Source organism: Pipra filicauda, unplaced genomic scaffold, assembly GCF_003945595.2.
Source record: "Pipra filicauda isolate LSUMZ 115617 unplaced genomic scaffold, ASM394559v2 scaffold484_size733096_pilon, whole genome shotgun sequence".
Taxonomy (NCBI): domain Eukaryota; kingdom Metazoa; phylum Chordata; class Aves; order Passeriformes; family Pipridae; genus Pipra; species Pipra filicauda.
Window position 1 is genome coordinate 91907 of NW_024104625.1, and position 121896 is coordinate 213802.

Below are 121896 nucleotides of genomic sequence, written 5' to 3' on the forward strand. Positions count from 1 at the left end.
GCGCACGGAGGCGGGTGCGGGCAGCGGGGTGATGAGTTGTGCTCGGCCTCAGCCCGGCGGGAGGAGCGGGTGATAGCGAGAGAGAGCGGCCAGGGGTGCGTGTGGGGTGGGGGGGACGGCGAAGCCTGGGCCGGGGATGTTTGCGGGAGGTTGGATCCCAGGAAAGCTGCAGTGGGGCTGGGGGGAGGCGGGCGGGGATGCGGCGGGCGGGGGCGGCCGGTGCGGGACGCGGGGTGGGGTGTCCCTGGGCCGGGCTCTCCGGAGCCCGGTGTGGGGCTCGGGGGGGATGTCCCGGGGCTTGGTGCGGGGCACGGTGCGGGGGTCTCCGGGGCGCGGGGTGGGCTCGGTGAGGGGCTCCCCGGGCTCAGTGAGGGGCTCCCCGGGTTCGGTGTTGCTCTCAGCGCGGGGGTCTCCGGCTCAGTGCGGGGGTCGGCGGCTCTCCCCGGGCTCAGTGCGGGGCTCGCCGGGCTCGGTGCGGGGCTCGGGGCTCTCCCCGGTGGCGGTGCCGGTGCCTCCCCTGACCTCCCCTCTCGCTCTCTCCCCAGCGATGCTGCACGGCCCCGCCGCCATGGGGGAGCCGTGGCCGCCGCAGCCGCAGCAGCAGCGGCTCCCGGGCCCCGGGAACGCTTCGGAGCCCCCCGCCTGGCCCTCGGCGGCGGGCGGGCCGGGCACGGCGGCGCCGGGCGGCGGAGGGGCCGCGGGGGCCGTGAGCCCCTGGGACATCGCGCTGTGCGCCACGGGCACGGCGGTGGCCGGCGAGAACGCGCTGGTGCTCGCCGTGCTGTTCTACACGCCGAGCCTGCGGGCGCCCATGTTCCTGCTGATCGGCAGCCTGGCGCTGGCCGACCTGCTGGCCGGGCTGGGGCTGGTGGCCAACTTCGCCGTGCGGTACCTGCTGCGGCCGCCCAGCGAGGCGGCGGAGCTGGCGGCCGCGGGGCTGCTGCTCGCCGCCTTCTCCGCCTCCGTCTGCAGCCTCCTGGCCATCACCGTGGACCGCTACCTGTCGCTGTACAACGCGCTCACCTACCACAGCGAGCGCACGCTGGGCTTCACCTGCGCCATGGTGCTGCTGATGTGGCTGCTGTGCCTGGGCGTGGGGCTGCTGCCCCTCCTGGGCTGGAACTGCCTGCGGGACCAGAGCGCCTGCAGCATCCTGCGGCCCGTCACCAAGGACAACGCGGCCGTGCTGGCCGTCACCTTCCTCCTCCTCTTCGCCCTCATGATGCAGCTCTACCTGCAGATCTGCAAGATCGCCTTCCGGCACGCCCAGCAGATCGCCGTGCAGCACCAGTTCATCGCCACGGCGCAGGCCACCTCCACCCGCAAAGGGCTCTCCACGCTCTCGCTCATCCTCGGCACCTTTGCCCTGTGCTGGATCCCCTTCGCCATCTACTCCCTGGTGGCCGATTCCAGTTACCCCGCGGTCTACACCTACTCCCTGGCGCTGCCCGCCACCTGCAACTCCCTCATCAACCCCATCATTTACGCCTTCAGAAACCCAGACATCCAGAAGTCCCTCTGGCTGGCCTGCTGCGGGTGCATCCCCTCCACGTTCTCCTCCAGACCAAGGACATCCAGCGATGTGTGAGGACTGAGCACGGAGCCAGATGTGCTCCCTTGCTCTCCTCCTCCTTCTCTTTTTCCCCTCTGTCGTTATTGTTTCCTACCGGGAGGGACCCCCCGGTCAGCACATCTCGTTCCATGGAAAGATGGCCAAAAAGAGAAAAAGGGAAAAAGAAGGGGGAAAGAAAGAGAGAGAGTAGAATGATAATGGTTTCCTTTAGAAATGTTATTTTCTTACGCATTTTATTTTTTATTTAAAAACACAAAACACCAAAAAAAAAAAAAAAAAAAGAAAAGAAAAGAAAGAAAGAATGAAAAGGAAAGAAAAAGGATCCTCGTACGATGGTGTTTATCTGCTCTCGGGGTAAGGAGCCAGGCGAGCAGCGGGCCCCGTCCGGGTGGTCCCACGCCTCGAGGCACATCCCACGGGAAGGCCACAGGAGCGGGCGGGGGCAGGTGTCACGTACCCCCCGGCGGGGCTGGTCCCCACGCGTGGAGTTGTTACACGGGGCGCCCACTCCCCTGAAATCAGGTCTTGCGATGCTATGCAATAACGGGGGGGGGCGTTCAGCACCGCAGAGGGGACAGCTCCGGCCGGGGGGCGGGCTGAGGGGACCCGCGGGGGGCACGGGGCCTCTCTGCGTCTGTGTCGTTTGTGAAGCACTTCGAGAACCTGCGGGGCAAAAGGCTCTTTAGGTTTGGGTTGTTTGGGCTGTCGCAGGGATGGAGATACCCAGGGAATCCATTCCGTCCTTCCCCCCCCCACAAAGGTGACTGGGGCAGGGGGAGGGCTGATGGTGTGCAGGTGGGGAGGGCAGTTGGGGTGCACCCCAAAGTCTGGGAGGCCAAGGAAGGGCTCTCCTGTCCGACTGGGGCTGTAGGGTGATGCTCTCCCCCCTCTGCACTCCCTTCCACACCAGTCGTTTACATGGGGAGGGATTTTGATCCAAAGAGGGGTTCAGGCTTGCTGGGGTCCCCAAGAGGGAAGCCTTGTAATCACACACGTTATTCCTGATGCTGCCAATTTAACTCGCTTCGTTAGAGAAGCAACGGGCCCCTCCCATTCCCCTACTGTCTGATGTGCTTTGTGGTGTTAGTGAGACAGATGAAGTGTCCTTTACCTTGTGCTTTCTTTTGGCCGGGCAGTGGAAGTGCATTCACTTACAGAGCAGGAAACAAAGCAACGCTCACGGGATGGCAGGGCCCGGGGTGGAGCAGCCAGGGTGGCTCAGGGCACAGGCAGGGGGTGCTGCTCCAGGGCCTGGCGTGGGAACAACTCTGGAGAACCCTCACCAGCTGAGCCTGGTATCCCAAACATTCTGCTTTCCTTTAGAGAAATTGCTGCAGTGTTGGACAGGGACTTTGGACAAGGGCCTGGAGGGACAGGACACAGGGAATGGCTTCCCACTGCCAGAGGGCAGGGTTAGATGGGAGACTGGGGAGGAATTCTTCCCTGTGAGGGTGGGCAGGCCCTGGCACAGGTTGCCCAGAGAAGCTGTGGCTGCCCCATTCCTGGAAGTGTCCAAGGCCAGGTTGGACAGGGCTTGGAGCAACCTGGGCTAGTGGAAGAAATGTCCTTGCTTTGTGTGTCTGCAGTGGGTACAAAGGCACTTTATGGCTGGGTACAGACAGACCCAAGTGTATTTTCTCCCTGGATCTGTGCAATGACTCTCTTGCTCCTTGGAGCTTAGTGCACATGAGAAAGCTGTGAATCTCCAAAGTGTGCCTGGAGCTTGGACTTACTGTCTGCCTTTGAAAGGTGGCCACACTCTTAGTTTTTTGTTTTTGTGGTTTTGGTTTTTTTTCATTTCCTTTCTCTTTTAAATACCTTGGGCAAGGGGCAGTAGGCACAATATTGAATCAATGTAAGCTTTAAAGTAAATAGATTAATTTAACAAAGAGTAATATTTATACAAACACTCTGCTAATTTTATTTCTTCTGGTTTCATAAGTGCAGCCAGGTCCCTGCAGATCCTCAATGTGAAAAATTCAATAGCTTAAACCATTTTTGAAACATTGTGAACATTTTGAAATGATTTTATACAACCACCCTATCTAGGAGATGGGATTTGTTTCTCTGGGCAACTCATTTTGTGTCTCTGGGTGAAATGTAGTTTAACTAATCAGCTCTAGAGAAACTTTAGCATGAAAAACAGTTGCATTCTCTTGGCTTTCCAGTAATCCCCTTATTGCTGAAGAACTTGATTTTAACAAACTTTTTTAGTTGTATACTTGAAACTTGCCTCAGTTTGAGGGATCCATTGACAAACTTTGCCAAAGTCAAATAAGAATCAATGGAAAATAATTCACACACACACACTCCCTCCATGTCTCTCCACAGCAATAGGTGAAGGATTTGGGAAGTGAGAGCTAAAGCTGAGCACACAGTTCCTGCCAGACAGCTGAGGTTGAGAGCAGGTGGGGATGTCTTCACTGAGACCCAGGGTACTCACCCAAACCCCTCTACAGCAACTTTGTCAAACTCTGCTGCCTGAATTCTGGTCCTTGCATGAAGGAGACACTGATTCTGTTGCTCTGACCCAGCTCACAGCCAGTACCAAGATGTGGCACAAGTATATTCTCTGTGCTCAGAGTCGGTGTAAAATCACAACCTAATTTTTTCTCAAGTGATGGTTTAGTTTCTCTCTCTTTGAGATGTCCATGGAAGTTGTTAAAAACACTTGCTAGGTTTCAGGGAAAGTCTCAAGAATTCTCCTCTAAAAACTGTTTTGTTAAATTGGCATTTCTGCAGTCTTTCCCCTAAGTAAAAATAAATGTATTTTCTGGGTCTTTTATTTTCCTTTGCTGTTTTTTCTCTCCTTTCTTTTTAATCAGTGGAAAGGAGAGAAAACAAGGAGGAGTGAGGCAGAAGGTAAAGAAGTTTAGGTTCACCTGCCATGCAATGTGTTGTGGAAATCTCTGACCTTTTTACTGCATCTTTGCTTTGGCACTTTGTTTTTGGCTTGATTTTGTTCTGTTTTTGTTTTTCATTAAGAAAATCTTCTACTGGAAAGGTTTCAAGTGACAATTTTGGACATCAGTGAGGATGCTGGATGTTGGATCCTCCTTATATTGGACATGAGGAGGCCTGACTTAAAACCTTAAAATCTTTAGGAAGTTAGTGGTGCTGTGAACAGGGAATGCCCTGTGTTTGGGATGCTTCAGTGTTGGCTTTGGGACACGTTTAGGATGAAATACTGGGCCTGACTTTGGATGAGTTGTCATAAAAAAGGAGCAGCTCCCATGAATGCAATGGTATCACATGTGGATGAGGCAACAATGATAAGGAAGCACTGGAAAACAAAATGGGTTTTCCAGCTGGTTTTCAGTCCAGTGAATCATCTGTGGGTTCCCTGTGGATCCAAAACATATTCCAATGTGGTGAAAAGAGCCAAGCAGCCCCTATCTACCTGCTGGCTTCCATGAGATCACAGAGCAACTGGAGTGTCCCATTGCTCTCCACTTCCTGGTATTGGATGTGTTGGCAGGGTTAGGCTGGATTCCCTTGTCACTAGGAAAGCTGAGATCTATAAAAGCCATTGTGCCATTCAGATGATCCAGGGGGACAATGGTAGTTCTGCAAAGCACAAGGTCTTTGCTGGTTGGAAATTTGCAGGTGCCCTTTGATTTTCGCAGAACCTCCATGGCCACTCTGGGTGGGAACTGGACCTGCCTGGAGAGGACTGCTTGGTGTTTAACTGGGGAGACCTCTGTGTCCTCACCCTGGCACAGACCTTGCCATTGTACCTTCAAATATTGACTTTTGCAAATTGCATTTGATAAAAGATGAAGGATCAGAGCTTGGCCCTGCTTAGATTCATGTCACTGCTGGACTCTACAGGAGCTGGTGTAGATCCACAGCAGTAGAAACATGCAGAAAACTGGTCCTGAGGTGTGAGGAAAATTGATACCTTAGGTATCCAACCAGCCCCAAGCCTATGGCAGAGATCAGTGTAGCAAGGAAATGAATCCACTGCTTATTTGGGTGATTTATTTACAGGTTTCTGTGTGCCTTTGGCTTTTCCACCATGACTTGGTGGCCAGCAGAATGCAGGTGTGAGTGCTTTTGTCACTGGTGGTTGGCTGTTGAGGGGATGAAGAAAGAGTGAAGAGGAGAAAGAAAGAGAAAACATTCCTGGAATACACTGTGACAAGGGCAGGGCCACCCTTGGGTTGGGACAAAACCACAGCTCCATGAGCGCCCTGAGGTTTGTGGAGATGTGCCAAGGGTGGGTGTGAGCTTGTGCATTTACAACAAGCCCTTGTTGTCACAGCATGTTTCGACTGAGAAATAAAAACAAAACAAAACAAAACAAACCCACCCCCCCCACGCCCCCCCCCCGGTAGAATGTACAGGCTCTACCAACAAAGCTGCATGGTTTTATTTGGGTTTTGTTTTCCATTTTGGTCAGTTTGGGACTCTGAGCAGTGAAAACATCTCTCTTTAGCCAACTTTGTATCAGCAACCAGCAGGAAATATCTCAAGGGTCTCACTCCTGATGTGGCAGCCCCAACTGGTTCATGTCAAAGAGTTTGAATTGAACTTTGAATGAAACTCCAAGAAACCATTACTGTTCTCAGTAGGTGATGAAGTACCTCTTTCTTGTAGAAACATCAAATTTGGGGTGGGGAGGTCTTTAAAAAGCCATTGATCCTGGTAATCACTTGTGTTGGTGTGTTCTGACCAGCATCGAGGACTCACGTCATTGTTACTGGTGAATTAGAGTTCACTTTAATTGTCAGGAATAATTGTTGAATGCACATGGTATTTCCTTGTAACTCCTCTTGTTCATGCACAGCCTTTCCTCTTGTTGAGGTGAGACAGCTTCACCCGAACCATTTGTACCTCTCCTGTTCCCAATGCAGTTCCTACTGCAAGCTCCCCTGAAAGCTGCCCTTCCTGCTGTCCTGAAACCCCAGGAATGGAGCTTTCCCATTCCTACTGGAAATCTCTGCAATACAGAGCATTATAGAGATAAAATGGGGTTTTCAGTAGAGAAGACCCAAATCAGAAGAGGTGGGCCAAAGCTCTTCTGTCCCTGACTTTGAGGGATGTGATTAAATTGTCTCCAACTCCAAGGGTAATAGTTGCCTTCACAAACTCTGCTTGATGCCAAACCCCCCCCCGGTTATCCCCTCCCGGCTGGAGGATGCTACCGTGGGCAGGATGCTGGATGTCTGACAGCACGTTGTATCACTGAGCACTGAAACCACAAGCACAGGTTTATGGCCTTATTGCAGGATCTGAGAGCTGGAAAACAGCAGGCTGGTCCCAGGGAAAGCTCTTCTCCAGCTGGGAAGTACCTGGCTGAGGATGAGGCAGTGCTGGCTGCTTGTCCTTCTAGCCAGGCCTCCAGGCTCTGCCTGGCTTTTCTACATCACACACTGAGAGGACTGGGCTTGTTCCTGATGTCCCGTGTGAGCAGGACAAAATACATCAGCCCCCAGCACACAGAGCATCCTCCCTGCAAAGTGAATCCTCCAGCTTGGAGGGAGAGATGAGTTTCTGGTGGCAAAGCCCAGCTGGAGACTCACCCGGAGCCCAGTCCTGCTCTCCAGTCACCCCCCAGGGCTCTGAGCCCCAGGTCAGGCTGGCCAGGCTTCCGTGTCCGTCGGAGCCGCTGTCACAGCACAGACGGACAGACTGGGAACCCATCACCCCGTCCCCTGCCTCCCGTCCCAGCTGATTCCCCAGGAACCAGGTCATTTCTCAGCAATCAGGGCAGCAACTTGTCTTGCTGTCGGTGTTTTCATGAGCCTTTTAACTTGACTGGGAAAGTTGATCTCAAAGACAAATGTACAGTTATCATTCACCTATGATTAAATCAAGCCCCGTTGATGCACTTTATGACCGAGTGAAAACAAATCAATGCTGTTATTGCACTGTATCTCTATTGTGTATAATATTATACATTCATCTGTAAGAGTAATTTATTTTTATTACTGTAAATAAAACTGTTAAAGTGATTTGTCAAGAGGATATCCAAAAATAGGGGGAAGGGGGTTAAAATTAAAACATTTGAAGATCTGGGCTCCTGTCCCAGGTATGTGCCATACTGTGTGTGTGCCAGTGTTTTTATTTCAGCCCAGGCAAGTCTAGAACAGGGCTCTGCTTTCCCTCACCCAGGACTTGGATCAGGATGAGCTGGATGAGAAAAGGAACCACTCGAGACATTGAGGGGTTGGGAAGGAGCATCTCCTGCTCAGAGCCTCCAAGCATGAGGATCGAGGCTTTTCCATCAGCAAGCCATTCTCTGTCCTCTGATTAGGGAGTCGGGGATTAAACACCCATGGGAATTAGTTGATCTTTGAGGGCTTGATTCTCCAAATGAAGGGTTATAAAGAGATCACAGCTTTCTGCTGCTTCTTCTGTGTCCCAGGCTCTGAAAGAGGAGGGAATATCACAGGGCTGATAACTCACAGCCAAAGGACCCAGCGAGGGCAAGATGACAAAAAGCCAAAACCAAATCTACTGTAACCTCTTAAAATCTTTATTAATTCTTTCTTTTTTCTTTTTAAATTTCATTAGCACATGCATAAAGTGTCAACAGTTTGGGATTAAGATGACATTTCTTGAACAAATGTAGTTACAAGCGGTGCCTGGGGTTGTTCCAGGTTTCCTCTCTACACTGTACAGAAGGAAGCTGCAGGAGTCTCCACCTTCCCTCATCGTGTCACCACAGGCAGAACCCACAACACTGGGGAGATATACACTTGTTCACACGTAGCAACTGGGTAGGGTAGATAGATACAGGCAGCAACATCTACTCACCTATTGACTAAGTGCACATGGTTAAAGACCCCATCAGACAGTGAACATCTCCTTCTTTAATCTCAGTTATGGAATTAAGGAAATCAATTATGGCCTGGAACAGGTGACCCTCCCTTGGGAGAGATGCCTGTCTCCCATCAGCTCCTTCTATCCAATGGCAAATCACAGGAGATATGGGCAATACTTCTGCTGTTATTAAAAATGGGCCTTTTGCAGGAGGATCGGGGCAGCCCCACGGATGCTGAGGAAGCACCTGGGAAGCCAATGCAGGCTGGCACCTCCCTGTCCCCACTGTGCCACCCCTGCAGAGCTGGAGCCAACCTCCACAAAGACTGGCCTGAGCTCTGATTCCAGGCTGTTTGTATGATCAGTCAGTACCAAAAGGGGAGAAAACTGCTTTTAACATGTCCAGCTCGAGGTGGATGCTCTATTTCAGCAGGATCGGGTGCTCCAGGAGGTCTCCCTGGCTCAGACCTGCTGAGTTTGGGTAGTGCAGAGGAGGTTTGGGGCACCTGAGGTGTCTTGATCCCCAGCCTGCTGGGTGCAGGGCACAGGAGATGATCCTCAACTGTCTTCAGTGTCCCCCAAAATGACTCTCCTACAGCACCTGGCCTCACTCCGAAGGGGATGGAAACCTGGCAGCGAGATGGCTCCTGTCGTGCTGCAGCAGCTGGCTCTGGCCCACAGCCCTGGGAGGGACAGGAGGAGGAGCAGGAGGAGGAGGAGGAAGGCTCTCCAGCCTGAAGGCTTGTCCATGGCAGCAGCAATGCATCTACCCTGGAGCAAACCCACCAGCAGGGGCACATCCCACAACAAAGTGGGGACAGGGTTTGTCCCCTCCCTGCGCTCCTCACGTGTTCTCTCAGGGACTGTCCCTGCCCCTGTCCCTGGCATGTGCACCCAGATGTGCGTTTGCCAGAGCAGGTTTCTTGGGTTGGCCAAAACCAGCCGCCCAAACTACCCCCTGTGCAGGAAGGAGGACTCCCAGACCTTGGAGTCTGGGCAGGTCCAGGTTTCCACCCCAGGTGAGCGCTGCCCTTTCCCAGCACAGTGAGACCACCCACCCCAGGAAGCCTGTGGGGACCTCCAGGAAAGGCACTTGTGTCAGTAAGGAGCTGCCACACCACTGTGACCCCATTGCATTCCCAGTGGGAATGAGCCCTGGTGTGACAGGGCACATCCCACAGCAAGGGGAGGGAAGTGCCAGCACGGCTCAGCATCAACCCAAACTCGTGCTGGGGACACCCTGCTTCAAATCCCTCCCAGGTCAAGCAGCCCCACAATTAAGGAAGTCTATTCAGATAAGGAGCCATCACCCCAAAATCTCCTAAAAATGTATTTCAAGGAAAAGGGGTTTGTTTGGGGATTTTTTTGGGTGGGGACTTAAGTGGCTTGGACAGGGCTTGGAGCAACCTGGTCTAGTGGTAGGTGCCCCTACCCATGGCAGGGGTGGGATTGGATGGGCTTTAAGGTCTCTTCCAAAGCAAACCCTTCTGAGATTCTATGATTTTCTTTCTTTTTCTGGTCTGCTCTGATCTGAGATGAAAAGCACTACCAAGAATGGTCCCGTTTGATAAAAACTGGCCAGAACTAAAGGTAGACCTGAAGCATCTCAGTATAAAATTAAACTGGGAGGGGAGGGGCAGTGAGGGGGGTGTTGAGGCTCATAACAGTTTGATTTTTGAAGACCTGGCAGGACTGTGTCAAAGCTGTTCCTGCTGCCATCAGGAAATCACCCTCTCCTCCATGGGTGTCACAGGAACATCACCAGGCTCAAAGACAAGACTTTTATGGTTGCCTTTTCCATGGTAAGAAATGACTTGCTATGGTGTAAGTGTTCCCAGCTGAGGTGTCAGGCATGGACCAGCACTGGTAAGAGGTGAAAATCAACAGGACTTCAAACACTTGGGCTGGGGAAGGGCCTTCAGGGTCAAAAGCACCTCCTGGGGTGATAAGAGACCCCTCTCCTTGCTGCACTGTGATGAGGTTCTTACTGCTTTGTCTTAAATACTGTTTTCTCAGGATGTGATTTTTTTGGAAGTGGTGAGACCTGCTTCATTTTGTTGGTGATAGCTGGGAAGTGTTGCTGGGTCTGACCTTCCCTCGAGGTCCAGGGGAAGGGAACAGAACAAATTGTCCTTCTGGAAATCACATGTAAGTTGTTTGTTCGCTTTTTAGTTTTGTGGGGGAGGGGTTTGTGTTTTATTTTTGGATTTCTCATCTGAGCTAGCCCAAATCAAAGGGTAACTTTTAAAATCTCCACCTTAATTTACCAGCATGGTTTACCCACTGCAGTTGCAGGCAATGAAGGGTCCTGAGGAGCAAGTTGCTGGAGCTGCTGCCTTCTAACTAGGGAAATACAGCAGTAACATCTGCATGCCCTGGTTTTCCACTCAGTTCACATCCTTCCCTCTCAGGTGTTTTATCTTTATTGCATTTAAGGGTCAACACAAAAACCAAGAGAGAGCTCCAGCAGCTGCCCTGGCTGGTGGGAGATGCTTTGGGGTTGGGACACCCAAAGGAGGGGATGAGGCAGAACTACAAACACATTTTGAAGAGATGCCCTGTGGGCACCTCCACCACTCCCTGGCCCACAACAAGGTCATGGGCAGTGCTCCTTTCTGGCATTTGCCCACCTGCGTCTCAAAGCCCTCCTAAGGCAGAACCTTTGTGGCCTGTTTCAGTTTCTCCATCCCTTACCTTGGCAAAGCCTTCCCCGAGATCTGACTCAGCTCCCTTCTGCCACAACTCACTCCTCCCGTGCCGTGCACTTGAGTCCCTCACTGGCATGGAGAACAAAGTTATTTTTTCCATGCCCTTTGTGGCTTTTCAGGGGGTTTTACCCACCTGAGGTTTTCCCTGTACAGAGCAGTGGGAGAAAAACCAACCTAAAATGCTGGATTATTTTATTTCTATCTTTTTCCTCCTCTTTGCACTCTTAATACTTTATGCAGAACCAAGTGCTGGAGCTGCCATTGGGCTGAAAGTCCCCCAGGGCCAGCCCAGGGCCCTGGCATTGCCACCACGGGAAAGGTGTGCAGGGGAAGGCTCACTTCCCACACACTTGGGCTCACAACACTGGCAGGTCATTGTTTAACAGGTTTGAACCTGTTCCTGAGAGGAACAAGAGACTACAAAGGCACCTCTGGGAGGCTGAAACCTGTGGAAAGATCCCTATTAGGAGATGCCCATTAGGGTGCCCATCCCTGCTCTGCTATCACGCAGCACTGTGGAGGAGCCCGTGGCCTCAGGGTCCTGCCAGTCTGTAATCCAGACATAAATATGGATAAAAAGTCACATCAGCACTGCCTTTGGGGACTCTGTGGCCAAGCATGTTCCATCCAGATCTTGCCTGGGGATTTCCCTCACCGAGAGCCCATCCCTTGCTGCAGGGTCTGCCTCAGCCATGACAGCACCAGGGTGGTGTCCTGCCCCCACCCTGCCTGTGGGCACGTTCTGAAGGCTTTGGAGCAAACCTCACTGAAGTTCCTGACTGGGAGTTTTGTTTGGGTTTTTTTCATTCCTTTCCCCAGCAAAATCCAGGCTCAATTTTTACCGGGAGAAAGCAGAGCTTGAGACAACAATCCTAGAAAACCTGGAGTTTGTTCAAGGAAGACCAGATTCACAACCCCCCCACATCCTTTGACTCTCAAACAGATCAAAATACGTCAAAGTCTAGGTTTGGCTTCTAAGTGTCTGAAGGAGGACATTTTGCATGAGCTCAGAGGCCACCACGTGAATTGATGGGCAGCTCTAAGTCTTGGCAGGCAGTGGTGCATCCAGGCATGTTTCCCATCACATCCATGGCCATCCCAGAGAGCAGAGCTGTGTGGGGACTGGGAAAGGCCCACCCTGAGGGCACAGGGACAAACCCAGCATGGCTTGGCACTCCTGGACTTTGCTCAGGCACTTTTGCAGGGCAGTAGTGGAGGGGCAGGAGAGCCCCACTGTGACATCAGCGGGGGGATGTGGTCATGGGGCTGCTCGTGGGGTCACCTAAGGAAGGGACAACAGTCCTTGAGGTGCTGCTGCCCAGTGGAGAGTAAATTCACGGGTGAGTGAGCATTTGAGGCTCCTAAAGTGCAGTGCAGGTTATATGGTCTTTGCTGTAGACTGTAAACTCCTCAGGACAGGCTCCTTGCCCTTATTGTTTTGGGTTTTTAATCTGTAAAGTGACATTCCAGCTGAGAAAACCTTACCCCTAAATAACTATTACTACAGGAAAACAGGAATCTCAGTGAAAGGAACAGCCTGTGCTCCCCTTGCCAGCATCCCATGATGGGGAGTGCTTCCCATGGCCAAACATGGTCCATCCACGAGGAAATGGCACTGTGTCCCTGCCAGCCATGGACCTCTGGAATTCACCCTCCAAAACACCACCTCCGGTGCTACAACCTGCCTCCCTCCAAGCAAAACTTCCATTTATCATTAAAGCTGAGGTGTAAATTCAGGCTCTGTCCCCAAGGGAGTCTGCAAAGCTTCTGTTCAGGCTGTTGGGTGTCTTGAAAGGGAAATAGAGATGGAAAAGTTGCTGGGAGGAAATTTGATGGAGCTCTCTGGAGAAGCCAAGTTCAGCCTCATCTTTGCACCAGGAGCAAGACCTTCCCCAGAAAAAACATCAGCAGAAGCAGGAGCTCTCATGGGATGTGATGCTCACTCCTCTCTAGGTTTCTTCCCAGGGTGCAAAGTTAGAAACTACCCAACCCATTCCTCCTTCAGGACACCTCTAACCAGCATCCAGAGCCAGCTCCAATGGTCCCTCTAACCCAAGGAGACGCTGAGTGCAAGGCCAGGCATGAACACTGCTAGACTTCCACCAACCATCAGAAACTTGAGCAAGACCAGACTTCACACTTGGTGTAGGTTCACAGATGTGCCATGGACATGCTGGTCCCTACAGTGTCCGTTTTTAGATGAACCAGAAATGTCCAAGAGGTTCCTGATGGAGCTCAAGGACCACAGCCTTCCATTAATATCTCCAAGCAGAACAAAACTGGCTTATTTACTGTTCCACTGACTCCAGCCCAATCCATCTGTATGCACTCAGGGTGTTCTTCCCCCCGTTGGCAGTCATATTTATTATTTTTAATCTATGCCCATAAATTGGCAAGTAGGGGAAAGCAGATAAAATGGAAAGAGGAGCTCTCAGGAGATCAGTTGGGCTCATTAAATGTTTGGCACTCTGTGATTATCCACTGGCAAAGAAATGCCACTGCTATATTTTAACATGGAACATGATACCTTAATATACAGGAGAATCTCCTCAGCCCAATTCTGGTACTCTTGAGAGAGGAGAAATTCAATCATCTGTGACCTGGATTGTATTTTTTAATGTCTGCCAAGCTAGATAAAATATTTAAATATTCACTTTTATATCAGCCCACATGAGGATTTGAGCATTTCAGGTTGTGTAACACAGCATGGCCTACTTTGGGAAGAATATCTGGGAATAGGCACATATGTACAAAATATGGAGTGTGCAGCATGTGGGTCAGACAGACAGTGTTAACGAGTGGGGCACAACCAACTCCAGCAGCGCCAGCCCAGGAACTGGTGTTGCTTCTGTTGGATTTCATAGGTCACCTGGGCAAAAAGCAGATGAATGTGCCTAAAATAAAGCTGGTCATGCTCCAGCATGGCTGAACTGTCGGGTGAAGGTTCTGAGGATGCAGTGGCTGTGTCATGAGATCGGGGCTCTCAGTGCCACCATGTGGTATTAATGGTCTGATTTGATGATCTTAGAGGTCTTTTCCAGCCTTAGAAATTCCGGGTGCTTGCCTGCCTTGTGGTGCTGTTGGGAGAGTTGGGAAGAGCATCACTGTGACCAGAGCAGAAATGGGTTCTACAGCCCACCCTGACTACACAGGTCACCTCTCCACCAGCTACAGCAGAAAGCTGAGCAATGAGCTCTGCTGCAGATCTCACTGGGATGAGGATGGGGCGGGGGATCAGCCCCATGCCTGCTATCAGGACAGCTTAAGGGCTACCATGGCAATTCAGATCCCTGGAAGAGGAGGATCATGATGTTTTCAAGCAATGGGCAATGCTGGGAAGTTATGGTCCTGCTGACTTGCTTTGGACTTGAGCACATGAAATGTGTTTGTGTTATCAAGGGCTGGAGATTGTAAGCAGAATATGAATGGTGAGGATGTGCTGGGATGTCCAAAGGGGAGAGGATGGTGTAAGGAGTGAGGAAGAGTGGGCAGGGGAGCCTTGCTACCTGCCCTCCTGAGGCTCCCAGCTGTACACCCATTCTGCAGATGTGGCCTGTGCACAGGGCAGGCAAGGACTGAGGGAACTAGATGACCTTCAAGGTCCCTTCCAACCCAAGCCATTCTGACTGTCAAGCGTTTTGCCATGGAACAGCATCGACCCTGACACTGGCATGGGTTGACTGACAGCTGCCAATCCCAAGTGCAGCACAGCAGCAGGGAGGTGACAGGGCAGTGGGAGGCTACAGGGACAGTCCTGACCTGCCACACATCAGAGTCCTGCCAGAATGACTACAGTTCCAATGTGACACACACAAAGCAACTGGTGCACGAAAAGAAGGGGCTTGATCTTCCAGGGGCACTCGACCACTCTCCAGTTCTCACCAGGACTGGCTCGGCTTTGCAGAATTGGGCCAGTCAGAGATCCAAGGGACAAGCCAGTCCCCTGTGTCCCTGAGCCCTTTCCCAGGGCTGGTGGGACCCGGCTCTGCCTGAGCCCCCACTTGGTTCCCCCCACTGACTCTGCAGCCCTTCGACCCCCATAACAGGTGAGAGCAGCTCCCCCAGCCCCTGCTATTCCCTCTCCTCATAAAATTTATTACTTTTTCTAAATTATCCAAATAAATCCACTTTCTCTTCACACACAAACAGGATTACGATTGTGTCCACGTTAATAACGCTCCACAATAAATACCACCAGGAATCTGCTGAAATGTTGCTCTGAATTTTTACAACACTTCCTTCTGAACATGTTCCAGGTCAAATCCCAGCTGCTTTCCCAAGGAAGGCCCATCACAGGCATCACAGGGGCTCTCTGTCTTGGCCAGGCTTTGGCCAAAAGCTTTTGCAGCCAGTTCCCTATGTTTCAGAGGGTCTACATCAGAAACGAGAGCTCTTGGCAAGCACCAAGCATCAGGAATTTCCTGACCTCCTGTGCACTGTGTCTCCCTGCCTCCTTTGGTCAGCCCTGCTTCCTTGGGTTTTGTAGATGAGCTATTCCATGCATCCTATTGCACTTCTGCTTCTTGCCTTGCCCTCTCCCACATCCATGCTGCCCCTCTGCTCAAGCCCACTCGGCACCACAGCTCACAGTCCAGGAGTGGAGATGTGGGAGGTGTCACTCCCAAGGGACAAGAGACCATTTTGTGGCAGCCAAGAGAAAGGAGAGCTCCTGGGGGCATTTCTCAGCAGCTGGGCAGAGGATTCACCACATCTGGCCATGAAAAGTTTCTCACCGGGGAGAAATGAGCAGATGTTTGGGGTGTTGTTCAACACCAGCACTTCTCAGGGTGAGGAACCAGCAACCTGGTCTAGAGGAAAGTGTCCCTGCCCGTGGCATGGGATTGGAATGAGGTGAGATGTAAGGTCCCTTCCAACCCAAAGCACTCTAGGATTCTATGAACTTAAGGATGAGCCTTTGGGTCCCAGCCGTACCCTCCCACCTCCTTTACTGACCTGGTTGCTTCTGGAGAGTCAAAATCCTACTGTTGTAGCCATCACCTACATGGCTACTGGGAGAGGCAGAGAGGCAGGCAGAGAGCCCAGGCTTTCCCCAGAAGAGCTGCAACATGGGGCCTCAGTTTTCCCCCATTCAGAGCCTCGTGGTATAAGGGAACACAAGAGAGGGGCTGGGGACACCACTCTGGCAAGTCCACGGCTGGTCCTGGCCCATTTTCCACCCGTGGGGAATGTCTCCCAGCTCTCTGCAGGTTTTTGCACCTGACTGTGATATTTTCAGTATTCCCTACCCCTTCTCTCTGCCTTCCTGTGCCTCCTCCCTCCGTGAAGGGAGGAGAAAAGTCTTGGGTGAATCACTCTCTATTTTGATGTGAGCACAGGTATTTTCAGTGCTGTGGCAGGGGCCTGGCTCTCCAGCTCCCCCATCAGCACCCTCCTGTGGGATAGGGAATGGGGCAGGATCAGGGAGGGGGAACCAGTGCCTGACTCTGAGTTGGTCTCAGTTGTACAGGTACAGTATGTGGGGCTGCAAAGGGCAAGTTAAGAGTTTACCTAAAAGCAGCAGATTGTCTAATTAACTTCTTTTTCTTTTTCAAATAACACTGAAATGGTGTCACATTAAGGCCAAGGAGAGCTGGGTCTGGGGAAGCTCCCTGGACACCTTAATCCTTTGCTGGCAAAGACAAGGCTGTGTGTCCCTGTCAGCCACACAAGCCTTGCCTTCACCCTTTTCTCCCAGAAAACCAGTTCGAAGGACAGAAATGGGCTCAGGTCACCAACACCTTGGTCTTCTCATGCAGCCTGGTCTAGTGGAAGGGGTCCCAGTTCATTGCAAGGGATTGGACTCAACGGGCTTTAAAGGTCTCTTCCAATCCCAACCATTCTGTGATTCTCCAGGGAGTGACAGTACAATGGGAACCATCCTTACGGAGCTGCTGCTAAACATGGTGCATCACCCTCAGGGGAAGGAGGCTCCTGCTCATGGGCAGCCTTTGGAGCTGCCTGACCCCAAAAACTCTGACAGCAGAGGGTCCCCAGGCCCATGCAGGGCCATCCCCGAGCTCCCATGGTGGCACCAGCTGTGCAAACAGGCTTCTTCTCCAGGAGCTTCTCGTTACCACAGTTACCGTCCAGCTGGAAAAGCACTGCTGCCCCTGGGGCTCCCTCCTCGCGCAAAGCACACTCAGGGCCAGCCTCTGCTCCTGCTCCAGGTGTAAACCCAGAGCAATCCTATTAACCTGCCTTCAGAGAATTTTGGAAGTCATTAAACGTGAAGGTGCTGCTAATGTCTGGTCTCACTGCCTCTGAGGTGTATCCTACCAGTGCTGCTGCTGCTGCCCGCAGGGTTTTGGACAAAGTGTAAAAGCAAAGCTCCTGGACGAGTGGGGCCGCCCGCACGGCAACGGTGGGGGAGGCGCCTGTACACACCCGGGGCAGAGCTGGGGGCTCCTCCAGCCCAGCCCAGCCCAGCCCAGCCCGGGGCCCCTCAGTCTGACCACTCATTCTCGTCCAGCTCAGAGTCGTCGTCGGACTCGCTGTACTCCACCGCGATCCGCCGCGACAGGATCGTCGCCACGTCATTGCCCACAGGCTCTTTCTTGGCCTCTTGTTCCCACTGCTCCTGGACTTTCCGGAGTTGGATCCCTGCGGTAGGAAAAGGGGGAGGGCTTTAGGAGCAGCGCAGCCTATGTGCAGCATCCTCCCATTACATAGCACTGGCTGAAAGGAGATGGCTGCAGCCCTGGGTGGGAGGATGTAGGTCATTACAAAGCTATATGAGATCATAGGATTGGTAGGACAAGGGGGAATGGCTTTAAACTGAAGGAGAGTAGGCTTAGATGGGATATTGGGAAGAAATTCTTCCCTGTGAGGTGGGGAGGCCCTGGCACAGGTTGCCAAGAGAAGCTGTGTCTGCCCCATCCCTGGAAGTGTCCAAGGCCAGGTTGGATGGGGCTTGGAGCAACCTGGGATAGCAAAAGGTGCCCCTGGCCACGGCAGGAATGACATGGTCTTTAAGGTCCCTTCCAGCCAAAACCATTCTGTGATTCTATGAATAATACAATGTGTGTGATTATAAAGCTCTATCACAGAATAAAACTCCGTCTCTGCTTCCATTCACCTGAAGATGTTGAACCTTCTGGAAGGTTAAATTTACCACTCGACCTCAAGATTTGCAGGAAGGGGAAGTGGGAGAGACCTTGGAGCACATCATCCTCTACAGCCTGAAAGGAATCCAGTGATCTGTGGGGCTTCATTCCACCTCTGGCGATGAGTCTCCAGCCCCTCCCCAACACCCTGCACTGCACTTCATTCCCCAGCTCAGGTTCCACCTGGGTGTCACCATCTTCACCCCTCACCTTTCCACCCAGGGCCTTATCTTGCACTCAGTGAAGCCGATGCTTCCCCAACTCTACTCCAAGAGGTATTTTCCCCCTGCGGTGACACTGTGGGGACCTGTCCCCCCTTCCCACTGCCTCTACCCCGCTGCCCCCTCACCCCTGCGGATGGCTGCCAGCAGGTCGCTCCGGGCGTCGCTCATGGGCATCAGCGGGATCTGCGGCTTCCGAGGCTCCACGGCGGGGGCGGGCGGCGAGGCCGAGTGCGCCGGTGAGGCCGAGACTGCCGGGGGCCCCGGGGGCGGCGGGGGGGGGGCCACCGGGGGGCCCATGGGGCCGGCCTGCGGCGGGGACGCGGAGTAGGGGCCGGGGGGCGCGGGGGGCGGCGAGGGCGCGTAGGAGGGGGGCCCGGCCGAGCCGGGGGCCAGCGCAGGGGGGGCCGAGATGGGGCTGTCGAAGGCCGTCTGTGCCGAGGGGATGACGGGCGGTGGGGGCGGCGGGGCCGGCGGCACGAAGTACTCGGCCATGGGCACCGGCTGAGGGCTGCAACAGGGGGCACAGGTCAGTGGTATGGGGAGGGATGGCACCCAGCCCAGCACCCAGCCATCCTTCTCCCATCCCAGAACCCTTCACCCATTCCATCACCCATCCCAGCACCCATCACCCATCCCGTCACCCATTCCAGCACCCATCACCCATCATCCTTCACCCATTCCAGAACCCTTCACCCATCCCATCACCCATTCCAGCATCCATCCCCCATCATCCTTCACCCATCCCATCACCCATTCCAGCATCCGTTACCCATCACCCATCCCATCACCCATTCCAGCATCCATTACCCATCACCCATCCTGGCACCCAACAGGCTCCACTCTAGCTTGGTTTACTCTGAATCCTCATGTAAGCTCTGTCCCAGAGCCAGAGAGGTGGGAGGGCTCTGCCAGCACAAAGGGCTATGGGGCACGAGGAGGTAGGAAGGTGGCCAACACCCCAGGGGAAAACCTCCCTAGCCCCCTTTTCCCTGAGATGAGGTTACCCCAAAAGCACTCCTGACTGATTTGGATCTCAGTTTCGGACCACAACAGCCACAGAGGAGGGCTCTCCTCACTACCTCAGCCCAGAAAAGGGGGGGGTCAGGCCTCCCTTCCCCTGGGCACCCCTGCACCCTGCACCCAGCCAGAGGGCTGGAGCCCTACCCGTAATCCTTGACGAGGTGCGGTCTGGGCCCGTTGAGCACGGCCTCGGGCGGCGGTGGCGCGTGGGGCTGCTGCAGCCGGCTGAGGCTGTTCTGGCGGCTGCCTGGGGCCGGGCGGTACACGTGCTCCTGGGGGTTGGGGGGGGCCAGCACCCCCTCCTTGTGCTCCACCGGGGCCAGCAGCTGCGCGGGGTGGTTGGGGCTCGCCGGGTACGAGTGGTCGGCCGCGTCCGACGCGTAGGATCTGCAGCACGGAGAAACCCCACTGTTGTACTCGGGGCATGGGGGTCACGGGGTGGGGGGTACAGGAGTATTTTGGGGTTGAGCGAACAAAACAAAAAATGGCCACAAAAATATAGATGCAAGACAGCAGAGAGATAGCAGAGGGGAGGAGGACACCAACACAGCTGAACCACTCTCTCTGCCCATAACTGCTAAATGGAAAGTGCTCTGATTTTATCCCAATGCCAAGGCTGCTCCTGAGGTCCAGGATGGCACCCTGGGGGTACCAACTCTCATGAAGCTACCACGGGCTTTCAGCTTATCACCCCAACCCTGCTGCGGGAACACGAACCCCCACAGACGGAGCAGAGCAAAGCAAAGCAGAGCCGGTGAGCTGAACGTGCAGTAGGTAGAACCTGCCTATTATCTGGGGACAGTGATCCTTCCGATGACGCCATGTGATAGGGGGATGGTGAGAACCTGTTATCGGGCCGGAACTCTTTATCATACGCCATCATGTTCCACTCCAGCCGCCGGTTCCGGGCTTTCCTCACTTTCTTCACCTCCCGGGTGGAGTCCTCCACCAGCCGCTGCTCCTGCAGGCACACAGAGCCACAGCTCCAACTCCAGCACAGCTCCTCTGGACCATTAGCAGTGCCCAGGGAGCATCACCCCACCCCAGGAAATGCACCTGATGCAGTAGAGGGGAGTGCAGAGGATGCACAGGAAGGTGACTGTTCCCCAGGTGCCAGGCAACTCCAGCTCCAGCCCCTCAGAGTCCCCCACCTGCCCATTACCTTCCCCAGGTGCCAGGCAACCCCAGCTCCAGACCCTCAGAGTCCCCCACCTGCCCATTACCTTCCCCAGGTGCCAGGCAACCCCAGCTCCAGCCCCTCAGAGTCCCCCACCTGCCCGTTACCTTCTGTCTGCGCTTCTCCTTCCTCTTATCTTCTGTTGCCTGCAACATTTTCTCCTTCCATAAGTTGAAGAAGTAGGAGGGGTCAGTGTAGAATTTGAGGCCATCCTTTTTGTCATCCCTGAGCATTGGGAAGGGAGGAGAGAAGTTTTCAGCCACAGGAGAAGACACCCGTTCCCCTGCACATGGGCTTTGGTACAACCATGATGGTGAGCTGCTGTCCCACCAGGAACACGTCCAACACAGAGGTCACTACCCGTAGTACCACTGGGGGTGTCACCCATCCCAACTGCCCTCACAATGGGGGTGGTGGCACAGCAACTGCAGAAATCGGCCTCTCAGGCTTCATCAAGCAGCAAAGGGGGTGCACACCTGATGCCTCTCTTGGAAAAGGCTCCCAAGAACGCCCCAGGACCCCCTTGTTCTCCCCAGGAGGTGATGTGCCTGTACCTGTAGGGTGTGAGGATGTTGAGTGGTGGGGGTTTGTCGCAGCGCTGGTACATCTCCATCACCGGGTTGGGGATGGAGTTGCGAGACACAACCTGCTGGTTCTGCACCGTGGAGCTCTTGAAGGCTTTCCTCATGTTGATGTCCTGTAGCGAAACTGTGGGCACAGGAAGGAGAAGGGGTACAGAGGTGGCCTCAGCCCCCCAAACAAGGCATGGTGGGTGGTCCAGCCAGGAGCACATGTCGTGGCTGTCACCCCAAAACAGCCCCAGGCTCTCACCTTCCTCCACGGTGGAGTCCAGCTGCGTCACCTTGATGACCAGCAGGTCCACCCTCTCCTGCAGCGAGTTCATCCTCATGTAGAAGCTGTTGGCCTCATTGAACAGCTCCCCAAAGATGTCCTCAGCGTGCCTGCCTGGCAGGGGACACAGTGCCCATCACCAGCCCATCCCCTGCACACACACCTCCCCAGTGGCTCCATGCTCTTCACAGCCTTGTTTTTTTGGGAGCTGGGCCTCACTCTCTCCCAAAGCCCTGCACAGAGGGAGGGGAGCACAAACACCACCCCCACGAACACCCTCAAGCATCCTTTTCAGTACCCACAGGGGCACAGAACATTCACAGTGTCCCAAAAAGCCTTTGGATCCACCAGGACAGAAGAGCCAAAAGAGTGACCATCACACAACATGGCCGGTGGAAATCCAGCCCTGAAGGTGGGAAACCAGGAGCAGGGCAGCAGGGAGAGTTCCACAGCAGGGAGAAGCTGTGACTTGTTTAACTTTATAATAACTTTATATTAACTTTATAACAACTTTAGCAGTTATTTTCCTGCAGCATCCTATGCATTGCTACAACAGCTCTTTGTTAGGGCTATTCCTATCGTGGGGCTGAGCAAGGAGTCTGGCAGAGCATTGCTGACATCTGTAGGCTACAGCATCCATCCCATCCCATCCTATCCCATATCCCAACCCAGTCCCTATCCCATCCCAGAACCCAGCCCAGCACCCAGCCCATTCCAGCATCCATTCTGGCCCAGCACCTCAGATCCTCAGAGTTTCCTCCAAACCCACATATCAAGCAGCACCTAAAATCAAGGTATCTTTAATACCTTCTCAGACCATTCACCCAACTCAGTCATTTGTATTTGATTTCTTTTTCCTCTGGACAAGGTACCCATGGCCTGGGCACCCGTGTCACTTCCAGAAGCTCCATAAACAGGGTTTATTTTTCTGGGAGTATTTTAGAGAAGAATCTAAAATTGGGAGTGGGAGAGAAGAGGGGGAGCCCTGAAAAGCCTGGGCTTCTCTCTCTTTTTTAATTGGATATTCAGCAGTGAAATAGGTTGTCCCTATTAAACCTTCACACCGGTGTGCTCTTGTCCGTCCCTTTTCTGCTAAGTCGCAGGGAAGGAAGACAGCTGAGGATTTAGACCTTTTATATAGACCTCTCTTCCTCATAAAGCTCTCACATTAAAAAGCATAGGTTGGAGTATTTTAGACCTTCACCTGACCTTCCTATTTCTGGCCAAGTGGAGAAGCAAGGGGCTCACGGAGGCTTTCTGCCCCCCACTGCACAGACCAGTTGTGGAAGGAAAATGGGTCTTAAAATGTCTTAAAAAGTCCCCAGTTTGGGCTTGGCCCTGAGCATTCTCCTATTTTCAATTAGCGGAATTTAATTCCCACTGAATTAGCAGGGGCTGCAGCCCACATGGCTCTCATAGCCCCTGTTTCTCTGTGTTTGGAACCAGAGGAAGTGACTGCAGCACCCCAGCAGCATCCAACCAGCATCCCAGCAGCATCCAACCAGCAACCCAGCGCTCCACCACCATGCCACACTGGGATTGCTGTGCCATGACTTACTGAGGCTGCCCAGCTGCTTGATGATGGCAGCCAGGGTGCTGTTGGTGACACACTCCAGCTCACTCGTCACCCCGTCGGGCAGAGCCCCCCGGCACAGGTGCCGGGGCTCGATGTTCCTCTTCACCAGCGGCATCCTGCCTTAGAGCCCTCACGCCTCTCCTGGCAGAAGGAGAAAGAGAGGAAACAAAGAAAATACATTTTACCATTTGCCTATTTGTCCTCCCATTCCCTCTGCTTTCTGCCCAGGATACTCGTCCTGCCCGTGCTGGGACTCGGCGGGTACCAGCGGGGCTTTCCCAAGTCGGGGGTGCTCCGTGGGTGCAAACCTTGGGGTGCTGGTGAGCACATGGATGCCAGGATGGAGGTGAGGACCACACCAGGGCCCTGTCCCTACCCTTGTGCTCTCCTGCCAAGCCACTGTGTCCTTCCCCCCTCACCTCCAGAGCGGTGCTCAAACCAGGAGCAAACCCCCATGTGCTGCTTCCCTTCCGCCGGCCCCGAAAAGCCTCATCCAGCCCAAACAGAAGCAAGGAAGCGCTTGTAATGCCATTATTTCCAGCTCACTGCCAGCTCTCCAGGGTTTTATTTGTGCACACATTACACTGAGGCAAGCTGCTGGGCCCAGCTCATCCGAGCTCTCTGCATGGCCCCCCCAGCATCCCCAGGTGCCTCTCCAGCATCCCCGTGTGCCCCCACAACATCTCTGGGTGTCCTTCAAGCATGTCTGGGTGCCCCTGGCTCTGCTGCCATTCCACCTGAACTGGGCATGGTTCATTTTCTCTGGGGCTCAAGGAGATGTAGGGAGATACCCTCACCCAAAAGCCTCATCTCCAGCAAGAGCACCCATGGGAGCTGGGGAGGAAGGGTGAAGGATGGGCACGACGGGGTGGGGGGTACTGGGGGCAGGTCATCCTGCTGATGGAAAGGGGGAGTGGTGGGAAACAGGCTGGGAAAAGAGGCAAAAAAGGAGCATTTATCAACCACAGCGATGCCTTCTGGGGTGCTGCAGCCCGGGACTGGGACACGGACGGGCAGTGACCCCACAGGTTTGCACAAGGGGGTCTGAGGTGACACGAGTGCATCCGGACTCAGCTCCACTCCCACTGTGAAGGCAAACTGACCGCCGGGCTGATAAGGACTAGAGAGCACAAGCAGCATTCCCAGCTCCCGAGTGCAGCGAGTGGAATCCCCCCGTTTCACATCCCGGGCACCCCTCATCCACCCCATCTTTACAGAACTTTGGCAGCGAAGGAAAAGCAGCTTCCGTTAATCGCCGGGAGCGGCGCCGCCGGGTGCCGACATGGGAGCCAGCACTTCTGCCCGTGAACCGAGCCAGCAATCTGCAGAGTTCACATTTTTTGGCCCTGGCAGCGTTCGACAGAACAGTTTCCCATTGATAGCACCCGGCCAGTGCTCCCGTCCCCCCGCCAGCACTACCAGCTCCTCCGCAGTTTTCAAATGCAAATTCAAGCTCCCTCCACGAACCAGTCCAAAACTTGTTCCTAAATCATTCATATGGAGCTTCCCAAAGGGCTGATTGTGCTCCCAGGTCTGTATGGACAGGGCTGGGCTCTGCTCTGCCCCAGACCAGTCGGGGCACCGTGGGAAGGAACCCTGATCCCTCCGCAGGGTTCTGCGATGCTTTGGGCTCAGAGCAAACAAACCGCGTGTCCTCCGGCGCTCCCCAAACTCACTGCACATGGATGTGGGGCTGGTACCGCCCCTGGCGCCCAAAAAAAACAGAGGTTTCTGCCAGTAGGGTTTGCAGGGGAGACTCTGGATGTCTGTTGATGGATGTCTGCTCGGGCCACGAACAGCCCGCTGGCACCCCCTGGATCCCCCCCGGCTGCATAAAGAGCTGAGGAACGCTGGCAGCTTCACCCCAAGCTCACTTCGAGCTGGTTTTATGTGTCATCCCGAAATCCACCTCAGCGGCTGAACCCTGGCATTTCCCCGCGGGGGTTCCCCCCGAGCGGCGGCTGCAGGGACCGGAGGGCGCAGGGAGCGCTGTTAACGAGCTGCTCGAGCCCAGCAATTAGAAACAGGGAACAAAGAGCCATTCTCACACCCGTCTGGGACACGGCCGCTGGAAACAGCCACCAGCACCCGGGGCTTTTTGTCCCTCACGGGGAATCCGGGGGGAATTGGGGCCACCCCTCCTCCAGCCCCCGCAGGGACCCCAGAGCAGAATGAATTAAAAAAAGGGATTTGTGGTTTGAAACTTCCCCACAGGGACAGACTTGCAGAGAGGCAGAAGGTGGGTAAGGGGCCTGATAGCAGCATTTGGGAATGTGCCATGGGAGAGCATCCCTGGAGAGGAAAAATCCCTTTAATCTCATCCCTAAAAAGCCCAAACAAGACTCGGAGCCTGCAGCAGGAGGAACCAAGGAGGAACTGGGCACACATTTTTAGGCTTGGATAGCCTGGAAAGGCAACTTTGGCCGAACTGCTTTTTAGCCCTGCCCAATTAATGGCAGGTAACAGGAACCCAGGGATCAGAACCCCCTGCCAACCCCTCCTGTGATAAATGTTCTCTCAACCTGCTGCACCAGCAACAACAAACCTCTGACTTCTGGCTTGAAACTCAACTTCTGACATAAAACCTGTGCCCTCAAGGCCCGTCCTGACTCAAGGACCACAGTTCTCTGGGTGAGGATGGGCTACACACAACCCCACAGACATCAACTTAATTTCTATCCCTCCTGGCACACCTTGCTCACACTTACCAAGCAGCTGCACACAAATCCTGAGAGCTGGTGGCCCAGCCAGAGCTCCAGCAAAGGGGCTTCTGCTTTTGCTGATACTTCTGGTAATTTCCAAGCCTTTCAGGGGGTGATTAAGGGTGGCAGGTCCTCAGACCTTCAGGAAAGGGCTCCCAGGGGCAGGGATCTCCTGGGAGCAGGGTTGGCTCCCTGGTGCAAGAGGGGGAAGTTCAAACATTGACAGTCAGGCCTAGAGCTACTAATGATTTCTTCCATACATAGGACCATCCCAGCCCCCACCTCAGTGCTCAGCACCATGGGCCACCATCATGTACTGGTACCTCCAGTACAGCCCAGTAAATTGCCCCAGTAAAGCCCCATCTGTGAAGCTGCAGGGCCAAACTGACATATTCCCATGGACACTACCAGCCCCTGATGGCCTTGATCAGTCTCATCTGGGACCCCTGGGACCTCGGCCCCACCCATGGCCCAGGAGGTTATTCAAACTCAGCTGGAAGAGCCAGACTTGCTCTGAAGGAGCTGCTGGTCCTCAGCTGTGCTTCTGGCCCTGCTCCTGCCTTGGGTGGGTGCTGGCACCGGGGAAACTCCTGGGTTTGGCACAATCTTCAGGGGGAGCATTGGACCTGTGTCCTGGTCCCTTCATTCCGGGTGCCCCTGGGCCTGCCAGCAGACTCTGCTCTGCCTGCTGTTTGCTGGCCCTGGGGGGTGCTGGGCAGCTCCTGCTCTGGGGTCACCCTGAGCTCCCCCTCACCTTCCCCCGTGGCCCCGGCCCCACTGTGCCCCAGCAAGGGCAGAGGCAGCGAGGCTGGGGTGGCACCTTGCTCACAGCACTGTGGTGACCTTGTCCTGGAGCTGGGAGAGCACAGCCAGGGTGACAGCAGCGCTGATGGGGGGACATGCTTGATCCAGGGCAGGTGGGATGTTCGGCCTCAGTGTCCATGCTCAGGCTGGCTGGCAGGAAGGGTTTTTCCACCTTGCCAGGCTGCTCCAGGTCTGGTGCAGGTGTCTGACCCTGACAGGCAGCACTGGGCTGGGCTCTGCTGCAAAATGCCAACTCTGGCACACAGGATGTGAAATGGAGTTCCTAAAGTCCTGCCTTGGGACAGACATCACTGGGATGGATGGCTGGAGGCGGGATGGGCTCTTTCCCTCCTGCCCTGCTCCTGCTCTCCTCTCCCACTGTAACTCAGGGAACGTGCCAGCCCTGGAGGGTTTGGGTCTTTCCTTCCCCTCTAGCTGAGGGTGCAGCTGATGGCTCCAAGGCCACAGGGAGACCCCAGCCATAGGTGGCAGCACTCCCCGCCCAGCTCAGCATGTCCCCTCTGATCCCACCTTTCAGCTGCTTTGGGATAATGGTGTAACCCCCCAGTTTGGGTTTAGGTGGTCACATTGGCTTTTCCAACCACCCTCAGCAAGGTTTGCTTCTCCTATTTATTCCTCATGGGATGGTCCCTGTTTGTTCAGGTGCTGGCTGCTCTGTTGGGTGAGGGAGTCAAAGGCACAACCTCAACCAGCCAAACCCTCTTGAGATGGTGTTGTAGGGTGAGCATCTCCTCCACTGGGTCTGGGAACATCAGCCAGGCTCTGGTATCACTTACATGGACTAAAATCCACGAGGTTTTGCTCTCTCTCCTGCGTGGAAGTGAGGAGCCCTCAGTGGGAGGTGGTGTTAGGCTGCAGGAGGAGGAAAATAGGAGCCACAAAATCAGCAGGAATTTCCTGGAGGTGGAAGGCAGGAGGAGTGGGACCGGCCAGGGACTTCTGTGAGCTCCTGTCATGGTACAGGCACACTGTGGGGATTCTCCCATCACTCAGCTCCTCTCTCCAGCAGTGGAAAGAGTCAATTACTAAATCTTGTACTGGGAAATGTGAAAGGAGATTCACCAGCTTCCCACTCGCTTTCCAAACCAGCAGAGGAACTTGGCAGGGAACCATGTCCAGCTTACTGTGCCCAAGCACAGATCAGCTGAGGTGCAGGCAGGGGAGGGGATGAGACCAGAAATGAGCTTTATCTTGTGCCCTAAGAAACTGGTTTCTCCCAAGGAACAATCAACCAATTGCTCACAGCATCCCAAATCCAGAGTTGCTGGTGTTACTGAGGAGCAGCCCCTGCTTTCCCAGACCAAGGAGTTCTGGGGAATAAGGGCTGCCCTGAACCCCAACTGGCAGCCCCCAATCCTTGCAGACCAGACTGGGAGTGTGATTTGGACTGGCCCAGAGGTGACTCCTACAGCTGGCTCCTTCCAGATGTTATCCTTCACCTCAGCAGCCATCACATCTGACAGCTTAGATCCTTGGAGTCCATCAGGGGCAGAAAAACAGTTTTCATTTTGCAAGAGGGTCCAAAGAGAAGAGTTTTGTGTCCAGCTATTGCTTCTTATTTTCTTTGCTACAGCTTTTCATGCACAGAACTGTGTCCTCACCCCCACTGAGCCCCCAAACCCACTCACACTCTGGGCAGGGGATTGAGCTGGGATTTACAACTCTGCAGCAAGGTCCAAAGTGGCCTAAAGGTCAAGGAGGAACAAGTTGGTGACAATAAGTTTCACAGGTGCTAGCTAATCCCTGTGATGGATGTTTGGGTTGGTAAGTGCCTGATATCTGCAGTCCCAAACCTGGCACCCTGCTTTTGTTCACGAGACAGAAGGTAAAAGTCTCCTGGATGCCACCCTCCTTCTCCAGGCCACAGTGGGGCAGAAGGACATTTTGGGGGTTGTGTTCTATGGCTGGGTGTTCCCTTCAGGAGAAACCTGGATTGGGAATGGAGCCATGGCAGAGATGAGCAGCACTGATGGGAAAGATGTCCATGTTGCACACCCCCACTTGCAAAATCAAATCAGCCATTGAGGGCTCTCCAACACCTCGTGTGGCAGTGTTGGAGCACACATCCCACCAGCTGGGGGGTGCCTGGAGCAGCAGGAATGAGGGAAACCACATTCACTGCATGTCAGTCAAGAAAAACCCTGAGCTTGGATTTGGGAAGAATGTGGGTAAGTGCGTGGTGAACTTCAAGACTGGGAGTTTGGGTCAGCCCAGCACTAAGCTCAGTTCTGGGACAAGCTTTGGGGGAGTCCATTTGTTCAGCCCTTGCAATCAAAGCTCTTACCCAAATCTGGCTCCCCAGGGTAATGCTGAGCCCTGAGGGCCAGGCATTGCCAGGGACTGGAGGCTTTTGCAAGGGAGCAGGATGCCAGGATGCCAGGAGCCAGAGCAGTGCAAAAACCCCAAGTGGTATATTGGAAAATCTATTAACTTCAAACAAAAAATTTACAAATGAGTATCAGATGAACAAGAAGTGTCAGATCTCACAGTGACTGCTCAGGACCTTGCTTTGCTATAGGACCCTGGGAATGGTGAGGTGAGGAAGGACCGAGGACAAGAGGAAGACACAAGGCAGTCCTGAAATATTAAAGGAGCAACAAACCCCCTGACTCTGAAGTCAGGGAAAGGTCACAAGGCAGAGGCGACACTCAGCTGGGCTTGTTGGTGCCTGAAGGAGCTTGTCCTGTGGAGTTTGGCAGGATGGATCTGGTACAGAAGAGGACTGGAAGGATCTGGGGGGGTGTGGTGCTTTTGAGCAGACAGAAATAGGTGGTAGGTGTGAAAGCAGCAGGTTCTCGAGGTGTTGATTTGTGGAACTCTGCCATGGAGTGTGCTGGAAATCAGTGTGGGATGGTTCAAAGAGCAACAGGACAAGCCTGCAGAGGACAGATAGGGCCACGAGCAGCCACCTAACGGTTGAGGGCAACCTCTGGCTCAGGTGGCCCTAAACTCCTACTTCTCAATGCCAGATGTTGGACTGATGTGGGCCATGAACATCTTCAGGAGGTAGAGCAGAGCCTGTAGCCTACAGAGGCTGAAGCTTTGTTGTCTAAAAAAAAAATCACCCAGCAAAAACTGTGCAGGCTGCTCGTTGTGGTGCAGGGAACCTGCCTGCTAGAGCTGGGCCAGATCTGCTGATTTACTCCCACAAAATGGAGCACGAGCTGCACCACAAGGACTCGCTGCTCTTGTTTATGAAATGCATCTGCGACCACTTCTTAATTTGTTGTCAGCCCAAATGCCTGTGAACACCACCAGCATGACAAATGTCAGTGCTTTGTGGGAAGGTGATCACTGCTCCACAGCTATTGTCCAAAGGTTAATAAAGTATAGTAAAACCGCCTGGATCTCAAGCATTCCCCTTGCTTAAAATAAAGCAGAGGGCAGGTCTCTGGTGAAGGAAAATTCTCAGGATGGCACTGAGACTGAGGGGCATGGGAGAAGCAGTGCCATTGCCTGCCCCTTCCTTGAGACCTCTGCATCCCAAAGGAGTCTGGTTTTACATGTGGTCTGGGGCCACGGGAAGCAGCCCAGGCCCACTGGAGGGTCAGCACATCTCACAGCAAACCACCGGGTGGCAAAATGCCTTGGGGGCTGCAAAGCCCCAGGATGTGGGATACTCTTTCTGGACCCCATCCTCAGGGTGTCAGCTCAAGGGAAGCTGTGGACTCCCTGCTCCTGCAGCACGTGTGAAACGAGTTGAGAGGTCTCAGCCCTGATCCTGGATGGCACAGAGGGATATTTGCTGCTGGCCAAGAACAGATTCGGGTTGAGCTGCAGCTGTGGGGAAAGGGTCAGGCCCTTCAGCCAAAGGGGGCAGAGAGCTGGATGCCTGGCTGGCCCCAGGGCAGAGCTCCATGGCTGCCTGGGTTGGGGCTGGAGCAGTGACCTGTGTCCCACCGGGAAGGCACATCTCCCGCCCCGCCGGGAGTGCTGCCCGCACCTCTCCTCCGGCCCATCTGTGGCTCCTCCTCTGCGAGCTCAGCCAAAGTCAGCTCCACCACGGGGAGCAACTGCCAGGAGGCTTCAGCAAGCAAACACTTCACAGCAAAGTGCAACACAACGTTAAATCACAGCTAAAAATATTCCCCAAGAGCTTTATTAGTAAATGCCACAGTTGGTGGAGTTTGGTGGGGTTTTTTCCTTTCTACTGCAAAATGTTTCAGCTCTAGGAACAGCACTTGACTAAATTGCATCTAAACCTCTGAGGGCTGGGCTCCACAGCACTGGCCCTGCTTAGGAGGATGCCATAAATGCAACTGCCTTGTTACCTTGGGGTTAGCATGAAAACCTCATCCTGCTGCTAGTCTGGGTTAAAATAAACAGGCTCCTGTGTGGTTTTTATCTAAATGATGGGAGTTTTTACAGTTATATGATGAGCAAATGCTGTAAATCTCAGAATGTTTTGGGTTGGAAGGGACTTTAAAGATGATCTAGTCCCACCCCCTGCCATGGGCAGGGACACCTTCCACTAGCCTGCGTTGCTCCAAGTCCTGTCCAACCTGGCCTTGGACATTTCCAGGGATGGGGCAGCCACAGCTTCTCTGGGCAACCTGTGCCAGGGCCTCCCCACCCTCACAAAGAAGGATTTCTTCCCAATATCTAATCTAAATCTCTCCTCTCTTAGTTTAAAACCATTCTCCCTTGACCCATCACTATCTGCCACTGTAAAAAGTTGCTCTCCCTCCTTTTTATAAACCCCCTTCAGGTGCTGGAAGGCTGCATAAGGTTTCCATAGAGCCTTCTCGTCTCCAGGCTGAGCAATCCCAACTCTTGCAAGTGGGTTTTCAGGCAGTATTTTTCCTTGGGGTTTAGTTGATGTGGGGTTTGGGTTCTGTTGTTTCATATCTCAGAAATGGGGAGCCCTCAGTAGCCCCTGGCACTGGTCATGAAGCTGAGGGCCACTTCATCAGGTCCTTCCCATCCCACAGAAGCTGCTGCCAGCCCTGGTGGCACCACCCCCACCTTTTGGCTCTGTCTCTGCTATGGATACAAATTAAATCCATGCAAAAAACCCCAACAAAACATCAATGCTGATACCCTAATGCTGAAGGGGAAAAGGTGGGGGCAAATGTGTGGATGAAACTGCACGATCCTCCTCCATCATCCTTTGGCTGCTCCACGTGTGGCTCCTGCCTGGGAGCAGTGATGCTGCCTTGATCTTCAGAGGAGTCAGGGAATGGGGCTGTGGGAACACAGCACAGATCCTGGCTCTGTTTTGGCTGGAAAAGATCCCTGCTGGCCCAGGAATCATGTGTTGTTTCTAATGACTCTATCACCAAAGGAAAATCTCCAATGCTGGGTTTTTTCCCCCTTTGTGCCCAGCTCATTACCAGAAGGATCTCTGCCGCTCGCTGCTGCTCTGTGTGAGCAGGACGCTGCCGAACAAACCAGCCTTTTTCTCCCCAGCATAGAAGGTGCTTTGATAAACCCAGGAAACCCTCAGCCAGTAGCAAGAGGCTTTCTGGAAACCCAGCACTTGCTGGCTGTGGGCACAGCCGCAGGCCTGGCAGCTCCAGCCCCGGAGCAGGCGCTCCCAGCCCGCCCGGCCGCGCTGCCCTGCAGGGCCGTGTGCCCGGCGCTCCCTGCACAGCGTGGCACGGGGGCTTCTCCCACCGCTGCTGGACCTGCTCCCTACAAACATCCAGGTGGATCTGGGGAAGTGGGGGCAAATCCTACCCAGGAGCTGGTTGCAGCCTCTCTGCTCACAGAGACGTGTGAAATGCCGCGGCTCTCGCCCGCAGGGTGCAGCTCAGAGGGTGCCTTTTTGGATGAGCAGCTCTGCAGAAAAGCATTCTTGCTTTTCTTTTTTTGTTTCTTACCACTTTGGCTTGAGGGCTGTTGTTCGTAACTTGTCAAGATCTTGGCATCCGCGGCTGATTTGTCATCCGCCATAAAATGGAGGATGAGCATCTTTGGTTCAGAAGTGGGCCAAGGGAGATGACAGCTCAAAGCAAAATACGCTTCATCTCGAGTTTTCTCTGTGGGCCTCAGCTCCCGGGAAAAGGAGCGGACATTTGGGATCTGAGTTGCTTCACAGCGTTCTGGGTAAGAGCCCTTTGCCTGCTCTGCGTTTGCGACAGCAGAGCTCAGTGCACATTAACCTTCTGGCTGCCAGAGGAGTTGTGCCCAACTGATGCTGTCACCAACCTCCCCTATTCACCTTCCTCCAGCCTGTCACAGTGGAAGCTCCTGAGATACACAAATGCCACCAAAATGCCATTTTTGATGAAATTCTACCAGCAATCTCCTTACAATCCAATGAGCTGCAGTGTGAGGGGTGTGCCTTGGCAGACTGAAGTTTTGAAGATGAATTATTAATCCTGCCAATGCTGAGCTGCCCATACAGCCCTGGTGCTGCGCCCCCCTGCTCCGGCTCGTGTCCGGCAGCGCATCCGGCGGCGCATCCAGAGGCTACTCCCGTGTTCCAGGTAGCCCCAAAACAGCCACAAACTCAGGGAGAAAGCATCTTAATCCATGGGTATTTTATCACTCCGACACCACCACGAGGCAGCAAGAACTCCAGTTTTCAACGATAAAATTAAAGCTCCCTGCAAGTAGCTGAATCACTGAGCATGGAGGCCCAGGCTCTGCACCTCTGGGGGTGTGGGCCTACCTGCAGCCTGCCCACAGGGGCGCCTCGGCTGGGGGCTCCAGCAAGGGGGCTTCCAAATCCAGGGGGGCCCCAAATCCCAAAGAAGGCACCAGGTTGGGGGGGGCGGGGGAAACGCGTGACAGGTGACACCAGGGTTCTGCCCTGCTCAGCGCTGTCCCCTCCACACCCCCAGCCTCACATCGGGCTGCAGCCCCCCCACAGCCCCCCTCATTCCCCAGCCAGGGGGTGATGAGCCCTGCCCTGCACTGGCTGTAGGTGCACAGGCAACCGCGGGTCCAGTTTATCCCCCACAGCGATGTAAAGATGACGGATCCTCCCTCTCCGAGATGCAAGGATGTAAAGTGATGCTCCCCACCCCCACGCTGCCCCCATGTAAGGGTGCAAAGCAGCCAGGTACCCTCCCCTTCCATGTTGGAATGCAAAGTGACAGCACACACGCCCCCTCCCCATCGCCAGGGCGCAGAGAGGCCTCATGTGCCAAAAGCTTTGGGCATCCCTCCCTCGCGCCATGACAACGTGCAGAGCAGTCTGACCCCCTCCCCTCCGCGCAAAGGTGTGAAACGCCGGAGGATCCCCCGCCCCGCACCGTGAATAGCCGCAAAGTGGAGGGACCCCCCGCCCAAAGATGCGGAGCAGCTTGGACGGCCCCCTCCCAGCGCAAGGACGGGAAGGGATGGAGGGCAGCCCCCCACCCCCCTGCACGGCTGCAAAGCTGAGGGGACACCCCCGCAATACGAGGATGCAGAGCGGCCCGCCCCCTCCCCGCAAAGATGCGAAGGGAGGAAGACCCCCCCACCGCAAGGACGCAAAGGGATGGATGTCCCCCCCAAACGCAAGGATGCGAAGCGGTAAAGGATCCCCCACCCCCCCATGCAAGGATGCAGAGCGGCGGGGGATCCCCTTCGCTCAAAGATGCCCCCCAGAAAGGATGCAAAGCCACAGGGGACCCCAATAAAAAGGCTGTAAAGCTTCTCCCCTATGCGGTGTCCCCCCACTGCAACCTCACACATGGGGGGACGGGGACCCCCCACTTTGCGGGTGCCGCGTCATTCCCGCACCCCCTGCGCTCACCTCCGCCGGGCTGGGGGGGCCGCGCCGTGTCGCGGCGGGGCCGTGCGGGGCCGTGCGGGGCCGCGGCCGCCGCCGCCGCTCCCGCTGCCCTCGCCCCGCTCCGGCGCTGCCCGCGCTGCCCGCGCCGCTCCGCAGTGCGCGCACGGCGCATGTGCCCCCTCCCCGCCGCCCCCGCCCCGCTCCGCCCCGCACGGCCCCGCACGGCCGCCCCGGGGCTCCCCGAGCCGCCCCGCACCCACCCTCGCAACTTCGGGGGGTTTGCTTTTGGGGTTTTTTTCGGTTGTTTGTTTGTTTGTTTTTTTAATATAAATACCTAATTTCCCATAGCTTTTCATCCCCCTGCCATGAGCTGCGGGTTTAGCCCATCTGGCTGGAAATTCTTCAGCTGGTGAGATCAGGAGCAGAAAGGAGCTCCGGTGAGCAGAGGAGCAGTTTGGGCACTGTCTTCTCCGGGTTTGGCATCACCACCCTCTCCTTCATGCTTCTTCTGCGCCCTGGGCCTATCTCCCCATGGATCAGAACTGTGCCAGGGTGATGGTCTGGGGGGTTGCTGAAGCCCCAAGAAGAGCATCGTCCTGCCCAGCTTGTCACTGTCACCAGCCACTGTTACCCGAGAATTTTAGATCCTCTCCTTGGTCATGCCACGGAGATGCTCTGAGGGTTGGGCAGCTCTGCTCTGGAGACCTGCTGGGAGAGCTGGGGGAGTTCACCTGGAGAAGGCTCCAGGGAGACCTGAGAGCCCCTTCCAGCGCCTAAAGGGCCTCCAAGAAAGATGGTGAAAAACTTTTTTGCAGGACCTGTTGTGACAGTTTGAGGTGATGGTTTTAAAATAAAAAAGGGTCTATTTAGACTAGATGTAAGGAAGAAGGTTTTTTGCAATGCAGGTGGTGAGATCCTGGCACAGGTTGCCCAGAGAAGCTGTGGCTGCCCCATCCCTGGAAGTGTCCAAGGCCAGGTTGGACAGGGTTTGAGGCAACCTGGGGTAGTGGAAGGTGTCCCTGCCTGTAGCAGGGGGTAGAGGAGATGACCTTTATAGGTCCCCTCCAACCCAAACTACTCTATGTTTCTGTGCCCCAGAGCCAGCACTGGACCATGTTGAGATGCTATTTGGTGCTTCATCTTAATGTTTGGGGGTCTCATCTCTTTGTTTGGGGTTGGAGGTCTGATGCTGCTACCTCTGAAAGAGCCCTCCCTCTTTCCATAGCCCGTGATTGCTCCTTGGTCTCAGACCAGATCAAAGCCTTCAGCTGGAGCTGACAAAACCCAAGCTTGGGTGTCCTAGAATCCTAGAATGGTTTGGGTTGGAAGTGACCTTAAAGACCATCCAGTTCCAAGGCCCCTGCCATGGTCAGGGACACCTTCTACTTAGACCCCACCTCAGGGCTCTGCCCTTCTCAGGCCACTTCAGCCCACACAGACCTGTTCCCTGGGCTCTGTCCACACTCCAGCACCAGTGACTGGCAGGGATTTTCCAGCCTGGCTGAGGAGTGACAAGAATGACTCGCTCAGGGGCTGAGACTGTGGGAAAACCACATGGCTCTGCCCATGACAGCTGTGCATCCATGCCAGGGATGCCAGCAGAGCCAGGTCAGGGTCCAGTGACCCCACACCCTTTCCTCAAACCCCTGGCCATGCCCCTACCCAGCCGGGGCAGCCAAGGGGAGCTGCAGGCTGGAGGCTGGTGGTGCAGCGGAGCAAGACACCCACAGAAATAGCACCTCAAATCCTGGAGTCAATTTTGGACCTCTCACTACCAAAAAAGACATTGAAGGGCCGGAGTGTGTCCAGGGAAGGAAATGGAGCTGGTGAAGGGTCTGGAGCAGCAGGAGCAGCCGAGGGAGCTGGGGGGGCTCAGCCTGGAGAAAAGGACGCTCGGGGGGACCTTCTCACTCTGCAACTCCCTGACAGGAGGGGGGAGCCGGGGGAGGTGTGTCGGGCTCTGCTCCCGGGGAACAAGGGACAGGACAAGAGGAAATGGCATCAAGTTCTGTCAGGAGAGGTCTAGGTTGAATTTTGGGGAAAATTTCTTCACTGAAAGGACTGTCCAAGCCTGGCAGAGCTGCCCAGGACAGTGGTGGAGTCCCCATCCCTGGGGGGATTTAAAAGATTGGTAGATGTGGCACTTGGAGACGTGGGTTAGTGGTGGGCTTGGCAGTGCTGGGGAATGGTTGGACTCAATGATCTTAGAGGGCTTTTCCACGCCAAACAGTTCCATGTTTCTACGATTGCTGTAAATCCAGCCGCTGCTAGAGGGCAGAGCGAGCCAGGCGAGACAGGTGCCTTTAGCTGTGCAGGAGCTGGGAGGTGGGACACGTGTTTGCTTGCTCTTTCCCTTCCACGGAGGCATGTGGGGGAAGAGCTTCAGCAGCACGAGGGATAATCTGTGACATGGTTTGAGGTTTGGAGTGAGATGACTCACGCTTTGACTTTACGGAGCGCTCCGGGGCTGGATTAAGCCGGGTTTGTGAGGAAGGCGCCGCACGGCAGCGCAGAGGCAGCAGGGCTGAGCTCGGCGTCCCCAGCACATCAGGGCTGCACCCCCCACCCTGAGCTCAGCCGCCACCGCTCCCGGTGCTTGTCAGGAAGAGAAAACAGGCCTGGATGAATGTCCAGGGTGTCCCAAAGGGGACAGCTGCCATCTCCCGATAACTCACGAGGCTGGAACTTGGGGTCTGGCACAAGGCTGTGTCCCAGCCTAGTGCCCGTCCCTTTTGCAGGCAGTGGTGTAGGGCAGCTCTGAAGTGCTCAGGCAGGTCTGCAGCCCATGCCAGCCCCAGCTGCTGCACCCTGACACCAACTCCACCTGCGGGTGTCCCGGGGACCCTCCTCATGCAGCCAGGGCAGCATAGCCGCTCAGGGATCCTTTGGATTCATCCTGGACTTCCTTGGCCAACTGTGCTGTCCCAGTGCTGGTGCATGAACCAATGCTACAAGAGGTGTTCTCATCTCAAAAAACTGAAGTAAAAGTTTTCCCCGACCCGCACAGAGCCAGAAGTGCAGCCGTCAGGGTGAGACAGGCTCATACTCCTCCCAGGGCCATCACAGCCTGTGTCAGCACCACCTTGTCACAGGGACAGGGATTTAGAGGACTCACCTTTGGCTGGGAGGTGTGAGCAGCCCCTCTGCCATAGCGTGCAGTGCTGAGGTGAGAGCTGCCCGGCCCTGCCTGCAGTGCTGAGGTGAAAGCTGCCCGGCCCTGCCTGCAGTGCTGAGGTGAAAGCTGCCCGGCCCTGCCTGCAGTGCTGAGGTGAAAGCTGCCCGGCCCTGCCTGCAGTGCTGAGGTGAAAGCTGCCTGGCCCTGCCTGCAGCCCTCAATCACCCCCAACCCTTGCTTGGAGCAGCTCCGGGGCTCTCTGTGCTGCCAGAGCTGGTGGGAGCAGGTCAGCACATCACAAACCCTCAAACTTCCAGGGGCAAATCCAGTGGGTGTCACAACCACCTCGGGCTTCAGCCCCAGGAGCTCCCAGCAGCTCCTGCATTCCTGGGTGAACATGCTCAGAGCCCCCATGCAGGACTTTGGAGGCACAGGCAGCGAGCGGGCAGCACGCCTGTGGTGCCCCACACAGCCTGGACATCTCTGCATGCTGAGGAGCTGGCCTGGGAAGGGCAGGAGCTGCTCCTGGAGCAGGCAGACAGGGAGCATCAGCCCCAGGCTTGTGTGCAGGGACTTTCGCTGTCTCACAGCAGCCTCAGGGGGTGGCTGGGCCATGTGCTGGGACATTTTGGCAGATGGTCTGTCCACAGGAGGCCCTTGCAGAGCTTCTCTGTATCTCTACCAGCTACAGATTAGGAACTTCTCTGTCCAGGGCTGTGGAAGGGGATGCTTTGTGTCTGGTCCCTGCCATTTCCAGGGCAGGGTGCAGGCAGGCAGCAGCACCCACAGACCTGAGCAGCACCCTCAGCCCAGAACCAACCTCTGCCCAGGCTCTTTCCAGCTCTGTGCACAGCAAACATGGGGTTTAATCCAATTTTTTTCCCTGTCCCACTTGCAGGCTGGGTCTCAGATCAGCAGTGCCCTCCTGCTCGAGCTCAGGGGCATGAACCAGCTGCACCAAAGCTTCTCTGCTCCCAGAGCCACTGGCCCTGGAGAGGTTTGGGCTGGCTTTGCCCTGGGCCATGGGGAAGGATCCTGTAGGCCTTTGGCCATGCAGCTCCTGGAGATGTTCTGGGCTTACCAAGAGCAGCGTGGGTCCAACTTCATGCCATGCTGGAGCTGGGCTGTGCCACCCACCCTCCAAAGCTGATGGGTCCAGGAAGTTCAGTCTGTCCCCAGACAAACTATGCAAGTATCAGTTACTACCAGTAAATTAATGAACCATGGGAAAAGCTTATCCTGAGGGCACATCACAAACTTTTTTGCTAGTGATGCTCTGAACCCCTTGGGGTTTTAAGCAGCTTGGAGTAAACAATGGCTCCCACATCAGTGGCACTGGGGACAAACAGGCACAGAGGCACCCAGGCGAGCACCCAGCCCCAAACCCCGTGACTCCAACAACCCTCCGCTCTGTCACATTCAGCCCAGCAAACCAAATGCCGTGGAGTTGGATGCCAGGAGGCTGCCAGAACCTGGCTGCTCTTTGGTTGGGGTTGCAGCCCCCCAGCTGGTTCAGGAGGCAGTGCCAGGTGCCGTGCCACCGCCGCACGCGCTCACCTCCCGCGCAGGCTGCTGCGAGGGCTGAGGTAATCCTGGGTAATTCCTGACTTCCATGGAAATGCCTCCAGGCTGCGATGATTATCGCTGTAATTAGCCTCTCTGATTTTTCTTGGTGTTCTATAAAATATTAATTTACAGCTGGATCCCTGCCTCCTTTGTGTGCCGGCTTGAGCTCTTCCCATCAGCAGAGCACCTCTGGCACCTCGCACTGAGGTCCTGTGGGGTTACACAGCACAGCTGGGGTGGCCACTGGCAGCTGGATCGTGGTTGGGGTTGGTGGCTCTGGGCAGGAACTTCCACTTCCCCACAGGAATGTGTCCTTGGAGTTCCTATTTCAAAGGAAATATGGAAAACCAGTGAAGTGGTCTCAGAAAATGCCATTCACACCTCTTCCCCTGGATGGCTGGAGGTGAGCAGGCAGCTATACTGCTCCAGAAGCCCTTTAATACAACATAGCTCCATCCCATTTCTCTGTTTGGGACTGAAGGAGTGTTTTTGCTCAACTGCGTGGAAAGTCAGGTGGGGCAGCAGCCATGGCTGAGCCAGACCACATTCCCCACCCAGCCTGAAGCCACTGGAGTGAACATGGTGCTGTGATTTCCACTGCCAAAACAAAGCAGGACTCAGTGGCACATGGTGCTCTGAAAACCCACTGCTCACAACAGCATTTTTAAGTTGTCTCATTTTTCAGCCAAACTAAGTAGAATCCACTTGAATCTCGCTAACAAGGTGGAAAAGGCCATCTCTGATACTTTTGATCCCAATCATTGGGAAGGTCAGGCAGAGAAAGGATCTTACAGTGTGCTGGTCCTCTCACCGCTTCTCCCTGAGACAAACCTTGGGCTTCAGACTGCATTCCAGCATCCCGGCCAGTGAGTGACTGCTGCCGTGTCCCTTAGGCTGCCCCAGAGCTGCCATTCCTCTGGGATAGGGTATTTGTTGGCTCTGTCAGGCCAGATATAACAGCTGTCTTAACTACAACTAAATCTAAAGAAAGCAGCACTGCTACATGACAGGAAGGGGTTGTGCCCAGAATGTGAATGTCTCTGCCAGGAGCCGCTCACCACCAGAGATGTTTTCCCAGAGCTTTCGGCCAAGCAGCAGAAGCTGTCAGCAACATTTTGTCCTCAGGACAACCCTACGTGTCCCTGTGCCACTGCACAACACCCACCAAAACAAAGGCAGGCTGCAAAGCCGCCAAGAATTCGCTACTGTCCTCCGAGGCCACGTCCCGCCGCAATGCTTCCCAAGGTGTCTGCAGGGATATTTCCGTTCGGTCACTCCTCCCCTTCTGAAAGACCAAGCCCACACATCTTGTAGGTGCCAGTCCCTTTGGCAGAGGCTCTGGCACTACATTTTGGAGACAAGCAGACACTGCCGACAGCCACACTTTGCCTGGGTGGACAAGGTGCTGCCTGCCAGCTCTCCAGGGATGTGGATCTGGAAAGCCCGGCTGTGCCACTGCCATCCACTGCATTCCTTACTGAGCCAGCAGACTGGGGGCTTTGAGGCAAATCATGTCACAGACGCAGAAGGGTGTTTTAGCATTGAGTTCAACCAGGGAAGAGCAGCTTTATCTGTCTTTCCTCAGTGTTTTGTTCATCTTGTGACTATGGAGCTGTGGACCCTCTGGGTAGGATGCTCCATGTTCTTACAACAGGCAGAGCCATTCCTGCCTGATACTGCCAGAGCTTTCCAGGCTGCATCTCCCTTCTGGATGAAACCTCCATCATCTCATACAGCCTTTAACACCCACTTTTTTCAGCCCATTCTCTGTTTTTACCCTCCAGTCCCACTGGTATTGTCCAGTCCAGCCCAGTTATGCCTGGGCCAGAAAATGCTCTGTCCAGTCACTGTGCAGCCAACATCCCGGAGAGAGGCTGTTCCCTGGGTTTTGTGTCTGGCTCAAGGCCCACAGGAATATCTTCCTGCTTCCCACTCTGTGAGAGCCCTCTGCTCTCTGGAGGGGAGAGGTCTCCACGACACAGTGTGTGCTATGGCAAAGGGCTCTCCCATTTCTCTCGCTGCTGTTTTTAATCCAGCCCCATCTCTGCTGCTCTGGGGAATTAGCATTTTGGGGAGCAGCTTCCCTGCACACTGCCTCGGGTACCCCAACCCCCTTCCCTCTCAGCTTTGCTGGGTCTTACCAAAATAAAACCAACAGGCCAGCAACCTCAGCTGGCTTTATGGTTGATATGGATATTAAAATTTAGCTGCTTGTTGTGTCGGCAGAGGGCAGTGGAAGATGCTTCCAAACCTCCCAAGCCTCCCCCGGCCGCGCTGTGGAGATGGGGATCCGGGGAGGAGACTCCACCAGAGAGGAAGGGAAATAAAAATGCAGTTCCTCCAGCAGCGAGGCTGGAGCTGACCTGAGCGAGGCGTTCCCACCGGGCACGCCGCCGGGGACGGCGATTCGGGCTCATCCATCGGCGCGGCGGCGAAGCGGGAAGGCGAGAGGAGGAAGCCGCATTTCCCATCGGTGCATCCCTCTGGCTCGGGTCTTGCCAGCGCTCACACAGAGCCAGGCAGAACCACCGCTCCTCATCCTCTGGGTGGGAGGAAGCGGATGGCGATGGAGCTGGCAGTGATTTACGGTCGGGAGCAGGCGGGCAGGCCGGAGAGGTTTTCCGGCCGTAGCCACGTCTCAGAGGGGCTTCACCAAGCCCGGCGAGCCGCTGCACGTAAACAAACCCTTCCCAGCCCGCAGCCCGTGGCCGGGCGCTGCTCTGCGGTGGGGGGAGAGGAGGGGGACGATGCGGCCCTGCTGCCGCCTCCCTGCAGGCTCCGCACCCTGCACTGTAATTAATATCCCTGGAGGTAAAGAGAGAGCAGCGGGAGGTTGGGATGTATTATTTTACTCTGATAGGAATCTGACACTGACACAGCCATTAGGGGAAAGAAAGAATAATAACTCAGACTTGGCATATACCAAAGTCTCAATACCTCCAGCATGTGAAAAGACAGCCTTTAATATGTTGGTGGGTTTGTAATTATTTATTGAAAGACAAAAGGCAGAGCTTGCTGCAGAACAAGGCAGAGGCGAGAGAACAGCTCCCAAAAGCACCGGGTTTGGGTGTCCGCTGCTGTCCCGCCTGGGGAAGACAGCGTGGGGTGACCCGCGGCCCTGAGAACATCCCGCTGCCGGAGTGCAGTTGGCGGCTCCCCGCAGCAAGAAGCTGGGTTGGTGTTACGAAAACGCTCTCCAAACTTGGCAGGGGATGCCAAAAATCCCACCGGGAAACCCGGCACGGAAGGAAACACATCCCCTCGCCGGGTGTTTTGCCACCTGCTCGGGCGGCTCCCGGGGCTTCGTTGCGGGGCGGGGGGAGCTGCAGCATCACCCGCCTCGGCCATCGAGAGCCCCCCTTACGCGCCCGCGGGATGCTCCCGCAGCCCGGGGAGGGGGCTCCGCGGGGCCAGGGGGCAGCGGCGGCTCCCCCCATCCCTCCTGCCACCCCCGCGCCCGCCGGGCCCCGCGGGGGCGGCGCTGGCGGGGGCCCGCCCCGGGCCGGGCCCGCCGCAGGATGCGGCGGCGGGGGCGGTGCGGCGGCTCGGCGGGCGATGCGGGGCCGCGGCCGGGCCCGGGGCCGCCTGTGAACCCCGCGGGGGGGGTGGGAGGGGAGCGCAGGGAGGCGGGCGGCCCCCGCCGCAGGTAGGGACGCGGGGGCCGAGAGACGCGATGGAGGAGGAGGAGGAGGATGGAGGCGGCGGAGGGGAGGCGGGGAGTGAGGCTGCAGCAGGAGGGGGCGGGCGGGGGGGCCGGCCGGGGGGGGCGGCGGGCATGTGGGACCGGCTGCGGGGCAGTCGGGCGGCGGGCGGTGGCCGGAACGGGGCCGCGATGGCGCAACGCGACGAGAAGGTGCCGGCGGCGGCGGGAGAGAGCGAGCCCGGGGCCGGGGCCGGCACTGAGACTGAGACTGAGACTGAGGCTGAGACTGGGACTGGAACTGGGACTGGGACTGGGACTGGGACTGGGACTGGGACTGGGACTGGGACTGAGCGGGGGCCGAGCGGGGCCGCCGCGCCCTTCCAGCCCCGCGAAGGCGGCTTCGGCTGGGTGGTGGTCTTCGCCGCCGCCTGGTGCAATGGCTCCATCTTCGGCATCAACAACTCCTTCGGGATCCTCTACATGATGCTGCAGAGCGACCTGGGCGAGGGGGAGAAGGATCCGGCGCTGGAGTTTAAAACAGGTATGGCTCCATGGCCCCTTCCCTGGGCCGGGCAGGGCGGGCCGGGGGTGCCCGAGCGGGGCGGGGAAGGTGCGGGGAAGGTGCGGCGGCGCGGCCGGCGCTGCCTCCCAGAGCTGGAAGCTCCTTCTCGGCTATGTTGAACCGCGATTACTCCCTGCCCCCTCTATCCTCGTAGCCGTGGCTATATTTATCTCCGGCAGCATCATGTGTTTCTAAGCTCCGATGTACTCAATTAAAAGTAATTCAGTGAAAAGCACGCCCTTAGCCTGTCCTGCCGGTGTGTCTTGGGGTAAGGACAGCAGAGCTGGTGAATCAGCTGCTGGGTGTGAGCCACCCCCTCTAGTTTTCATTATTATTGCTATATTTTATGGATTTTCAAGCTTTATGTCTGTCTGCCTTATTGGCCGTGGGTGGCTGCAGAAGAGCATCTGCCTCGCCGACACGCTTCCTCCGAGCGAATCCATTCAGTGGGAAAGCCGGCGGAGGGCAGGGCTGGCAGCACTGCCTGCGTGGTCACACCGAGGGCGGCGCAGGGTCTCCAGCACTTAATATCCCTTAAAAGCAAGATCCACCGACGGCATCCAATTGTGTGTTTTGGTAGGACCTTCAAGCTTGGCCAGGATGCTGACTGGGTAGTGTTAACATGGAGAAGAGGAACGTTTCTTGCTGCCAAGACCCCACTGTTGAAGCAGACTTGGCAGAGGGACACCAGCCCACTGGGGTGCTGGTCCCAGCCAGACACCAGTGTCGGGAGGCCCAGCCTTGTCCTAGGTCCTTCTGTCCTCCCCAAAAGATCACATCCACCCCTGCCATGGACACCCATGGCCCACCTTGCTTTTATCTGCCGGGTGGAGACAAGCACTTGACGTTGAGGGAGCCTGCTTGTGGTACTGTCCTGACTCCGGATGGGACGTGGGCAGCAGCCAGAAACCAAACCAGGCGTGTATCGCAGAGAGAGGAGGGTCAGGGGTGTGTGAGAACCTTAAAGCCTTATTTTGGGGACCAGTGTCGCCTGCGCTCCCTCCCTTGTCTGACACATGACTGGTGAGCGCACGGTGAGCGCTCAGGGATGAAATTCATTACAAGATACACCACATTTACAGATCACAAATTAACTCTGTGATACTGTTACCAGAGAAAAGCTGTGACCGTGTAATAATGGGCAGTAACAGGGTGCGCTGAGAGCTGTGGCCATGTGGCCGGTTATAATTAGGGTGATTGATGGGCTGTGAGTGTGTGTGTGCACGCGTGTGATGCCCAGGAAGCTCATCGTGTAGCTGGCTGTTTCCTCCTCCCTGTGATCGTATCTAGAAAGCCTAAGGCAGAGCTCTAAAGGTACAAGCAGTAACAAAAGAAATTAAATACTGTGAGTTCTGGTGGTTCAAAGGCTCTGTGCCCAAGACAGAGGCTGTAAGAGTCAGCATCTGCCTCTTGCTCCTGCCACCTATTTATTTAAGGCTATGACCGCACAGAGGCCTCGAAAAAGAAAGGCATGTGGGTGTGCAAGGTGAGCCTGGACTCGGTAATTAAATTGCTTGGGTGATGAATATATGCATTTTGGTCTGGGTGTTTAATGAAGAGGCCGTTAATAACCCCTGCCCGTTCTGCCTCCGTGCGGGGGGGTGGTGCGGGGGGTGGTGGTGCGGGGGCTCTGGCGGTGATGGAGCCCATCTGCGGCACCTCCGGGGCTGCAGCTGCACGGGCTGGGGCCGAGGGCAGCGGGGTGCAGCACGGGGTCCCCCTCCAGCCCTTCCTCCCTCACTCCCACCCCTCCCCGCTCAGCATTGCATAATTTCCCCGCGGCGCTCGTTTGCGTGCAAACATAATCAGGAAAATATTGTAGCTCCTTTCCAAGCGCTAAGTGATATGGCCTTCCTGAAAAGACCGGTGCTGTCTGTTTGTCCTCCGTCAGTCTGATCCTGCCAGCTGCAGGCAACAGCCGGACCCCAGGGTGCCCCTCATCCTCTGCCAGCTGGGAGCAGGTTGTAGGGATGAGGATCAACTCCCTGCTCCCACACAGGCATCCATTATGGCCGTGGGCATGGCTTACCCTTTTGTGTCTGTTCTTAACTCTCCTCTCTGGTCTCAGGGAGGTGGGTTTGTATCAAAGAGGGGATTTGGAGGCAAAATGGGGAGTAATGCTGTCAGCTGTTCAGGCATCCCTTTAAAAATAGGGTTATGTTTATGCTAAAGCGGGTGCTAGTCTGCACTAAACAATAGCCGCCCCGGCTATAATTATCAAGGTTTATTTCTTGTTTGCATTGGTCACGTTTTCTCGCGTTTGATCTTGAGAAACGCAGGATCCGTGGAGTTCAGGTCTGGGGTCAGGCTTTGAAAACAAACCCTCTCGCAGCAATGCATCGAATGCATAGACTGGGTTCTTTAAAGAAATATACTGTGCTGCCTATATCAACAAGCAGTGGCGGGCTGGGGCGGGCGGGCTGCTGCGACCACCGCGTGCCCCTTCCCCGTGGGACGCCAGAGCAGGACCTTTGCAAGGCACACTGTGCTTTTGGGTTTGTTTTCTTTCGGGGGAGCGGAGGAATGCTGAGACTAGAATAAAAAAAATAATGTACATGTGAGCACTCAGGCAGGAAAAAAAAAATCTTGTTCTGCTTTGCTGGAGAGGTGTCGAGTGATGCTGGAGAGTGTTCGCTGGGAGATGAATGGCGGCGTTTCCCTCCGGTTGTACGAGGCTCATTCTGGTGCTGAGGGATCCACGGGGCAAAGCCATCCCGGTGCTGGTCCCACGAGGTGCAGGCTGACAAGGAGCCAAGGCACAGATAAGCCATCCCAGCACACTCATCTTTCCCAGCCCCAAAAGCCCATCTGAGTGGCAGAACAGTCCTGGTAAGCATTAACTGGGCATTGACCTTCTTAAATCAATGTCTGCTCTGCCGCTGCTTTGATGCTCTCCCAGCCTTGGGAGAGGTGAGCACAGGGTGACCTTGTCTCTGGCCAGGGCTTTGCCTTCAGCCAGGGAGGTGCTGCTTGCACCTGAGCCACCTGAAGGTCCCAACAGATCTCTGGCTTCCTGGGGAGAGCTGAGAGGGTGACACTTCTTGGTACATGTTATTCCCCCAAAAGCATCCTTGGAGCCATGCTCGAGGTCTGGCAGGCCCCAGCGGGACAACCTGCAGGGGCACACAGATTATTTTTTTTAAAAAAGTCTGTTTATCTTTTTCTTCTCCCCTCCTCCGCTTTGTGTCAATACCCCAGGTATAGATTAACTGTCTTTGCTTAATATTTAATGTTTTGATTCCTGGAAATGGAGCTGCAAGCACTTGGAGAGGTGGCCTGAGGAGCTGGTCTGGTTTGGCTGCAGCTTCTCTGAGTGTATCCATGTGTTCCCTGCAGGAACTTGGGGAGCAGCTTCCCCCCTTTAGTCCAATTCCCGATATAAGGCTGCTGCATCTCCCTGTGCTAGGAAAACTGGACTGGTGCATGGACCATAGCCCTTGACTTATCATATCTTGAGGCCAAGGCATGGCTGATGTCACCTTTATTCCTGAATTCCCATCTGTTTTGGTGGGGAGTTTCTTTGTAAGCACTGATTTCACATCCTTAGGGCAGGTGAGCATAGCTGGAAAAGGCTATTTTTACTCCAGTGTTTGTAATGGAGGCTTGATAAGAACTGGTGAGTTTGTTTCTTGGAGAAAATAAAGCATTTCAGTGCTAACAGTCTTATGAAATATAGGAAGGAGAAGCCATGGGCTCCTCTCTGGGCTGAAGAAGAATCCCAGGGTGGATGTGCATGGCTGAAGCTCGAGGAGCTGAGAAGAGAAACCCCAAGATGAGGGTAAATCACAGAATGGTTTGGGTTTGAAGGGACCTTGAAGACCATCCAGTTCCAGTTTCACCCCCCCCCGCCATGGGCAGGGACACCTCCCACTACCCCAGATTGCTCCAAGCCCCTCCAACCTGGCCTTGGACACTTCCAGGGATGGGGCAGCCACAGCTTCTCTGGACAGCCTGTGCCAGGGCCTCCCCACCCTCACAGCCAAGAATTCCTTCACAATATCTCATCTAATCCTGCCCTCTAGCAGTCTGAATCCATTCCCCCCAGCCCTGTCACTCCAGGCCCTTGTCCAAAGTCCTTCTCCAGTGGGCTCTAAGGTCTCCCTGCTCCAGGTGAACACCCCCAGCTCTCCCAGCCTGTCTTCAGAGCAAGAGGTGCTCCAGCCCCTGAGAATCTTTGTGGCCTGCTCTGGACTCACTCCAGCAGCTCCATGTCCTTCTTACGTTGGTGGTCCCAGAGCTGGATGCAGCACTCAGCAGGGAAGGGGGTCTCACCAGAGCAGAGGGGGAGAATCCCTTCCCTCAACACGCTGGTCATGATGAATTTGATTGCAAGAGCTAATTCTTGGAAATGATCCCAACGAAGTTGTCATGGGGGTCATTGCCCCAGTGCTGGTGCTTGGGAGGCTCCCATCTCCTGAAGGTCACACTGTAGTTGTCACCTTCTTACCCAAATCTGCAGGATTTGGAGCTTTTATTAATTGCAAGGGAGCTGTGCTGGCCCCGTTTCACAGATGCATTGGCTGAGGGTGCTGTGGACCTCAGCATTCCTGGAGGCTCTCCCGTGTCCATCCGGGTTTCCAACTCTTCTCCTAATCGCATGGAGGGATGCACTGACACGAACAATATTTACATAGCCCAGATGGGGATGTAAATCCAGAAAAAAGAGATAAAAATGATGTTTTTATTACCCAGCCCTGCTAGCTGGGGAGTACAAAGGGCACCATGGAGCTTTCACAGCTTTACTGGGAGTTTCCCATGGTGGGATGCCAGTGTGCCAGCATCAGGCTCTTCCTCAGCTCAGCTCCCTCTGTTTTGGGAACTGGAGCTTGTGATCACAGGGAAACAGGGGTGAATTTTAGAGGAACTGGGTTTTTGTTGCCTGAGCTGATTGCAAGGTGCCGTGTGAGATAAAGCAGCCCGAAAAGCAAACAAAGCCCAGTCATGTTGTTAAACCTGGTTCTTGGGGCTGTCGGGAGCGATTAAGGTTATTAGGAGGCTGGAGTGCTGTTTCTAAGGGAGGTTCTTGTTTTTCAAGACTGCAGGGGCCCTCTCAGCCAGCACACTTGCCATTTTAGTGGGGTTTAGTTTATTTTTAAGCATCCTCCACCAGCCAGCCAAGGAGATGCTCCAGTCTCAGTTGTATTTCCTGGTGGCTGTTGTCCTCAAGCGGTGGCAGCTCCCGGGACCTCGCTGTGGTATATGAAGAAGTGAAGTTTTGCAGTTGGTTTGGAGTTTTTGAGTTTTTGGTCCTTTTAGTTGCAACTAAACAAACAAAAGCACCTCCACCTTCAGGGGATTGGATCGTAGATTAAATTTTAAAGGCACCAGATTGCAGCTCCATCACTGAGACTAGGATGGGAGGAGGAGGAGGAGGAGGAGGGATTGGAGGGCAAAAGGGATGATGCTGCAGGGTGTGGGACTGGGATGGATGTGGAGGTGTGAGGTGAGATGGGATGTGATGTGATGCCATACCATGGGGCTGGAGGGGGGGTTGGCAGCAGCAAAGGAACACTTTGATCTGTTTTGTGGAAAAAGCCAGAAGTTTGACAAGTCACACTTTAATTTCCTTAAGAAGCCTTAGCAGCTGGAAGCCGACCATCAGCTGCGATAGTTCACATCCAACACCTTAAATCAGAGCTAATCCAGCAGGTTGGGTGAAACCCCGCAGCCAGAGGGCACCGCTGCCCTCGCTGGCAGTGCCTTTGGGCCGGCAGTGCATCGCTCATGTGGGTGTTGTCACCACCGTGTCCCCGGGACAGCTCCTCTCCCTCCCTCCCTCCCTGCTTATCCCACATGTGTCTGCTTACAGGGCTCATCCTGCTCGTGGGGCAGCACCATCCATCACCCAATCCTGCCATATACCAGCCTTCCAAAAAATCCCGTGGTGTGATGGGGACCATCAGGGTCGGTGGATGTGGAGCCAGGGCCGCTGAATTCCCTGCGGGGTTTCTAGGGCTGTTTGGGGAAGGAGGAATTACCCGGGTTTCCATCATCTCAAGGCTGATTTTGTATCCCATGGTGTGCAGGGGGAAATTCCCACTGGGGTCAGGGGTGGTAACCAACCAGCCCTGCTCCTGCTGTGCTAACAGGGAGCTAATCCCAGTGGGATGGTGGCCCTGGTCACCACTGCACCTGGTGGGATTTGGATCAGTTGGCACCATCTTGATACAAGGCCAGGGAAGCCTTTGGCTGTTTTATCCCAGTCACTCCTCAGGCCCTGGGCCAGGCCGTGTGGCAGTGCCAGCAGCGTGGGGACAGCACTGCTGTTGGGGACCTTGGCAGCACTGGGGCGGTGCCACGGGCGCTCCCTGTCACCCATCACCCCCAGTGTGGGATCCCAGGGCTGTGGCCCCATGCTGGAAAGAAATAAGTCTCCACTCTGCCTCAGTAATCGTGGAGTAGATTGGAAAAGACCTCTAAGATTGTCAAGTCCAACCACACTGGGATTTTGCCCACTTTTGGTTGGTGTCCGGGTGCCATATGGAATTTTCTGGCACATCACCAAATACCTCAGTCTGTCCCACTCACTTTTTTTTGGAATGATGACCCCTCAGGGGTTTCCTGCGAGCTGGTCAGAGCACGGCAGAGGATGCCAGCATTTCACAACTGGGGCAATGGCCAGGCACCCACATCTTGCAGCCAGCAATCCCTCATTCCCTTGAGGGATCACTTTTCCCCAGCTTTCCACAGCCATGAGCATGTGCATCCATGGCATCACCATGGCAATGGGCAGCAAGAGGACTGGGCACCTCCTGTACACCAATACAACACATGTACAAATGTGCTGCTGCACCCATTGCAGCAGGGATTTGTTGGGTTTTCCCTTCCTCGAAGGATTGATTATTCCCTCTTGCCAGGGAAGGAGATGCTGCCTTTTGGCATTTTCCCCTGAGGAAAAAGGCCTGGTGGAGTGGTGTGTGCCGGGCTGGGCACTGCCGGGACCCATACCCGGCTCTCACACCGGGCGATGCCCGTGTCCGCCGCGGGCACCGCGGAGCTCGGTGCTCTCCGGGCTCTTTCCGTGGATCCACAGACAGTTGGGGCGGTTGCAAAACCCACATGACGTGTGCTGGGAATTGCTGCAACACGCTCGCAGGCGCGAGCCATTCCAATCTCTCCCAGGCACCTCGTACAACAGGTCCTGCCAGTGCCGGGGCCGGCGGGGCCGCGGGGCTGCCGCAGTGCCCTGCCCGCAACTCTGCCCGCAGCTCTGCCCGCAGCTCTACCCACAGCGCTGCCTGCAGCTCTTCCTGCCCGCGGTGCCCTGCCCGCACCTCTGTCCGCAGCTCTGCCTGCCCGCTGTGCCCTGCCCGCTGTGCCCTGCCCACAGCTCTGCCCGCGGTGCCCTGCCCGCAGCTCTGCCCGCGGTGCCCTGCCCGCAGCTCTGCCCGCAGCTCTGCCCGCGGTGCCCTGCCCGCAGCTCTGCCTGCCCGCGGTGCCCTGCCCGCAGCTCTGCCTGCCCGCTGTGCCCTGCCCACAGCTCTGCCCGCGGTGCCCTGCCCGCAGCTCTGCCTGCCCGCTGTGCCCTGCCCGCAGCTCTGCCCGCGGTGCCCTGCCCGCAGCTCTGCCTGCCCGCGGTGCCCTGCCAGCAGCTCTGCCTGCCCGCTGTGCCCTGCCCGCAGCTCTGCCCGCAGCTCTGCCCGCGGTGCCCTGCCCGCAGCTCTGCCTGCCCGCGGTGCCCTGCCCGCAGCTCTGCCTGCCCGCTGTGCCCTGCCCGCAGCTCCGGCCGCTCCTGCCGCCGCTCCGGCGGATACACCCCGGGGGCAGGATTGCAGCCGGGGAGGGTGGCACAGCCCTGCATTCCATCAGCACGTTTTCAGGTTTTTTCCCCCCTTGCCCTTTTATTTGTGGATCCCTAAAACATTACCCGATGCAAGAGCTTCCCCTGCCCTCAGCACATCCCTGGAGAGCCAGAGCTGGGTGAAGCACAGGGAAAGCCCTCAGGAATGGCTGCCAGGTCACAACCCTGTGTCTCTGGTAAGTTGTTTTGCTAGAACTCATCTTGGGCATGCCTGGCAGCTGTGCCATGCCATGCCATGCCATACCACCCTCTGTGTGAGGAGCAACTCAAGGTGCTCTGAACAACCTCCTGGACTCATGTGGGATCATCAAGAGGGATCACCAAGAGGACATGATGGCATGATGGCAGCTGGGCCCTATCACAGGTTTGCACCTTTGCTTTGCACACCCGAGGGCAGCTCCTGCCTGGAGATATCCTGTACCTACGTCCCTGCATCCCACAGGGTGCAAAGAGGAGAGCATTGCACCACACTGCTGGAATGTGAGCTCCCAGCACTGTGTCCTGGTGTCCCAGTGCAGGCACCCCAGTGCCAGATGGAGAGGGTGCTTTGGGGTCAGTGCTGCCAGCAGTGTGGTTTTGGGAGAATCTGGCGTGCAAAACCTCACATTGCAGGAGGCGAGCTGGCTAGACCCTGCTACTCCCCATCTTTGGGGTTTTTTTAGCTTTGGGTTTGGGTTTAGCAGCTCAGTGACGGTTTTTGGCTTGCTTTTCCAAGGCCAGGTTGAACAGGGATTTGACCAACTGGTCTAGGGAAGATGTTCCTGCCCTTCCAAGCCAAACCATTCCATGACCCTGTGTAGAGCAGGGAGCGGGGCTGGCAGCTGCCTGTCCCGGAGTGGGGAAGCCCCGTGTGCTGCCCAGGCCTCACTGCATGGGCTGACTTGTTGGGGTTCGCCCCGAGCAAACATCGGGGCCCTTCTTGGGGAGGAGAAACAACCCTACCACAGTGCCTGCAGTGAAGGAACCTGCTCTGAGCACCCACCCATCACCCAGCCCAGGCACCAGCTGGGCCAAGGACCCCAAGGCACGTGGTCTCCCTGCCCAGTGGCATCCCCAAAAGCCCTTTTCTTGGCCATCTCATGTCAGGCACCAAAAGAAAGATTTTGTTTCAAGCTCTTGGCCTTAATCTGTCCACCCGCAGATCCTGTGTGTAAAAGGGAGACCAAATCCTTCCCTCTCGGGGGGATGGTGGAGCTTGCCAAGGAGCTGGGGGTTTTGGCTGGAGAGTTTGTACAAACCCCGAGCAAAGCAGTGGCAGCTCAGTTAACCAAGCCAGAGCCCACCGAGGTGGGAGTCAATTCTAATGGCAGCTCCTCAGGTGAGGGCTGTGCCTCCCGTGCTCTGTCTGAATTGGGTCCGATGGAAAAGAATCATCTGTGATTAAAAATCGACGGTAATTACATAATGGGTATGCACCAGATGATGCCCAGACAAGCTCCCTCCTGGGATTTCCCAACTTTTGGAGTGTTTAACTTTGCAATCATCCTAAAGAGCTTCCTTCTGCCATGGGGGGGGTAATTATTGGTGTTACGGCAGCAGCTGGCACGATTGCACAAGGCTCGGCAGTGGCACCGTGATCACCAGAGCCAGGTTGTGGCTGCTCTGCCTCCTCTGATAGCTCTGGGGCATCATCAGGCACGAGAGACGGACCTCCCCATTCCTTCCCCAGCATCACAAGGGCAATAAAAAAAATGATAAAATAGGAGCGAATTAAAAAATAAGAGGGAGAAGCTGCTTTTTAGGTCCTGCCAGCAAAGCGAACGGGGCAGTTGGGCCACGTGCTCACTCTGTGACCGGTGACGAAAAGGCAACGTCAGGATGTTCTTGGTGGTGGGCCAGCTGTTAATCCATGTATTTCAGCAAAACCCAATTTGTTCCTTAAGTTTTGTGGAAGTGGGGAGAACTGGGGGTGTGGAGAGCTTGCCTGGGATTAAACCTGCCTGAGAGCCAAGCACGCCAAGCTCGCGAGCCCAGGGAGAGCTTAATTAAAGTCAATGGAGAAGCATTTCCAAGAAAATAATACGGGGTATTTAAACGGGATATTTTTGTTCTGGGCCCAGAACGTCTCCTTTTCCCCTCTTCGGTGTCAGCTTTAATAAAACAAAATGAGACCTCCAAGAAAAACAAATTGGAGCTCTTAAAAGGCGCTGCGGAGATAAAAATCAGTAACAGTGTTGCTGGTAACACCTTGGGTTATTAAAACGGAAAGAATGCTAACGATGCGATTTGCATCGGCCTTTCTTGTGGCTGCTCCCGGCAGGAGCTGCTCGCCCTGGGAGAGGGGCACGGGCTGGCTGCCCCTCACCGTGGCCTCTGGGCTGCGGGTGCGGGGAATGGGCGGCTCCGCTCCTCCTGGCCGGGTGGATTGGGGCATATCTGGGAAACGGTCACGCGGGGAGGATTTTGGAGGGCTTTAGTTTCCTTCCCTAAGGCTTTGCCGACAGCTCGCGGGGTCGGGAGCGACGCTGAGGTCAAATACTAAAAGGTTTGGAAAAATAGCAAGAATCAGGATTTCAGGGACACTGAACTTAAAACCAGCTTAAACCAGGGCTGGTGGTGTTGGGGAGGATGCCATAGCCCACCAGAGCTCTTTTAGAGGTGATGAACGTGTGGATGGGAATACCACACTGGACTTCCTATGTGGCTTTGCTCAGCACAGCGAGGTGCCTGGCTGGGAAACTGGGGTCACCTCCTCTAAAAGCAGTGCCCCGACCCTGCTGGTGAGGCTGAGTGTGCCTAATCCGGTACTGCAGGGCTGCTCTCACAGTGCCCTGCCCACTGGCAGGTTCTGCCAGCAGCCTGGTCACATGTTGCTCCCCAGGATGCTGGAGCAGGGATTGTGGGAAGCACTGGGGATGCAGGAATGGCTGGGGAGCAGTTGGTGATGTGGGTTTGCACTTTGGTCCCTCCACCATCTGCTCCTACCTCTCCATAGTCAGAATGGATTCAAAACTGCCCCTTTTATTCCGTGTGCTCCCATCCTGGCCAGAGCTGACCATCTCCAGGTTGGAACCTTCCTGGATACCCAGCAGGGATGGGAGTAGGGCAGTGCACAGACACAGGGATGATGCTGATTCCCCAGCTTTGGGGTTAAGAAGCCCAGTGCTGCTGTGGGGTCCTGTCTGTCCATCTGTCTGCCAAGCAGGGGGATGCTTTTGACACAGAGTGGCTTTAAAATGCCCAGGGTGATGCCATCAGCCCCATAAACCCACCCAAGGGGGATGCAGAGGCCAGCTCCTGCCTCACTGTCGTGCCCAGCTCCATCAGATAAGGCAATTATAGCTTTATCACTTAATTGCAGAGGATAATAATAGCAGTGGTATTGAGATAGACCATTGCCAAGGAGGGAATATCAGCAGCATTGGGTTCTTATTTTTCCTTTTTTCAAAATAAACTCACTGGGGCCTCGGTGCTGCTGGAGGTTTGAGGTCTTTGTGGGGATCCTCCTGCCCTTACCCACCATGTCCCCTCCCCATGGGGAAATTCAGCATTAAACAAAAGCTGTGCCGACCACCCTGATGCCAGGGAAGCTGGTTCACAGCCTGTGAGAAACCACCCTGGGAGGGGAAAGGGCAGGGACCGACAGAGGTGTTGTCAGCCACTTTCTGGACAGCTTTTCCCTTTGCACCTCAGGAACGTGATTTCCATCCCTCACAGGTTTTTCCTGTCCCACTCTCTCTACTGCACGAGGGCACGGGGCTAATGCTGAGTGTCTGGATGCCCTTGGGAGGGACAGCCAGGGATGCACCCTAAAGCCCTTGCACCAGGCCCTTCTGCTCTGGGTGTTGAGTGTGAAACACTCACCCAATGCCCCGGGTTCGTATCCTGCAGCTTTCCCAACCTGCTGGAATGGTGTGGGAGAGTGAGCGAGGCATCAGCCCTCATATCCACAGTTTGCTTGTCTCTGACTCACGTGGCCCCAGTTTTCCACTGTCCTCGTGAAACCCTGGGGGAGTGCCATGAGGTGAGCGCTCCCAGCATCAGGATTTGGGGCATTTCCCTCCCAAACTGACCTGGCAGGGGCTTTTCTGCCTTGAAAATGGGGATTTTCAAGACCCAGGGTGGGTCTTGAAAAAATCTGAAGTTTTGCCATGCATTTCTGATGTCTGCAGGGCTGGGTGATAAAAACTCAGGTCATCTGGGGACAAGGGATGGCTTTTAACTGGGAGAACTAAAAGTCCCTTGGGATCTGCATTTTAGGAGAAGGCCTTTATTAAGGGAGCTTCATATAAAATCAGATGTGTTGCCCAAAGCTAAGAAATCATAGCAGATTTTTTTAAAGCTGTTAAACTCTACCCTGCTTCAGTGTCAACCAAAGCATGAACCAAAGAGCCTGGAGAGGAGGTGCTTCAGGACCTGGTTTGACTCCTGTGACTGGCTGTTAACTCCCGCTGACCCATCCTAATCTACATCCGGAGATAAGATTAGGCTCTGTCTGGTGTTCAGAGCTTGTCCCCTCCCTTGGGACAGCATCAGCCAGGCTTCCCAGCCCCACCATCTGCAGCCTCCCTCCTCCACGGTTTGTGTCCCACTGGCCTCATAAACAAAAATGACATTAAAAAATAAATCCCCCCAGAAAGGAGTTTTTACAGCAGGGAGGCTTTTTCTGCTCTGTGAAGGTGGTTGCTTAGACTTTTATTGCTGGATGAAGAGAGAAGGAGGAGAAAAAACCAACCCCAAAAGCCACAGGGAAGATGACGTGAGGCAGAGCAGCACAGAAAGCGATGTCTTTGAGGGTTGTGATGTTTCCTCTGCTTCCGAAGCAGGAATTAGCTATTGCAAAATGTCAGGCACTGCTGGGTGATTCCAGCCCTGGCCACGAGCCGAGACTTTTTGCAGCAGATAACTCGCTTTATAACCCGACTGTGCCGGGGCAAAGCTCAGGCTTCCACTGAACATTTGAATTTGGGAAGATGATGAACCAAAAAAGCAGGATGCGGGGCTGGTATGGAAGCAGCAGGTTGTTGGCTGGGTTCCCCATCAGTCAGGGCTGGTGACGAGTCGATCTCCTTTTCCATTTTCTTATGAATGAATCAGTTTTGGCTCGGCCGGATGGTCAGACTGGTTAAACGAGAAGCAGCTGGTATCAGTCTCATTAGCACTGGAGACAAAAGTGAGCTTCTCCCTGGCTCTGCAAACTCTGTGTGATCCTGACTGGCCCGCAGCCGCCAGGACTGGCAGCAGCACAGGAGCCCCCAAGCCCTGACTGGTGGGGGTTTGGCTCCTCCATCGCCCCATTCCTTCCACCTCTGTGTCCCTCCTGGCTCCTGGACACACTGAAGTTTCGTGGCCAGGTCACACTAAGAGGTGGATGCACACAGGGACCTGCATCCCGAGCCTGCAGCTCTCTAGTGCTTCTGTCCTTGCTCAGTGCCACAGCAGAGATACTTCTGGGGACAGTTTCAGCCTCAAGTTGCCTGTGGCACCCGTAGGGAGCACGGCTGTGTTTACTGTTCCAGTCCCAAGGCAGCTCTAGCTTGGAGTTGGTCCTTGGCCAGCGGAAAAGGCTTGACATTTTGCCACAACTTCAGATGTAGCAGCTGGAACCACAGAATCACAGAAAGGTTGGAAGAGACCCATCAGGATCATCGAGTTTAACTCCTGGCCCTGCACAGGACACCCCAACAATCCCCCCCCATCCCTGAGAGCATTGTCCAAACACTCCTGAATCCACTTGGCACCTGCTTTTCCCTTTGCCCCTGGGCGTGGATGGGCTTTACAGAAGTTGGAGCTCAGGCACGTGAAAACAAACCCGGGAACTGTGGAGTGTGTTCCCTACAGCAGTCCCACACCTGGCACCTGAAGGGGCAGGGTCGTTGTGATTCCTCCCCTACCCCAGCATGCCATATTTCCCTGGGGAGGAAGAGGAGGCTCCCTGGCCAAGAGGTGGGATGCACGGCTTGTAACCCTGACTCACAGGACCAAGTCTTACCCAGTAACTGACAGAAGCCTTTATTAACCTGCCCTGTTGTTTATTCCCACTTCAAAGCCCTTGATGCAGCAAAAAGCAAAAACATTTCCCCAGAAAAGCACATTAATGTTTCACCTGCCTTCAGAGCCCTTTGCTACCAAGGCCTTGGAGTGGCCCAGGCTGTCCCCGGTTCCCCTCGGCCTGTGAAACACCGTGTGGCTCCAAGGGAGCCCCGGTTCTGCCCGCAGCCATCGCGTGGGATAAACCCTGTAGGGCTGGGTTGTTAATATATATGTATATGTGTGTGTCCACAGGCACAGTGTGTGCACATACGTGTGTGTGGATGGCCAAGCTGCAGCGGCAGGAGCTGGAGGGCTCCCCGGGGCTGGGTTCCTGGGCTGCTGGGGATCACCCCGCAGTGAATCCCAACACCTTGGCCGTGGCTCTTCCCCACCCTCCCAGAGCACCAAAGGGCAGGGCTGCCCTTCCCTGCACAGTGGGGCGGCAGCCGAAGCCACCCAGTGTCTGAAAAACTTTCAAATGAGAGCAGGTCAGCCAAAAGTGACAGCCCGTTGGCAAAGGGGTGGAACCTGTTCCTTGCTGGGGAATAAAAAAGAATTAAATGAGAAATTGCTGGTTTTCACTTTCCTTTAGCGATCAGATTTGCTTAATTACAGCCTGGTCTACTTTGCTGAGATATCCAGTTGTTTTCAAATGTTGTCTTTAATGTAAGGAAGCTTCAAGAGATTAAAATCACATGGATGTTTTACCCCCTGTTTGGCCTCTGGGTGTCTGGTTTAATGACGATACGCAAGTCTTGTGTCATTTGGGGATCTTTTTCCCCATCATTAGGTTTCAGGAGCACTAGCCAAGGGCACTACTGTCTGTGCTGGAGACCCAGGGGAAGCTCTCCAGCACTGGAGGAGGAAATAATTTCCCAATGGCCATCAGGAGAAAAGCCCAAATGTTCTACCATGGAGCTGTTTTGCTGCATGGACGCTGCTGGGGCAGATGCTGCCCTGACTCTGTGCCTGCTCAGGGCTCTGCTCAACCTGCTTAAAAATGGCTTATCTTCATCTATTTTGATCTTGAAAGATATTCTTTCAGTGGAGGGGACTCCCCAATGGACCACTGCGGTCAGTCTTTGCCTTGTGTCCCTCATGCTGCAGGAGGGTTTGGGCTGGGGCTGAGCCCCGTGACTGTCTGGTGGAGACACCAGTGTGGCAGAAGAGCTGAGATGGAAGAGGCCATGGCAGGGAGGTGTTATCTCCTTTGTGAATGAAGCTTGGGGGCAAAACAACTTAAAAGCTGCCTGATGCCTTGGAAAGCACCTGCAGCAGCCACCACGATTTTCCCTTTCATATTTCCAGCCCCGTATATAGTCTGGTGTTGGGCAAACTTTGTCTTCAGGGAACCTGGGGTTGTTCTGGGTGTAAGCAAATAAGTCACATATCTGAAATATTTTGGTAATATTCGGGTGGTGCCATAGGGGAGGCACCGCCGCCGCCCCAGCCCTCTCTGGGTCAAGGTGTTTGTGCAGAGGGGCACAGGTTGAAGTTGCCACAGCATTTTTTCCCTCTGGAGCTTGGAGCAGGGTGGTTATGGGCTGGGGGGTTTTGTGGGGAAGATGCTGCACGTGGAGCAGAGCCAGCAGTGCATGTGGTTGGCATTGGGGAAAACATGGGGGATGCTTTCTTCCAACCTCACTCATCCTAAGGGTGCCCCAACCTTGGCTGGCCGATGCTTGGGAGTTTTAACTCTTTCCACACCATTCCCACCCCCATCCAAGAAGCACTGTCCAAACTCTTCTTAAACTCAGACAGGTTTGGTGCTGTGCCCACTGCTCCAGGGAGCCTGTTCAGTGCCCAACCACCCTCTGGGGGAAGAACCTTTTCCTGAGGTCCAACCTGACCCTGCCCTGGCACTTCATACCATCCCCATCCCCATCTCTGTCCCCACCCCCTTCAAAAGACAGCAGGGGACAGTGGGTCGTGGTGAGGACACCCCAACCCAGGGCTGGGGTGACACAGCCATGGGGGGTGACAGGAGCCATCCCTCCCTGCAGGGCTCCCATGGGGTAGGTTTTTTTGGAGAGGTGCCTTTGCAGGCTTGGGGTGCAATGTGACTAGAGCCAGGCACTGTTCTGTGCTGAGGGGGAGGGACAAGGGACAATTAATTATTAAGCAGTCCCAGGAGGGATGTGGAAGGTGTCACCACACGATGGGAAAGGGCCGGGCTGACTGGGAGGTGTGGAGGAGAGGAGGGGGAAGGACATGCAGTGCTGAAACCTGGGGTTGTTCCTGCTAGAGGACAGAAGGTGCATCACTACCTTCAACTTCCTAAATAAAAAAAAGGTAAAAGGTGCAAAAAAAAGTAATTAACAGTGCCCTCTGTCCGGTGAGGGACAGGTTGCAAAGTGGTGCTTGGAGATTCTACAGCAAGGAAGGTTTTGGTTGAGAGAAATACTTGGAGTGTAAGAAGAGTAGCCCTTGTCTATGGGAAGGTATAGAAACATACAAATAATATATCCTGGAGGGATTTAAAAGTTATGTAGATGTGGCATTTGGGGACATAGGTTAGTGCTGGGCTTGGCAGTGCTGGGTTAGCAGTTGGACTTAATGGTCTTAGAGGGCTTTTCCAACTTAAAAAATTCCATGATTCTATGATTCCAAGGTTGGAGATGCCCACAACCAGAGAGTTTGGAGAAAAGTCTGTGCTGAAATCTGCCAGGCCTGGGAGAAGACCATAGATGTCCTGCAACAGCATCTATTTGTCTAAAAAACGGTAGTTTGGGTGCCTGGGCGGGTGGAGAAGCTGTGGCCAGGGCTGGGTTTGCTTTCCAACATGCTGTGACTCTCCCCTTAATGCTCAGGGCTGGCAAAGGGCTGGAACTATTTTTCTTTCTGAGTATCCCTTAATTAGCTGAAAGGGAAGGCTGTCAAGTACCCAATTGCGAGGGAAAAAGATCTTTGTGAGCCTGTGACCAGCCCAACATTTTCCTTCATTTATTTTCCCTGACTTCTTTGTTTTCCCTTTGAAAAAAAGAGTGTTTTTCTCTTTCCCTTCATTTAACTGCTATTTATTTGCTGGTAAGTGGAAGGAATTCAGCTGGGATCAGCCTGGCCCCTGCCAGCAACTGGAGTTGAAAAGTTTCTGTGGGGGAGATGTAACAGCAGAGCAGGGGGGTTGTTTTACACCCGCCGCCAGTCCTCGCTCTGCAGGTCCCTGGGTCAGGGCCAGCCAGGTTGCATGGGTTTAATTCTCCTTTTTTTACTGGGATGTCGACAAGTGCCCATGGGAGTTGCAGAGGGAGGAGTGTGGACCTGGGCCGGAGGGTTTATTCTCGCCGTTAATAGAAAACAGAAGATGGCTCGGGAGAGATTTGGCAGAGAGGGAAACTTTTCTGTCTCTTTCAGCTTGGAAAAAGCATCCTTTCTCACCCCAGTCCCACCACAGAAGGAGGAGCGTTCCCAAACACAGCCCAGGGGGGTTGGCAGAGGAGACAGAAAGTGCCCGGTGATTTCACAAGGATGGAGCAGCCCTGGGCCACCAACCGCGTTTTGGGAGGGGAACCCACCCTGCCTCCCCTTGGGGGCCAGGAGCCATCCCATCTTCTCTCTGAGGCATCAAGGGGTTGGGATGCCCCAAGTGCTCTCACCCTGGAGTATTTTTGGCATCCTGCAGCCGTGTACCAGGTACAACATCAGCACACAGGAGATGTGCTGCCGGCTGCTGTGGTGGGTCAGCGCTGGGCATAGGCATCCATAGGGATGCATGTGGATCCTCTGGATGGGAGGTGAACCCCTGACTGTGGCATGTTGGCTTTGCCCCCTCATCCCGGCCCGTGAGCTGTGGTGCTGCCTCCCCATGTGCTCCCAGGCTGGCCGGGAGCCACGGCCCCGGTCCCGGCAGCGATCACGGCCAGGCTGCTCCGAGCGGGAAGAGCCACGGCAGCCACACATGGGGGGCTGGCAGGGCAGGGCTGAGGTGCTCCCAGAGCCATCCTCCTGCCCTTTGGGACTCTCAGGTGTCCCCCCCAAAAGTGGCAGTACTCATCCGGAATCACAGGCTGGGAAATGGTGGCTGGCACTGGACAGCCACGTGCCCTGGCACTGCTGGCCCAGTCCTGGTGCCAGTGCTCGTGTCCTCACAGGCACCTGCCCCCTTCCATCCTTCCTGCTCCCTTCCATTCTCCCTGCCTCCTTCCATCCCTCCTGCCCCCTTCCATCCCTCCCTGCCCACTCCTGCAAACAGGAGATGAAGCACTGGGGCAAATTCCTGAAGCTGCACCACCCTGGTCCCCCAGCTGCACTGTCCTCCCAGTTGTCTGTGGCTACACTAACTGGTTACCAGAACAAGTCTGTGAGTTACATGAAGTGTCCGTGGTGGGGATTCAGAGGAGATGACACATTTTGGGGCTGGAGGAAGAGAAAGGGGGTCACCTCTGGGGGTCCTTCTGGGCACGGGACGATGGCCCTGGCAGGGTGTGAGTGCTGAGCTGTTCCCGAGCTTTGTGCCCTTGTGCAGTGACTGGAGGTGGTTAATCATAGTCAAAACCTGGTGAAGTTTGGTCAGGTCGTGGCTTTTCCAAAGGCTGACAGTTCTGGACACGCAGCAGCCTGCACGTGTCTGGGGCCATGGCTGACCCACCAGGGTTAATCATTGCCATCGGCCCTGGGACCTGCCTGGAGACAGCAATGGGAACTGTTCCCCAAAATCACAGGGTGAGGAGCCAGCACACAGGGCCTGGAGGGAACTCCAACCCACCAGGGTGCATTGGACTGGGGAGAGCCTGTCCTCCTGGCACTGACCTTGACCCTAACCCAAACTCTAACCCAAATCCTAAGCCTGACCCTAACCCAAATCCTAACCGTGACCCAGACCCTAACCCAAACCCCAGTCATCACCCTGATTTTGATCCTGCCCCTGACCTTGAACCTAAGTAAAATCCAAACCTTACCCTGACCCAAACACCAATCCTCAGCCTGACCCTAACCCAAACCCATACCTAAACACTGGCCTTAACCTTGACCCTAACCCAAACCCTGACCCAGTCCCTGACTCAAACCCTAATCCTGACCCTAATATTGCCCCTGACCCAAATACTAACCCTGACCCTGACCACAACCCTGACCCTTTGCTCTCCCTTTCATTTTGTAAGGTGGATATTGTGTTTCTTGCCCTGTTGGAAGAGGGGCAACCTGGAGCGGCCTCTGGCAACCACTCAGGAACTCCCTGCTCTCCCTGCTCACCCCAATGGACCTCGTGCTGCCTTCTGTGCTTGGAGCTGGGCAGAGGGGAAGGATCTGGGCTGCTTTGGTCACCCAGCCCCTGCTGGGAGGTCCCAGGGGCTGCTGGTCCAGCCTCCAGCTGGCTGTGCTGGGAGATGTGGCTGTTACGTTCTGGGAGAGTGCAAATCCCAGATCACTCCAAACTAAGCCCAGGAATCATGAAACTCAGGTTCTAGCCCCCATTGTTGAAGGAAGGTTCTCCAAAATGGGGCTGGGGGCAGTTGGTGGTTTCCCCACCATGTTTTCCTCACCCTCCCACTTCAGGGCTCCCACCCTTTGGACGAGTTTGTTGTATTGCAGGGGGGACATCTGAGGGGCATCACAGCTGGGGAGAAAAACTGTATATTAAAAAAAAGGAAAGATGGAAAAAATCAGGAGGAAGGAGTCCTGGTTTTGGCACCATGAGTCTGGGTGGGCGCCAGCAGCTGGGGGACAGCCGGACCCCGGGCCGGTGCCGCACTCGCTGCTGGTGTCCTGATGCTGGAAGGGGGTTTTATACGTATATAAAAGAAATACTTTCTTCTCCCTGTGGGTGTGTTTTGAAAAGGGGCTTGAGAACAATGAGGATTAACAAGCAGATAGAGAATTAAATGCAGGGTTTGAGTCTTCAAATGTGTGCACATTTCAGAGCGCATATTTGTGCCAAGACAAACCCTGTCAGGAATAAACATCGTTTTACATGAAAGGCTAATTACAGATTGGTGCTCCACGGGTGGGAGGAGGGAATTTTCACCAATTAAAATGGAACTTTTCTGTTTTTCGTAAAATTGCTGGATGAAAATGCAGCCAGGGGCTGGCGAGGTGTTTGACAGCACAGTCCAAGGGGGGGATGCTCACCCCGGGGATGTGTTTTTTTCCCCCCAGTACTGAAGAGTCTTTGCCAGTTTATTTGGCCAGGAGCTGTGGGAGGGCACTGGTTTTGCCCAACAGCAGCTGAACACCAAGAGACCCCTGGGCTCTCACCCAGGGAGATGGGACATGGGCAAATGTAGTCCAATCCAACATCCTTTGGAGCCACCTAACATCAGGAGAGCTTGGAATAACAAGATCCTCAGCCTCCTTGAGAGTGTGGGTCATAGAGAGACGTCTGGATGGGACATAGCCCATGTTGAGAAGTGGTTGCGACCGTAGCTCCTGTTTGTTGGGCAACTTTAGTGTGTGGTAGGTGAATCATCCCTCAAAAATTGCAAGCCAGAGGCAACTCAGAAAATAAAAACCTTCCTGGCCTGTGGAGTGGAGTGCTGGGAATTAAAATCCAGCCTGGGCACATGGTGGGTTTCAGCTGCAGAGCACATGCTGCCTTGTTGCTTTTGGATGGATTTCACAGGAATTTGCATTTCTGGACCGGCTCTGGAGCCTTGGAGGCTGAGGCTGTGGATAGGGAGGACATGATGCAGCTCAGAAACAAGCTCTAACGCCATTTTGCTCTAGCCAGGGTCGAATTTTATGGTTTTGGAAAGAAATGATGCAAAATAAGGCTGGGTCTGATCTTCTCCAAGATGTTGAGCACACACACCTCAGGCAAACACTCTGGTCCTGCTCCTGCCAAGCGAAACCACAGATTTGTCTCCATCTCTGCTTAGTGTGGCCACAGGGCAGCTCATATTGGGACTTTTCTCTCACATAAGCTGATATCTGTCACTTAGTGGTTACAGGAGGTGGCCTGGGCTTCCTCTCTTAAAAGTCCCCTGCACTCTTGAGAGCCAGGGAAGGCAGAGAGGCATGATCAGGAGAGATGTGGTGGGGTTTCTAAAGCAAAATACATTCCCAACCTGCTCTGCTCCAGGGCCCTGTGCTCCTGAACCAATTAAAAATCAGTATTTCGAAACTTTCCTAAGACAAAGATTGAATGGACACTTGCTGGGTCTGTCTCTGGGAAGCTGTTGCCTTGTCCTTGGCCATGGGACCATGCCATGAGAACAGGAGCTGCCCCTTCTACAACATTCACTTTTTTCCTTCCTCTGTCCTAATACTGCCATGAACATGGCACTGAAAGGGTCTTTAGTCAGACCTGGCCTTGAATAATTCCTCTGAATAATTCCATTTATTCCAATTTTCAGGCTGTTGTGGAATTGTTTTCAAAAGAAAGAAGGGGGGAGAAGTCAGCCAAACCTGATAAAGGAGGACTTTGTTCTGAAGCTTTAGGGTACGGTACCAAGCAGGGCTTGCTATACAATTAATGAGTTTAACTGGCTTTTAGCTGCACGTGATGCACAGTGGCTGCCACCACATCGCCCCACCTCCGCCCAGAGGAGCCCGTCTGCTTCAGTTTGGTGCTCCCCAGTTTTGAACTGGGGCTCCTCAGCTTCGGTTTGGGGCTCCTCAGCATTGGTTTGGTGCTTCTCAGCATCAGTTTGATGTGCCTCAGCATTGGTTTGGTACTCCTCAGCTTCCATTTAGGGCTCCTCATCTTTGGTTTGGGGCTATTCAGCTCCAGTTTGGGGCTCCACAACTTCAGTTTGGGTTTCCTCAACTTCAGTTTGAGACTTGTCGTCTTCAGTTTGGTGCTCCCCAACTTCAGTTTGTGGCTCCTCAGTTTTGGCTTGGTGCTCTCCTGTTTCAATTTGGTGCTCCCCAGCTTCAATCTGGGGCTTCAGAGCTTTGGTTTGTGTCTCTTTGTCTTCTGTTTGATGTTCCCCAGCTTTGGTTTAGGACTCTCACTTTTTGCTGCTCTTTAGCTCAGTTTCCCATCCTGCCATGCATCGTGGTGGCCTCCTCAGATGTGACTTTTGCATCTGCCTTTATTTAAACCTTGACCATCCAAGCCTGGGATAGGCTGGGTCCGCGGGGGGTGTTGAGCACATGGGGCTGAGCCGTTGGGAGCGTTTCAGGCTTTACTTTGAGCGAGCAGAGGATGACGCAAATGGCTTTTCAAGGGCACAAGATGAAACAGCTGCTTGGTCCTCAGTGCAGATGTGCTGCAGGAGCTCCACAGAGGGGGGGACAGCCAGCTGCACTCCCCACAGCGTCCACCTTGGAAGGGCCACAAGGCTCTTTGGTCTCCCAGGCCACCCAAAAATGGAGCCAGGTAGGGCTGGGGAGGGCTTTGAAGGTATGTGACAAGGTTTGTCACACCAGTAGAGCTTCCCTGTCTCTGGAACAAGTCCAAAAATCATTTATTTCTTGTAGGAGCGGTACAGGTGGGGAGGAGGAGGTGAATCACCTCAGAGAAGTACCAGGTGCTGGGGAAGGTGACCCTGTGCATCGTGTCCCTGTCCCAGCTGTGCGGCGTGAGCGGGAGAAGCCGCGGGAAGCGAGGGAAGACACTTCCTCCAGTGGCGGATCTGAGGTCACCTCCTGGCCCTTGATCCCTCCAGCCCAGGGTATTTGGGTCAGCGGGAAAGCACAGCTGAGAGCGACGTCCCTTCCTTCTCTCTCCCTGGAGATTCAGTTTTAAAGGAACAAATAGGCTTGGCCACAAGTTCCACACAGTATGATTTTTTAATGGTGTTTTTTGGAACAATGAACTCGATACCGGCAGGGTTTGGATCTGTGTCTCAGTGGTGATATTTTCTTCTGTTGTTTCTCACCTTCCTGTTCCCACCTTGTTCTGCTCCCAGAAACCTTTTTCTACTCAGGAAAGTGCCAGCAATGAAGGAGCTTTCCATCCTTTTGAACGGTCTGGCTGAAAAGAAAGCTGACCTGGTGTCCAGCGTGTGGGACCCACCTGGACTGACCCTGGGGGCCCTGCCCACCTCTTGCTGCCATGAACATGCAGACATGGTGCTCACAGCCCTCATCAGGCTGAGCCCCCTGACCCCCACGTGCCAGTTCTCCTCTGCCACGGGGACCCCAGCAGCCTTGTCACCTGCCAGCAGGAGGAGACCTGGTGGCCAAAGCCTGGTCCCAGAGCTCCTCCATTGTGGGCACAGCTTGGTGGTGTTGGGCTGGTGGGCAAATGGGCTGGTGGGCAAGTGGGTCACCTTCCCAGCTTTCACTCTGTCTTGAGCCCAGAGTGAGCAGTGTTGGGGAGGATGGATCATCTTGGCCATGTTACTCAGAACAGCTGGAAGTGTTCAAGACCAAGCTGGATGGGGCTTGGAGCAACCTGGTCTTGTTGGAGGTGTTCCTGCCCATGACAGGGGGTTTGGAATTATATGATCTTTAAGGTCCCTTCCAGCCCAAACCATTCTGATTCTGTGTTTTCCTACACCACTGAATCACTTTTCCCCTTGGCGATCTTCAACCGCTGTGTTCCTTGTCCACGGTGAAGGCCACATTGCTTTGGACCAGCCACAGGCTGCCAGTTTGGCTGCCTTTGTTAAAGCCAAGGTGGGAAGGAGCAATCTGTGGAGCTTCAACTGGAGCTTTCCCCTGTGTGAGAGCTGCTGGTGGAATGCTCTCCTTGGTCACCCTCTCTGCTCCAGCAAAGCAGCACCAGCCCCGTGCTGGGCTCTTCCCATACCCCAGAGCATCCCAGGACCACCAGGAAGGTCCCATCAGCACTGGAGGAAGGCAGGGCTGTGGGTGGCCTGGTCTGGGGTGGCAGCCGGGGCTGTTGCTGTCCCCCAGCCCCTCAAGGAGCAGTGAGGAGTGGGGGTTATGTACCAGGGGGGTCCCAGCTGCTGTTCCATTGCCTCCAGGAGGGGCTGTGTTGGGAGCAGGGTGGGATGGACTGCTGGGGAGGGACAGTGAGCCTTGAGTCACCTCTTATACCTCCAGCCCCCAAATCAGAAGTCATCTCCATTTCTCCCTCACCAAAAGCAGAGTGCTTAAAATGCCTTTTTTTTTTCTTAAGCTAAAAATGTAGTTTCTGAAGAATTTTGTGTTTCTGTCAAGGCACCCCTTGGAGAGAATGTTTCTTGGGTGTTACCATACTGGTTTTCTCCCAGCACCCAGCTGGGCAGCTCCAAAAGCAGCCCCTTCAGCTTGTGCTCCCAGGAGGTGGTTGGACTCAGGGCATCTTGAAAGACAATCAAGTCTTAACCCGATTCCTGTCAAAGTTCTGGCAGCTCTTGAGCTTCTTCCAGCCCCGTCCTCAGCTGGATTTGGTCCATCCTTTCTTTTAGGATCTGCCTGATTGCACCTCGCTGCTTGATAAGGCTGTGTGGCTCCTGTGGGGGCTTGTCTGTGCTTCGATATCTCGCCCAGGTTATCAGCCACAGAGGGTTGGAGGTGTGGCAGGGCTGGGAATTAACCATCTCATCCAAATCCCCATGGAAATCAGAAGCAAAGATTCCTCCCTTTTTCTCCTGTGAGCTTTAAATCAAGTCATAACTTCTCCAGCGTTGGAGGAGTTGCTGAAATAAAGGTGGTTAAGCCCCGTCTGCTTTCCACTGGAGGAATGGCTGCCTCTGCCCTTCACATCCAGGAGAAACTTCAATACCACTTACACAGATTGCCAGAAATAAACCTTCTTGCCTGGAGTGGATCCAGGGACTACGGCTCCGTGTCCAAAGGGGCAGGTTTGGGGCTATGCTTCACCTGAACTCTGCTATTTTCCCAACCCATGGTTTTCTGCCATCACTTTCCTCCAACCTCGCCCAGATCCAGATGGATGGAGATCACTGACATCACAGTGGGAATAAAGCAGGGGGAAAAGTTGTGTAACCCACTCTCAGGGGGTGTTTTGGTGTGAATCACACCAGGATCAGAGCTGAGAATGAGGTGGCTTTCTCCTGATCTCCCAGATTTTGCCGAGGTTTCCTTCCAGCGCTGGAGCTCGCCCAGCCCTCCCGGCTTCCCGGGGCTTCGCTGGGAAGCGCTGGGAAGACAAAACCCCGCTCTGGAAGTGAGGCTATTGTTCTTACTAATTTTAACTTGGTGTTCTTCCCCAAGCCTATTTTTATTCATTGCTTGTGGTAAGCCCTTTCTCTAAGGTAGAGCAATTTGCCACAGGACTCTTTTTTTTGGTGTGTTTACCGATTTTAATTGAGCAATATCTCCTCTTTACAAACCCAAAGCTGGAGGAGCTTTGAAGCGCCCATTGCTGAGCCTCCCGCCCCAGGTTTGCTTTGATCTCTGCAGGTGAGTGTGCATTTTTAGGACCAGAGATTGATCCTGCTTATTTGCATGTAAATCCCCGGGTTATTAAGATCAGAATCTGGCCCTTTAAATTTAATACTTTGCTTTATGCTTTTATTTCCGCGTTTCTTAAAGTAATTTCCAAAAATAACAAACTTCAAACATGACGGGGCCATCTAATGTTTTACTGCCTTGGCTGGAGTAGAAGGAACATTTCTGGAAGTATATTATCCAATTTAACGAGCCTTTCCCACCTTGGCATTGCTCCCACCCCTCACCCCCTCTTGGAGTTGTTTTGGACGGCTCTTTGGATCCGTGCCACCTAATCCTGTTAGAAGGACTTTCATTACACTGTGCCTTGTGTTTATAACCAAGAAAATCAGTCGGAGAGGGGGGTCCTCTCCCTCGCCCTCACCCTTGTTTTTGCCTGGTGTCGAGACAAGAGCCCGGCTGGTCCCACGAGGTTCCCGCACAGCCCTTGCTTTTCATTTTATTGCTCCACTCTGCATTTATTAAAGAAGATTTTGAAGTAAATTGGGTCCTTGTGAACTTATAATTAATTTGGAAGGGTCAGCTCTTCCCAGGCTGGGGAGGGCTTCTTTGTGTGGTCCTTTTTGAAAGACAGAGGTTGGAGAGGCTGCTCTATAGCTGGGATTTGCTTTTAATAGGGACCTGGCTATTTTCTGAAGATCTCACGGCTCTGGAAGGACAGGGTGTTTTTGTGCGGGGCTGTGCTGAAAAGGTTTGCAGAGCCCTTGTTTGGGTTAAAAAAAACCTGCCCTGAAAATGGTATAAAAAAAAGCAAGGAACACATGTCCCGGGGCTGTGCTCGACAGCCCAGAGCCAGTGCCTGGAGCTGGGAGGGGCTCCAGGAGGTCGCTCCACTTGGGTGCTGAGTAGGGCTGGAGGCCCCTTGTCCACCTGTCCATTCTGCCCTGCCCCACACATCGGCCAGGGGATCCCTTCTCATCAGACCTGGTAGAATTTAAATTTTTTTTCTTACCACATTGCTTTTCTTGAAACGTTGCCTTTCCTCCCCAAAAACATCGCATAAACCATTAAAAAGAGAAGGTGGAGGGCGGGGGGAAAACGATGAACGATAGGAAATGGCCTCAAGCTGTGCCAGGAGAGGTTTAGGCTGGAGATTAGGAAAAACTTCTCCGAAAGGTGGTCAAGCCCTGGCACAGCTGCCCAGGGCACTGATGGAATCATTGTCCCTGGGGGCATTTAAAAGCCACATAGGTGTGGCACTTGGGGATATGGTTTAGTGCTGGCTTTGGCAATACTGGGGGAATGGGTGGACTCAAGGATCTTCAAGGGCTTTTCCAAATGTAACGATTCCATGATTCCACAATGGGCTGAAATAACCCATGAATAATAAAAATTTCTGGGAAAAGATAGACACACGGACAGTGGTTTTCTCCAGAGGTGGCTGGAAGGAGACAGGAGGGCATGGTCCTGCTTGGGCATCACCTGGCAGGGCCAGGGGTGTAATCTAACCTGGCATCACCATGTGTCTCCATCGGCTCAGCTGCAGCAAGGACTCATCCCTGACTGTGGGGCGAGGGGGAGGTGAGGACTCCTGACTCTGGAGAGCAGGGAGCAGGGATGGATGAGTGTGGTACCTGGGAATGCAGAGCTGTAACTCAGGATGGGAAACTCTTCCTAGACAAAGTTGGGGAGCAGAGGGATCTGAGGAGCTTGGGGAGCTTTTGGCCTGGAGATGTCCTGATGGAAGTGGCACCAGTGGGGGCATCATCACACGCACAGCAAAGGTTGTTAGGAAGAAGTGTTGGAAGCTCAGTGCATTCCCTGGGGCACATATAAACCCAGTGGAGAGGAATACAAGGACGATTTGTCCACACCTCCAACGCTGCCCCATCCACGATGTCGTTGGGCAGTACAAGTGGTGCCTGTGCTGTTGATGAGCTGCACTGTTAATTAACAGTGTGATGGGGCTGCCTCTCTGCCGCCAAGGCTGGAGTCAGCCTCTGTGTCCCCCCTGCCCCCGTTCGATGTCCCACCCTGACCATGACCTCTCTTCTCTCTCTCCCCAGCATGGGTTGGTTCCTTGGCCATGGGCATGATTTTTTTCTGCTCTCCCATCGTCAGCATCTTCACCGACCGGCTCGGCTGCAGGACCACGGCAGCCATGGGAGCTGCCATCGCCTTCATCGGGCTCCTCTGCAGCTCCTTCACCAAGTAAGGCTGGGAGGGGACACACAGCTCCCTGGAGAGCTCTTCTTCCTCCCTATGCCCTGTAACCCCCTTGCCAACACATTGCTGCTGCCTTTTGGGGCAAAGCAGGTGGTTCCCATCCAGCTGAGGGGTGCCCTGGCAACCCCACACAGCCCATGTGTGCTCAACCTGTTTCTTTACAAATTGAACCAAGTTGCTCTTTTGTCCTCATATAAAAAAAAAGAGCAAATTTTACCTGAGCAAGGGACTGTATTTTATGGGATTTCAGCCTCAGGTCCTTAATTTGATCTTTAAAACAGGAAGGAGAGGTTGGTGTACCTGTCATGGGCAGCTCCAAAGAGGCACTCACAGAGAAAACTGTTCTCCTTCGCAACCATTTTCACATTTGGTGCTGAAAGTAAATTAATGCTTAAAATAATATTTGATGGACTACACTTGAGAGGGAGTTTCTGTGCAGGACAGACAGGGAGGGGGACATGGACAGGATCTCGAGCAGTTTGTGGTGTTCCTGCTCCAGCTCAGGCATCTGCAGCAGCACAGGGCCATTGCTGTTCCTCTTTTTCCATCCCTGATCCCACGCCATGAAATTCTGCTGGCAGGCATCGGCTGATGTGCATTTAAATGGCAGGTGTACCTGTGTGTCTTTCCAACCCAGACGTTGGCATCTTTGTGGGAGCAAAAAGAGGTCACCTCTGGGGTACACTTGTTAAACAGAGTCTCAGAGTCACCGTGGAGACACTTCCAAAGCAGCATTTGCCTCAGTTCTTCTGAATAAAAACATTGCTTTGGCTTGGATTTCAGTTAAAATCAACATTGTTTTAATTAAAATGCTTCAAGAAGTGGGGTTTTTAAAGCAAATACGCACTAGTTTTCCAGAAGGCAATTTGCTTGTGCTGTGCTCCTCCTGCCCACCCTGCATGGGAGCCAGTCCACTCACACTGCTCAGTGAGACCCTCATGCTTGTCCCAGCCCTGGTTCCCTGGATGCCCAAATCCTCAGCGGCGGGAGCCCCCCCATTGTGCTGGGAGCGGGGATGCAGCAAAGGGCAAAGCCCCTGGGGCTGTGGCCGATTGCAGCCGAGCTTTTTGGGGCGCTAAACCCATCTCAGGCAGCGGTGTGGAAGGAACCACCCTCTGCGATTTCCTCGCAGGTGCCACCGCCTTGTGTTCCCAAAGATAACAGCAATCAGAGAGGGTGCAGTGGGTCCTGAGGGAAGGTGTGCCCTGGCAGTGCAGATCACAGGAGCTTCCCATGTAATCCTGCTTTCCTTCTAATCAACAGAGCTTGGACACTTTTCCCCTTCTATTGTACAGTGTTCGTGCAAAGAAAAAGAGCTGATGGGACCACGGCCGCTGCAAGTGGCTGGTTGTGTTGGGCTTGAAAAGAAAATCAAACAGTACAGGCAGAGAAGAATATTATTTCCAGGAGAGCTGCAGAACTGAAATCCCCATTTCCTGCCTCTCACTCTTGGATCACATTCCTTTGGCTCCCTTTTAAGGGAGAAAGGAGCCCCTCTGCAGCTGGACCGGAGCAGGGAAGCTGTGCCGGCGCGGCCGAGCGGAGCCGGGGGAAGAGCAGCGAGGCTGCGAGACTTGGCACCGCCCCGCCCTCGTGCTGGAGGCTGCTCCTGAAATTCAGAGCCTGTGGCTCCTGCTCACCCAGAACAATGGAGAACCTTTTTTCTGGTCCCGCTTGCCAGCTCTTCCCCCCACACAACTTGAGATCACCTCCCCAGTGCAGGCACCGGTGCAAAGTGGCACAGCCTGGGTTTGGTGGGCTGAGGCAGGTCTGCATCAAGGCTCATCCCCCCTTTACCTCCTGGTTCCTCTGAAATGGGGTTGTTTTGTCCAAACAGAGGAGCAGCAGTTCCCAGCACTACACCAAGCTGATCCAAAAACCCTGTGAGGCACCAAGCCTGTGCAAGAGGACTCCAGTGCCCAGCTCAGGGCCTCCTGCTCTCAAAATGTTGGGAGTTTGGTACAAAATCCATGAAAGAAACCAAATATGCTGCAATGCCGAGCTCTGGGGAAGGCTGGATGGGGTCGAGGTGAGGCTTTTCCTCTCTGCTGCCTTGCACAGGGGTGTCTCCTGCAGTTGTAATCAGCTCAAGCCACCACAAATCTTGTGTGCCCTCAAGAAAAGAGAAATCCCAATTAAGGCTTCACCCTTCCTCCAGTGTGAAGAGGGGTGTTTCAGCGTGTTTAGATGATGGCCAGTTCAGCAGGGCTGCTCTCTCAGCCCTCCTCCTCTGCACAGCTAAGTGTTCTGTAGGGGCGGTTGAGTCCCTCTTCATCTGCCTCTCCTTCCCCTCCACAATTTCTGCCCAGTTTATCCTGCAGAGAGGAGTCCCCCAAGCTTCTACCAGCAGGGATGAACCAGGGCTGTTCCCACTGAGAGCTGGAAGTGAGAGGCAGCTGATGGAGGGAGACCTCTTTGTCCCAGGAGATGTCATTATTCACGGGTGACCTTGTTATCCAAGGGAGACGATGCCGCCCTTCCCACTGGAGAGCAGCTGGCTGATTCCCAGTAAGCAGGCTGGGAAATCCTGGCTAAGAAGCATGGCTGGATGGAGCCCCTGCTCCTGCAAGGGTGTCTTAGCATCAACAGGGAGCAGATGGGAACCGGGGCATTTGTCTCCCCTTATCCGACACGTCAGCGCAGCCGCGGCACCAAAGCTGGTGCGACCCAGCCGAGATGGCCAGCGCTGGTGTGTGGGAGGTCGGAGACAGCCTGCATGGCCCAGCTGCTTCCCTGGCTCCCACAGAGGGGGCTTCTGATGTGGTTTCATCCTGGAGTAGCTGGAAAGTGCCTTTCCTGACAGTCATTTGTCTCGGAGCCGTTGGGCACAGCAAGCATGTTCTGCTTTCTGCTTGGCAAGCTGAAGAAACGAGCGTGTAATGGAAGGAATTATGTTCTTGTAAAGGTTTTCCCAACTTCCAGCTGCTCTGTTAGATGTGGGCTGCTGTCTCCTCGCTTGCTTCATGGGCATCACTCAGTATTACACAGGAGGGTTGGGCATCATGAGCTGCCCAGGTCTCTGTCGCGCTCTCCTCCCAGGCAATGTCTCATGCAGTTGGATGTATTGTCCCGTCATGAAGTGAAAACATCCTTCATCTGGAGAGAAACATAACAGGTTGTTTGCACGACCTAACACCAGGCTCCTTTCTCAGATGCTTCTATTGGGAAAATCGGGCTGGCAATTGGGAAGCAGCTCCTTCCAAGGGCTCTCAGAACTCTCCATCTGCTCTATAGAGCAGCCACTTCACTCCCTCCTTGAGTGCAGCCACCAATGTAAGGTACAAATGAGATCTATTAACTGTCTAATTTAAGCTCCCAGAGGAGCTTAAAGAAGAAGAACTTAATTAACCAACCTGAAGCTTGGGCAGAAACACCATGTTTCCTTCCTACGTGCCTAATAACCAGCAGGGTTGGTGCTTTCAAACTACACTGGGTGCAGAATGTTTTGAATTAGTCCTTTCAGTGGAAAAATAAAAAGGATTTCTAGCTAAAAATAGGCCACCCTTCCTACCTAAGAAAATCTTGTTTGCTGTAATTTAAAAACCATTGAAGTTACGTCAGCTTCCCAAGGAGGGCAGGTTGGCTGCTGCTTCTCCTGGCTGCAGAAAGCCCTCCCCAGCTAAACTCCATTTTCCCGAAGATTTAATGTGCCGGCTGTGAAGTGAGGATAATCCTTGCTTTGGCTTGGGAGTAATCTCCTTGGGGTCAGACTGTCTGTGTAGCACCTGTGGCATGGGAGACCTGGGTCTTGACACACGGTTTTGCAGGACCACAGGGCAGGAGGCTTCCTGACCTTCCCCACCTCTGCCTAACGTCACCAGCTCCATGTGTTTTTTTCCCGCTAGGTCTCTGGAAGTTCGTTATTTCACGTATGGGATCCTCTTTGGCTGTGGCAGCTCCTTTGCCTTCCAGCCCTCGCTGGTCATCCTTGGTCACTACTTCAAGCGCCGCCTTGGCTTGGCCAATGGCATCGTGGCCGGCGGCAGCTGCCTCATCTCCGTGCCGCTCCCCTTCTTCCTGAAGATGGTCGGGAAGGCCATTGGGCTGGCACATACTTTCCAAGTACTCAGTGCCTTAATGCTCATCCAGATCTTCTTGTCCATGACCTACCGGCCCACCCTGCCGCCCTCCTGTGACTCTCAGCACGACGGGCAGGACAAGCTGGGCAGCCGGAGCGCGCGGCAGCAGTGCTGGGCCCAGACGCGCAGGTATTTCAACTTGAGGGTTTTCCGGAGAAAGACCTATCGGATTTGGGCCTTTGGGATCGCTACTGCTGTCCTGGGATACCTCGTACCTTACATGCACCTGGTAAGAGCCTTGGCTGGGACTAGGAGGGGAGGGAGATCCCTGGCTCCTGCAAGCGAGGAGGGGGTGGGAGGAGGGCGATGGGAAGCAGGGGCAGAGGGGCCACACGCCTCGAAGCCAAGAAACTGCTACACATCCTGCAAACAGGAATAGTGGTGAGAGGATATGGCCTTTTGATGCCTCTATATGTCCTCTGAGCCAGGGTGGGCAGAGCAGCCGCTTCCCACGGCTCCCAAGAACAAGCATCGGTAGCAGGAGAGGAAGGGCCTGTTGGGTTTGGGGTGGGTGGAGGTGGTGCGTGCAGGTCAGTGTGGTGAGGACATGAGGGTCACACAATCACCCCCAAAAACATGAGCCAGCTGCAGGAAATCTCATCCCTTTTGGGGAGGTGACAGGGATCAGCTTTACTGAGGCATCATGTCCTTGTGTCCATCCCTCCATTGTAGGTAAAATACGTGGAGAAGCGATTTAAAGAGACCAAAAAGGACTGGATCCTCCTGGTCTGCCTCGGAGGCATGTCGGGGCTGGGGCGCTTGGTTTCAGGCCGTATTGGTGACTGCATCCCTGGGTTGAAGAAGATTTACCTGCAGGTATGTTGTGTCCAACCCTCTAGTAGCTGCTGGCCAACAACAGTGGGTCAGGGAATGGCATCTCTGCATTGGTCTGCTTAATCTGGTCAATCAGAGTGCAAACTCTTTACTGACTATTTTCTAACAGCCTTATCTGCTGTTAGGGAAGAAAATGTACTATAGAAATGTGTAAGGGAAGTTACACACTTGTCCAGTGTCCATTCAGCAATGAAACTCCATGGTACCAACTCTTCCCAAACTACTGACACCCTCTCACCTTCTTGTGGTTTTTGAAGAACAAACTGCTGAAATCTAGCAGCTAATCCAGCAGATAATCCTTCTTAACCCTTCTTAAAAGGTTATTCTTAAGGGCCCCTCTGAGACGGGCGCAGCGGATGGATGGCATTGCTCTGTCCAAAGGAGAGACCAATGACATTGACCTGTTCAGTGTCACCTTCATGACTCTTCCTGCTGCACACGCCCGCTCCTCACGCCCACTCCTCATGCTCACTCTTGCCTCCTCAGGTTGCATCCTTCATGCTGTTGGGCATCCTGTGCATGATGATCCCCCAGTGCCAAGGCTTTGAGGGCGTCATTGTCATCTGCCTCTTCCTCGGCCTCTGCGATGGCTTCTTCACCACCATCATGGCCCCCATCGCCTTCGAGCTGGTGGGGCCCATGCAGGCGTCCCAGGCCATAGGGTACCTCATGGGGCTGATGGCTGTGCCCATGACCGCGGGTACACCCATAGCAGGTTGGTAGCGCCGCGGTGCCGGACTGGGACCGCCTTTGGGAGGGACATGCTGGGAGCAGCTTTCACCCATGCTGGTATTTTGGTGTGAGACTGGACTCATGGTTTGGAATTTTCTGGCTTATCATATCACTGGGGGGTTGAAGTATGGGTGTGGCATCACTCCATGCTACATCCTATAATATCTCGGGGCCTTTCTCCAAAGGTGATCATGAGGGGAACAGTGAACCAAGGTCACATTAACTTGATTTCTGCTTGAAGATGAGCTAAAAATTGGCAGATATCAGTTTTCTAGGATTGATTCAAAGTTAGAGATGGAGACACCTGAGCTTCACAAGACTTGGATCTGTGTTTAAGCACAGCAATAACCCCAACACCCTTAACAGCAAGGGCTTTGCCAGAACTGGCCCTGGACAGCAGAACGTCTGCAGCAGCAAGCAACAAGCTAAAGCTGGATAAAATCCTCTGATCTCTGCTTCTGGCAGCCAAGTTCAGTTTAACACCCTCATGAAGGAACTTGGGGGCTGAAGACCCTCACTGTGAGGGTGCTGCTGCAGGACCCCCTGCATTGGACTCGCTGGGTGAAGGGGCTCATTTCATTGACTGAATCCCCAGGGAAGTGTCTATGCAGGAGAAACTCAGAGAGATTTTCCAGCGCTGATCAATGGCCACGCGTTATTCTCCAAGGATGCCTGGCTGTGTTAGAACTTGCCAAATGAACAAATGCAGAACCTCATTGGGTATTAAGGGCTCGGCTGTTGTTTGTGACTGGCAATGTAGATAAAATACCTGTAAGCAAAGCAGGGCTTCCAGATGGAGACAGTATGCAGAGGAGCAGCCCCTGCACACTTTTCCCATTGTCTCCTGGCTGGCAAGCCTCTGGGAAGAGCCACCTGAAGTGTTTGGTTTAACGTGTCTCAGCTTGTATTTGGGATTGTCTGGGATGTGTCCAATTGTGTCCTGTTCTGGTTAAACAGGAAGGATGGCTGAGGGTTTTCTTCTTGACTTCTTGGTACACAATGTTGGCTGCACACATCCTTCAATCCAAGGCATAAAAACTTCAAGAAATGCAGTGGAAAAAAAAAAGATTATTTTAAAAACCCAAATCTCCCCAAATCTGGTGGTTGACGCAAGCTGCAGCTCTCACGGGAAGGAGGAAACAAGCTGGTCATTAGACTAATGAGGGCTTAGCCTGATGTGGCTCTAACCTCTGTTGTTCTTCTCTTGCAGGATACCTCAATGATTATTTTGGGAATTACGACGCGGCCTTTTACTTCGCCGGAGTCCCCCCCATCATCGGCGCCTTGGTGCTCTCCGTGGTCCCGCTGGTCCATCAGAGGATGCTGAAGAAGCAGCGCCTGGACTCCGGCAAAGACAAGATGCTGGTGTCGGAGGCCGTGGTGAACGGGGAGCTGCTGCCGGGCTGCCCGGCCTCCGAAGCGCACATGTGACCCCGCTCCCCGCACACCCCACGGCCACCAGCAGCCTCTCCATAGCCCCAGCACAGGCCCTTTTGCAGACAGACCGTAATTCCCAGTGATTGCAGATGCACTATGTTTGTAAAGGAGAAAACACAAAAAGTTCTTCTAGTTAAAGGCTCTTAACTAGCAGAAACGCTCTTTCTCGGGATAGTTTTGATTTCAAAGCCACCTTTTTTTTTCCTCTAACCATTTTCTAAGGAGAACTCTCACCAGGATTCAAACTTGATCGATCTCCCGCTCCTCTCCCCAGTTTTCTATACATCACAACAGAGGTTTACAGCTAAAAATGCCTTTTTCAAGCAGGCCATGGATGGAGCTTGTTGGACCTGGCAGCTGTCCATCCTCCTCCTCCTCCTCCTCTGGTGTTACTGGGGTGTCACATCCAAGGGAGACAATCCCCTCCCCATCCAGCACCAGGGCCTGTTTGGAGCCAGAGATCCGAAGGAGGAAGCACTGCTTTAGTCTGATGCACAAACCAAATAAATGTCAGCAAGTCCTGCTTCCATCTTCTTCTCTCCCCCTTTCCCGCTGCTCTCCTGCACACCCAGAGAGCTGCAGCCGGGACGACTGGGAGCTCGGCCGGCTCCACCAAATGGAGCCACGTGGGAGCACACCCTTCCTGCAAAATATGCCTTAAAAATGCATGGACAAGACCGGCAGGTCCCTTGGCCACTTTCCACCTCTGTTTTCTCACCCAGTGACTAATGATTGGGCTTTTGAGGTGCAAAAGAGAGGGGCAGCTCCTGGCACAGCCCACAGTGGCTGGATCCACAGGGCCAAATCCTTGGGATCGCCACCAGGACAGGCACTTCGGAGGCATCAAGGCACACGGGGATGGGACAGAGCCCTGTGAGTCCTGGATCAGCTCTGTGCTGGGACGTGGCTTCCCTGCTGGGCACAGGGGCACCCATGGGTGTGGGGATGCTGCTGGCTCAGGGCACAGGGTGCCACTGCTCTTTTTTAGGGGCCAGTTGTGTATTTTGCAGCAATAACCAGGAGTCAGTATTGGCAAGGGAAGCCCGGTGTTCCAAAGGGTTGGAAAGCCCCTGTAGCATTTCACTCGTCGCCTGTGTGTTGTCGTGGGGAGCTGGTGCAGGGTCAGTGCTGTCCCTGGGGGGAGAGGGAGAGAGCACAAGGAAATCGCACAGCCAGTGGGTACCCACCACACAGAGAGGCAGCAGAGTTCAGCCTTGTGAAGAAATTCATCATTGCCCAGAGAAAATTTTAGAAATTCCAATTGCCCAGAGAGTTGTGACTGCCCCATCCCTGGAATTGTTCAAGGCCTGGTTGGAGGGGCTTGGAGCAACCTGGGATAGTGGAAGGTGTCCCTGCCCAGGGCAGGGGATGGAATGGCTTTAAGGTCCCTTCCGACCCAAACCATTCCACAATTCTGTGATCATCTCAAGGCATTGCTAATGAGTGTGGTTAAATGAGCGAGGAGGGAAGTTCTCCTGCCCCAGTGGGTCCCTGTGTAAATGAGGAGCCAACAGTGACTGGGGTACTTTTTCCTGGGAGAGAGCAAGAAACAAAATTCACTTTTATCCTGGCTGCAAACCCATCCTTCATTGAGTTTTCATTTTGTTCAACTGCCATTAAAAAGCTGAGATGCCTGAAGGGGGACGTGGGCCATGGGAATCACCCCTTGGTGTCCAGGTGAGTGTGGGGGTCTGTAACACCAAGACAAATCTCTGCTCTGGATATTTGGGTTCAGTGGAAGGCCCCTCCCATGGTCAGTGGTGGGACATTTGTACATAGGCTCAGGCCCTTGCATGCCCCTCTGGCCCTGTTTTTAACCCTTGTTGGTTAATGCATCGTAAGGTTTTGTGGTCCTGTGGCCCTTCTGTCCCCGTACAGAAACGCTGGAAAATTACCTGATGTGCTGTGATATGTCTGTTTATGACTATAAAATGAGGTGTCTACTTGTCTCTTTCTTCAATATGCTTTTCCATGACTGCTCTTACCCTTCATGGCATTGTCTGCTGTGGCTCTGCTGACCCATCACTCAGTTTTGGGGCCCACAGGAGGCAGCTGGAGCCATGTGGGCAGGCAGGGCAGGCACCATGGCGTCTGTGCTGTGGTGGGATCTGCCAGGCTTAGCCTAGAATAGGGTGTTAAAGTGATGTATTTCAGGTGGGAATGGGGTATCTTCAAAGCCCTCTGACAGCTGAAGGAAAGAAATAACACCTTATCATAACTCCTTCTGCGTGGTTTTGGGCATTTATTAACATGGGAGTTCGATGAAGTTCCATAAATCGTATTTTTTTACCTTAATGCCCCCCGAAGGAGAGCTTACGAGGCATTTAAATTCAACAAGGAGCTTCTTCAGGCCAAGCAGAGGACGAGCAGAGCTGCCTCCAAGCCCTGTCTGGGCTGAGTGAGCGGCTGCACAGCAGAGCCACCGATGGCAGCGCCCAGACTTTGTTGCGGTAAAACCTCCCTGGCTCATAAAGAGATTTATGGTTCAAATCCCAAATTTCTGCAGAATTCACTTGTCTTAACTGCTCCACATGCCTACAAAGGTCTTTTCCCAGGGGAACCTGCATCTAGTGCAACCAGTGCTTAGCACTGCAGTGGCATCGGAGCAGCTCCATGTCAACCACGAGCCAGCCACAGTCGTTCCCACTAAATTTTGGTCTTTGCCCATGGCAAACCCCATTTTGATCACAGGAAGCCAGCCCTCATCCTATTGCAGACTGATGTCTGGTACCAGCCTCCTGAAACCACATTCATCATCTTTAGCTGGCCAAAATCCTGCCCGTGCTGAAGACGGGCAAATTTTGCAGCAGGGAAGGCAGGTTTGAACAACAGCAATGAAAGGGTCACCTCGACAGCAAACACAGATTGGAACGGGAAGGGCAAAGGTTGGAGCAGTCTGACGACATAAAGGGAGTATTTGGGGTTGGTTTGTCAGCAAACTGCTGCTGTGGGTCTAGTTTGGCTTGTTACGGTATCAGGCAGCTTACAGGGATTTGTGCAGCTGGTGGCATGTGAGAGGTGGGATTGTGGTGACTGGAGCATCTATGAACAGGGAGGAATTGCACTGGCCTCCGAAACCTCCTTTTAGCCTGTGATGGTCTGATGATGTCACACCAAATGGATCCCTACCTGCTGCAAAAAGCTTCATCCCAAAACCCATTCTGTTCCATTAGGATCCACTCATCCTGGCCCAGCACATCCACATCCTCCTTGGGCAGGTGAGGGCTGAGCAGGCAGCTGCCTTCACAGCCAAAACTGCCTTTCACTCAGTTTTCTAATTAAAAAAAACAACCTTCTCCCTCTCCTGTGAGTGCCAGGCTGTGATTCCTGCCCCTCTCCCTTGCTCCAGGAGGGGAAGGGGGAGCCCGGCACTCCAGGCTAAGCCAGTTTTGGGAGCCAGCAAGGGCAGGGGAGCAGGTTGAGCCCCCGAGGTGGGAAAAGGGTGGAAGGGAGCAGGGAAGGCCCCACTTCACCCCATGCCCGGGGTGTTTGCAGAGCTGCAGAGCCTTATGTAAGTGTACAGTGAGCACAGGACGTGTCCCAGCAGCGCCCGCTCGGGGCTGGGCTGGGGCTGCCTCTTAAATCTTTACCTTGAGGGTGTTCAAAACCAACTTGTTGTCTTTTCTTCTTTTTCTTTTTTTTTATCTTCCTACTGTTCCAGAGTGAGGCGTTGAATTTAACTCCTCTTGCTCCTGCCAAGGCATGGAGCAGGACAGCCGAGCTGGGAGGGCTCTGGGCATGGTGGTGTTTGTGATGGGAAGGGTAGCAATGCTGCAGAAGCTGCCTGGGAAGTGCCATGATTCATGGCTTAAACCATCTGCAGGAGCTGCTTCATTGCAGTGTGCCCTGTCCTGAGGTCCTCTGGCCAGGGACACCCACATGCCTGAGTCCCAGGGCTTAATTTTAACAGATTCTGGCCACTCACTGGCTGGGGTTGAGGCTTTCTAACATTTCTGTGGGAGCTGTGGGAAGGCCACATCCTAATTGCCGTCCAAGCCTGAGGGCTTCTGCAGGTCTGCTGCAGTACCACGGGGTTTGGGGACCCCCAGTTTCAAGAGGTTTTGGCTCTACCTCCAACCAATGTGGTGGTTTGGGGCTACCAGTCGAGGAACTTCATCATCCTCTGGGCTGAGCTGCCTGGAGGAGCCAGGAGAAAGGTGGTCTCCAGCTAGGCAAGGACATTCCCACCCTCCCCTGTGTGGCAGAGCCACAGGAATGTTCTCCATGGCAACAGAGGGTCTCTTTGGTACGTGGGCGCCAAGAGCGACTTGCTCTGGACAGCCTGATTTGGTGCTGAGGATCTCATCTACTCTTGCTCAGATCACTCCAGTTCAGTGTCTTGGGAGGCTTAGGGTGGATTTCATCCCTGGCTGGCATCTGCACCTTTTTGTGGCCATATGGTCCTCAGAGTGAAAACCTGGATAAAGGTGAACTTGGACCAAATCCTCTGGACTCAGGGGGACAGATCCAGCTGAGACATTTGCCATCCCTCCATCCTTCACTGCCAACCATTCCCAGCTTTTATGTGCTTTGGTACCCCACAGTTTTGTTTGGGGGTTACCTTGGTTATTTTAGCTTCAATCATTTTCACGCTGGCAGAGTTTGCGTCTCCTTATCCAGTTGGAAGCAGAAAATCGGGATGACTTTGAAAGCCCCGGCTCCTTTGCCAAGGAGAGTGGAGCAGCCCCTCCCTGTGCCTTTGTGCCACCAAACCTGAGCTTGAGGAGCTCTTTTGGGTGCTTACAAGCCACCCTTGTAATCTCTGGGGAGAATGACGTGATTGAAAATTGCTCCTTACCTCTGAGGTCCTCTGTAATTCCGGGCGGGGATGGAGCTGGCACCAGAGAGGGGACCCACAGGCCAGTAAAGACCCAAAAGAAAGCTGTTTCCCTATCTTTTGAGAGTCTTTGGAAGGAAAGCAGACACAGGGGTGGATGGAGCTCTGAGTGGGCTTAGGAGCCCTGGGGTGTTTGCAGGGGTGACCCTCCCCGTGCTGTGGGGTGAGCATCGCTCCAGGCTCTTTATCAGCTTGGCTCGGCCACGCCGCGGACTTTGGCCCTGGTGACAGTGAGGTTATCGCTGGGCTTTGGTGGGTTCACCCCACACAGCCCCTTCCGGGGGGGCTTTGTTGGTTTATTTTTTCAAACATTGCAGTGCCCTCAGTGCTCCTCTCAAGGACAGACACTGAGAGTGTCCCTACGTCCCCTCTTCCCACGCACTGTGGTGGCAACAGTCCGACCACAGGTATGGGGCTGGGATTCACATTCCCAGTGCAGGCAAGGTGGGAGAGGAAAACACAAAATTCCACCTGTTTCCTGCAAAACACGGCTTTGAAGCAGTCTCTGTACCTCCAAAGTTTCTCCTCTTTTTGTACCATACTCCCAACACTCCCCCTACATCCACCTCTGCCCGGCACGGCGAGTGTAGCCCTTACCCGTAGTGCTAGAGACAAGGCTTAGTGTCTATTTTACTGAGGAATTAAACTTTTTTTTTTCCTTTTTGTACATTTTTAGTCGTGGTGTGGCTGATGAGTTGTTTACGGGAGCAGGTTTTTGTGTGGAGTTGATGCTCCTCTTGTGGTGGGTGACAGCCAAATTGCCTGAATGCAGTTGGGGTTTGGCTGCCGAGCACATTCACTCCAATCATTTCGGGAAAGAAAACGACTTCTCGAGGCCTGAACTTTCCCAGCATATCCTGTTTCAGCTATTTGAACCCGTTAAAGCCAGAGGCAGGATTTTTCTGGGGAGGCTGAGGGCAATTAGGAAATTACCCCTCTCTCCCTCCCCTGCCCTGAAATCCAGCAGGATAAAGCCAAATATTTGCTTTCAGATGGGTGGATTTTGGAGCTGGCTCCACATAAGAGCACCGGGGCGGAGGCTTGAATTTTGGCCGTTTCGGGTAATTGTTTTTAAAGCAGGACCTCCAAGCTTGCTGCCATCAGCCCTGGTCAGCAGATTCCGATGCCATGCCTCTCTCCAGCTCTGTCACAGCTGGCATTTGCTCCACTGTTGATGGAAAACAGCCTGTCCATGGGTGTTTGGGGCGGGATGCATTGCTTTGCCCTGTGATGTGCTGGTAACGCTCACCCTCACAGTGTCTGTACCCACTAGAAAGACTAAATAAAAGGCTGCAAGCACTGTCAGTAGCTTCACAATCCCATTTTTTTTCCACTGTGTTCCTGATTCTGGCTCAGCAGGAGTCATGTGTGGCTCCAGAATTGGTCCTGGGAAGTGCCCAGGCCTGCTGGGCACGCTGGGCAGACCAGCAGAGCCAGTGGTCCGAAAACAATCACTCAATTCAATGCTGAAATCAGATCCTGAAGCCTAAAATTATTCCTCTTTTCTTCTGATTTTTTACATCTGCTTCTTGCAAGTGATTTATATCCCCTAAAAATTTTGTATCTGGAATTAAAGTATTTGAATGTGTGTCTTAAAAGTATGACTGTCCTTTCAAATGTGAATTTCTGATTGTTGGAAGAAAAAAAAATAAACAGAAAAAACCTACCCCATATTAGCACATTTTTGTAATTAATGTTTTATGAATGTTGTTTAAAAAAATTGTGTAGAATAAACCAGTTTTAAAAAGAAAAGGGGTCCATGCCCATATTTTGCCTGGTCTCCTCTCCCCATGGCCAGCCTTGGGCACTGGTCCCCCATCAGCTTTCTCAGATGCTACCAACTCTTCAGAGGCACTGGAAAGGCAACGGTTTAACTTGAGAATTACTTTTATTGAGCACTTGATACACCTTGAGGAACGACTGTGCCAAGGTCCTGGTGCCTAACAGGGGAGATGATGTTCCCATGCAACGCTGGAGGGTGAGAGCTGGAGGTGGCATTGGCGGGCGGATCGTCCTTGTCCCACCCAATGCATCAAAAGCTAAAAATAATAAGGAAAGAAAGCCCTGAGAGCATCACCCAGAGGGGGTCAGTTCTCAGGGTGAGCCCTCAGCCACCCAAACAGGTTCCCCTCTGTTCCACTGGATACAACTTTGGGTCTGGCCCCTTCGGGGGCTGCAGCATCTTTGCTCCGCAGGGGCTCTCACACGGCCACAGCACCAGGGCTTTTATTAAGCATTATTATTACTATTATTTCTTCCCTTTGGCGGTGGTTGAGGGGCACTCTGAGGCCTCCCAGGTAGGAGCACTGGGCAGAGAAGAACTAATCACTTTTTGTCAATAAGAGCAGTTATGGGAGCATTGGGAAAGACCGAAGATGATCATCCATGAGCGAGGTTACAGTGGCTGTGTGATGCTGAAAACACAGCTTTTATCAAGGGTTTTACGTTAATGATTTGTTTATGTGAGGTACTTTAATTGCCATTAGATAAAAGCTTACACAGGCATTAGTTTTATATAACTCAGGCTCTTTTTTTAATGTGCACCTCAACCCGTTTTCAAGTTGGGGATATTTACTGCAAATAGTGTTTAAAAAAAACCAACAGGAGATAAGAGATGGTAAATACAGATTCAAAGGGAATAAGACTACAGCAATGAGCTCCTCTGAAGGACTTGGTGCTGTGCATGCAGGGACAGAGCTGGAGGAGAGGGAATGCTGCATCCCATTCCTGAGAGGGGAAAGCACCGGGCGAACGCTTGGAGCTGCACGGAGCTTCACTCACAGGCAGCACAAAAACCCCCAGCACCAGTGTGATAGCAAAATTATCTTCTTACAACACCTGGAAATTTGGAGGGCAATTAGGAGGGTGCCAAGGTGCATGATAGAAGTGGGTTGTGCATCCATGGGGACACCCAGAGAGGCAGTGGAGGGGACACCCTGCCCTGCTGCTCCCAGCACCCCCAGGAGCATCAGCTCATCACAGTCCATCTCCACAAATTCCATATAAATAAATACAAACATACACGTTCCACAAATTTCACATAAATAAATACAGACATACATATATATTCATACACATATACACACATACATAAATATATATATATATATGTGTCTCCAAGGGTGAGTTTGTGCACGGGCCCATTGGAATCCCCTCTCAACCTGGCGGAGCACAGGGCATGGAGCATCAGTCACCTTCTCCTGCTCTGCCAGGCTGCTGGATCTGTCCCTAATCCATTGAAAAAGTGGGAAAAAAGTACCTTGCATCAGAGCAAAATTGTCAGATTTTTCCATGAAAAGGTTGCAAACAAGAAAAAACCCAATCAAACCAAAAAAAACAACAAAAAAAGGATGTTTTCGTTACTGTAACACTGTAGTTCAGTATTTAGTTATCTGTTCATACATTCAAATTGAAATGTCATGGATTAAACCAAGTTAATTATATACAATTACCGATATTTGCGCTACAAAATGCATGCATGTTTTATATATTAAATATATATAATGACAAGTATGTTTTCTATATTAAATATGAGCCACATGTCAATGTTTTGTGTTAGTTTAATAGTTTTTAATGAGGTATATTTTTAGACCTATATATGCGAATGGCATCTATCTACCTATATATTGATTTTTTAAAGCTTATACATATATATACACCCCCAAGTATCTCTATCTATAGATGTGCAGTGTGTACCCGAGCTGCAGGGTGAGGTTGATCCCTGCAAGGGGTCCCTGGGCAGTAGGAGGCAGCGGGGGGGGGGTGCCGTTCCCGGCCACTCTGCTCCTCTCCCCGCGAGCTCTGGGCTGCGCTTGGTTTCGTTTATTGTCTTCTTCTCCATCTGTTTTCTTTTTGCAGGACTTAAATATCAAAATCCATCAGAAAAAAAACCCAAACCAACAAACCAAAAACAAGTAAAAAACCGTTTTCAAGCGCCTTTGAAGGACTTGAAGGATGCACTGAGGAGTGGCAGCAGTTTAGTTTTTTTAATCATCTCTGCGTCTAAATGCAAATCTTTCCTAGAGCCGTTGCTCGCTGTCGTTATTTAAAGCAATAATTTGGAAAAGATCCCTTCCCAGGTCTGCTCAGCCGCACCCAGCCTCGGCAGGGCTGGGAGGGCACCGAGCCGGGGTGTCGGGGGACCCTCTGGCCCGGGAGGGGGGTATCCAGAGTCCATCAAGCATCACCGGAGGGGAAAGGAGAACACACAGGGTGGGGCTGGGGCAGCGCTGGGGTGAGCTCGGGATGCGCCGGCTTTCCTTCGGGTGGAGTTGTAGGGGCTTTTTTAAACGCAATAGAGAAACCGCTTCGTACTGGCAGCAGGGCAAAGCAAGGGAGGAAAATTAGAGATGTGCTTCAGATCTAAGGGAAACACGGCACAGGGGAGGGGGAGAGGGGGCAGAGAGAGCAGGGAGGTGTGTCGGGCTGAGACGGGGGGGAGAGAGCCAGCTCCCCGTGCTGGGGACCCCCGGCCCCCGTTATCAGCACCCCCGGGGTGGGGGTAGCCCTAGCCCAATCCCGATGCGGGATCACCAGTCCTTTGGGTTTTGCTCTTGGACCCCGTGCTTTATCCCGGCCGGGGCTCCGGGGCATGCCTGATTTAGCTGTTTTTTCTTTTTTGGCACAAGAGCTGCACTAAACAAGCCTCTCCCAATCACTCGCAGCCCCGCTCCATCCCGCACTGGAAACGCGAGGAGCGTTCGGGGGCTTTTGGGGAGGGTTGTGGAAACAGCCCTGGGGTGGGGTGCGAGCAGGGCCCCCCATGTGTCCCCCCGCAGGCTCCAGCTATTCCATTGTTTTGGCACGCACCTCTTCCGCCTGGGATCGGGATTTGATGGTTGTAAATCTGTTGTCGTCTCATCTGGAGCATCGCTCAGTCCGGGCCAGCCCCGGCGTACGTGGTCGACGCTGCATCGCCCCAGCAGCGCCTGCTGCCCTCCGGCTCGGTCCCCGCCGTCCTGGACTGTGTCCTCGAGCCCCTTCTGGACCTGCTCTGCATCCCGACAACCACCAGGATCCCCGTGGGTTTCCTCCCTCCCCATGTATTCTTTTTCCCCCTGTGTTGATGTTTTGCTAGTCCCACTCAGATGAGCACAATCCAAAAGCGTTTTCTTTCTTTACCCTTTAGTTTTCCTTCGGTTTAATTCACAGAATCGACCAGGTTGGAAAAGACCTCTGAGATCATCCAGCCCAACCCTTGATCCAACCCCACCGTGGTTCCCAGACCATGGCACTGATGCCACATCCAGTCTCATCTTAAAAACCTCCAGGGACGGTGACTCCACCCCCTCCCTGGGCAGCCCATTCCAATGTCTAATCACTCTGTAAAAAATTTCTTCCTAATATCCAACCTAAACCTCCCCTGGCACAGCTGAAGACCCAGCCCTCTTGTCCTACTGCCGCTTCCTGGGAGAAGAGCCCGACCCCCACCTGGCTCCCCCCTCCTGTCAGGGAGTTGTAGAGAGTGAGGAGGTCTCCCCTGAGCCTCCTCTTCTCCAGGCTGAGCCCCCCCAGCTCCCTCAGCCTCTCCTCACAGCACTTGTGCTCCACTCCCTTCCCCAGCCTCGTTGCTCTCCTCTGGACCTGCTCCAGCCCCTCCATGTCCTTCCTGAGCTGAGGGCCCAGAGCTGGACACAGCACTCCAGGGGTGGCCTCCCCAGTGCCCAGTGCAGGGCAAGAATCACTTCCCTGCTCCTGCTGCCACACTCTTCCTGAGCCAGGCCAGGATCCATTGGCCCTCTTGGCCACTGGGCACACTCTGGCTCATGTTCAGCTTCCTGTCAGTTCCCCTTTCTTTCCCTTCCCATGCTCTGTTCTTCATCCCTTCCCATCATTTCCCACCTGCCCCTCGTGGTCATGCCACGTGTGCAGGGAGCATGGACAACCAGCACTGTCAGCAGTGAGTGGCTTTCAGGGCATTTCCCAGCCTCCCCCTCCCACAAGTATTTCAATTTACTTAGGTCCATCTTTACAAATTAACACACAATCATCTCAAAGGTGCCAGCAGCAAAGACTGAGTCATTTCCAAGTTTATTTAGGAATTATTTAGTTGAGGTAGAAGTCAGCAGTACCCACAGAGGTTAATCTTCCCCTGCATCTCTTCCGGCCCTTCAGCTGCCTGGTGAGCAGTGAGTGATGCTCAGGGCAGGCACACAGTGGTCCCACCTCCATTCCACAAATCCCTGCTCTGGAGAGGAACCCTGTGGGCTCCTGAAATGAAGCTATTTCAAGAGCTTTCAGCCCTAGAACCCCCTCCAAACTCACCAGCCAGCCTGTGGCAAGGTCTGGCTCTGCAGGCACAGGACAAACCGTGGGGTTTGGGTCTGGGCAGCTGCCAGGGCTGTTTCACTGCTGTAAAAGGGACGGCTAGAGCAGGTATTAAAGCCAAGAAACCAATCCTGGCACTTTGTGCTTCATGGCATTTTCTACAGGACCCACCACAACAAGCAAAGCTGCTGCTCCAGAGCAAAAACACATCGGCCTCAAACTTTCAACCCGGAGAAATCACATTCTGCAAAAGCATCCCAAAAAGTCAAACCAGTGAAACAAATCTTTGCTGGACACCAGGAGCCCAGCCAGCTCCTCTCCTGGCTCTGCTGGTGTCACGGAGAATGTGCCACAGCCCAGCTCTCCCCATACCATCACAAGGGTGCCACCTCATAAGCTTTTCCCTTGGAATCCCAGGACCCTGCTGGCATAGGGTGCCAGAACTTAAGAAATCCTCACAAATCTGGGACGACTCCTGTTTGATGAAGTAATCATTGTTGAGGGGACCTGATGCCTGGATTTTCACATGCTTGGCTTAGCAGGGGATTTATTCAGGGGAACAGTTGGAGCATGTGGTAGCAGCATCTCATTAGTGTCATGGACAATGCCCCGCCAGTTGAAGTCTAAAAAGTGGGTTTAGTTTTCCCTATATAACTTTATTGCAAGGATTTATGAAGCCACAACACAGCTGAGTTTAGATTCTTTATATTAAAAGTCCCAAAACAGGTTCAATCACACTTGAAACAGCTGGGAAAGAAAGGGAGGAGCAGCTGGCCTGTGCTTTTCTCCCTGCATCTCTCTATCCAAACACTCCATGAGGAGCAGTCAGAAAAGGGAAGAAGTACCCCAGTGGATGACTATTCCTGTCCCCCCATCACTCTGGGAAGCACAGGGTCACCAAACACAACCTTTCTCCTCCCACTCAGCAGCAGGGCCAGCAAAGTGGCAAAACCCATTCCCCTGTGAAGGTCTGGATCTGCCATGGAAATATATCCTGAAGGGAGGAGTAAGGCAACGTGAAAGGTTACAGGGTTTAAGCACCAAGAAGGAGGAACAAGGTTATATAAAGTTTTACAGGTCAGGACAAAGACCTCGAATATGTTAAAGAAAATAAACAGAGGGATGAAGTCAGACACACGTGTGCCAAGGCTGGTTTGTGCTCTTTAAGCAATCTGGGGGTTGATCGGCAGCTTTTAAGGAACAAATACAGGGTTACCCAAACCAAAGGAACTCCTACAGGCAGATGAGGGGCTGGAAACAGTGACCAGGCAAAGAGCTTCTGAAACATGAGTCACTTCAGGAATAAAGTCCCTGAAATCAAAACTAACGCCTGTGCTAAGACCCAGTTTCAGATTGAACACTTGCAGAGCAAGAAGCACATGGGAATGGGGGGAAAAAAACCCTTATCCAAGAGCTGTCCCTGCAGAAAGTGAAGCTGGAGCAGAATCCTGAGTCAGTGCATCCCTGGAGCAGCCCACGACCTTCATCCTTGTCTGAAAAGAGCATCACTCGCAGTGCTGAGGAGCCCCAGCTCAGTTGTGACTCTGTACCCGCTGCCACGGTACCAAAACAGCCATTTTCAAGCACCACAACACCTTCCTACCCCTTCTTTTGTCTCGGTGCCATCTCCTCTCTCGGGGAGCGGCTCCCACTTCCTACCCGGGGAGTGGAGCCGAGGTGAGGGAAGCGCGGGTAATAAACCCGGCTTCCCACGCCCTGCAAAATTTCCTGCCCACTCAAGTAAGTATTTGCACGTACCTCAGCTACTAATTTTAGGATGAAGCTTTTCGCCACATGCGGGAGACTCTCCTGGAAGCTGCTGAGTGGATTTGCAAGGAGGCCCAGCCCTGAGAGCCCTGAGCAAAGGGCCCTGGCTCTGATGGAAACCTGTGCAAGGCACAGCTACTCCAGGAGAGACAACTTGCTCAGGCTGCTTTGGTATCCCACAACATCCACTGACAGATTTACAGAAGTCTGGGACGCAGTAAGATTTATTGCTTCAGTTTTATGTACTAAGAAGCAATAAATTCTTCTGAGAAGTTAACTCTGTACCATTCCAGCTCTTCACTTTCTGTCCAGCTTCAAGGGAAATGGTGTATGGAGGAAATAAATTCCTACCACATCCACCACCACCCTTTTACTCCAGTGCATTCCCACCATAAGAATAAGCCCAAGGAGTGATGATCCAGCACAAAATGAACACTTCATGCACTTTATTGAGTCTATTTAAATTTGCATTATGACATCTTACATAAGGAACAAACTCCTCCTGAGTGTTTGCTGGCAAACCTGGTCAAACTGTGTCCAACGACCTCAAAGTATCAGTTTGTATTAAACAAGTCCAGTATAAACAGATGTAAAAAACAAACCAAACCAAAATAAAACAGCAACACCTCCCTGCCCCCCAAACTGTTACATTCACAGTGGAATTAAGGGCTTCCCAACCAACGGCTTTACTAGCAGAGAGTGAAATTCAGGAAGGGGGCTCAAGTATTTTAGCTTAAGGGAACAAACCCAGATAAAATAAATCAAACCAAATTCAATGGTATGTTTTCTCATAAGAAGGAAAAATAAAGACACAGCATATCATAGGGGTTGGGAAGCCCTGGTGTAACAGATGCAAACCTCCTTTTTAACACAACACAACTTATTTGTACTTCGGGTATGTTACCATTGATTCCGTCTCTTCGCCCTCCTGCTTCCCTCCCTCATCCAGGGTAAACAAAAAGCCCAGTGTACACAAGGGCTGGAAATATTTCTGAAGTTGTTATAAATTCCCTCAACGTGGCTCCAAGCCAATCCTCATCCAAAGCTCCTCCTCCTGGGAGAAGGCAGCAGAGCACGCAGACATTTCCACAAGGACTGGGCTCCTCATCAGCTCCTCACTGCTCAGAGACCCTCACTCAGCACACGAGCCCCGCAGTACGAGTGAGAAAACCAGGACACCAGTTCCATGGACATGCACACTCCTGTCAAGGATCTCAAATTAAGGACGAGAGGGTGGCTAAGCCGAAGGGATGGAGGTTTGTATTGCAGTGTGACAGTGAAGTTCAGAACCCCCCTCCTGGCACTGCTCAAAGCTCGTGCTCAGCCTTACCTGGTCTGTTCTCATGCTCACATTATCCCCTCATTACTAGGAGCCCACTGGGTTGTGTAGGCAACTGTTTATCCTGCAGATCCACCAGGGAAAGGGGCCTTTGGACTCCCACATTTGCATAACCCAGACAAGTGCCCGGAAACTGGGATGACAGTCGTTAAGGTCCATTGTGCCAACTCTGGTGGGAAATCCCTTGTCTGCAAGTCCACACAATGGACAATTATGGCTCCCTCAGACCCGAGTGGTGTCACATCCCGCAGCTGCTGGGCCTGCACACCAGCACTTCCTAGAAAGGGCCTTTAAAACGCACCCAGTGAATTCCAGGCATGCGGCACCCACTCTAATCAAATCATTTCTAAAACAACTCAATTAACTGCCCCCAAGTTCTTCGCAAAAAACCCCAGCTTGTCAAAGAAACAAAAAAGTGCACCTGAAAGGGAAATCCAGCCAACACCAGGAATCTGAAGGGCGATCCCTTCAGTCTTTTAATGGATAAAACCCCAATTAAAAAAAAAATAGGTGAGCACCGACAACTGTGTCGGTTCAAAATCCAAGTTAAACTATCAAACTAAATAAAAAGTACTGTGTGTTCTTGTAGGGTTTGGCCTTGCAACTGCTGTAACTGCTGTGGGAACAGGTCTGTCCTGTCAGAAAAGAATGAAGCTCATGCACCAGATATTCCAGTAGGAGCTCGGATGTTTGGAAAAAACAAAACATGGTAACTACTGAGTTGGGCAATGACAAGGAGAATCCTCCAAAACTAAAAACCTGCTGATCCTGCAGGGAATTACGCTGGTGCTGAAGGCAGGCGAGGAGATCCCACACGGTGGCACTGTGACCTTGCGCTGGTGCACAAGGCTCTGCCTCTCCAAACCCATCCTTTCTGTCCAAGCAGGCCCCGGAACATGACAAAACTCACCATTTTAACCCTTCATACAGCTACAGGCACAAGCAAAGCTCTCGTGTCCCTGCTGGAACACCAAGAAAACTGTAGGAAGCACTAAATACTGATTCTCACTATCAAAATATTTAATAAACTGTAAATTAGGCTAATTGTGAACCTTAGTGAAGTCCTTCCTATTTTGTAAGCAACTGAAATGTTAATATTGGCTTTTCTTAAATCCAATCTAAATTTAGGTAAATAGAAACTTAATTACCAGAGGCTCACAGACAACTTGGTTAGATAAAGAAGTCCCTGCTGCATCAATTTAATTTCTGCTCACTCCTCCAGATAATGAGCACTCAGCCCCTTCAGTACACTCAGCGTTGGAAAAAACAGAGGAAACACTGAGAACACTCAAGGTCTCCCGAACTGATATTAAATTATTTGTTCTTTGTACCACTTGGGAAACCTCCAAGATTTCATTAGTTGCTCTTGTTACAGAAAGATAAAATGGTAAGGCACTGCACTCTAAACTGTAACAAAACTGGAAGGGTGGCTCTACCAACATGTTACTGGAAACTCAAACCACAGCCGTGTTTCACGTGGATTTGGGCCAGTGGGCTCCCTTCTTTGTGGTCACCAGCTCTAGTCTCAGAGGTGTACACCCAGCTTTCAACACCTAACACGGTACTCACGTAGAGAGGGGGCTTTTTCCTTCTAATTCTACTCTCTGGTAAGTCAGCAAAGCTACTGGAAACTGCAACTGAGAATGTTTGCTGTGGGAATGCTACAGGAAGAAATTCAGAAGTGTTATTTCGCTGAGGAGATTTTGGCATAGAGAACCCAGCACCTGAAATCAACAGCCAACTTTGATTTTACAGGTATGTGTGTCCAAGGAAAAAAATCAAAAGCAGGAGCTGATTTATTCTTCTGCTCCCAAAGAACACTCACATGGCGTGTCCCACCAGGAGGAAAGAGAGCTCAGTAGCCACTCAGGATTTCCCACTAAAGCAAACACCACAAAGCACACATGTAGAAAATAACCGGAATTTTGGGATGTTGTGGAATCCTTAACTAGCTGAAGAGATGTTAAAATGGGTTAGAGCAGCGATTATAGTTTATGCAACCACCACTTTAAAACACCAAAAATGTGTTTTCACTCGGAGAAAAGGAACAGGCCAGCTTTGGTTTTGTCCTCTGGGGAACACACGTTTCCCACAGGGTAAGAGCAGTTCATATCCCTTCGGAACTACTACCCTAGAGTCAAAATTCATAAAAATCACTTTCCCTCTGCACATACAAGCCAGGGAAAAAAAATCCTTAGGGAACAAAACAAAGAAAGAGTCACTGGGGGTGAAGGATGTTTCCCCCCTACCCACACACTGATGAGAGTTGAGGTACATCCTCCAATTCTTAATTGCAACAGGTCACGTACATGATTTTAAAGGTAAATTCAATTCATTTTCACCCCTCCATCAGAAGTATAAAGATCTTATTGAAGTTTTTTTACTGTTATCCCTAGAATTTGCCACACATTTAAGTTTACTCATCATCGATTATACTTTTCAAATTTAACCAAATCCTCTAATAATGTTTTCCTTAATACTTATTTCCCTGTGCCTCCTGAGGCACAGGCTACCACCACTGGATATATCAGCATGACCACTCAACACATCCAGAGATTACTAATCCAGTTCATGGAGAAGAAAAATAAACAACCTGCCAATACGTGTCTGCTGAAGTTACAGAGTTGCCTCAAAAACTGAAGAGTAAATGCTGATAGAAAAATTGGACATAAACCTCATTGAGTGAACTGGCATAAACCAGTTTGTATCATTATATATTTGCAACCATACCAAGAAATAACCAGCCATTAGAACAGTTTCTAATTTTTATCATCTTTTTTTCAGTGGCATTACTGAGCCAAAACACTGCAATTATAACATTTAATTTCTGGTTTTTTAATGCAGTTAAATGTCTAATCCACCTGGCTTTATGTTACAGTAGCTGTTCACATAAATAGTACAGATATGCACTGCTCTTGACAGGCACACAGTCACAAAAGCAGTTCTCTCGTGTTCAGTTTGCTCTCTGTGTGGTGGGGGCTGTATGAAAAGCATTCTTGATTTCTAAGCATGGTACAGTTTTAATTCTTAATGCATTAGTACAACAGTGCATTGGAAAAGTACTGAGCTTCTACAAAAAAGCTTTACAATTTTAAAACAGATTTGTTTTCTTTATTTAAACAAGCATAGGCAATTCTTATATTTCCACAACAAGATAAATATCCCAATTAAGCTAACAGCTCATCCTACAGCGTGCCATAGTGATGGGGAAAGGACTAATATTAGTGTTATTTACACAGACGTGTCCAATATTAACCCAGGAGGAAAATTAAAAGTACGTTTAAGTGTGCAATTAAATTCATATTATTTTTTCAGATAGTTGGATTTCTTGCAAAAATTCCCCTACGACTCATGGACATTGAGCTGGGTTGACTTCTCAAAGAACTCCTCATAAGCACAATCTTGAGGACAAACTGTTTATTGAACTGGGATGGCAAGGGTTGGGCAGGGGGAAAGAAACATAATACTCTTCACAAAGAAAAAAATATTTTTAAATGGGTAGACATCTTTGGACAAGTGAAATTTAACACCCAAACTGACTATAACTCGAAAAACCTAATTAAAGAAATTTTCCAATTTCTGAAGCTTGAATCCAGAGAAAAAAGCTTTAATGAGGGAAGATTCACTCCAAGTCATTACTATACACTGAGGTACCACTCAAAAAGTGGCCATAAAGGAAGTGACTTCTTTGCCCATCACTATCACACCAGCTGCTTGGCCATTGATTCAGCTCTCCTTTAGACAACACTCTCCCTGTTACCAGAAGCTAAGACTGCTCTGCGACAAATGGGACAAGTGGAATTCTCCGATAACCAGCGATCGATGCAGTGGACATGATACTCGTGGGAACAAGGCAGCTTCCGGAGCTTGTTGCCTTCCGTGTACTCCGTGATACACACACTACAGGTTTTCAGAGCATCGCTCTCACCGAAATTCCTCATGGCTAGGTTGTCAATCTGCTCTTTGGTGAGTCCTCTTGGTTGGTCATCATCATCTTCGTTTAGGAGGAAAAACTGTGCAAGGCTAAGGAATGGTAGAGAACCACTTTCTTCAAATGTGACCGATCCCCTCGTATTCCGGCCTTCCCGTCTGGCCCCAGATGTTGAACTCGCTTCATGGCCCCCTTCATACACCTCCCCTGAGCTAACATCTGCATTCTCATTGCCTGAGGTCCCCCCAGCTCTGTTCTGCGGCTCAGAGGTCTCCACGTTGGGGCTGGGGGCAGGCGTGCTAGGATCTGCATCGCTATCACTGTACATAAAGTAACTGAGCTCCCCGAAGCCTGTCATTATCTGCCTCAGCATGGTCTGAATGGCAACAGATGTGGTCTCACTCAGGCCTGTGTTTAAGATCCTACGGATGGGAATCCTAATGGTGCTGACGTAAGTTCTCACCCCAGCCCGCTCCGAGCGGGAGAACGTGCGCCTGAAGCCGCCGCGCTCGCTCTCGTAGGTGACCGTGTTGTTGGGGGTCTGGGAGCGGGACCGTGTCCTGTTGGCGATGCTGTCCCTCTGCCGGTACTCCCCCGGCCGCACTCTTCTCACCTGCAGGTCAAGCACTATGGTAGGAGGCCTCTGCCCGGCAGCTGCGGACTCACCGGTGCCGTTCGTTTCTGAAGAGCCTGCTGCCTGAGGAGCAGGTCTTGTTTCAGGGGGGGAAAACAGAACTGCATTTTCGCTTGGCACCTCAGTCCCCACCGTGTGCTGCCTTAAGGTCACGTGCTGCCTAGTTCTAGAGCTGCCCTCAGCCTCATGCGCTGAGGAGTGGTCAAGCGTTTGAGATGACGGGTTGTGGTGAGGCCTGCGAGGAGCCTCGCTCACTGGATTAATAGGCGACCTACTTCTATCAGTCCTAGCTCGCGTTCTCCGCTGTTCTGGACTCCTACTTCTGGCTCTCCTCTGCCCTCTAGGAGGGGAAGCCTCCTCAGCCGTTACCTCCTCCGAAGTGCTCCTTTCTGATCCAGGCTGCCTTACAGATGGTGATTCAGACCTTGGAATTTCAGAGTCACTTTGGCTGTTTTCCAAATCCTCCCCACTGGAAGGCTCTACAGATGGCTCGTTCTCAGTTTCTGGATTTGTGTTCCCATTGTTACGGTTGACATTTATTTCCAAACTGAATCTGAAGTCACCACTATTGGGGTTAGTCCGGCTCACTGCTCTCCAGGACTGGTTTCCTCGTTGCCCACTCCGTGTTGTATTTCCAGTCTGTCGGACTGAATTAAGCCAGTCTATTATAGAATCTCCATTTGAAACATCTTCTGCGGACTCTGCACCTGTGAAAAAGACAGGGAACTACCAAAATTAGAGTACTGAGCTAATTTTGGAGTGATCTTTTCCAAGAACATAATTGCTTAGTTTAACAAGTGACAATTCAGAAGTGCTGAATCCTACCAAGTGCTGCTGTGGTGTCACACACAGCGTGACAATTCCCAAGTGCCAGAGCTCTTCTAGGGGAGCGGGAGTGGACGCTGCTCTAATGTGGACAGATAGGCTGCAGCCATCACTGAGCAAACAAGTCATCAGAATAACACATACTGTTTACCGTAAGTAAATGGAAAGACACCTCAGGTGTCATAACACATCAATATTCTGTGTTTTCCTTTCCAAACAATTAAGTGTTCTATTGACCATTAAACAGAGAACTAAGTTTGTCCTGAGCCTTCACGTGAAGAGCTTTATGGCAAATCTGTCTCGCTGAAGAATGAACCCCAGTGGTCAGCTCCGAGCATCCTCCACCAATCTCTACAGAAGGGTGATAACAAAAGAAATACAGCACCTTCGGAAGCGGAGAATGGCGAATTAAAGAAGAGGGATTGCCAAAAAGCATCCCAGAAGGAAGCAGAGAGGAAGGCAATCTTAAAAAAAAATAAAAAACAAAAAACCAAACCAACTAAACAAAAAAAAAAAACACCACCAAACAAAAAAAAAAGAGAAACAAACCCAAGTGAAACTACCTTGATACAAATAACAGACATGTTATGAATGAAATCTGTCCCAAACTGACCTCTGCAGCAGGTATCACACATAAGGAGCACTGAGTTTTGAAACAAAGCTCACCTTCCACCTGCCTAGGCTTAACTTGTTCCACTCCCGCACTCAAGTTAAGGTCCGTACGGGTGCTAAAGGTAAGAGTTTGCACAAACACTGTATATACCTCTATTCTCATCACTGTTTTGCTGTGGTGGACCTTCTTTAACTTGGTGTAGCCTTCTCAGCAACTCTTCTTCAGTAATTTCACCTTAGAAAATAAGCAAAAATTTCCAAAAATATTTCCAGATCATATATGTATGGCAAGCATTATCAAAAGCTTCTCGAGAAGGTACAAGCCACTGCTTGTCTTTTGTCTAATTAAACCCTGCCATAATGACACTGCTGAATAGCTTGCTAAGGGGGAGCTCAGACACTTTAGCACTGTTGTCCCAAGTAAGTTTTGCTGAAGCTGAGATATCCAACAGCTCCATCCTATTCTCTGGTTCTGTAACCTCTACAACTTAGCAGCAATTTTTGTCATCCTATTTGTCACCCGTTAAATGGTTGTCCAGAGTAAAATATGCAAGGTAACACTTTCACAAGCATGAAAAAAGGTTTATATTAGTTGAAATCCTATAGAGTCAATTGAAAGTAATAAGTTGATTGAGAACTGAAATCAAAATGCCTGTGCAGAATCTCTCACCAGACTACCTACCCTAGTTACAAATTCAACCTCACCAGCAGAAAATCTGCACACAGATGCTTAAGGGAGATTTTTTTCCATCTCAGGGTCCATAACTGGAACTGGGTCAAACCTGGGTATTCTTGCCAACTTGTGTAAACACTAGACTTTTATAACTACCCCTCCACTAGTCAGGGAGCCACTCAAATTTGAGTATGCACAAATTAGCAAGAAGCTACTTCCTCCCACGGAACACAACCGCAGCACACAAACTAAATGGGTGAAACAGTTTCAGGAGAACAGGAAAGGGCACAAATTGCCTACAAGCAATTCTAGTAGGATGCACAAGCATTACCCACCTGGTGTTCCTAGCAAATTGTTATCTCTCATAAGCCTGTAGTCCTCTTCACTCAGGTTGTTCACAAACTGATAGAAAGCTTCTTCTCGATCTAACCGGTCCAGCTGACTCTGCCGTTGTGCTTCTGACTGATCAATATTTCCTTTATCACTAGAATCTGAGCTTTCCATCTTGATGAGTGGGAGAGTACCTAAAAAAGGAGAAAACAAACCCTTCACTGAGTGCAGTGAAGCAGGGTATGACATTCAGGCATGTTTACAATGTAGAACAGAGCACGGGTTAAAGCAGTTTGCTAATGAAGCCTCAGTTAAGATCAGGTGCCACAACAACAGATCAAAACCAAAGCCCTTCTCAAAGCACGAACCTCTTCAAGAAGTACAAACAAAACTGATGCCCATCATGACCAAATACTCAACAAAGCAGCAGGTATGAACACAGAGCATATCATCTGCCAAAGCCTTAGTCCACCTTTATGTTCACATAGTTGACCAGGTGTCCACAATTATCTGCTTTTTGGCATAAAATATCCCTAATACCACAACTGCCTCCCCAGGCAGCCTTACAGTGGTGTAGTACAAGGCATAAGCCATCCCTGATCGCGCTCTCTGACTCTAAAAGATGTTCATTGCTTTTCCCTGCCTGCTGCAAGAAACACCCTCTTCACCATCCAAGTGCATTTAAAAGAGTAAAGGGATATGAAGAACTCAAATAGCATCTTCTGATGCTATGGGACACTACATGCACAAAAAAAGAAAAGGTTTTTGTTTCCACAAACAAGGAAATAGGTTTGTAAAATCAACTTTAGTGTTTTACATCAAGAGAAGAACTTCCTTTCAAGTTTCAGCATTTACTGAATTACTGATGTTGACAATCAAAATTTCCAAGATAAACCCCCAGCACATACCAGGTGTACATCTGCTTTCAAGAACTGTCTTCTATGTTGCATATTTTTAAATATAATCTACTCATATTGTTTTTCATTTGGATGAAATATTTGACAGAGTCTCTCTTTCAAAGAAAATTATTGATGAATTCTGTGTCTATATCTGATAAATATTATAATGAAATACATGCAAATGCAGGAGACATTCTGGCACTGGCCATGCAAATATGTCAAATGAAGATAAAATAACTAGTTTCCTTGATCACTGTGCCTCACTATTCACAGCATCAAGAATTTTCCTGCACAACTGGTAGAATCTAGTTACTCAGAGAGGTGATTAGCAAGCTAATCCTCTGCATGCTGAAAAGCTCTGCAGTAACATTCCCCATCAGAAAACATTCCTTTCATTTAAACCATACTTCATGTGACATGAAAATATTGGAAGAATAAAGCTTTTCTGCTTCTCACTGGAAAATTTCCAACACTTAGACATCTGTCTAGTGGAAAAAGCATCTTTTTTTTGGTTTGTCAGCACAGCTGTCAAGTCAAGACTGCCCACAGTTTACATTAGTGCTCCTCCACAGAAGAGCAGCACTGCATGATCTCCATGGGCACTGCTTCAGCTGCTACAGTGAAAATTAAAGGGCATGACGACCCCAGTGTGGAACACTAGAAAAATTCTACAGGATAGGACATCATATTATTGCAGACTTATAAATTAGGAAATTGCCGCTCTGACCCTCCTTGTCTTGAGTTAGAACCTGGTTTTAGGTTAGTGGTATTAACTTGTTGCCACTCGGGGCTATTAGTTCTGTAAAGTTCTGCCATTTTACCAAAGCAGTTACGCCTTATTTTCCAGGAATCAGCAGCAACCACAGGGTGACCCCTGTGCCAAATGGAAGTCATCAGCTTCCTTTGCATTTCTGACTCTCTGGTGCAATGCAAAGATTGCCTATCTGCAGCCCTGCCTGTGACGTGCTGTCAGACACCGATCGATGGCCCCATTCCCAGGGAACGTTGAGCAATGGTTTCAGGAGGCACGTTCTGCCCTGACTGGGCTCAGTGAGGAAATCTGCGTGCCCTCCACATGCCAGGCACGTATTGCCAACGAGAACAGAGCTTGCTTCAAAGTCAATCAACTTCTCACAAGCTTCCTGGAGCAGAATCAGGGCTCCAAGTAACATCACTTGAAGACGTTCTAGAGAAGATCCCAGAAATAAAGACAGCCGGTTTTAAAAGTAACATCTGAATAAAAGCCTCGAGTAGAATGAAGGACTTGCATCCAAAATAATGCCTTGAAAGATGCATTAGTTCTCTGGGAATACACATCAAAACTCTAACCACTACTCTCTTTTTTAGGATAACAACGAAGCAAAGTCAACAATAAGATTAAGAAAATAAAGGAATGCAGTAAGATGCTGAGGGACAGGAGCAACATGAAGTTTGTAAAATATTCTACCCCAAATGACTGCCAGCTTGGGATTTACTGACTGCAAAACACACAATGTCTCCATAAAGCTGGCAATATTAATATCTTTGTAAGCATTAGACTAATTCTACAACAGCTTTTAAAAAGAAAATCTCACTATGCATACAAAGCATGACCTTGGTTTACTGCTTATGCTTTGAAACTTCCCTTTTATCTAAAAATTCCAGTGCTTGCAGGCACCTTGGCTTTATAATGCCCATTGGATTCAAAGGCATTTGCCTACTCCATTTCAGAGAAAAAGGGGCACCATCCTCGGTCAGGGAAAAAGGGAGAGTCCAAATAAGTCAAGTGTGGGGGGGAAAGAATGTAATCTCCTCTTTATCAACAGTCTGATGTACAGTTCAATAGGTGATTCTTTACGAAATGATCAGAACAAGTAATTTCCAGGTTTGCTCCTCTCTTCTCCTCCATCATCTCTTACCTTCCCTCCTAAACCATAAAATCGGCTAATAGGTAAGACTTAAAAGATTTTATTGCCTCAGAAGTGGATCTTGAATGAAGAATTTAATTTACATTAGGACTATTTCTACTACTGAGAGACTCACTCTATTTTCCTGTCTCAAGCTACTGTAACAGATGACACCAGTCTCAGTCTCACTATCCTTGAAATGCTGTGAATCTATATGGGATGTTTACACTGACGGAAATACAGATGGCTCATAAATGCACAGCAACACATTGTCCCTGCCTTACTGTTGACAGCAAATGGGATGATACTCTTCAAATCAGAGCTCTGATATTAAAACCAGCAAATGAAAAACAGGATTTCTCCCCCAAGGCTTCTGCTACTTTTTCTCTTCCCTGTCCACTCTGCCCTTTGTCCACATTGTGCAATTTAAGCCTCAGCTCCCACTGAGAGCAGCCCAGCAGCTCTGCTGCAGAGCTCCATTACCAGGCTGAACTCACTAGAAGGTTTACACTCCTCCTGTCTCAGCACGGCTCCGCAGGGCCCATCTGACTGTCCTGCAGGATTTCCATGCTGGGAGTTATGACTCCTATCGTGGCACACAGCAGAAATAACCTGAAAATCTCTCCCTCCCTCAGAATTCTGCTCTCAGCTCACACAGTAAGACTGGCTTAAGAAAGCTGACTCCAGTAACACAGGGAAACCTGAGGAGGGAAACCCAACAGGTGTCCTACACAACAAAATAACCAGCATTTGATTATCTAATAAGCAGGTAAGCTTCGACTATTCCTCTTTCTTCCAGTGGTTTAGTTCACCTCAAAGCAAGACTCTGTTCTTATTCAAGCTAAAAGATTCAGAATTTCCTTCTATAGTGTCCTTCCTTGTCAGCACTGAGTTGACAAAGGGTGGGGAAGGTCACAGCTATGAGCAGGAAGTTCAGACCTTCTGGTTATTGCCAATTTCAGCTGAGACACCCAGCAATGACAACCTCTTTATGGGAAAGTGGAGGGGATGATCACCTAAAGGTTGCACAAAGCCAGAGAATTACTACCAGAATAAAAAATTTTCTCCTTAAAAAAAAAAGAAGGAAACATTCTTCAGCAGCTGAATATCCAGACACAGTAACTACAGTGAATTCTAAACTGGTGTTCCCATCCTTCCACAAGTCAGCAAAGTATCTTCCCTGCAGTTCCCCTCAACAGCCTCAGAGATTTCAGAGCACAAATGACTGGCTGTCTCTCCACTGCTGCTCCAGACTGCAGCAAGCCCACAAAAGCTATTGTTTGTTACATTCTTTTATTCAAGAGGAAGTAATACTATGCTTTTTTGGAAAGAATTTTAGAGTACTAGATATTCCCTCAATAATGCAAAGTTATCATTCTCACAGTATAAGAAATATTTTATGTTTTCTCTTATGCCAAGTTGTGTGGAAACTAAATCCAGTCAGGAATGTACTACTGCTCAAAATCCAGAGCTCACAACCTAGTGGGACAGCAAACTGGAATAACATACTTGTGTTATCCATTTATCTTCAACAACAACAACACAGTGTATTGACTGTGGATTACAGAATTCTTCCCAGAAAAGGCACTAATGGACATAAGGCATTGTGATAAATCACTAGTCCTTCCACATTCAAAAATGTGTGGTATCTCCTGACATGAGTTAACTGTAAACACCAAGACAATACCTTAGCCTGCATTTCTGCTTCTTTTTTTAATTTAAAAGAAATTCCGTAAAACATTAAAACTCTCATTAAACCAACTAGGCAAAACTTAGAAGATCTGACCAATTCAGAAATCACTCATTAGCAGGGTGAAATGAAAAAGCAATACCTTAAAGCTATAATCTTCATTAGATTTAGGGGGCAAGTCTCAAGCTTTAACAGGACAAGGCATGGAATTAGTTAAACTGCAGACACAAGTCAGCTGCTCACGAGAGCTGTGTAACAAGAACTTCCTCCAGAACTCCCCCCGGTAGGTGTTACCAGTATTTCAACCTGACATGAGACTCTGTCATGCCCTGTATGGCAGGAATGTTTCCTGAGTTCCCTCACGTCCCAGCAGCACAGTTAATTCCTCTGTATACACAAAAGAGAGGATGGCAATGGGAGTGTTTCATAGATGTCCTTAGCATAAGGCCAACTTCCCATTTATGATTCATAACCTCATCTTAATTAGGTCCTTCAACCAGTTGAGCACCTTGCTTGCTTCCAGTCTGCACAAATTATCCAGCCCTTGGACTAAAAGAAGTGACTCAGTAGCGGAAGCCAGAAATACGTATTTTTCGGTTTGGGCTGTTACAAACTATTTTTGCCCTGCCCTGCTCTCAGTGAACAAACCTCAGAGACATGTCAGCTCCTTACAAGCCCAGCACAGCTGCCTGTCCAAGCGCCTTCCATGAACTCTGACTCCAGCAGCTCCAACGTGCCATCCCCTTTGGCAGGACCAGCACCGCCTCCGATTCCATGGCTCAAATGACACAGGAACAGCCGCCAGAACAGGCAGTTCTCTTACACAGAGTTCTTCACACGAGCACAACAGACCCAACCTCATGTGCAATATTCATGCAACCCACCCTATCTCCCAAGTACTACATTTTCCTAGAAGGATTAAAACTAGAAAAATAGTTTCCATGCCAGTCAGTATCCTATTTCTCAATACTCAAAACTAGCAAGGAAGTAAGACATAACAGAAACTACATTTTCATCTTACATATTTCATCATTCGAGTCTGCAAGCTCAAAAGCAAAAGCAAAAACTGTCAGTGAATTCCATCATTAAAGGAAGAAGATCCCAGAAGACAGTGAAGTGAAAGTCATCTATCTGCATTATACACGGAGCTTGGTTATGTCAAGGTTGTTTGGTTTTTTTTTTCTTTTTGTGCAGGTGCACAAGTTCTCTTTTGTGATCACACCAAAGGCTCTGGTACCACAGGTCCAACCTGCTCATCTACAGTAAAAAGTAACAAAATTCCCTAGTTTTCAAAGTTGCATCATGAATTTTGGACATATTTTTTTCCCCTGATGTTGTTACTTCCTATTTCCACTCTGATGAACAACAGACTGAGGTTCTTACTAGACTTCTACTAAACTTACCACAAATTTTAAACTCCAGAACTCCCTGTGTCCTCTTTGACTCAAAAACTACCATGGAACATGCACCACTTTTGGGGAGCTGGAAGATAATTTTATCTTCTATTGAAGTGTTCTGTGTAAAGTGCTGTAAAATTGAAATGCCAGCTTAACAAGGAGCGCTAAACGTGCATTCAGCTATTTCACTACTGCAGTGTTTCAGAGCAAAGGCCCTGAAACAAGATGTCATTCTGAATGTAGGTTTTAAACAATAGAAAGCAGATGAATACTTTTGCAGAACAGTTGCAGAAAATTCCACAGAATTAAAAAAAAAAAAAAAAAAAAAAAAAAGAGAAAAAACACTTCAGCAGAATCAACTGTTGGGATAAAGAAGAGAAACCCTAACAACTCCTGGTAAGTCACAGAGAAGAGAAGAGATCGGGGTATGTATGAAAGGGCAGAGCTTAGCAATTCCAGAACACTGAGAGCATGTGGAACCAAGATGGAGCTATGAAAATAAAATGTGGGAACAACTGCCAAAATACAGGGCTTCACATTTTATCATCTGCACTTACTAAAACAACACTTTTCACACACAAGTGGAAAATAAAATTAAGATAGTCCTGCCTTTTACCAAATTCAGATATCACAGAAGAGAAACACTGTACATGAGGTACAACAAGTTTCCAGCACTGTTATCTCATGAAATTATGCTCTTTTCACCCAGAAATGAGCTTCCTGCTACATCAGCAAGCAGAAGCTCAAAGGAAGAAGTAAAGCTGCACACAAGTAACCAGTGTGGACACAGCGACAGCAGCATAAACAGGACTGATATCCAAGGCCACGAGTGGTTCAGTTCCTGAAGAAACAGAACTCATGGTTAGTGAAAGCACTAAGCCAATCAAAACTCACTGAATTTCAATTAAAAAAAAAAAAAAACCACCCACCTTTACATTTACTGCTGACTCTTATTGTCTCCACACAACTGCTGCTAGTACAGCTACTACTTATAGTAAAAAGGCCACCAGAACAGTGAGAATCACTACAACCACAACCCACACAGGAATTCCGAGACGTGCACTCTTGTTCTGGTTGGTATCCGGTGCCCAACCAACACAGAAGTGCAAAATAAAATGCAGTAAAATCTACTGGAATTTACAGAGGCATGTGTAGGATGAGAATTCCGTCTCTGCTGCCATCCCAATGCAGGCAGGCCCCTGCATTTTAACAAGACTACGTGCACATGCACCTTGCATATCGAAATTCAGAGTGCTCTGAGCAAGACGGTTTTAAATTACTGAACTAAGATAACATGTGTGCTGACTTTTCCTACACATTCAACTATTGCTGGATGGTTTTATGAGATACATAAGTCTGCAGATCAACTTGAGTAAAAAGCTGAGCTTCCACACTGCACATCAGCCAAAAGTTATTAACAGGAACCTTGTTAACATACACCTGAGCAGTCTGAAGGAGACATAGGCTTGTGTTTTTTATGGTGTTTCTTACCTGCAGCCAGGAACCTGGGCAAAAGCAAAACCAGTTCTTGGGATGCTTCTGGCTACCCCTGCTCCCCACACAAAGCTCCTGACTAAGTTATTACGCTGTTACACTGCTTAGAAGTTTTGTTTTTGAGATGCACGAGTCTGTCATAAAAGTATCTTCAAGACAGAAATGTTCACATTTGGTTTCATCCCTTCAACATTAATTTTTGAAAGCTCAAGAACTGTTAAGTTTTCACCAAGTCTGAGATTATTTATGAAAACTTGGATAAACACCCAATGATCATGTTTAAATTCAAATGTTTTAATATGTGGAAAGTTAAGTCCTCTACAGAAAAAAATCAGAGCAACCCAGTAATGTGTTAAGCTACATTAAACTGGATTTATATGCAATCTTTAGACTGAAGTATATGAAGTCATAACAGTATATTATGACTAAAAAAAAAAAGGTACAACACCTCCACCACAAATGGAATCAGTCCACATATACCAGGCAGGTATATGACATACAGGTGTTTTGAAAACATTTCCATTTAAGGAGCACACTGTCTATTCCTCTAAAAATAATCATTAAAAAAAAAAAAAACAAATACACATATTGGAGACCAGACACTTGTAACACTTCTGTCCAGTACGCCCTGGCATGTCTATGAATTCACTAATATGGAAAATAAATATGATACACATGACAACAACTAAAGGCTTAAAAATGCCAGTGTGGTTGTTTCAGTGACAAACATTTCCCCAGTCAGAGCTGCTGATGAAGAGAACATTGTGGCTGTTGTGCTTTAGTGGTCTAACATAACAAGAAGTCCTTAATTTTATAATGTGTGGTGTGTTTTCCCTTCCCAGGACATAATTCTAAGCCATAATTCCTTTAATTCCAAAATGGTAAACCTGTAGAGGGAACACAGTCAGTTTAAGTGCTAGTTAAGGACTACAACAAAACATCTGACTCTCAATTTACGATAATTAACTGACCAAGAAGCAGCCAACTGTTTATTTTTTAAAAGACTTGACAAGTCACTGCAATTAAAATTCAGGGACAAATTAGAGTCAGAACTTCAGCATTCTGACAACTATTTTCAACTTGAAATTAAGCAGTACTGGCACTATGGACAGGGAAAATAAATGTGATGTGTGATGATACTACTGGGTATTATCAAGTCTGAACTCCTGTTTAGAAGCTTCTCTGTATTTCCACCTTCCTGGAAAATGGTGGAACAAACAAAATTACTATTAAAAAAAAAAATCAATGTCTTTTGCCGTGAAACCTTTTGTCAGGCTCCTCCTACACACAAAAATCAAGATACATTTTAATAACCCCATTATATATACACACTATTATATATAACCTGATGTTGCTCCTCAATTAAAGCAGATCACTGTAGACAACCATACATCCAGTTGGACTTGACAACAACTTTAAACCACACAGAAACCTTATATGTTAACAAACAGCATTAAAAGGGGCAAGGGAAAATTTAACTAGGAAACTACGGTGACAGAGCAAAGATGACGTGATTAACTGGAGAGAAACTCAGCTCAGGAATAGCAAACAGCACAGGTTTTAACAGGTCAGAGCTGATCAGGACACAGCGGGATGGGAAGAGTTCCCCTGCCCGTCTCCCTCAACAGGCCTGCTTGTCTCAGCTCAACAGACTGAGAACACGGCCCTGTGAGCCGCGATTCCAGGCACCGAACCGTGCCCGAGGCCCTGGGCAGAGCCACAGCCACCCCCTCGCGGCACCCCCAACAGGGTCTGTTTCGGGTCCTGCCCAGCCCAGCCCGAGGGCCCCGCGGAGCCCCAGCCCCGCAGGAGGGCGGTGCTGGCGGCGGGAGGCGCCGCCGGGGCGCCCCCCGGGCTGCCGGAGCGCGGCCCAGCCGGGCACACCCGCCCGGGCCGCCATCGCCGCCCCCCGCCCGCTCACGGCCCCAGGGGCGGGGCCCCCGCGCCCCGCCGGGCCCGCGGCCGCGCCCCGAAGGTTCTCCGGCCGCCTCCGCTACGTGCCGGGGCCGCTCCGGCCGCCTTCCCCGGGCCGGGCCTCTCCCTCCCCGGGCCATTTTGAGAGCCCGCCCCCGGCCCCGGCGCTCACCGCCCGGTGCTCACCGCCCGCCGCCGCGCCCTCCGCTGTGGGTGCGCCGCTGCCCGCGCCGCCCGGGCGCGGTGCCGCTGCCGCCGGTGCTGCCGCGCTGCCCTGGCCCGCCCGCCCCTGCCCGGCCCTGCCTGGCCCTGCCTGCTCAGGCCGCCATTTCCTGCCCCATTGTTACCAAGGAACGGCGCCGGAAGCACCGCCCACATGCGGAAGTGCGGGAGCGCCCCCGCGCAGGCGCGGCCCGGGGGGGCGGCCCCGCCCCGCCCCGCGCGCGGTCCTGGCCCTCAGGGGTGGCCGCCATTTTAGAGGGGGCAAAGAAGGGGGGGGGGGGTGTTACGTGGGGGGGCTGGCACGGGCATCCCTGAGTCCCCGGACCCCCTGAGCCCCCAGACACCCTCAGCCCACGGACCCCCTGAGCCCCCAGACACCCTCAGCCCACGGACCCCCTGAGACCACGGCACTCCTGAACCCATGGCACGCCCGCTCAGCCCAGGGCACCTCCTCAACCCATGGCCACCAGGGAATGGGGAGGGCAGCAGGAGGGTCCACGTCCCAGTCCTGTATCGTGGGGGAGTTTCATGTCTCCTCAGGTGTGTGTGTGTGTGTGTGCTGGACAGAGCTGACCCTGCTCAAGACTGATGGTGGCCAACAGTTCCAAAAAACCAAGTGAAAATTGGTAGTGCTGGTATCTGTCAGTGGGGATATTCACTCTCCTCCTCCAACTACGGACATGCCTCCCCTCTAACCATGAACATTCCTCTCCTGTAACCATGGACATTCCTTCCCCCTCTAACCATGGGTGTTTTTCCCCTCTAACCACTGACATTCTTTCCTCCTCTAACCATGGACATCCCTCCCCTCTACCCACGGACATTGATCCTCCTCCCCCTGTTCCCATGGCAGGATTTCCCCTCTCACCTGGTGGTGTGTGTCACAGACAGCTGGTGTGCCATATAAAATGGGATATTCCTGTTTTCCGATATGAGCCATAATTAATTGCATGCCAGACTTCCCACGTTCTGCAGGGTTAAATTTGTCTGCAGTTTTTCCCCCTCTCACCACTGAAACTATCAAGGGCAGGTGTGTTCCCTGCAGGATCAGCCCATCTCCCTTGTGGCATTCTGGCAGAGAAGTGAAATCAGGAATCGGTGAGACAAAGTGGAAAAAAACCCTGTGGCTGAAAAGAAATAGTTTTGAGAGAAAACACTACAGTCTGAGTTTTGAAGCCAATGAGATTTAAGGAGAGGGAAAGGTAAAGGCTCTGTAGACTTGTCTCCCATAGAGGGATTCCCACTGAGTCTTGAGAGATCCCATTTTAATGCCTAAAAACTCTTACCATGCAAAGGCCTTGCAAAGAAGTTATCTTCATTTTCAAGCAATATCCCATACACAGGGAAAAAATATATTCCTGAGAATTTACACAGTTTCAGGAAACCCACAAGACACCTTTATTTCTCCTTTTGGCTGTTCATTATAATAGTGAGATTACTCTCAAATTGAGGGGTGTGTTGCATTTAGAAGTTGTTAACTGTTGCACAGAAACATACAAGCCCAACTTTTAATGTAAATGAAGTGGGTTTATAAATTCACAGTTTCAATTTCTCCTGTCAGACTCCAGAACTCAAAGGCAGCTGCAGTGTCCGTGCTAGAGAGGATGGCGGAGTAAAGGGCGTATTTCTCACCAGTTTTACTTGCCACAGCATGGGACTAGCAAAGGAAGATTCCAAAATCATTAGTAACGGAGAGCAGAAGCGCTCCCAGTTTCCTCTGGAGCAGATGTGGGTTCCCAACTCTATTTTTGTTGAAATAACCGGTACCTAAAATGTGGGAGTTTATTACAGCTGCAGGATAGGTCATACTTGTTACAGCATAGAGTTGGAGTGACAGAGAGGTGATACCTAATCCAGCATAAAACTTGCTTGCAGAAGCTTCACCTGCTATGTTTTTTAAAGCAAATTGGAGTTGGGAGAGCGAGTTTAAATCAGTTTAGTCCTTCTCATCATACAGTTGGATTTACTATAGAGTCAAACCATGACCTAACAGCTCTGGTTTGACTGTTCAATGTGAGTAAAATTTAAGAAGAAAAATTAAGGAGAGAGTATTTAATGTCACAAAGTAATTTTGCAGTATTAGTGCACCAAAATATTTGTCATAGGGAAAAGTTGCCTTGTTGATTATTATTGATTGTTTAGCCAATGGAAGGTGGAGCATATTCTATGAGCAGAGGGATAAGATGCTGGTTTATGCTCCAGGAACAGCCTCTTGGTGTTTTATGACACCTGCCAAGTCATTTTGCTTGTCTATTTCTTTGCCCCTCAATAAAATACCTATAATTGATTAATCTTACCAAAAGTCTTGAAAATCATCAAATGGCAAAGCAACAGAGGAATAAAACATTGTTCTTTGCATGTGTGGGTGAGCTCAGACTCTCCAGGCAGAGATTTCCTGGTTTGCTGGGACATGAACACCCCACAAGGTGCAGAGATGGCTGCTGGATCCTGCTGATTCTCACCTTACTCAGGGGTAAAAACTTGTAGCTGAGGTCCAGGGCAGACGGTTGAGGAAAAGTCCCTCCCTTAGTGTGATTTAGTGGATTTATTCCCAAATGGCCTCACAGGTACAGAATATGCTCTGATTTTTCAAAACCACTTAGTGGATTTCAGTATCCAGTTGACATTAATAACTATTAATGACCTGTGCACCCACATCTCCTTAACAGCTTTGACGAAATTAGGAGTGGTATAGCAGCATATTTCAAAAAGCTTGTAGGGGAAAATATATTTGCATAGAGAACTTTGTGGTAGAGGGGAAAAATCCAAAATCTATAGCAAAAGCATGGTGTAATTCCTACTTAAGTGTTTTCAATTTGCTACTGTATGTATAGTAAAAGAGAATTACAACACTTTTCCATGGTAAGTTTAATGTCGTTTCCTTCAATGAGGGTAAATAAATTTGCTTTAAATCCCTCAGGGTTTTTAAAACTGCTTATTAGGAATGCAATGATAGATGAGAAAAATGCTGGTTTGCTTTTTTTTTTCTCCTAAAAAGATATTAAAATAACTTATTCACAATATAGATAAGTAATAATCCAAATGCAGTGAGGTGAGGAAAATCTGAATCTCTTGGGAGCTTCTAAACCTGAAGCAAAAAAAATTAAAAATAAAAGACCTGCCAAACTTAGATCCTTATATACTCAAAGTAATGGCAGAGTCAGGAACTAAGCAGGCAGATAAAGCCAGTTTTCACTGATGTTCCAGGCCAGAACAAACTGGGCAGTGTAAAGGCAGGAATTCTGACTTTCTCCACACTACCTGGGGTTAAAGCTGGGTTGCTGTTTATTTTTTAAATTGAATTTGTTTTTCTGTAGCTTCCTAAAGAAAGTTACATACAAGGAGTGTGATAAATGCAGGATGTGTGAAGTTCTATGGGATATGCTGGGAAAATGCACTGCAAAACAAATTCCTCAGGCTGCAGGTCACTGCTGCAGGTAACAAAAGAGACAAAATATTCAGGGTTTTAACACACAAGCGGCTCTTTCAGGGGTAAAATCCATTTCCACTTTGGCTGGAGGGATCTGTAGGATGGATCTGTTCCTGCATTGTGGAAAAGGCCCAAAGGATTTCTCTCATGATGTTTACTTAGGGGCTGTTTCACCCACAAAATTCAGGCTATAGAAGATTGAGTAGTTGAAGCAGAGTGTGGCAGTTTAACAACCCCAACATGGAGATGCTTGGCTGTGTAACCAGAGTGCTTTGTACCTGATCCCTATTCAGGCCAGAACTCACCTAAGTCAAGTATTTCCCCCTTTGGCCAGAAAGGTTCCCAAACATGCCCTTGACAACTCAACAATAATAAAACATAGAAAAAACCTCTTGTAATGTCATAGAGTCACATCCAGTTGTTCTGAGATTGTCAGTCTGTTCCAAAATACTTCTGTCCAAAGTGTGTTGGTGCAACAGGATGCACTTCTGTAGTTAAAATGGTGATTCCTGGGAATTCCTGGATGATGGATTTGGTACCCTTTGAGAGACACCAAAGGTCTCAATGTGCCGTAAGTGTAGAGAACAGGCTGAGCAGGATCATGACACCTTGTTGTACATCATATTCTGCAGGCACTTTGGCATCCTCAATGACAGTGTTACCAGTACCTGGTAACAAATTTTATTTTTCCCTCGTGGTTGGCAAACTAGTCCTTGGCCATCCAAGAATATCTCTGTGTGATTGAATGATGGTTCTGTCCTTTCTTCCTGGAAGACTCTCACCTCTGCTTGTATCAGTTGTGGAAAACTTGTCTCCTATTGAAGGAGCTTCACCTCTATTCTGAAAAAGCCAACTCCGCCAGGTTTTAAACATATAAGTTGGTGGATTTTATTAAAACCATGAGGCAAGAAAGCTCATCTAAAATAGTCAAATGGAAATCAAAAGCTCCACGGGTATAAGAGAAAGAAATCTTAGACTGGAAATGTTACCTCATCCCAACAAACTCCTTACCAGATTAATTTTTTTTTTTGTTAGCATTAACTTAGTTTAATTTTAAAGCAGTTTACTTCTAGTTTTATAATACTAATCCAAAAATGGTTTTTAATAGCATGAGAAAAATACTGTTTGAATCTTGTCTCATGGCAAAATTTAAAAAAAATCAATTTATACCAAGTCTTAATCTTCAGCCTTTCTTCCAAACACCACCATGGCCAAAGGATTTGCTTTGCATTCCCACTGGTGCAGCTGACTGATGTGTGTCCTGGCACAGCCTGATAATTCCCTGCTCTGTCACCTAAACCAAGCAGAAAACCTCATCCAAGCCCCCGAAATTTGGAGGGTTTCCTTTCATTCAGGCCCTCCCCGTTCCGAGGAGTCTGACTGTCCCTAAAGGTGGCAGACACTCACTCAGGATTGGGTACATCAGCAGCACTTTCCTCCTGTAGATGTCTGGAGGGAACTTGGCGTAGTACACCTTGGCTCGCTGGGTCTCCTCGTCGCTCTGGATCAGGATCTTCCCGATGCGGATGGACCGGCAGCAGTCCCGGAGGCCTTGTTCCATGGCCTCTCCTGCAGGGAGAGCACAGGCCCCAACAGCAAAGGGTTACAGGCTGAGAAACAGCCCCGCTGCAGGGACAGGGACAGTCCCACCACTGCTGAAACAGCCCCGCTGCAGGGACAGGGACAGTCCCTCCTCTGCTCCTCTGGGAACAGTTCTAAAGGGAGATTGTTTGTCCTCAGTCCTAAAAACACTTGAAGTTCTTTTCCTTTTTTCTGTGCTGAGACAGAAAACTGAGTCTCCTCGGTGTTCCTGAGCCCTGGCTGTTGGTGTTCCTGAGGTGTCGGTGTTCCCCAGCCCCTGGCTGTTGTTGTTCCCACACAGCAGTGCTGAGCTCTCAGAGGGCAGAGCTGGCAGTGGCAGAACCAGCGTGTGGGGTTTGGGGAACATCCGTGAGCTCTGCCTGGAGCCCCCCCGGTGCAGAGTGTGGGGCAGGAGCTGTGGGGCCAATGGATTTGACAGCACAGATCCCAAGGTTTGCACAGCACTGGGAAATAACTCTGCCACCACGGGGCGTGGCTGGAGTGGGGCCCTGGCTCTGGGCAGGAGTGGGCAGTGGGAACAGGGGAGGGCAGTTGACCCCTCACAGGGAGAAGAAGAGGCCAGAGGAAATCTGTTGCAGCCATTTGTTGCCTAAAATGTTAATGAAAGACACTTCTGGATATTTGTGATCAAGGATATCTAAGAACAAATAACAACTAGTAATAAATTCTAATAAATAATGGGTTAATAAGTAATTTAAGGAGATACTGTAATAGTAAGAAAAGTAGGCTTTGTCAGGTTGGCCAGATATTTTTCTTAATGTCATAGTTTACATGATCTTGTCTTACATCATTCCTCTTTCTCAATCAAAATATGGTGAAAGTCAATATGGCAAATATTAATTAGACTGAAAACTAACTGATAGGTCTCCAAGGGTAATTATAAGCAGAAGCATCATGGAACTCGGCTCCCTTCCTGTGGGATCTTGATCCCACACACTTAATGTGTGATCACTGACCTGCAAGCAAATGCCAAATCATTACTGGTGATCTGCAGCTGCACAGAAGTTGGGGCAGGTCGCTGATACCAAACCTAATCTAGATCACATAATGAGCTGAGCTTAAATAAACAACATGTTTTTCAATGCCACCAGATGTAAAGTCATTAGCCTAAGAAGAGTGCAGCAGCTGGACTAAGGGATGGGTGACAAAGTCATGGAAAACAGTGACTCAGAAGAGGAATAATCAGCTGAAGATGAGCTCCTAATGAGATGCTCTGCCAAGAGTAACTGAAAAGGGAGGTACCAAGGAAGACAAGGGTCTATGGGCTTCAGGAAAACTTCTCTGAGGGCTTGAAAACACACCTTAGTGAGAAAAAACCCAAGGAACACCATTTACTAAGAAATAAAAGGTGAAGGGACATTTGAAGTGCAGCCTCTAGGAAGGCACATGGCAGAGTTAACACTAAAGGGGGGTGAGGCCCTGGCAGAGGTTGACCCATCCCTGGAAGTGTTCAAGGCTGGACGGGGCTTGGAGCAACCTGGTCTGGTGGAAGGTGTTCCTGCCCATGGCAGGGAGTGGAATGAGATAATTTTTAAGGTCCCTGCCAACCCAAACCAGTCTGGGATTCTATGATTTATCTGGTGAAGTGGTGTTTGGTAGTTGGACATCACTCTGGGTTGCTGGATATTTTAGGAATGGGGAAAGCTGTCCATTGAAACAATCCACCCACAACTGGCCAACTGTGGCAGTTCCTGTCACTGAAGAATTACTGGAAATACTTAATGAGATAGTTTTTTTCCAAAGGAAGCACTCTAGTTTGAACAAGAATTAATTCAGAGGAATCTGGCAGCCTTCATTAGGCAGGAATTGGGAGCAGGTTATTAGAACAGCTCCTGCTAGATTTGTTCAGAATAAATACAGGAACCCTGTGGCTGCAGGCAGGGCCAAAGGGAGGGGTGAACCAGGCACAACCTCCCTGGCTGTGATGCCTGTGTGCTCCCAGGTGGGTGAAAAGGCTGTTTCCACCTAAACTCTCCTCCCTTCTCAGGCTCAGGCCGTATTCAACCCTTTTCTTGCATTATGAACATTATCAGTGTGAGTCACGGCTGCCCTCAGCAGCACCATCCTCAGGGCAATCAGCCTTTGCAAAACAACAGCTACCAAAACATGCCTCTGACAGTTTATTGCTGTGCCTTTTGCCTTAACTCCGTGCTGGAAGAGCAGGATTAACCACTGGGAAACTTACACACGCTACAAAGTGAGAATACAACTGAGCACCGTCAGCTTTATTGCTGTCCCTTGGCATTTTGGAAGTATCAGGTGCCCACCAGGTCTTGGTTGTTGTTTAGGGGAAGGAAGGTCTCTGGGCAGCCTTTATCCTTTCATTCATTTGTGTGGAGAAACCAGAATGCAGGTGTTAAGAGTCAAAATCCTTAGGAGAAAAATGCGAGGAAGAAAAAGTGGGAAACACAGGCTGGGGCTGGAGGAAGAGGAATATTTCCAAGATTTTTTGCTGTTCAGTGTTAATGGTCACCCTCTTAGATCCAGAACACAGTTGTGATGGTCACTTACCAATCCTTATCTCGGAGCATGATTTCTGTCCCCTGTGCAGCCTGAGCTGTGTCAGGGCCTGGGCACTGCTGCCTGCTTAATCACAGTGCTGGCAGGGGGGACCCGCAGTGCCTTCTGCATATTCTTTTTTGCAGCTGTTTCAACGGCAAATGCTAATTCCTCTCTCAATGTTTTGCTCTTTCTGGGAATTTAAAAATAACTTGCCTAATGAAGCAATGCTGAGCAGCTCATATGTCCAGACAGATAGGAGTGAAATGCTTCAGTTCAGAAAGCAAAGTCGTCCGTGGTGGCAGTGCCTTTGAACAAGTCCCCCAAGGCCCTTTTTCAAATAATCCCAGGACTGGCTGAAATTAATGCAGGAAGAAATTCAGAGAAGGGAGGGAGAATCATGTCAAAGAGCCTGGGACTAGGGAAGACATTTCTGGGTGAGCTGTAATCAGGCCCATCCATTGATATCCCTTTAGCAGTGCAGTTTAATTGCTCCTTTTCGGACAGGGTTTGATGTATGAGTTCTGTAGCAGGGACATCCAAGAACATGAAAGAAAAACGTGGCACTTACTGAAGGCTTTGCAAAGATCAGTGAAGCTCCTTGTCCCTTGTTGGGGCAGCTGAAAGCTGAGCACAGAGTGGCAAAACTGCCTGTCCAAGGGCAGCCACAGTTTTCAGTCTCTCCCTCCAAACACCTTGTTTTGTTACTCACCTTCGGTTTTCTGTCTTCTGTACCTGGAGATCACCATCCTCACTTAAGTTGACCCTGCAGTGGGCACATCTGCCTTCCCCAGACAGGACATGTGAGAGCCGTGAGGGGTGAACACGCAACAGGAGCTGTAGGCATGGTTACAAAATGAGCTGGGCATGATATGCTGGGAAGCAAACTTACTATGGAAAGGCAGGCATGGCAGACAGAGAGATACTTGGCTTCTTCCTCTGGGCCCAGGCTGGAGTCAGAAAGCCTTCCCTGCCCACTTCTAGCCACCTTAGCCTCTTGCATTGATTTGCAACATTATTGTTTTCTTGTTCTTTGGAATTAAATAATTTACCTTGAGGTTTCAGACTTACTTCTGTGGGTGCCATAATACTTAGTAGAGTGTAAATGCTACTCTTTCTAATATTTCAATGATAAAACCCTTCCCCCCCCCCAGCTAGATGAATGATTATTACATTCTTCAAATCAATTCTAATTTTTTTTTAATTGCTTCTGATGCCCTTGGCACTGTTGAGTGACAGGGTCTGCTCTCCAAACTCGGAGGCTGCAGGAGAAGAGATTATTGATCCTAAAAGGTTGGTGGTTTTGTTTGGGGCAAAGAGGATGAGGGAAGCATCAGTTTGCCAGGCAGAGACTCGTGGTACTACCTATGCTAACCCTACAAAGACCCTAAGATCTATATCATATACAGCATGTCCATATATTTTTATTAAATTGTTCTTAGGAGATGCCAGCTCTAGTGTGCAACTCACCATTCCCTTGAGTCTTGCTTCAGAAATGCCATTCTGCAAAAGGATGAAATGAAGCCAGAACACAAGGATCGTGTGTTACTTTATCTCTGTGCTCATGTCAGGGAAGTGGAGGACTTCTACCACTGGGATATGACTGCTAAAATCAGGAGCTTCTCTCCCTCTGTGTAGAATAATGAATTTCATCATCATCCTTCATCCATCATATGTTATCCTTCATCCATCAAACAAGAACGGGGCCTGTGTGATGTCCAGAATAGAGCAGGCAATGGCACATTTCCCTTTTTGAACTGTAATCTTAACCTGGTTCATAACTATAGCCCTAAAATAAAACTCGTGATTGCTCCTTGCCTGACAACACAGGTGCTGTTCTCCATAACCAACATGAGCCTCCATGTCAGCATGTTTCCTGTGGGATAGCATCCATCCATCTCAGCATGTTTCCTATGGGATAGTAGACTTCACAGACTTGGCAATAATTGAGAGATCTGCACCTTTCTGTTCTCAAATCCCAACCCTAACTTTAAACAACCTTGACCAAAGCCTTACAGTGACTGTCTCACAACAGGAGCTCCTTGGGCTTTTCAGATTCAGTAAGAAAACTGACTCTTCAACCCTTGGTTTCAATAATCCTGGTGTCAGAACTCCAACAGAGACTGGAAGCATCACAGAGGGGTCATGCCAAGCACCCACCTTCAAACAGAGCCAGGTCCAAATCCTGGGTGCCCAGGATCCAGCGTGTAGCCAGAGGCAGACTGTGTCCTAAAGTGATTTGGGATGATGCTAAATCCCTGACATAGCTCCAACTACTGCTGGACAGATTCCCTCACTGAACATGCCAGGGGCTCTTTTCAAAACGAAACATCTGAAATAGCGTCCACAGCCAACGCCGGCATTTTGCTTCTCTCCGATGGGAGATGAAGGAGGGATAAACTCCTTGAAAATAATCCTCATGGTGTTAAATAACGTGATTAAGCAGGCTGCCTAATTCTCCTCGGTTTTAAACCATCCTGTTTATCCCTGGTTTCAGCTCTGCCCCCTCACTGCCCCGGCCTGAGCACCCTGCTCTGCTGCAGCTCGGGGCTGCTTGACATAGCCCTGTTTTAGCAGCTGCCTGCTGTAAAAATGTGCCCTTATCTCTCAGCCTGCAGTTTATGCTCAGTCTCTTTATTTCCCTTCATGTAATCATCAGACATTTCTGCATTTCATCGTGATAAATACCAGACTGTTGAATCTCTGGAGCTGCCAAGAAATGCATCTTGGCATAGCACAAATAGAGCTGCTATTTTTTTTTCATTCCTTCCTTTAGTTTAACATTTATCCCTGCTATTGTTGTCCTTAGAAGGATAAATAGGGCTGCATCTTGCTAGCCAGTTGCTCCAAATACATTAGATTAAAGAACAAATAACATGATAACCAAAGGCTATGAAGACTATATTAATATATTATATTGAGATAGTCAAGCAAAGATGTGATAATGTGCTATTCATTATACAGGTGCGCCAGTGTTCACTGCAGGATAAAATTAGATTGGCTCATCTGTAGGTCATGTACCTTGTACAGCTCAGAACCGGCAGAGATTTTCTTCTCTCTGCACTGGTAGTGCACTGAAACAGGAGCCCATCAGTGCCAGCCCTGCCCTCCACACTGAGGTTCCTGTGGTCACAGTGTAAGGCACAAAGGGTCCTGCTCATCTCGGCTTTGGTACCTGCTCATCCCCTCCCTCCCAGACCTTCCCAAACCTTACCTTCCCAAACCTTCCCTTTTTTCCCCCCCCCCCCAACTTACAGCCACCATTCTTGAGACACTTCTGCCCCACAAACAAGCTATAAAATGCCTTGTGCTCCAGAGAACACATCCCTTAAGTACTTTTCTCTCGGCAAGTGGATTTGCTGTCTGAAGCTGCCCCTGTTGTTACTTCCATTAAAAGGCTGGAAGCTTAATCTTGCACAATCATGCAGTCTAAAAGATCTCTGAATGAAATCTGAGGGTAAAGAAAAAAAGGTACAGGTATAGACAAGAAGAAGTAGAAGCATCTCTTGTGCTTCATGTGGAAAACAAAGAGATGCAAGACATAAAATTCCACAGAAAGTCACTCGTTTAAATCCTTCTGTCCCAGTGACAGAGACCAATAAGCACCTGTGATGTCATTTTGGCTGCCTGGGTTGTCTCCGTGGGTGACTCATCTGCAGGAAAGGCTCTTGAATGGGTGTCCTGTCGATGTATCTGCTGGCTGGTCTCTCTGGATGACAATCACTTCCCCTTCTGCATTTTAAGATTGCTCAACATACAAACTTTAAAAGAAAAATCCAGTCAGGGCTTGTGATACCTTGAGATATCACACAAAAAGACAAAAAGACCTAAATTTTGGTACTCTCAGCTTTGAGCAGCCTACGGGCGGACCTAAGAGTGCTACATGGTGCCTCAGCCTTTGCCTCTGCACGGTGTGGTTAAAGCTGAGGCTGCCTGAGCCATGGGCAGGATGGCCACACACATGCTCCTCCTCTGAACTGGGCAGGGAGCCCCAGGGTGAAGGGAAAGCACCAACAAAGGGCTGGATTTCAGCTTCTCTTGCCCCTCAGAAAACCATTACCTGGAGGAGCAGAAGCTTCCTCTTCCTCACCATTTTTTATGAGCTTAGTTCTTACCCAGTGCCTGATCTCCCATCCGTGACCCATTTCCCAGACCTGTCCTGAGCGTTGCTCATGGTGGTCACTGCAGCTCACGGGGGCTGACCATGAAGCTCTGCCATCCCATCCCAGCAGGACCAGGTGTCTCTCTGGTCTCTCATCTCAGGTACTTTGGCACAGCCAGAGCCACCTTCTCCTCTGCCCATGGGCAGCAGCTGTGGGTCACTACACCCTCCTTGCTTGTCTGTTGGCTGCTGCCAGCAAAGGAACGACAAGGGTGTTTGGCTGCTTTTAGCAGTAAAGCACAGGGACTGCTGGGCTTCTGAGGGGTATCACTGCTGAGTGTTGAAATCACAAAGTCATTAAAGTTGGAAAAGACCTCCAAGACCATCAAATCCAACCTGTGCCTGATCCCCACCTCGTCACCCTGCCCAGAGCACTGAGTGCCACGTCCAGTCCTTCCTTGGACACCTCCAGGGATGGGGACTCCACCACTTCCCTGGGCAGCCCCTGCCAAGGCCTGACCACTCTTGCAGTGAAGAAATTCTTCCTGATGCCCAACTTGAACCTTCCCCTGCACAGCTGGAGGCTCTGTCCTCATGTCCTGTCACTGGTTGCCTGGGAGAAGAGCCTGACCCCCACATTGCTACAACCTCCTTCCAGGGAGTGGCAGAGAGCAATAAGGTCCCCTCTGAGCCTCCTTTTCTCCAGGTTAAGCCCTCCCAGCTCCCTCAGCCATTCCTCATGTGACTGACTCTCCAGGCCCTTCCCTAGCTCCTTTGCCCTTCTCTGGACACACTCCAGCCCCTCGATGTCCTTCTTGAATTGAGGGTGAATGAACTGGACACAGGACTCGAGGTGTGGCCTCACAAATCCTACACACTTTCCAGGCATGCAATAAACTAAACACCCTAACCAATCATTCTGGTAAGATTGCAGACATGGATGTCTTCTGAGCGTGTAGCAGCTTGTGAGCTTCAGAGACAGCCGTGGAGCAAGAAATGCAGGAGCCAAGTTTCACTCCCCGCTTCCTTCTCTTCCCACACCTTTATGCTGAGCATGATGCCACATGGTCTGGGGTATCCCTTGGGTCAGTTGGAGTCAGCTGTGCTGGCTTTGTCTCCTCCCAGCTCCTTGTGCACCCCCAGCCTCCTCACTGGTAGGAGCAGCAGGAAAGGCCTTGATGCTGCTCAGCAATAGCAAAAACACTTTTCAGCACAAGTCCAAAACGCAGCCCTGCACCGTCAAGAATGAACTCAAGAAAATGAACTCCATCCCAGCCAAAACCAGAACACTGTCCCAGTCCTGGGATGGAGAAAGCTCTCCAGTGACAGCGAATGCTACTGGAGAAAAAGAAAACCAGTTACTTGTTTTGCATTCAACTTGTTGGAGCTTGATATCTTTGGAATCCTTTTATTTTTCTCAATTAGATTAAATTTGTCACAGAGTTCAAAAGCTATGGAAATGGTCCAAAACACAGGCTGGCAATGAAATTGCAGAAATTCTCTTTCCTTAGGAAATCAGCCTAAACCCTGTAATGGTTGGGGAAATGACACCACAGCCCATTAGTTGGTGGCCATTTCCATTTCAAGGTTGCTGTCACTGATGAGAGGGAGAGGATGGCTTAATCCTTCCCTTCTCGTAATTAAAGCTTATGAGCTGGAGACTCATTTTTAAGGTGCTGCTTTCTGTTGATCTGTAATGCCACTTTAGAGGTTATAACTAATAATATTAGATTTTAATCAACTCAGATTTGGTCATGGATGCTACTTTCAGCTGGAAGAATGGAGTTAACTGCCACTTGCCTTTTTCCTATTTATATTTTAACTGCCTTGTGTGAGAACAATGTAACATCTTCATTCAGACAGAATTAGTCACTTACTTTTATGTAGAAATCTTCAGCATGTAGTAATCTCACCCATATTCAGCCAAGCAGGTAAGCACATACTGAAGTCTACAATTAAAATCCTTAATTAAATCCTTAAATTAAGCACATACTTAAATGCTTTGCTAAAGAGGGATGTAATCTCCAACATGCTTAAGATAAAGTGTATGCTTAAGTGCTTTATTGAACCAATGCTTTCGCTGCAACACAAAGTATATTTGCAAAGCAAAAGCTGCTGCTATAGGTGTAATCCCATAAAAAATTGGAGGGGGAGCCTGTGGGTGTTTATTAACATAAAGCACATGGCACCTGTTCTGACA

At 51.5% G+C, this 121896-nt stretch overlaps 5 protein-coding genes across 8 annotated transcripts in view; 2 read left to right on the forward strand and 3 right to left on the reverse strand.

The window, feature by feature from the left end:
* The window catches only part of LOC113997195 (G-protein coupled receptor 12-like), an 18660-nt gene extending 15669 nt beyond the window's left edge, over positions 1–2991 (forward strand). The window contains exons 1-2 of one of the 2 annotated variants that reach the window (XM_039386452.1): positions 1–95; positions 546–2991. The exon at positions 1–95 is cut by the window's left edge and continues 47 nt beyond it. In XM_039386452.1, coding sequence (XP_039242386.1) covers positions 548–1588 — 1041 coding nt within the window. In that variant the 5' untranslated portion in view covers positions 1–95; positions 546–547 and the 3' untranslated portion in view covers positions 1589–2991. The remainder of the gene's footprint in view (positions 96–545) is intronic. The other variant, XM_027738851.2, reaches the window with a different exon arrangement.
* A 7373-nt stretch (positions 2992–10364) lies between these two features.
* Positions 10365–34255, reverse strand: LOC113997179 (wiskott-Aldrich syndrome protein family member 3-like). 2 transcript variants are annotated; one of them, XM_027738829.2, is made up of 9 exons: positions 34216–34255; positions 22984–23142; positions 21405–21539; positions 21128–21281; positions 20681–20798; positions 20182–20357; positions 19541–19783; positions 18502–18884; positions 17492–17649 (listed from the first exon to the last, which is right to left on the reverse strand). In XM_027738829.2, exons 2-9 carry the CDS (start codon positions 23114–23116, stop codon positions 17492–17494), a joined length of 1500 nt encoding a protein of 499 aa, XP_027594630.1. In that variant the 5' UTR covers positions 23117–23142; positions 34216–34255. The 2 variants fall into 2 exon arrangements, with proteins under 2 accessions (XP_027594631.1, XP_027594630.1); XM_027738830.2 differs by lacking the exon at positions 34216–34255 and having other exon boundaries at positions 10365–17649; positions 22984–23116.
* An 8293-nt stretch (positions 34256–42548) lies between these two features.
* SLC16A2 (solute carrier family 16 member 2) lies at positions 42549–77875 on the forward strand. The gene is made up of 6 exons (XM_027738805.2): positions 42549–43059; positions 70105–70249; positions 74110–74572; positions 75016–75159; positions 75664–75892; positions 77120–77875. The coding sequence occupies exons 1-6, from the start codon at positions 42549–42551 to the stop codon at positions 77338–77340; spliced, it is 1713 nt and encodes a 570-aa protein (XP_027594606.2). The 3' UTR covers positions 77341–77875.
* Positions 77876–90648: 12773 nt separating this feature from the next.
* Positions 90649–108081, reverse strand: RLIM (ring finger protein, LIM domain interacting). Of its 2 annotated transcripts, none has more exons than XM_027738822.2 (4): positions 108028–108081; positions 98567–98755; positions 97710–97793; positions 90649–96828 (listed from the first exon to the last, which is right to left on the reverse strand). In XM_027738822.2, exons 2-4 carry the CDS (start codon positions 98733–98735, stop codon positions 95294–95296), a joined length of 1788 nt encoding a protein of 595 aa, XP_027594623.1. In that variant the 5' UTR covers positions 98736–98755; positions 108028–108081; the 3' UTR covers positions 90649–95293. The 2 variants fall into 2 exon arrangements, with proteins under 2 accessions (XP_027594623.1, XP_027594622.1); XM_027738821.2 differs by having other exon boundaries at positions 108014–108066.
* Positions 108082–110725: 2644 nt separating this feature from the next.
* LOC120324295 (uracil phosphoribosyltransferase homolog) lies at positions 110726–113565 on the reverse strand. Its single transcript, XM_039386450.1, has 3 exons — positions 112901–113565; positions 112664–112787; positions 110726–110732 (listed from the first exon to the last, which is right to left on the reverse strand). Exons 1-3 carry the CDS (start codon positions 113052–113054, stop codon positions 110726–110728), a joined length of 285 nt encoding a protein of 94 aa, XP_039242384.1. The 5' UTR covers positions 113055–113565.
* Positions 113566–121896: the final 8331 nt, after the last annotated feature.

Bases quoted from the DNA above. Each gene is read 5' to 3' on its own strand.
- SLC16A2 (XM_027738805.2), top strand. From the start codon at position 42,549: ATGGAGGAGGAGGAGGAGGATGGAGGCGGCGGAGGGGAGGCGGGGAGT. The intron at 43,060-70,104 runs GTATGGCTCCAT...CTCTCTCCCCAG, and splicing joins GGCGCTGGAGTTTAAAACAG to CATGGGTTGGTTCCTTGGCC. The intron at 74,573-75,015 runs GTAAGAGCCTTG...CCTCCATTGTAG, and splicing joins TCGTACCTTACATGCACCTG to GTAAAATACGTGGAGAAGCG.
- LOC120324295 (XM_039386450.1), bottom strand. From the start codon at position 113,054: ATGGAACAAGGCCTCCGGGACTGCTGCCGGTCCATCCGCATCGGGAAG. The intron at 112,788-112,900 runs GTGAGTGTCTGC...TGCTTGGTTTAG, and splicing joins GCTGATGTACCCAATCCTGA to GTGACAGAGCAGGGAATTAT.
- RLIM (XM_027738822.2), bottom strand. From the start codon at position 98,735: ATGGAAAGCTCAGATTCTAGTGATAAAGGAAATATTGATCAGTCAGAA. The intron at 97,794-98,566 runs GTGGGTAATGCT...TTATTTTCTAAG, and splicing joins CAATTTGCTAGGAACACCAG to GTGAAATTACTGAAGAAGAG. The intron at 96,829-97,709 runs GTATATACAGTG...TCTTTTTCACAG, and splicing joins AAACAGTGATGAGAATAGAG to GTGCAGAGTCCGCAGAAGAT.
- LOC113997179 (XM_027738830.2), bottom strand. From the start codon at position 23,116: ATGCCGCTGGTGAAGAGGAACATCGAGCCCCGGCACCTGTGCCGGGGG. The intron at 20,358-20,680 runs GTAACGGGCAGG...GTGTGCCTGCAG, and splicing joins AGGAGAAGCGCAGACAGAAG to GAGCAGCGGCTGGTGGAGGA. The intron at 18,885-19,540 runs GTAGGGCTCCAG...CCCCTGTTGCAG, and splicing joins CACCTCGTCAAGGATTACGG to CCCTCAGCCGGTGCCCATGG.